Raw genomic sequence first — 131,554 nt, 5'->3', positions numbered from 1 at the left:
TAAAATGTAAATTTACATTTGCAGTGTGAAACAAAAGGAAATGTCAGGACAATAACTTGTGTTCCCTGAAGGAGAGGAGCAAGGTACAACACAAAGTATGAGACGTGTAGACGCCCCGCAGAGCAGCCACCAAACCGGGGTCAGACCTCCAGCACTGTAGTGCATCATAGACCAGGCAGGAGGGACAGTGTGAGCAACAGAAGGAGCTGTCAAACCGTAAACCAAGGTGGGTGGTGATGAACAAGTAGCTGCAGCACAGATACTGTATTTTCATCCTGTATTTTACATGTAAATGCTGTTAAGATTTAAAGAGACATTCTTCCCTCAGTTTTACTTTTGGGACCAGATCGTCTTTGTTAAAATGTTACCGAAGAAGATCAGAAGAGGAAAGTCGACTGCAGTGAAGTTACAGTGGCATTAGTTCACAGTGTAATATCCATGTGCTGTGGTTAAAGGGTTTTGAAAAGTGTGTGTCAGTTCTCCTGATGCTGATGATTAGAAATGATCTCTGATCTGTGAAGTAGATCAAGGCTTGAATGATGTTTAATCATCGATTACACCAGATATCAGACGTCATGATTAGACATTTAACCAGGAATGTTAATCATCTGTGCTGTAACCTGTTAATCTACTTTAATAATTTAATAATAAAGAAAACTTTCTCTGAGCCGCTGTTACATTCACATTATTTCTGTTGCTTTTATTTCAAGTTGTTCAAATACGTATATGTGTGTATCTGTCTTTGATGAATAAAGTTCTGATGGAAGTGATGAAGGAAATGGCTCCATGTCTATTTGTTCATTTTGGGGAAGATACTGTATCTTACCATCTAGGCTGGTTTAAATGTGTTTGATCTTGCTGTTAATACAGAAGCTTTTGGTTGTGTTAGAAAGTGCATGCAAAGTTAAAATGGGTGTGTTTCAGAGTGAGGAGCAGACACGTCAACAGACTGTAGTGGAAACATATTGCGTCGTAAACATTTAAAAGAACATTTATTCATTTTTGAATGGATCACAACAATTGGTTTGAAATAACTTCTTGTTCCACTGTTTTTCCTCGGACTTTCTTTCAAAGGCGTGAAGAACACCACACTGACGTGGAGTTACAGGAGAGAGGACAGAGAGCAGATGTTGCAGATGGGTTGGAAGGAGGTATGCACAAGCCTTGGGTGTGGTTAATGTTGAATAAAGTCCAACATTAATTTCCCAGAGGTCTAGCAACAGGTACATACAACACCGCTGACTGACTCAACCACAACAGGCCTGAGACATTCTCAGTAGAAACTCCAGCAGCAGGGGAGACTAGACCAACCATATTAGGCAAACTGATACTAAACATCTGTCTGCTAATTACCTATACATTTTAAAGATGATTACATGTGACATATCATTCACAATATCACCGTACCTGTTGAACAAGCTTCCTGATAACCTGAGGTAACCTGAAACTGTCAGCTCATTTAATGAATGAATAAAATTCTCATTAACAGAGACGCAGGTTTACCTGAAGCATGAAGTGTTAAAGATACTCTCACATTTCCATCAATGAAGCCAATGTCATATCTTTATCCACACTGACTTGGGATCTGCAGATTTGCTAAAGTTTTCCAGGTGCGACACAAACAATTAAACAGACTTTTTTTCTTTTTTTTAGTTGTGATATGTGTGAGGATGTAATAACACTACAACAAAAATATGACTGCCTGTTAACTGGAGTACACTGAATCATGTGGCTCGCAGCGTGTCTTTCCGTATGTCACCACTAGAGAGCAACATATCCCTGAACTGCATCATAACTGAGAGAGGTCACCGCTGAGTTCAGTTCTTTACTCTAATGAAACACTTATTAAAGCAAGTTCGGTCTTTCAGCCTATTTTCAGGCAGAAGTTACTTTTTATTTTCAGGCAGTTGTTTTATCTGAAGGAGCAAAAGCAGACTCAGTCACTCAGAATCATATTAATGGTATATGCAGTTTATCTTAAATACTCCAACAGGTACATAAGAAGAGATGGAAAATCATACAAAACACTGAGGGTGCAATTCAAATAAAATGATGGGTGCAGGTAGAAATTACTCAGGGGTTAAACTGTACATGAGGTCATTCTGAATCCTGAATGTCATTCACCACAATCAGGAAGTGTCTCAACCAGACGGCTTACTTTGCTGAAGGAGCAGACATGTCAAGACAAAAACATATGGCATTGTTGCCAAACATTAGAGAACTGCAACCCCCCCAATTGACCTTTTTTAAAAAGTAAATTCCATTGGTCTTCCAAATTTTCAAATGAAACTTATTAGAAAGAATTTCTCTCTTTTCCATTTGCACTCTGTTTCTCTGGAGTCTTACAGATTTAAGTTTATTCATTTAATCGTGGAGAAGCTGTATCTCTTTAGGGAAAGCAACAGAGGTTTTCCAGCATCTTAACTGGACTTGTTTGTGTAACCTCTGTCTACTTGAAGATCCAGCTGTTCCTGAGGTGGCTGCTCAAGGAGCTGATTCAAATACAAAAAAAAAAAAAGTTAAGACATCATGCTGCATGTACTCTGCTGCAAGACTGGAAATACCTTCTGTATATCAACCTGGATCTGTTTCCTAAACCATGCTGCAGACTCGTGACCCTGGTGCGCTGATTTTTGTCACCAGGTTAGGTTCAGAACTGTAGCTGATTGTTCCACTTACTGTTCAGCCCACTGTTGTTTTAATTTGTGATGAAATATATAATGGGACATTATTAAACATGGTTAAACTTGCAGGTTAAACTGAACAAAAACTGAGGCTTCTTTATTTGGAGACAAAACGACTTTAAAAGACAGTGTTTTATAAAGGGTTTTTAGTGTGTGAGATGACATGACGGACTTAAATCTGATACGTTACACTCACTACATTAGAACTATTAAGATAATGGTCTTTCACTCAAGATGTTAAGCTGGTGGCATGTGGCTGCTCGTTTAGGTTTTTTTGAGCAAAACTCTGACGCTGTGTTCCCTCTCCCTTCCCTTTGCTGTAGCTCTAAAGTAAAGTGGAGTGCAAACACCAGAAAACAATAAATGTTTTTTCCATTTCATACTTTGAGAAACAACTTCTTCACGGGAAAGACAGATGTCAGACGCTCTCCCAGACAAACAGACAGACATCTGAATCAATCAATATCCCTGTCATTGAGTAAAGTCTACTTCAAGTTCACACGTTCTCTGGGGCGTCTGCAGCCGGCTGCTCATTTTGTCCGGGGGAACTCCACTGACCCCTGAGCCACCGCCGGGGATTGTCCTGATGCAAATCAGGAGGGGGAACCAATTCATCGTCGCACAATTCGATTAGACATCTGCATATTGAGCATCTGCACCCCAAGAAAATCTGCCAATACCTACCCTCCCTCCCCCCGCTGCCCCCACATTCTCTGGCCCCCCCACGGGGGGGTAGCGCCCCACGACCCCAGGGGCAGCCTGTGTCCCTGCTCCCCACCCGCCTCCCCCTGTCTCCCCCTCTTGTCCCCTCCTGACCCTGTCAGGCCCAGCCACAATACCTGACCCCGCCCCAGAGACGGGACGATTGGAGTTCAAGGTAAATGTCCCTTTCTCTGGTCCGTCTGCAGGCTGCCCTGCCTGGCCCCTGTCCGGCACTTGTCCCATAATCACATGCACCGCTCTTTTTTTCATACTTTCTCACACGCACAGACAGACACACACACACTGTTTTTTTTAATTTTTTTTTAGGAGCCATGACTTTTCCTTGAAAATGGAGGCTTTCCTTTCTCTAGAGCTTTTCCATTGTAATCAATTCTGACCACCGGCTCTCATTCAGACGTCTCTGCCACTCAGATGATTTCCCTCCTTTTTCGTCGCTCTTATTGATTCATCAGGCTCTCTTTCTGTGTTGGGAAGAGAGAGAGAGAGAGAGAGAGAGAGAGAGAGAGAGGGAGAGAGAGAGAGAGAGAGAGAGCATGTCAAGAAGTTTAAAGCAACATGTGTTGAACCTTACCACACACAAAGCAAAGCTGAGATGCAGAATCCATAAAATGTACCAGACCTTCACTGCTCCACTTTACTTTTTGGTAATACTGCGTGTTTCTAAGTGTGACATTCACCATTTCTTGGAATTAAAACATCTAAAAATTGTGACATTTAGAGGCCATTTTCTCCTAATATTTGTCTAAATGAGTATTAGAAGACACCTCTCACACTCACAGGGGGATACATACAATATGATTAACAACCGCAAAATGAACATCATCCAAAATACTTTTTTTTTTTAATTTGCTCCTTCTGTCATTTTAAACCCACAAAGATCCACTGAATTGTCTTGAAAGATCATCAGAGTCAAGCAAAAGATCCACTGATCAGTTTTCATACAGAAAACTACAGTTCCACCTTGCAGCTCTCAGGTGTGAATGAGACTGACATTCATGGTGTGACACTGCCTGACAGTGGCTGCTCCACCCACACCTGCCAGGTCAATAACAGCCTGATGTTAATGAATCAATTATTCAGCTCTGCCATGAGCGCAATGATTAAATTAAAGCAGCAGAGCCGTGTGAGTGGAGAAGCCTGTCCACTGTTGAGGAGAAAATGTGTCAGTGCCTCAGAGAGATGACAAGACTCTCAAGTGGTTTAACGCTTTGATAAATACAGTATATCCTGCGGTGATGTTTACCCCTATAAATAAGTGAAACTACTGTATTAACTCATTTTCTGCAGAGGTATCCACAGACACCAGCAGAGCAAATATCAGCACACAAATAAAGTCACGTGACATAAAGTGAAATTAATCCAGTTTATCTGAAAATGACCTCTTATAGATGTTTTCTAATTTGAACTGATGGATATCAAAAGAAATAAGGGACAAACGAACATATTTCCAATGTGTTTCACAAATACAATGTCCAATTCTCATCAGTGTGAGCAGCAAACAGCTGTGACGCAGGACTGAAACTCAGTGTGTGCAGCTAACACGTGCATTCGAATGCTTGGAACACGGAATTTGTCTGTAACGTGACGGTCGGTAAATCTTACGTAATCTACCGGAGACAACCGAGGTTTTGCGGGTGTATCATGGATCTCCCAGCAACCACGGCAGTCTGTGGGTTAGAGAGAGAACTTATAACAGCCAGGCTCAACGGAGACACCTGAGAGCGCTCATCACAGCGCAAGTGTGAGTCAGAGCAGCGAGTTTAAGATGAAGAAGCACAGGGGTCGGCATGAATCTGAATTGCGTTTCTGTAAACTGTAGCTGCAGCTCTTCATTTTTAGAAATATGCTTTCTATCGTATACCTGACCGAAATGAGATTTTATTTGTCTCTCTCGTCTCTGTGTGTCCGATACAGCATATAAATGTTAAAATCCCTAAATCTAAGTGTCTCTGACTGAACGAAAGAGCATTTGTATAAAAAAAACAACACACTGTGTGGTTTTAGCGGCAATAATTTCAGCCTTTTTGGCAAAGACCATTGCCGTGTCTCACTTTGTGTTCTTCCATTCTCACACCTGCTGGTTCGAGAGCACAAATACGTTCACACTGAAAAAGTACGATTGAGCTTAAAACGGTGGACACTTCTCACCCTCAACAGTCGCCATCTTGGCTACGTGGCCGAAAAATGGAGGGACAACCAACGTGTTTTCAAACTGAGGAAGGAGAATACGTTGTTGAGCACCGATGGCGGCCGAAATTCCACGTCACACAGGAGGGTAAAACGTTCACTTTCAAGTCGAGTGATCAAAGCAGGCAACAATCACGGTCACATGTTGCGACAATGGTGTTTGATGGTACAACACTAACCTTGTCGGACTTCCGGCACCACACCGGTGAGTATACTGTGTACAAAGTGCAGTACATGTGAGTGTACCGACTGAAGCATGAGACACAGCACACGTCTGTACTCGGTGCACCGATACTGAACTGTCTCGCCTGTGTCTGGGTTGGAGTTTCCTGAAATATGGTTGTGTTTCTCTAAAAGGAAATCTCACTTGCATCACTGTAGGTCTTCGTGCTTTCCACGAATCACTGTGTGATCAGTTGCCGTAATTGACTCCTCTTCTTCCGTGTGTCCCCCAGAATGCATTTCCACAGCACCCGGGGAACAGGCACGGACTTGTTACGTCCACCTGTTGGCTGCACTTCAGTGAAACTTCCAGCATCTGAAATGTGCACGATGAGGGTCCTAGATAAGACAAGAACGTTCAGCAGTTCAGGTTCAAGCATGAAATCTGGCGGGCGTTAACGCACCCCCGAATCTAAATCTTAAAAAACACGCCTCAGGTTCGTGTGCGTGTGTCTAAGTGTTGATGTGTTTTCCTCATTGCACGTGTGTCGGTATGTGTGCGACCGATCACTTTGAACCTCGTCTCTCTGATTCTTGGCAGGAAGTGAGTGTCGGCAGCTCTTGGTCATAAAACTGCTTTTGGTCACTCTCCCAGAGTGCACTGGGAGGGGAGAGGACAGAGAATCTCTGTGTCATCTCTCCATGGCACGGGATGTGAGGAGATCGCCGGGAATGTCAATAATCGCTCGAACCGAGGACGAGCTGCTGCCTGCTCTCAGTGCAACGCGGCCACCTGAATATCAATTCAAGGCCAATTAAAACACAAAACATGGCTTTTACTTTTCAAAATAAAGCAGTGACACCTTAAAAGACGATGCCTTTTTATCTCTTTAATATGAGAGTGGACTAATAGCTAACATGAGGATAAAACCCACATGTGATCTATGGAGTATTAACCTTTATTTATGATTAAATTCAAATGTGGAAATTCTAATTTTAAACATATTTGTTTCTGCAGCCTGTTAGATGTCACAGATGGACCTTGTGAAAACCTGGCTTGGATTTATACCTTCATTCATGAGGTTTAGATTGATCATGAAGTGTTGGGTCCCACTTGTTGACAGCAACACCGCAGTATTAGAAGCATGTATCGTACATGGTCTGGCTGCATCATGCTGTAACTTTGTGATACAGAACACATCCATTTCTCCGGAGGTAACTTATATTTCTCTTTGTCTTATGGCTTCTGTCTTAACACTGTGTTTATGTTGTTTTACTCACTGTGGAATACGGGCTGTGATCACAGCGAGGTTTGCAGTGGAGATGTCCCAGATGTGTGTTGAAGCGGAGAAGCTGCCCACGCTGACCAGTCACAGTTACTGTCGTCCCCGTGCGGTGTCTCCATAGCAAGTTCTCACTTCATGTGTATTTTCCCATGTCCGTTTGCTGTCAGAGAAATAGCAACAGTTCTTTTACTGAGGTTTTTAAAACAGTCTTTTCTTAAAATTGACCAGTAGAGATGCAGAAGCTCATAAAACAAATATTCTCATAAAGTTTGAAAGAAATTGTGCTCGATATTTGTTTTGTTCCTACACATCAGCAGTTGAAATTACACTCTTTAGCTAGAACTTACAACCAGTCAATAAATCCAGTGTCTTTCTCACCTAAGTGTTTGGTCCCTGTGTGCACAGGAAGTGACGCCTTTTATGTCTGTGGTTCGTTTGGAGTGAACACAGTAAGAAGAATTGAGTTAGTGAGAGCAGCAGATTACCAAATTACCATTATTAAAAAAAAAAAAAAAAATAGATATATCCTAGTGTGACTCTAGGGAGATTTTTTTCCTCTCAATTCCTTAAACTTTTGCAATTTGTTAAAATATATTTTATATATCCTATAACAATATAGTGATGTAAAAAGCATGAAAGTGAACCTTGAAAAGCTGCGTCAGGCTTGACGTGATATTTTCTTATCAACGGATCATAGACTCTTACTTTAAGTGAAGAGTACAGATCCAAGAAACTTTTTCATTACATACATATATATATATATATATATATATATATATATATATACACTGTCAGAATTAAGTCTTCACTTGTAAAGGCACAAGACAATATTTTATTGATTTACACGGAGAAAAGATTGTTGTTGTTTTTTTCTTTAACACTTGATCCATCTTAAAAATTGATTGAGTTGTCAAAATCGCTGTGTGTTCATTTTGTCTGCTGTGGAACTGGGGGCTCAGCTTTCTCCCATTGGGGGTATATTTGTAGCTACAACACAATGTTCAAAAGCCTTTGTCCCTCATCCTATTGCTGTGATCTGCGTCTCAGGGCTCGTGGACAAAAGGTGTCAAACGGAGCGTTGGACTTGGCCTGCCATGTCCTCCCGAGGCTGCTCCTAATCCTATTACTGTGGCCTGTGGAGGAGTATGGATCCTGCACTCCCTTCATCCCGGCGACTATTAAAGCCTATGGGGGCCCTGTGTGTTTACTCTGTGTATGTGTGCATGTCTGTGTGTGTGTGTGTGTTCTTGTGTGTGTAATTGCATTGTAAGCGACTTCTTATCCACGTTGTCATAATGTGTTATCCAGTGATGCGGCTCGAGGTTTGCCGTCTTTTTCGGTTTGCTACGGGGCAGGTGGATGTTTCAATCTCTCGCCGCCGCCGCCGCTGCGGCTCGGTGTAACTGCGGCCACTCCGTCCAGCTGTGGTGAAGCTTTAGGTCAAATTGTTTGGATTTGGATTATCAAGGTTTAGTGTATCGCATCATATCATATAAGGTTCACATCACAACACGCTTTGGAAATTGAACAATTCAAAAGGCCTATTTTCAAAATCTGTTGTCACCACATCTGTATGAAAACTTGTTTTTGCAGTAGTTGTAGTAGAGTAAGATTTCTTTCTCGAGTCTTCAATATTATGAAATTGAATTAAAATGAATTAAATAGTGACACGGCTGAAACGTGTCGAATCTTTACACCTCAGCCCCTCGTTACAGATTCTCTGTCAACATATTCCTCTCTATCATGAGAGACCAACTGTGGAGAAGAGCCACTTCTGACTCTGTATTCATGGGAAATGGGGATGTCAGACTGTAGAGTAAATGCTAAAACAATATCTAGTAGTCATACGGATTGAATTAAGCAGATTCTTATCTAAAAATGACCAAGTGCACACGTTGAGTTCAACCTGCAGCACTGCACATCAGGGTATAATGATTAATACCAACAGTGATTTGATTTTATTCTTTCAGCAAAGATTCATCATCAAATCAAAGCAGCTATATTACTGGAAATTTTCATTAAACAGATTTGGTCGATAAAACATATAAATCTAATGTAATCAGTAATCAGTCTATGCTTTTGCACATTTCGTAGATATACTCATCAAGGATTCATTCTTTCCTTATATTTGGTTCTGTAGAACAAACTCATATTTATCCACAAATTCAACCACTGAAACAGGACTTGTACAGCATGTCTGAGCTGTGTAAACAGCAGTCAGTAGGTAGTGGATCAATGGAGAGAAGCTTTGTGATGCTGATCAACATTAATCAATATTTCAAACTTCTAAAATTGCTGATGTTTCAAGTTTCAAATCAACAAATCATGATACAGCAACTGCAATGAAGAGAGGTGACAAGGTTCAAAGCCACAGCGCAGCAGACGAAACAAGATGTATGATATAAAGTTATAAAGTATATACACTGTTGCTCATAAAGTAGGAATAAAATATTTTTTACCTCTTTCCATGAAATGATTGACAATGTGATTTATTCTTGACAGATAAAATGTATATCTTTTCAAAAGTTTGCACTTTGCACCGGGTCAAAAGTGATTACTGATGCATTTAAATAAGAATAAACAGAGGATTGTGTCTGAAAACAAAATTATTCCAACTTTATGGGCAACAGTGTATAGATACATATATGCATATATACATATATATATATATAAGAAAATGTGTTTTCCCATGTTGAGCAAAACCCTGATTCATCACCCCCCTTCAGTCCGTCTTATTGTCTATCAGCAGTTCTCAGATTAAAACGAGCGGAATGAAATGTCGTCCAACGGCCTTTTGTTTTCTCTGGGTATCACTTATCTGGCTAAAGTGCAGGCCGCGGCCACACAGACAGACGCACACGCACACGCAGTCGTCCACATCCTCTTAATAGTCGCATTTGCGTGTACATTGACCAGAGTCAATTGCCTGTCAAATGCTATGCGCGATTAGACACCAGTAGGTATACGGCCTAATGCAGGGGAGCCCCCCAAAGCCTGGACATTGAGGGGGCCCCACTCTGTGAACCCCATGGCCCTTCTCACTCCCCTTCACCCACCCCCTCCCTTTTTCATCTCACCGCCCCAGTTCAATGTTAATGTCCAGTGGTGTCCACTCTGCGGACGTCTCCCTCCCGAGCAGAGACCCGGAGAAGAAAGGACCAGAAAGAGAAAGAAAACCAAACCTTCCCTCCTTCTTTTCTCACCCTGGCCTCCTCTTGTGTGCTGTCCAGCTGGCTGTGACCCCTTGACCCCCTGACCCTCACTCCTGACCCCTGGACCCGTTCCCACGCCACGCCTTTTTGTGTCCACCTCGCCATGGCAACACCTTGGTCGCTGCTGCTGCCACGGTAACAGATGGACAGGGGCCTGGAAATAACTTCATTCAGCCCCGCCCGGAGGGTTGAGCACCATGGACAATCTGCCTGAACCCCCCCCTCCCATACCCTGTCTCACACACATACACATAATTAGACACACACACACAGACACACACAGCGCCCCCCCAACCCAACTTTGACTCCTCCTGTGCCACATTCTAACACCCCAATCCTCTTGGATCCATTCCCTCAGCAGGGGCCTCTGGGTATCAGGGCCTGATAGAGTCATTAACACAGAGATCCCAGATTCACCCTGGCATGTACACAGGACATACATGGGAATAAGGACAAGCTGCTGTTGTTGGCAGAGAAAAGCACAAAAAAGACACCCCAAAGTCACCCACATATCCCATTTCACACTGCTGGTATTTCTGGTTCTGGGCGTAGGAGCGCTAACTTCATCGCTGTGCTGTAATTATCTCCCTACTTCTTTTATTAGCCCTATTGTTTTCTCACATCCTCTGATGAGAAAAGGGGCTGGGGGGGCGGGGGGGTTGTAAAGACACAGAGCTGAGCAGCAGGGGATCTGTTTGCTAACTTGGAGACAAATGACAAACTGAATAGCATCGCTGAGGAGCTCAATAAGGTGCAGCAGGAAAATGAACTGCAACAGTTTTGGTGCTAATCAGTAACTAACCTCCAAACAAGGTTGTGTGTGTTTTGTCCCCTTCTTTTTTTGGGGGGAGGGGGGGGAGACCTCTCGGACAGAGACAGTGAATAGATTAAAGAGGAATAGTGTAATTACTTGTGCTGAATAGGGTCGGCACGGTGCAGAGGAAGAGAGGGTTTACGCTGTCGAAACACACTTGTCTTTGTAAAGAGAGCTCTGATCCTCTGGGTCTCATCTTGCACTCCCTGACAGGAGCAAACAAACAAGTAAACAAACAAAATGGTGGCCACTGCCACGGAAGTCCCATCCAATTGTTACCCTGGGGGTTCTTCAAATTAGTCTCAGGCAATTTTGAAAGAACAAAAAAGTTGTGATTTCTTTCAATGAAGGAAAATGACACTTTATCTTCTTGATGTAATTTTGAAGTTATATGACATTTTTTATTTTCATGAAAATACAGCTGTTTCATTTTTTATTTGAAATGCCTTAAATGAGTGTGTGTGTTTTTCAGTTAGACCAAGTGGGCTGACTGGGGAGCAGGTGGGGGGGGGGGGGGGCACAACAGGCAACCGCCAAAAGACTGACCATTGAGGCGAAATCACACAAGCGAAGCCACTTATTCAATTTTTGGGCTTTCGTATCCCCCTTCCATCCCTGCATGCATCTGCATCCCACTATCTTTCTCTCTAGTTTCACTCACCCCCTCACCCTTCCCTCCCCTTCTGTGTCCAACACCCCCCCATCCTACCCTGCCCCCCCCACCCCCCTCCCCTCCCCTCTGCCTCTCACCCAGTTCATTGTACCAAAGGAGATTTTCTCCATTGAGGCCCAGTCTCTTAGGTAACCCCAGCGCTGCATGAAATGAGGAGAGGGAGAGAGCGAGAGACAGGGAATGAGAGAAAGAGAGAGAGAGAGAGAGAGAGAGAGAGAGAGAGGGCGGGGAAATTGAGAAGAGAGAGAGAGAGAGGGCGAAGGAAATGTAAAGGCGGAGGGAGGGCCGGACAGAAAGGCTTGAAGAAGGAGAGGGAGAAGGACGCAGGATCAGAGGAGGCAGAGGCGGAGAGAGTGAAAGATGGAGAAGTAGGACAAGTGCGGTCAGACGTCGACAGCGATTGCAGCTAAAACTCGACCCAGAACTGAGGGAGGAAGACTGAGAGGCGAGGATGTCTATCGCACGTGTAAGGACGAATCCTCTGTGGCGGAGAGGGACTTCATCACGTGAGATTTTAGGCCCCAAAGGGTCCAGATACTGGGCTCCACTGCGCTTTTGTCTTCTTGTCTTTTTTCTTGTTTTGTTTTTTTTTGTTGGTTTTTTTGCTTTGAGCTGATGTTAACTGATGTAAATGTAGGTTTTACACCTTTTTTTTTTTTTTTCACTTTTCAACAGGACAAGTCTTTGAATGGGGTCCATTAGCCTGTGTGGTAGCACTGCCTTTAGGCCTTCAGGGATCAGGGAGCCGCTAGGGAGTTTTCACCAGGAAAATGGAGCTTACAGTTTTTGTTTGAAATAGATAATAGAATATACTTACTATACATACATACTAATAGGTATTAAACATGGCTAGTAAACTTTATTGCAAAGTTTTGTCTATTACTGAAAAAAAGTTTCACCCACTAAGTTTTATTGGCACTCATGTCAAAGTATTCACTTCCATGTTCAAATGTTTTCCAGTTTCAGACTAAACACATACTTTTATTTCAGCATTCAGGTAACATTTAAAGGGGAACATTTAAAGGTTTTTTTTTCTTTCCCCTTTTTAAACTGTGTGCTGGATTTTCTTGCTCTGTGATTTAACTGTAAACTTTGTTCTGAACAGAGACTTTAACTGTAAGGAAAGGAAAGGTCCCTCTGAAATGCTGCCATCCTTTGTGGCCATGCTGCTCTGCACCTCAATGGTGGGCACACAGCACATGGGGTTCCCATGAATAGGCCAGGCCTCACCAAAGACCACATCATTTGGATACAGACGGGCTCCCACAGAAAGAGAAAACGCCTCACGGAGCGAATCAGATAAAGAGAAAATGTTGCGTAGGGCAAATCAGATTAGGGCGAGTCAGAGCTTTACTTTTTCGTTTTCAGGTCCCCCCCAACCCCTACCCCCCTCCCTCTCCGCCCTCCTGCCTCCAACTCAGTTAAATTTACTACCACTGCTGCTCATGAGTCTGATAATAATGCGCTCCACTGCTGCGCTGAGTTATCATCTCAGGCTTTTGTCTTCTTTGATCCGTGTGACCGTTGGGGGACCCACTTCTTCTTTTGTAGGGGGTCACATCGCTGGCTCCTTTTGGACAGGCCTGCCCCCGGGTGGTGACCCCTTCGTTCATCATGGTGTCACCCACACAGAGGACAGGCATGAGTTAGAGCTTTCTCTCGCTCTCCCTCTCTTCTTTCTTTCTCTCTGCCTTCCCGCTCATTACCCTGCTCTGTCCTGACCATCCTTTCCTTCTTGTCCACCCATACGCGCCAACCTGAGGCAAGCTGGGCCACGGTGAAACCCAGCAAGTGGAGGAAGAGATATTTGGATGGAGACTCACCGCTCACTCTCTGATTTTTTTTGTGAAGCTGAATTGAACACACCTGTGACCCAGAGAAGGATGGAGGTCCGGAGCTGATTGTCCAAACGCAATTCTTGCGTCTGCCTTTGTGAAACCAGGAGTTGTGGATGGACATCACGCCCCTGACCTCTGAAAATCAGCGAGGGACAGACCGCCACGGATGGGATGAAACTCTGTGGCTTTGTGGGTGAATGAGCAAGAAACACTGAAAGACAAACAGAGAGGGAGATATTGAATAGGGGAGATTGTGTGTTTATGTAAATGTAAACCCTGTAAGAACCCCGCTTGACATTTTTGGACTTCAGCTCAACTTTTTTTTTTTTTTTTTTTTTCAAACAGGACCAGAATAGTTTCAGAATAGCCTGTAAGAGCTCGCTGCTCAAAGCTTTTACTTGTAACAGAACAGCATGATGCAAAGTGACAAGTCATTTCTGCTCTTCAGGTCAATTTTGAAAATAATCCTTCATTTACAGGCCAGTCATGGTTTACAAGACAGCCTGGTGAATAATTAATACCATCACTGGTTTGAAAAGTAATGGCACCAAACAGAGACAGCAGGTGGACAGCAGCCAAATGGGAAGTGAGGAGGAAGTCAGTTAATTTATTTGGCAATTCACTCAACGCAAATTAGTCTATGTCAAAATCCTGAAACGCAACCCAACACGCATTTCATGGCAAACCACGAAAAAATATCCCAAAAAGCGAACAGATATTATGAACCTTATCTTTCACGCTCATGTGAAAATGTGAGTTTCGACAGATTATAACAGGCTGAGGGGTTGACATCGACTCCGTGCACACACATATCCATGTTAACTTTCAGGAAGAGAGAGGAACCACTAATTTATATACTTTTTTTTTGTATGTTTTTTCTGCTCAGGTGCAAAGCCTCACGCTCATCCAGGCCTGGCTCTGCAGATCAGGGGTGTCCCATTTTGGAAAGGGGGGTTAGAGTCTGTCTGTGGAGCAGAAAGGGCTGAATAGCTCTCACCATGTTAAGTACAGTTGAATGTGTCCGGTTCGCACTTCAGCTCCGGTGTCTAGAGAGGGTCTTGCTAAATTTGCACTGGAAGGGGTGAGAGTGACAGAAAAGGAGAATGAATGAGAGGAGGGAGGTGTGTGTGTGTGTGTGTGTTTGTGTGTGTGTGTGTGTGTGTGTGTGTGTGTGTATGTGTGTGTGTGTGTGTGTGTGTGTGTGTGTGTCTATGTGTGTGTGTGTGTGTGTGTCTATGTGTGTGTGTGTGTGTGTGTGTGTGTGTGTGTGTGTGTGTGTGTGTGTGTGTGTGTGTGTCTATGTGTGTGTGTGTGTGTGTGTGTGTGTGTGTGTGTGTGTGTGTGTGTGTGTGTGTACTCACCCTCTCTGTGTTTTCCCCTGTGAATTTGCCTCTGTGTGTGTTTTCCTGTGTTTGACAAAGTTCAGGGGGCCAGACTTGGAGACAGAAAAGGGAAAATGAGAGAAAGTAAAGGATTTGAATGCAGTGGAGTGAGAGAGAGAGAGAGAGAGAGGGAGAGAGAGAGGGAGGGAGAGAGACGGTGAGCAGGATGAAAAAGAAGGCAAAGATCTGACAGAGAGAGAGAGAGGTGGCGAAAATTGGTGAGATTTATAGATTGAAGCTGCAGGAAGCGACAACTAAGTCTGGGAAATATGTATAGAGAAAGAGAAAGAGTGAGGGAGACAGGAGAGAGAGGGTGGGAGGGAGATCAAGAGCGAGGCTGCATTAATATGCTAATGGCCTGAGTGAATGCACAACAGGCCCACTGACCAGGCTAATCACTGGTGGACACACACTGAGGCTAATCCCTCACGCAGCACTCTCACACACACACACACACACATGCAGGAACACTGGCACATGCACATGCAGAGCAGGTTGAAATATTTGGACAGTGACATATTTTGTGTTGATTTGTCTCTGTGTTTCAGCAGATTGGATCTGAAATGAAACGCTGAGTGTGAGGTTGAAGTGCTTACTTTCAGGTTTAATATGAGGTTGTTTGTGTTTTGCTGTTTGTGGTGGTTAGTCTAAAATCATATGCAATGGAAATCCAGCGTGCAGGAATACACTGAAACACATGAGGGAAACACTAATGCAGAGTTTCAGTTGCACCCAACTGTTGCTTTTATGTATTTCATAATACATAATACGTAATGAAATGTAAGATATTGTTTTCATATTATAGGTACAGTTTGTGCAGAATGCAAAATAATAAAAATAAACTTTCATAAGCGGAGAATGTGTTTTGCTGTGTCTCTTCTTCAGGAGCAACTGGTGCATCTGGACTGAAAAAAATGTAAAAGCTGAAACATCTGAAACCTGCTGTATATTGACAGTTCAGTCTGCAGGTCCATTTTTTGAGATTGTGAACATAATGTAAAGTAATGCTTAATCTTGAAGAGTTCTGGGGATAAAAACCTAAAATCATGAATTGTGACCAAGTGTTGTATTACTTTTACTTAAGTTGTCAAGGTCCTTTATATGACTTAAAATTACATTCATAAAGTAGTTTAGCTTGAGGTTACACTCTAATGAAACAAACTTTGGCAGACAGATTAATAAAAACAAATTATTTTTTATCTTAATCAATTTCAACAATAATTTAACTTTGACAAAATAAGACTAAAAGTGGATATGACTAATTACCTGTCTGCTATTTCCTTCCTCTCTGTAGTGAAATAAATGGATAAAAATGGCTGCCTGGAAGGCAAGAAAAATCTATGCAATTGTTTGATTTGGAAAGTAATTGGCAGTAGGCTAAATAAAGTTATCATCTTAATAAATAATAAAAACAAACTTGTATATTAATTTAGATGAAATGCTGCATTTGTACTAAATTCCAGAAAATTTGGGGTCCATTAGTTTTATGTAATGCCACTTTAGCCCCCTTGAGGGTGATAAAGCATCAGAAACAATCTGCTTGAACCTCCCACTATTCAACCACAGTAGGTGGAAGGAACAACCTGCCAAAGCATGAAAAAGGTTATGCTCAAAATATTGTTTTTCCTTCAAGCCATTTTTGAAGGCAGGTGTATAAAATGTGAACACTGAAGGAGATTTTGACACCTCACTGCAGTTTTCTGCAGATTAAAAGGAAATACTCAAGGCAGGAGTTGTTCAACCGAAAACAACAGTGAATTATATCATGATCGTGTACTCAACAATAGCTGTTTCCTAGTGGTCAAGTCATCAGCAGCAACAGATAATTAATAGTAGTATTAATTAATAGTTGCTTAAACAAGATCTGAAAACATTAAAACCATTAAAAGGTTTCATGAAATTACAGCTGTTTCATTCACTGGTATCAGCCACAGAGAAAATAAAGCGCTGGTTCATGATGGATACAAAGTCTCTGCCCTTTACCAGTTAATGAGAAATCTCCTATTAACTCCAGACAGGTTGAATATTAGTGTGTATATAAACTGGTGATACAAAACAGACTTGATAATATTCTTGTGTTTTTGATTATTATTGTAATCCTCATTATTTATGCATCTAATTGTATGTGACACCTACTCACCTTCTATCTTACCTTCCTTTACAAATACTATTAACTGTTTAGATGAACAAACCAGTACATCCTTACTGGAGACTTGATAGGGAGAGACAGGTGAGATGGAGAACATGTTGATTCTTTGTTCAAAAACTTAAAAACAATGGCTTTTCTTTTGCCCATTCCCATGGCTCTGGGAAATCTACTAGTGGTGTAGCACACTACTTCACTACCAGCTCAACTATGCTAATATATTTTTGTTAAACATGCAGATATTTTTCAGGGTAATGCAGCATTGTAAATACAGTAAACTATGAACCACTTGTCAGCGGGACAGACAGTGCACAGGAAACAGGAAAAACAAATCCATATTTTGGCTTTTGCAAATAACCAGACTAAATCAGGCTAGATAGGTGTAATGTAGCTGCTGAGGATATAAATTATCAAGTAATGTTAAGAAGAAACATGTATATATGTATACATGTATATGTATAGATGTATTTTCTATGAGTGGATATTGCATGCCACAAAGAAAAATGAGGCTCTTACCATTGCAGTTACAGAGGATCTCTTCACATGCTTCTTCCAGACATCAGTCTGTACTGTACTTGTCTGTTGTTCCTGTAAGCACAGAAAAATATCTGAATTATTCATTTGAAAATAAAAGATAAAGAGATCATATACTGGACTGTAACATTGGTTTGTATTCCAGCGCAGCAGGTTTACCAGAGCCCCAGTGTCCTCCAATAACCTTTTCAGCAACTGACACAGTGAGCTGAACTTGTCTTGACCTCTTGACCTCTTGCACTGGATGTGTCTCTCGCACTCAGTGACATGTGAGACGCAACATGACCACACAACCTTTCTCCTGCTTTAAGGAGCGGGGCTGCAGTGTTTTGCAGTGATTCGGAGCCAATGTTCAACTGTAAGAGAGCACTAAGCCAAATCCTCCACCATCATCATGTTTTCATCCTTGCAGGGGGAGGGAGGGTTGACTACGAGGCAAAGTGGGGGGAGAGACAGACACACACGGGGCCTAGTCGCCACATCTTTTCATGCGAAGAAGCTGTGCCGCTAAACCGTCAGTAATCCGTATTTATTTGTACTAAATATATACATACAACATTTAGCCAGTTTATGAATACGGGAATGAGATAGAGGTGGAACAGGCAGTGCTAAACGGGTTTGTTTTTGGTTCTGTAGCTCTCCTCCGATGCATTCGGGCTAACTAGCTTGCTTGCTAAGTTAGGTGGCTAAACGTAGCTTTAGCACTTAGCTTGTTTTGCCAGCCTACACCAGACGTAGCTCAGTTTCCACAAAATGAAACGTCAGGCACCCGTTTGCTTTATACGTCGTGTCGAGATGCGTAATATTTTAATTTATATTAAAACAGGGTTGCTAATACCATCCACTTAGCTTCACGGTTGGTACAGACGTTTCAAGTGTTAGCTAGTAGCTAACGTTAGCTTGCAAGTACGGTGGTTTGTTGCCATCTGTCTGGGCTCCATCTACACACTGGGATGGGACTTTTTTTTTTTTTTTTTACTGCGTTTAACCAAGATAACACAGTCAGTGCTTAGTATCAATGTACTATTGCTTAATTGTTAAATAACACATTGTATTTGCCCTGTGCTGCATTAGAACAAGACAATCCTGGCATCAGCTGGGCAGCTGGCTGTTTTGCAAAGTCCTGCTATAACGTTACATCAAATGCCAAAAATGCATTAATTACACAAATATTTCTATTGACAGCCATACAGACAGCCCATGGCCTTGTAATGGACAGAGTTTTGTTCGTTTTGTTTTACATTGTTTTGAACAAATTGCCGTTCTCTGTACCACTCTATTATCTTATACAGAGCTCTTTCTTGTGTTGGAATTTCAGACCCGTTTTTGGTTTCCCAAAACGACTCCGGCCCGGGCCTCAGTCCGCGGTCTAGAGTTTGATAGCGGGCTGTGTGAGACGGAGGCACGTCGGTATACAGCTGCCAGCCAGCCGCTGTGCTCCAACCACCATCATGGGAGACAGTAGAGGTGAGAAAATAATAGTACATATTTCGTTAACAGCAGTGCCACAACATGAATGTCTAGCAATTGGAAACTATGGTTGATATTAACTACAACAAATTGTACCTACACATTTGTAATCTTGCCTGCTGTAGAGTCAGGCCTATGAAATATATTGAATATGATGAAACAAAAGCGTATCCAAGACTTTGCTTAAATGACAGAATATTGAAGCCTTTTGAAGCATGTTAGTGACAGTGGGAACAGCTGACCTATAACTCCCCCTGACTTCCAGAGCAAACAGTCATTAGAAATGTCTGTCAGTGTCAGTTATTCAGATTTCCATCCCACCAGTTGACTAAGGCAAAGTGGACTTTAATACAGTGGTGAGTATTTAGAATGAATCTGTTTTAACATTGTCTCGTTTCAGCATACCCAGTTGTATAGTAATATTGCATGCACTGTAATGGATTTAAATTGTGCACCATAAAAACCCAGACTCCATGAAGATATTGTTACTGTGACCGTCTTACTTTTTAGTACAGTATAAATTTCTCTGTTGGGTCCAGTGTTAAACAGTAATTTGAGATACATTGTATCGTTGTTGCACCTCTATTCTTACACCAGGAAATTAATGGAAAACCACACCAGTGTGAGTGACATGCTCAACTTGTTTAGCTACACAGGACTCTCCACTTTCTCACTATACACCTTGAAGTAGGTGTACAAGTGCTTACATAGTGCTGTGTCAGAAATTGATGAAAACATGAAGAAACAAATACCTTAAATTTCTGAATAGAGGAAAAGAAATGTTCTCAGTAATTAAAAGCATGATACCCTGCATTTGTTGAGTTGATAAGTATCCACATGGTTGTGCAAGCACTGGCCTCCAGAGGCCACAGCAGATGATTTTGTGGGCATATGATTGGTTGATTTCTTTCCCGTGCGTTTGAGGCAAGAAAAATAGATTAGATCAGATGACAACCAAGTACACAGCCTTAAGCAGAGAAAATGCAGCACACAGCTAGCTGCAGCAGAAAGCACCAACTAAATACAAACCACAACATAAACAAAAAATAAACAAAACAACTGGCATAATACAGATCTCAAGCAGTAGAAGGATGGTGGAGGAATGATTCAATCAGCACTATATCCCCTTGTGAGGTTTGCCATTTGTTTCCAGCACAGGGGGAAAATATAGTAAAAATGGTAGAAATACATTTTTTATTTAATAACATGTAGTTAAAGTCTGTTATTTCATGTTTCAATAAATCTGACCCAAAAATAGCTCACGATTCCATCAGATTCAGATCACAAATATAAAAAAAAAAAACATACATCTCAGGTAAACGTCACTGCAGGTGCTGTGTGAAAACTGATGAAAAATTTGGAGAAATATAGGAAATAGCTACCAAATACCAAATGTTGCTTTTTAGTTGTCTGCTGCAGTTTCATTAGGCACCAAACCCTGTGATGTGAAAAGCGGAGCACATTGTACTGGGAATGGAAATCAGCTTTGTTTACTTTACACTGTGCAATGAGGATTTTGAACCAATGTGTTTAGCAAATGATTGTCAGTCAGAGGTTACAATCAAGACAGCGCCACAGTTGACTTGTCAGTAATTACTAGCGTGCCATTTTTGTTCATTTAAAATACATTAAGAATAGAGCAAAACTTCAACATTTCTTTGACCCAGACGGGACAAAAAATAAAATAAATAGTTGCAAATAGAGATGGAGAGTAGCAAGACTGCTTTGTAGTTGTAGAAATCGTTAAACTATGGATAGACTAATACATTTGCAAGTCATTGGTTGTATATCAAATTTAAGCTCCACCACCCACCCCATTGTTATTATTTTACTGCTGGTATTTGGTTGATAACTGAACCAGCATATTTGTGTATGAATGTGCCAGTTGTTACAACGACAAATTTAAGTGGTCTTATTAAAACAACACCCGTATCACCTCTACTGATAAGCTTAGCCTTTTTTGCACCACATTATTTTCATTCATGATTACCTTTGCTATTTATATATCATCCGTTCTGCTGTCTCTTATCAGATTCCCGCAGCCCGGACAGTTCATCTGTGTCCTCCCCTCCATCAGGCCAACGCTCGCCCCCTCTAGTTCCCTCAGCCGCAGCTTCCATGACCTCCCTTCCTCCCATCACCTCTGCCGGGGTCAACAGCCCCATCAGTAGCATCGGCTCCCCCTTTTCCGTCATCAGCTCTTCGCTGGGCTCACCCTGCCTCCCTGGCACACCATCAGTGGGCTATGGCCCCATTAGCAGCCCGCAGGTAAGGGAGGACTCATGTATATCAGGTATATTTTTAAACTTACATTCCTTTACCATTCACTTGTTTTCCTGCTCTATAACGCTTCATATTTTGCTTTATTTTGCACGCTTTAGTAGTTTCAAATCTAGCTGCGGTGTTAGATCTTTTACAGTGTGAATAAGATATATCTTATTAGGCCAGAGAATATATACAGTTCACATGAATTAAAGTTTTCTGTCACTATGACGGATATTCCACAATTGGATTCCAGAGAGGTCAGCAGAATTTTGCTCAGGACCCCAGGGAGGTCAGGACTGGCTCTGGTGTTACAGGACTTGGGAATCGGGAAATTGGGAAAGTTGATTCAGGTTAGCTAGCATGAATGTGCTTTTACTGGAGGACGGCTACGACATATTGGAGACTCATGAAACTGTCAAAAATAAATGGAGATTGGCTTGGCTCTGCAAAATTGGGGAGAAGGGCAAGCCATATTAGTTAATGGTGCAAAAAATCCACACAACCAGGTGTGTTTTTACATGGTGTTACTTGTTAGCAGGCGTCGAGGGCTAAGGGCAAGTACACACTGTTCACCTCTTTCTCAGCTTCATCTGTCAGGTGATGCGACACTTGCCTTCTCTAAAAGAAGAACAAAAAGCAGGACAGTGGGTACACGCCCTAATGTTGGGGCATCCTCTGTAACCTGTTTTACAAATTGTAGATGCTTGTGGACGATGTTACAGTTGTGGTATTGACAGTTTCTAAGATTGTCTTGATTGCTGCAAACAAAGTGACAGTTAATCCATCTCCTACTGCAATACAAAAATATCAAATAAATCATGTCATGACGTGAAAGCATAATTAAATCAAAATTACCGACTTTAATTCAATATCTTGCCCTTCATCACAGAATAGTTGATAGAATGGTTCTCATTGTATGTCTTACTTTTCCATGAGGTCATATATATTCTGCTGACAATTTTTTCAATTTGTTTTTTCCCCCACTCTTTTTTGTCTCACCCATTTGCGTAGATCTTCACATGCCAGATGTCATGAGTTTTGTTCTGTACACCTCTTGTTTTTATCAGTTAGTCAGAGAGAGATATAAAAGGTCGTGTGGGACTTAGAGAGTAGGAGGAACAGGACAAACAGTAAAAACAAGGGGTGCACACTTTTCTCATTGCGATCTAATGTTTATTGTGCTGTCATGGGTGGGGTTTTAACCATGTACTTGACATTCTTATGGAGGTGGAAGGGGCATCTGGTGTTTACCATCGTTTCTGTCATTCCTTCAGATCAACTCAACAGTGTCCATGTCGGGGCTCCACGCAGTGAGCAGCTCTGATGATGTGAAACCTCCACTGGGCTTGAAGCAGCTGTCGTCCCACAGCCCGGGGCCGATGCTTTCCCAGAAACGCCTTTGTTCCATCTGCGGTGACAGATCCTCTGGTGACTACACACCTTAAATACAACTCCTATTTTCTATTTCTACAAACTGCAAACAATTGAATAGTTGGTCAGAGTCCCCGAAATCCTTTAATTTTCAGCTTTGAAAGAATTTGTCATTCCTTCCTTGTCTAAGTTGTTTGGCTCTTTTCCTCCCTCCCCCCCACAACTTCCAGGTAAGCATTACGGCGTCTACAGCTGTGAGGGCTGCAAAGGTTTCTTCAAGAGAACAGTGCGCAAAGACCTGACCTACACCTGTCGGGACAATAAAGACTGTATGGTGGATAAGAGACAGAGGAACCGCTGCCAATACTGCCGCTACCAGAAGTGCCTGGCTATGGGCATGAAGAGAGAAGGTGAGCAAACAGGGAACTTCAGGACACCTTGAATACCACTTGTTCTCAACCTCTTCTGGTCACAACCCCTAAAAATGAGGCCACTTGTGACACCTTTTCACACACACTGTTAAGTGTTAAATGCACAAAGTGGTGCATGTTCTTACAAATTATGATAAATTATTTGAGGCCGACAGAAAGCTCTGACAAAGACTTTGATTGACTTTGATGAACTTGATTTTTTAAAAATTGGTTATTTATTGTGTGCAGAGAAGCTGTGGTGAATTTGTTAGGGATAGACAGGCACACATTTCATTCAGCCTTGCAGCAGCACTCCACAGTCATATTATACATCATGGAGGGGGGCAAATACAGTGCTTTCAGAAAGTATTCAGACCCCTTCAGTTTTTCACAACTTGTAATGTTGTAGCCTCAGGTGTAAGTTAAAAAAAATCCTCCATCAATCTATGCTCAATACCCCATAATGGCAAAGAAAACAGAGTTGAAAAAAACTGAAATATCTGTTGACAAAAGTATACAGACACTTTGCTGTGACAAATTTAGCTCACGTGTTTCAATTCATTGGATATTCATCAGATCAGAGACTCTTGTTTCTCACACTCTGCCATAAAGCCCAGATGGGTGGTGTTGCAGTGATGGTTGTCCCGCTGGAAGTTTCTTCCAACTCCACATCGGGTCTCTGGAGCTCAGCCAGAGTGACCATCAGGTTGTTCACCTCTGCTCTATTGGCAGTTCATACGACCTTGTGGCTTGGCTTTTGCTTTGATATGCATTGTCAGCCATTAGACCTTGTATAGACAGGTGTGTGTCTTTCCAAGTCACGTCCAACTGAATTTACCACAGGTGGACTCCAGTCAAGGTGTGGAAACATCTCAAAGGTAATGGGATGCACCTGAGCTAGATATCAAGTGTCATATCCAAGTATCCAAATACTTACGTCAACGTGATATTACAGGTTTTACTTTTTAATAAATTTGCACAAATTTCTAAAATTGACTGTAGATTGATGATCTGATGTAGATAGATCGTGTTTTTTAGTGTAAGGCTGCAACATAACAAAATGTGGAAAAACTAAATGGGTGTGAACACTTGGAGCATGCAGTGTATGTTAGACTCTTTTAACACTCATCAGTGATGATGTTGACTGCTCGGCTGTTTTCTGCCTTTCTGGTTTTGGAAGAAACTACTTCCCTTTAGCGGTGGCATATTTGGTCTGTGGGACTGTCATTACTGATAAAAAGGCCCACTGCTCACATTTATCAGAAAAAAATTTGCAAACTTCACTTTGGCTAATAAACTCCTGCAAACACGATGGCTGTTTTGCCATTTCAGTGGTGCATCGTTCAAAATCAAAATTTCAATCCGGGACACGTCATTACATGTCATCAAGGGTCTCCCTTTCTGAAAATCCTTTCAGCATCTCTTTGATAAATGGCAGCCTTCTTTTGCCAGAAATTAGAGGACACAGTTGTGCATCCTTTGCATCCCACAGTGTCCTAAAATCACTTGCAAGCCACTCGTATAGTTCCTAAAAGGTATTTGCTGCCCTCTTACATTTTTTTATGCTTTCACATTGATCTTTTTTCAGTTGATTCATATCAGAAGTCTTTATTACATCCACCGTGCTTCAGTGTTGTAAAACAATAAACCATGGAAAAGGCACAAGGGGGTTGAGTACATTTAATAGGCATAACAGTGTGTTGTGGCAGTCCTTGTCTAGTCTGCACATTACATAACCATGTCATATTTACCAGGTGTTGAGTCTCCAGGTGGCCATCAGTCAGCAGTAAACATGTCCCATGATTTGACCATTGAAAAAGTGAATGCAGCAGCAAAGCATGTTTTAGCAGATATCAAATTGGAACACTGTTAAAAAGATTCCCGCCATGTTTATAACAAAAAGTCCGAAAGTCAGTGGAATTTTATAGTACATCATTATATATTAGTAGGAGTGATTGTATATGATATAGCTGATTTTATTCATGTAATGCTCAAAGTGCTTTACATTAAAAATGAAACAGACAAACCCGTTTAAGAACTACAGCTGATCTGTCTGCTGCGTCTTACCAACGAAAATCACATTAGATCCATTTTAAGCCAGTCAGTCTGAGATTATCTGATGCTAAATCTCTGATCTGAGCAGTGTAGGTAAGAGTTCACTGTGCTATACTTTCCCATTTAAGATTAGGACTGACTTCCCCAGCATCTTACGAAGCTACATTTATCGTAGGCTGATCACAGCTCAGTTTATGTTTAATAGGTTGCTGAGATGTGTGGTCACTGTCGTTGCCACTATGACCACAGTAGTCATTGAGTAGTAAGTGAATGCAGATGAAAGGAACATTGAAGGCAACAGCTTCCTGTTGCAGGTACTGCAACTTCACCCATAACCTTAAATAAGATTTTTTTTCTAGTTTAAGGTTATAGGTGAAGTTAAGCTTCAGTGATATTTGCACGATAGGGGATAGGAAGAACGAGCACAAAGTGGTAGAGGGGGAGATGGGGGTGGGTAAGCCTTGTAAACACTAACCCCCTTTCCCCCTGTCTTCCTCTTTTTGTTTCCTCTCGTTCTCTCTCTCCCCCCCCTCCCTCCTTCTGTAGTGGCCAAGATGAACGACAGATGTAAGGAGAAGAGGGAGGGAGGGGTGTATGTCTGTGCCTGTATGAGTGAGCAAGAAGCAGAGAGATAGTACATTGCATATTATTTAGAAGGAGCTAGTTAAGAAACTTTTCCATAGTGTCTTGCCAGTACTCGGAGGTGGACCAGTGCCAGCCTTGAATCACATCCCCATGTTTTTTTAACCTTTACAGATCCAGGGAAGGTTTGCTGAGTAAGCTCTTTAATCATCATCCTACTTTACTTTAAAGTTACTCATTGTTTATTCTCACTCCGGTGCTGCCCACTGAGATCACAGTTACTACAGTCAGCCACAGAGCAGTTCCACTTCTATTAAAGAGCATTAAATACCTTGTTTAAGCATACTTTGATACTTGTAGTAGAGAAAGGATAAGACGGACACTGAATTTCCCACACAGATTTTTCAAGCCTTTCCACAGTGGCAGCTTTCCACCACAAGCCCACTTTTCAAAATTGCTAGCTGCTGTCAATGCTTTTCTTTTTCTGTATCAAAGACAGACACTGTGACCAAGAGAGATTAAAAGTGATCAAGTAGATTAAAATCTGGATATTTTCAAAATATTTCCTTTGCTTCACATTAAGTGAACATACTAGGATTTGGTTGTCAGACATGTTAATTAAGCAATATCACACGAGAGGGAGTGTTGTACTGAATATCAGCACGGCTGTGATTTGATGACAATCATAGATGATATTCAGAACAGCATCACAACCTGGAGTGTGATATTGCTTTTATACAACAGTTCTACAAGTGCCATATTAGTTAAATAAGCAACAACAGATTTTGATTTGTTTGTTTCTTTCCTCATTTATTTGACATCACCAACAAAAATAGTTAGCAATAGCAACTGGACTGGTACTGGACTGTTGCTAAGCAACACATAAACATTTTCCTGACCTGCACAGTGCACACTAGCTTGCTACTTTGTCTACACGTTACCTCAGGTGTGCGATGAAGTGTCCAGGCTTCTTCCCTTCGTCCTCTTCTGACGACCAGACAACATTTAATTCAAACGTTACTTCTGGAAATATTTTCATCTTTGCAAAGTTTGTTACAATGTAAGGTAGATAACGACCGTTAATGCAACGCTAATAAACGGTTAATAGAACACCTGTGGAGTGATACACGTGGTTAAAAGTCCCAGTGCTGTTATACTCTATATCAGCATTCATGAGAATGCCTCTCATCCATCAAATTACTTGGTCAGCACTAACTGTTGTATAGTAATCAATAATTAATTAATCAATAAAAGAATACATGATATTTGTTATTCCTTGATCGAGGCTTATTTGAACAATTGATACATAATGTTTACGTTGTATTTGACTCATAAATCAAACGTAAAAATGACCCCACATATAATTAGTATTGTATGTATTAGTACATGCCTCCTGCTTAAATTCTGTTTGTCACTATTGAGCAAATATCCAAACTAAATATAACGATTTAATCTACGAACCTTTATGGAGTCAGTTTGATGAGACTATTTCATAACACAGTGCTGTTCATATGTATTTAGACAGTGACATTTGCCATTGTATGGAGCAGCTGTCATCTTGGACATTTGGTTAACAGTGTTGGCTTTTTTAAATTAACTGCATACCCCCCAATTTTAGGACAAAGGAGCAAATCAGATGTTCATGACTGACCATGCCTGGCACAAAATCTCAGCCTGTGTCCACTGATGTCTGTGGGAGGTAGACTTTTGACAGGAAAGACAGGGCAGTCAGAGGGTTTTACAGCATAACATTAGATACGATGACCTGAGTTCTTGAACTTCATGAAAATGAGAAACCCAGTTTCCTTAAACTGAGTAAGGGATTAAGAGAAACTTTGTCACTGTAGATATCTGTTCTATAAAAAAAGAAGAAAAAAAAAGATTTTGCGACAATACAAAATTGATAGTCTGGACAAAATGTCAGATTTCATCACCACCTGAATGTCGCTTTAAAACCATTAGTTATAATGATAACAATAACATCAACAACACGAAGAATAATAATTATGTGTGTGGTGTATGTCTTACAGGGTCCATTACTGCCTTGGTAGTGGGCCTGAAGGAGTATGAAAGACAGTATGAGAGACTGAGTGTATCATATATCTGTGTCACTCTGTTTTCCCACTGTTTTGCACATTTTTCCTCATTAATTTGGTCTCACTCTTTTATCTTTCTCCATTCTTTTTGCCTCTTTTTGTATGTAAATCACCTACACCGCTCATTTTCCCTCATTTCTCCTCTTCATTGTCCACTCCTACTTATCTCACGTTATCCATTCTGTTGTCTGTTGGCACATCCTTCCTACTCATCCTTCTTCCACTACATTTCCTTCACTTTCTTTGCTGTTCCTCTTGTTGTATTTAAAATTGCCTACCTCTCCAAACCCTTCGCCTCCCCATCCTTGTCCATTCCATTTCTTTTGCACCTTTCCTGCTTCTCTGTTCCTACATGTTGACCATCTTTCACCCATCCCTCTAATCCACGTTTTCTCCTTGTCTGCTCTCTCTACTCTTTCTCCTCTTTCTTGTCCTTTATTGTTTTCTCCTATGTTCCTCTCCGCCCAATCCTCCATCCTGCAGCTGTCCAAGAGGAACGGCAGAGAAACAAGGATCGAGACGGTGAGGTAGAGTCGACTAGTGCAGTGAACGAGGAGATGCCTGTGGAGAAGATTTTGGAAGCAGAGATGGCTGTAGAGCAGAAGACAGAGCTTCATGCAGATGGAAGTTCAGGTGGCAGCTCTGTGAGTAGTCTGGATGGTAGATATTAACCACAAACTGTCTTGCATTGAGGGTTAACAATTGAAATTATTTTCAAATCAAGTTTGACATGCAGATATTGAACATGTGAGATGATTGTTGTTGGTATGAATCATACAGTGTCTGTTAATCACATTATTTGATGGAATAATTATAATAATCCTCTTAATCTGCATTATCCAGCCCAACGATCCTGTCACCAACATCTGCCAGGCAGCAGACAAGCAGCTCTTCACCCTGGTGGAGTGGGCTAAGAGGATCCCTCACTTCTCGGAGCTGCCCCTGGACGACCAGGTCATCCTGCTACGTGCAGGTAAACTCTCAGCCTGACCCGAGAAGGTTTATTGAATCAGAAGTGATTCTGCTTTTTCCTCCACAGCCAAAGAAAAAACACGGTCTGATGCAAACTCTGGATATGTTCGTCTTTTCAGTGGCTGCAGAGATTTAACTTGCACTCACACAGCATGAAAGAAAATAAAGGGAAAGTAAGTGGGGTGTATCGTATGTGAATGCTACACGAGAATATTTTAGACAAACAGTTATTGTAGTGCAAATACCAGGTTTTTTGTGGGTCCTTGAAATCCATGAAAGTTTGCAAATTTGAGAAAAAAAGCAAGGCCTTGAAAGTTTAAAAAAAAAAAAGGCATAAATAGACATGGCTCATTGAAAGTGCTTGAATTTATATATTCTATGCAAATAGAGAAATGGAAGTTTCTTGGATATTTTATAGTCCTTGAAAAGTCCTTGGAATTTGATGTTTAAAAGAGCCTGGGAACACTGAAATACAGTTTTAAACACCAACAACTGTAGTTTTAAATCAACACCTCTGTGGCACATTGTCATGAAAACTGAACATGGCCGGGATCAGGTGGTCGATCCTAGTAACATGACGTTCACACACATGGATACAAAGCAGCTGTCGGGGTGTGTTTTGTTGCATTGAGTGCATAATTTACATATTCTGCTCCGTATGGACAGTTGTTTCCAATTGTTGGCAATTTGTTTCCACATGCCATTCTTCTTTTTTATTTCTGGTAAACTCATTAAAGACACATTGCAGAAAAATGGAAATTCAGAGACTGCAACGATCAATTTTTCCTTCATTGTGTTAAAGTTAAACAAGTTCCTTCGCATAGTGGTGTATAACAGTAAACAGCTCTGTGCTTATGTTTCAGCAGAAATCAATATGATCACAATTGACTCTCTCATGGCAATCACTTGTGCTGTGTCCAAGGATATTTGCATAAAGTTGAGCCTTTCTCAACTTTCCCTTGTCGTGTAGCTTAGTCCTTTTTGAATGTGTCGAGCTCAGCAGGGGGTGCAGGACTGCAGAGCCAGGTCTGTCAGCAGCTGTTGCTGTCCCAGCTTTTTGAATAAGAGAGGTTAATATTTACAAAATAGTGACAGTAGGTGTTTAATGAGAGATTTTCAATTAGCAAATTTGGTCCTGGAACATTTCGGGTATTAACAAAGAAAATGCAGCACAACAGTAGAATATTTAGACATTTTGATTCCCTATAATTACTGAGACACCAACTCTTCAACAGGTTGGAATGAACTCTTGATTGCATCGTTCTCCCATCGCTCCATCTCAGTGAAGGACGGGATTTTACTGGCCACCGGCCTGCATGTCCACAGGAACAGTGCTCACAGTGCAGGTGTTGGAGCCATCTTTGACAGGTAATACACAGATACATATGTACAAACAGTATAACTGTGACCGACATATTACACTAGTGATTTCCCCAGTATTCAAGAGTTTGGGTGGGTGACCCAATTGAGAGGACATGCCACCATAAAACTATGCAGTTGCCAGAGCATTTTGGCGTAATGTGATTTAAATGTTTTTTCAGAGTCCTTTCTACCTCACTCTGAAATCCAAAGTGTTGGATCCCTGCTTAGAATAGATCCGCTTCTACACAGTATTAGGACCACCTACTCTTAGCCTGAAATAGACGGACCCGGAAAGGTCAGGTAAAGTCCACAATCCCCTCTTTAAATCACCTGGTAATTCCACATCAGTCCTGAAAGCTAGATGAATAAAGAAAGAACACTTTCCTTTATTTATCCACATGATTTTTTTTTTTTTTTTTTTTTGACTCTGACGGTTTAGCACTCACTGTTTTTATAAGCTGAACACACGTTACTCAGGTTTAGCTGGATTAGTGACTGGGATAAGAACTTAAGATACTGTGTCTTCATCTTTGGTTGGCTGCAGCTGCTGTGTTCTGCGTTGGCTGTGATTGGCTGAGAGACTTTGCTGCTTCAGTACTGCCTGTAGGGTGACAGCGCATGCCGGGGAGGCTGGTGACTAATGCTTACCCATAGACATGCATGCGCACACGCGCGTACACACTCAGTGGCATAGCACCTATTGCAGCATTTGATAGTGTGATCATGGCTGGCTAATGTACAATACTAACTTGTGAATATATAATAGGAATGCCCCTTAAAATACTTGAAAATATGCAAGTTTATATTCCATTATTGTAGAGGACAATGCAGAGGCCATGGGTATATATTGTGGTGTGATGTACATTTTCTTTATTGTCTCTACTGTCTTTACCTTTATTGTCTTTGGATTATAAAATAATTATAGTCTTCACATAAACCAGACTGTCAATTCGTGATCATTAATTCATTAGATACAAATGCAGAAGATACAGATAATCATCTGTGACTGGCGATCACTGCCACTCTTGTATCTTGTATCTTCTCTAAGGTCACAACATTGTTAAATAAGTAAACTGCCCCCGGCACACTATAAGTAATATTATAGAAACTGTGCCTTATGTGTTTTCTGGAAGCTGCTGTTTAATTGGTGTCCACTATCAGTCCAGAGTCACATATATTTCTATCTAAAGCAAGCTTGTTAGTTTGAGATCCTGATATATTTATTCCATGATCACTGGAAAACCAAACATAAACACAGTTACAGCCATGGCCTCTCCAGCCGTCTGTATTATTATCACTACAAACCAGTAATGACATCATTCAAAACACATTTTTTGCAGAACGTTCTTTAATTAAGATGCGACACTTAATGCCATAATAAATGCTGGTTCGTGTCATAATGTTATTACATTATCCTGTTATTTTACATTAGCAGATTTTAATGCACTTCCTGTGCTGTTAGTGAAACATTCTGTTGGTCATTACATCATCACCTGCTTTAGTTGAAAAAATAAATAAATACTGCAAATCTCGACTTTTATATGAAACCCCAAGTACATCACAACGTGTTTAATTCACTGTTAATTACACAGTAATTACATTGTTATAAAGGGTTGATTTTGCTGAGAAATCCAGTCCGATTTAAAGCAAGCTAACTGGGCTCATGGCACACGGCTCAATGATTTTCCTCTGATACATATTAATTTTTCTGATAGCACTGCTTCTAGCAGCAGGCTTCTGTTTCAGCTTGGCATCAGCATCTGTTTGAAGCTACTGAATCATGTTATCAAGGAGGATGTAAACAATAAAATCTTTGGATATCATTTCTTTGTAATGCATTACTTGGATTAGACTTCTTACCAGGGAGGACCGGAAGTGCAAAACAGAGCAGCCAACAAAACAACTGAACAAAGCAGAAAACAAGAAAATAGAACTGCACAATAGAAAAATATTTCACAACACAAATTGGGAAAAGAAAAAACACCATATTTCAGTGATGCAACATTTTACAACAGCAAAGAGTTGGTAGCTACTATTTTTGTCATTCCAAGCAGGAAGGACACTTGTTGACCCCTGCCTCCCTCAGGGAGGGACAATCAGGTGCACAAAGAAAAAGCAGAGCACATGTGGCCCTTTTCTATACACACTCCTTGTATTTGAGTGATATTGTAGCCATCCACTCAGTGAGAAGAATGACAAAGATAGTAGGCACCTTTCTTTTCCGTTTTGTTGTATTTTCTGAAATGTTGTGTTTTCTGTTTTGTTGATTTACTAGTTGTTGATTTCTGTTTTGTGTGTTGTTAATTTGTTTTCTTAAATGTTGTATTTTGCACTTTGAGCCTCTATTTTTCACACAATTAAATCCACAGCTCAGTAAAACTTCCTGAAGTTGCTTCTTATGATGTATTGACATTTAGCTACGAACACCTATTAAAATTTGAGGGTTAATAGTTTTTGACTCATTAGTTTCATGTGTACTAATGGTTTTCTGCTGTTATGCATTTGGCTCATAAGATTTACCTCCTTTCTGCTTATTTTAATACATGTGAATATAGTGGTGCCTTATATAAGACTGCAATCTATGATGTCATAAAACTGATCAAATGTTTATCAGAGGTCCACATTTAGCAGTGTCAGTGTTTGGGTGAAGGTGCAAGATGTTGCAAAGCTTGAGCCCAGATGAGAAAAATGTTAACTGTCCCCATGCTGTTTTACAACAGTTTTAAATACATCAGATTTTCACCAGGTGAAACCATATGTCAGCGCTACCTCTCAGACTCAGAAAACAAACAGAATACTGTAATAATAATGTAACTGTGTAATGACATTGTAATAACACATTGTGATTGAATACACAGGGCGCACAATGCCGAGGTTGGGGCCATATTTGACAGGTAATTACGCCACTACACAAACACTTTTCTTAAACCCCTCCTCTTGAGTCAACATTGAAACAAACACAGAACCAAAGCTAAAAAGGTTGATGCTTTTAGGCGTTTCCGCAGCTTTACAGAGGTCAGCCGGATTACGCTAAAAGATTCTGAACAACACACGGTGAGAGCGGTTTGACGGAATCACTCGGTGAACTACAGGGGTGTGGGTTAGACGGTGATGCACTGCATTTTGAACTTGAATTCAGCAGCATATTTGGTTTGTGACCTTGATTGCTAGAAGTCTCGTCCAATCGCCTGCAGAAAACTTTTCAACTTTTGCCCATTAACGATGCCTCCTCTTACCAAACCAAATGCTTGTTGAGCCCTCGCCAGACCATAATGAGCAAATCCAAACATGTGGGCTGGCTTTGTGAAGCTAAGCTAGCTTTCCCAGGCCTGTAATGGTGGGATGTGGTTGTATGAGAAAATACTGTATTACTCCAGTTTAACAGTCAGGTCAGTTAGTCTTTAGAGGACGCAATTTACTGTTGAGCCTTTTGGAGGTGTTGTTGGCCCTTTTCAATCCAAGAAGATGGCTACTCTCCACCACTTTCAAAACTAAAGACGAATAAAACATTTATCCACTGTGCTGAGTGTGTATAACAACTTCATGGCAATCCACTGTATTGTGGGCTTGGGCGCTGTGAGTTCAAATCAGTCCATGTCATTAAAATCAGATGTCCGTTTCTGACGATGGATGATGGAGTAACAAATAAACTGTCTCCTTTCTTTCCCCTCCCTCCCTGGTCTGTATCAACCCCTCCTCTTTCATCCAAGTTATATTCTTGGGAGGAGAGCAGAAGTAGTTTTAAGTTTTAAACGTATTTAGGATACACATATGGTCCAAACTTAGGTTCTGTATATTATTGCACTACACATCTAGTGAAGCATGATTACCTCTGATTAAAAATGTATTTGGCAAGTATGTTGGCAAGTCTTTGGTATTTATCCTCTTTTTGCAGGGGTAAGTTTTTGTTTCTACTGTTTGCATGCATTGTTGTTGAATTACAGTTCAAGTATTTTTTAAGAATCAATGGATGGAATTTTAAATATGACATTTTTTTCCCCAAAGTCTGTATCATACCTCGTTCTGACGCTGTCTTCATTGCATCAGTACTTTACATCTCGAATAAAACGACGTGTCAGAGATGCATGTGGATACGCTTAGCAGTTATAAAATATAGGCCAATGGTCCACCTTAAAATGAGCAAGATTTAATCCTTGAATTATATTTAAAAAGGGCATTAATTGTTACTAAGTGTATGTTTAGCCCCTGGACTCTGAATGCCATGTTCTCTAGTGGAATAAAGTGGATAAAAAAGCAAGTTCTTTATATGTTTTTACTCTCCAGCCGTGGCAGATTTCAGCGTCACTTTCATAACACTTGACAACAACCTCCACATATTTGTTAACACAGTTAGTTATAAATACAACAAACACAAGCAGCCATTGAATTATTAAGAAGGAAAACAAAGAATCAGACACAGCCAGAACTTCCCAGTATTTGGTGGCAGCAGTTTGCCACCTCGACCAGTTTTAACCAGTGTTTGTTTGTATTTTCCTGCTGAGCCAGCGGTTCAGCCATGGCCTAAGTGGTTTGGATATAAAGTCATTACTCTGAGCTGTAACCAGAAATAACAATGTGATTATGCAGTCAGGTCCCTCTCTGTTGTTCTTACCCTCTTCTTCCCCCCTCTCCTGTTTTTATTACTTTCCTGCTCTCTTTTTTCCCTCATGTTCTTCCTCCTTCTCCTGTCCTTTCCTTTTCTTCTTCTCTCTTACTTAATCTGGCATTGTCCTCCTGTCTCCAAATGGGATTTCCACTTGCAAACCTCCTCTCCTCTCCTCTCCTCTCCTCTCCTCTCCTCTCCTCTCCTCTCCTTTCCTCTCGGCAGGGTTTTGACAGAGCTTGTAAGCAAGATGAGAGATATGCAAATGGACAAGACAGAGCTCGGCTGCCTTCGAGCAATCATCCTCTTCAACCCAGGTACACAGACGGGATGGAATATTGAAAATCAATGTGGAAGATATCATTAGGGACACCAAAGTGGACAATTTCATGTCTGAAGAACTGAAGGAATTTTAAATGTATTTCATTACCATATAGAGATAATGTTAATGTTCTCTGTTTTCACCTGAAGATGCCAAGGGTTTGTCCAACCCCAGTGAGGTGGAGCTCCTGAGAGAGAGAGTGTATGCGTCTCTCGAGGCTTACTGCAAACAGAAATACCCCGATCAGCAGGGCAGGTGGGTTATAACGCACAGGCATACTGACAAGAGTGTCACAGGTTGTGCTGTTGCATAATATTCAACTCAGCAGCTACTGCAGCACAGAGCAGCTGTTTGGAGGCTGGATATGATGCCGTTGTTTCTGCGAGGACCTTTTACTAGAGAGACAAAAAAGACGTGGATTTTTGTTAAGGCACAAATCTGCCGTTAGGAACCCTTAATTAATGGTTGGTCATTTGATAATTTGCACAGTTCTCTTGATAGAAATAACATGTTTCTGATGGACTGTTACAGGCCAGAACTGCTGCTGTCGCACACCTGTAGAATTTAGTAATGTCCTTGGAAACATGAAGGAATGCCACAAAGTCTGTGAAGTGATTGATTGATTGATTGATTGATTGATTGAATGTTGCCACACTATAACATGTACTTTCATAAACAAAGCTGGCAGAAGAAGGTAAAAAGACGTACTGTCACTCACCTGGCAAGACTTATTCAGGTTTAACGTTACACATTTCATTTTGTTTTCCTATTTATTGTAAGTTCTACTCTAGTAAGTTACGTTTCTACATGCTCAAGTGAATTTCTGCTTCGTGCATCTTCTGAATTCTCGTTTTCAGTTTCTGTCACTGACAGATCTGTGGTAATTTCTCACTCTGCTCTCCTCACCCTTCCCTGCTTTGTCCAGGTTTGCAAAGCTGCTTCTCCGGCTCCCAGCACTGCGCTCCATTGGTCTAAAGTGCCTGGAGCACCTGTTCTTCTTCAAACTGATTGGTGACACACCCATCGACACCTTCCTGATGGAGATGCTGGAGGCACCTCACCAGCTCACCTAGAGGAGCCAGGTTCGGTCCGATCAGGATCTGATGCACACCAGGATTACCGGCACGCCGCCCCGTGTTGGGTCGTTGGCTCTTTTCGTTGGGCCTCACTTAACTGCAGCACCTGCTGGTTTAAATGTACCGGCTCTCACACTTGTATACACGCACACACACACACACACACACACACACACGTATTCCCTGTCACCGGCTAATTATCTTCACACATGCAAATGCAGGTCTTTGCTTGCATGCATGGAGTGACATACAACATAGCTAATACACAGATGATATGGCTCTGAATGAACAGTATGCTAATACACAAACGTACTCAAACACACACACACACATTTTCACCATCTTTTCCCATTCTCCGTTTTCCACCATAGGGGTAAATGATTCAAGGAATATACGCCCTTTTTATCACACATATACAGTAAATGTCTTAATTTTAAGTTAGCCTTCAGTTTTCACATCTTCATCTCACAGTGGGTTTTTGCTTCTGCGTAACTGGTATACTTCCCCTGTTTTACTTGGGTTACTTAGTTACACTGCCAGCTGCACCTCTGTATGTTGTATCCATCACTAGCCGGTTAGTTATTCATGTATGGTTTTAGCTTAAAATCAGGTGCATAGCATTTCAATCAACTGTCCAACATCAAACAAGCCCACTTCTTATTGGTCAGGAGGTGTCCAGTAATGAACAGGCAGACACACTCTCCTGAGTTCATCCAATCTCGAAAACATTGAAATATTTTATGCATTTTTTTTTTTTTTTGAATATTCATGCTGAAACTTGTTTGAGTTTCTATTTTGAAGTACTGTACTCATGAAATGAGAGCTTTTTCCAAGGCATTGAAATCCAGGAAAAGGGGGCTGGGAGCACTTTGTTGAGCAGAAACTTAGTCCCTCCCACCCTGATGCGCACAGCGGGCTTTGTAAGGCAAGAAGAATGACTTGAATTATTATTATTATTTTTAGTTTTGATTTTATCCTTTTCTCTACTTTGGCAGTTGGTTGGCATTTTAAACAGCTTGAGGCTCCCAGGAAGTACAGCTTCATGCAAGACAAAAGAGTATTTGTTTCTCTTTTATCTCCTGTTCCCCCAAATCCTCCCTTCGCTGGTGGTCATTTATGCACTTTTGTGAGTTGTAACTGTGTAAATGTTCCCGTTTCCTAGAAATGGCCATCTTTTCTCAGAGACCTAAGACAACCTTGAAGGTACTATGTGTAGGGTTTTCTCATTATTGCATCATTGTCAAATCAGATGTGATGATTTGTTATCAAACTTGCTATAATAATATATATATATATATATATAATAATTGGCAACTTCCTGACAAAAGAACCACGTTATGGGAATTAATCTTGACTATCATTCTTGATAGGTTGCTGTCTATTCCAAAAAAGTCTTATTTTTATCAACTGTCCATTGACGATGGAAATTTATCTGCTCTCTGAACCATTCTGCCTGTAATCGTTCAGCCTGTATCTAATTTATGTGGCCTATCAAGTGAATAGATTAGACTGGCGTTTGACCCCTCTACCCAGCTGCTCCTGAAACATCCTCGTACAAGAGACTTAAGCAGTATGAGAGGCATTGCTTCGTATTCAAGATGCCGCACTCTGTCCTCTCTGTAAAAATTAGGTGTGAAAAACAGATTTTTTTTTCTGAATCACAAAAAACAGCAGCAGAGATAGAAAGTGTAAAGACGAGAAGAAATGATCTGACAGTGGCAATAATGCAACATTTCATTTCACCTGGTAGTTAATATCTAATTTGGCTAATCTGCAATACAGAACTTCTGTAGCCCACCGCTCATGGATAGATCCCTGGCTGTGGATATGAATTGGCAAATAATGAACAGACATTTGAATTGCAAATTGTCTTTTGAGTGTTATGTTACTATAATGCAATAATGAAATGAATTAAGTGTTATATAATGGAAATCCTACACCTACTACCTGCAGCTTTGGACTTTTATTCAGTGTGTATTGGCTCAATGCTTGCGACTTTTGTACAGTAGATGTAAATAAAAAAAAAAAACAGGAGTTATGCAGAAACAAATGCCTGTTCACCATCTGTGAATGGGAAATATGTGGCTCCAACAAACAAATTTAAAAGCTCTATTTTCTGCTGTCGAATCAGCCCTCCCTGTGATGACGTCACCATGAAATAGTTACTGAGCCCAGGGCCAAACCACACCTTGCTGCTGCTTTTGCACCAACTTCTTGCCAGTGTTTCTTGTTGTTCTTGGCAACTGATTGGCTGGATTTCATTGACAATGGCACTTGACATTTACTGTGATTGAAATTTTGTGGGCAACTGAATCTGAGCATTGCAGTGAGGAGTCAAATGCAGCTACCACGTGATCAGGAGATATAAAGCAAACTATAAATTAAACCGTCTACACGCTCTCGAAGAGGGGCAATACTGGGGTACACAAAGATTTATTACCGTTTTTGTTAGTAAAGTATTTTGGAAGAGTGTTGACATTCTGAGGTGTATTTAGCCTTCTTAATAGTCACCACATTTAATAGAAATTAGAAACGTACATTGTGCAGTATCATTCTACAGGGAAGAGGTACAGCTGTCCTCTACCAGGTGCTAAATAACAGATATGGTCTTTTAGTTAAGAATTTGCACATTTACATCAATGCAAACACAGTATGCAAGTACGCAGACAAATCAGACAGCCATTGTCCACTCTTTGAACAGGTCTGTTAAAGATGTAGATTTCCCTCTTCGATTTTTTTTTCTCTTTTTGTTATTCTATGACCCCTAAATATATTTCAGACTCCCAACTATGGAAAATGATAAGTCTTTGTACTCTGCCAGACACAGCCACAGCCTTTTGTGTTTTAGAAAGCAGTTAGGCTGGTGATGAGCGTAGCTGTTGAATTTTGGTGTCCACCAGCTACTTTGACCAGAATGAGCGATGAGCTTCCTGCCCTGCGGAGAGGCCAATCAGCTGTTCTCAGAGAGGATCCTTGGCCCTCCCCCATGTAATGTGGACTTGTAGGCTGGCAGTTAGATGACCTGTAAGACAGGTGGTTGTGTTTAACATGTCAATAAGTTGGTCTAACCTTGGTGTTGTTTCAGTTTTTCTCCATCCGTGCATACACACAGCCAACTCAACAAAGTAGTCTTCATTTCCGACATGCAGAGGAAAGTCAGCCCCTCGTACATCATTGCTGCCGCACGTTGGTGTCGGCAAAGAAAAGCAAGGTGGTGGTGGAGCTTATGAACCAACATCTGCCAGCATTGTTGTACTGTATATGCTGTGATACGGTCTCAGTGCTTTATGGCTTGAGTTGGTTCAGATGAACTAATATTAGCAGCCTTTTTTGAGTTTTGAGACTTCAGTGAAAAGGATTTTGTGGCTGCCAGGCTTCGCAATGTGCGATCTGGATTAGAGCTTAGCTATCCTAAGACAATTGGACTATGGAATGAAGTTTTTGAGTGCAACCCAAAATGAGACCCCCCCCCCCCCCCGCCGCTTCTCAGAGAGCAGACCGACTCTAGGACGCATGCTTTTGTAAATAATCTCATCTTTGGTTAGATTGACATCTCAGCAACTTTCTCTGCAGGATTTTATTTTTGGAGCTTCCTCTGTTGAATGTTTAAGCCTGCTGCTACTGCATCATGTTTATAGCCAGGGATGGGAATGATTACACAATCAGTCAAGTGCTGGAGGATCCGCTAGTTGACATTTAAATGCTAGTCACACACACAGCTGACTGAGCAAATGCCATCTTTGTTGATAATTCATCGAAATTCAAAATATGCAACCTGTATTCTTGTTGTGTCAAGATGTTTAAAACAGTTGTCATGCAATATGTGCATTGTGTTTCTGGCATTTGTAAATTCGGCTTAGTCTGTTACATAAATCAATATGAATTGGCAATGAAAGCACTTAGAATTCTCATCCCTCCACAGCAATGCATTTAAGTTTTGCCATGCCATTTCTATATTTCTCTATATTTTGCTATGAGCTTAAGCTTATTTAGAGAACGATGAACAGTATACAGTCGGTGCAGGTTCTGTATGCTAAGCCACCTTTTGCTGATCGGGCAAACTGTTTTTAAAAGCAATAGCTGGTGGTTCAGTATTTGAGGTTTTTGTTGTTTTTTTTTCCCTGCGTTTGTTAGAGGGTATGTGTGGCCACATGTGTATGCTTTTATGCACATGTGTATGGAATCTGTCTGCAGCTACGCCCTTTGACTGGCAGATACTCTGGCTTTGGCTGTGATGTGCTGAGCGCTGTTAAATTGATTTGTGGAGCAAAATAATGAAAAGGATGGATAGAGGAAAAGGAGCCAGGCTGGAGGGGTGAGTCACTGGCCTGTTGACCTGATGCTTTATCAACACAGCCCAGCCTCCTCCCCTCCTTCACTTTGCCCTGTTTCCACCGCTTTACTTTTAAGCTTAACAAATGCTTATTCACTTACCCATGTGGGCTGAAAATTACTGGCTTTGCATTGGAATGGACTTGCAAAATAAAACTATGATTCTTGGACTGTTTGAAAAGGATGTGAAGCTTTTAGTGGAATAAGCGTTGGAGAGCTGTAAGGAAGGGATTCAGTGCCGTGTGTCCCTCTTTGCTTAACTTTACTTGACGGCAGAGCAGCGACGATCTGCGGTCGCCATGGGAGACCGCCGGATCGCACCGCACCGCCCACAAAATGTTTGTCGTTGCAACCGTGTGCACTCAAGGCAGACGCATGCTGTGACCTTTTGACTGTGTAGCAGTATTGTTGTCGCCATCTTTGTTACATTTTGAAATTACTCGCTTTTTGAAAATAAAGACATTGATTAAATATGCTTTTTTTGAAATGGATCGCAGGCTGTGACCGAAGAATAGATTATGTATAGATAAGAAATCAGGGCGGCATTTTTACTTATTGACACAGGCCCCCTGGAGCCAAGGCCCATCCCGTTATGATCAATGAGGCGCAGTGTATGCTATGCAGCCTTGAAACCACCACCCTCACTGGTTTGTTTATCACTGCCAAGCTGTTTGCGGATGTGGCCGTTTTAAATGCAGGGCCACTCAGTCCCCAGTGCTTGTTTGTCATGTATGTTGTGATTATTGTGCAGCACACTAAACAGTGTGCGCTAACCTTGGCCTGTGTAGTGCATACTAAAGAGGGGCCCTAATAGGAATGGAATGACAGCTCGTGTGAAGAGGGGAGGACTGGTCAGAGGAGAGAGAAGTAGACCAGTGTGTGGCCCCCTCCGGGTGCTCAAGCTGTGCATTGGTGCTTTTTAAAGGGTCCCGCAGCCTGAAACCGTCTGCTTCGGTTTCAAAGACACAGGGAAATGCATATATGAGTGAAATGCAAATAAAGAATTAACAGGGCTAGCCTAGCCTAGGACCTGCTCTTCTTCAGTTGGATTTGGTGAGGTGTTTCTGCAACCGGGTCCACAGCAACCTGACGTGTTCACTGCGTTAGAGACGTGTGTGGCTGTAGCTGGGTACTACCAGCAGTAAAGACAAAAGCTCCATAGTCTGTTTTAGATTTTGAGGCTGTAATTGTAGACACACAGTTTGAAGAGCCACCAGAATCCACAGGCCTGGTGTACAGGCAACACCTCTGAGCAGGATCTGGTTCACACTGAATGAACTTGATGGGAGGGATCAACTGAATATGACTGATCTCTTTGAAGAGGAGGAGGTTGTTGGTTTTTAAGGTTGGAGGAATTGTGAAGGGGTACGTCAGAGAGAGAAGGAGGGAAGAAAAGAAGGGCAGGGACATTAAGAACTCGGATCAGGTGTTCATTTGTCAATTTGAGAAGTAAAACCGAAAAACCAATTTTCCAGTAGATCTAGAATCTTCCTTCATTGTTTACTTTCACCTTTAAAATTCACACACTGTTTCTTTGTCTTGTTTCCTGTCTCTCTCTTCTCCAACTACGCTATTCATCTTTTGTTTATTACAGAGTATTAAACAAATACAAGAACTGTAAAATCAGAACCGAATCTGTCACTCTTATTTTTAATTTTTCTCTCTTTCTCTTGTGTCTGTTCCTTGTCCTGTTTGTATCCTACTCCATTGTACATGTGGAGCTGATTGACTATTGTGTGCTTTGGGGATTGAAAGAGGAAAAAAAATATGAATAATTTTTTCAGTCATTAATTCTGAATCTTGTTTCTGTTTGTTGTATCATGTCCGAGTAAAGGTTTTAATACTGTACGTCACGTGTTTTTCATTTATTCACATTTGAAACTCTATAAAACGTTTTATTATTAAACAAAGTTGTTAAGTTGTTCCAGGTCATTTCTGATTTTGCAAGAAGTAAATGAAAATTACATTTAATCACAGTAGTTACAGGCTTCAAACACACTGTAGGTTGAAAATTACCAGAGTGCTCTCATTTCCTTAGGGCTCCACATAAAACACCCACTCTCTTTCCATGAAGTGGAACGTCCCGGCCCGGCTCCCACTGTGTCCTGGAGAGATGATGGTACGCTCCTCAGTCCAGCAGGACCCCAGGGCCCCGGCTGACCGCTGGCACCGCACTCCCACCTTTCAAACTCTAGAGGGAGCACCGACCTCTTGTCCTCATCCATCTTTCTACAACCATGGTCTGCTGATGCTCCACCCACCCCGTCCTCCTCCTCCTCCTCCTCTGCAGATTAGAGCTGCATGGTGGTGAAATTGCTCTGAATTGCCTCCCCGCCTACTTTTTGTACCTTGGCCAATAAGGAAGCAGCAGAACTGGGATCAGAACATTTTTATAGGTAAATTTCACCCTGCGCTGGTAACTGTTTTATATCTCTTCATGCCACCTCCATCAGTCTGTCTCCTCCCTTAACTGTGACAGTCTGTCCAGAGCATGATCCAGAGTAACTGGTCCTCCTCCTGGCTTACAGAAGCTAAGACTGTAAAGCCTTTGCACGGCTTAGCGCACGGCTCAGGGCCTGAAATGATGCACAAAACTTAAATTCAATCACTGTTATCTAAGTTCTTTATTTTTAGGTTCTACTTAAAGTCTGTCTGCCCAGTTTTACACTTCTTCAAAGCCGGAATATTTAAAGGGTTTAGAGGCAGTTGTGTAAGATTAGGCAGATCATATTTTCTTGCAGCTTTTTTTTTTATATATATACTGACAGTCATGATGAAAGGACATACTTGGGGTCAGATTAGAGCCTGTTTAGAAAAACCAAGCAGTGATTCATTGGTGGATAATTTAGATTTTCATGTCCCAATATTTCACGCTTTAAAATGATTCTCCATGGTTTTCCTAAATCCAGTTTTGGTACAAACCGCGAGTGGAATACATAGAAATACATGTAGACATAACAGTAGTTACAGTATTATTATGTTTTTCCTCTTTGGTTGATGTGTGGTCGGCTTGTTATAGATCCCAGAGTGGCCTCTTTGTATTTTTGTGTTTTACTGAGCTGGCCAACTCCACTGAGTTTAGGATTGTTCACACTCTCCAGTTCAGAGTCGTGGTAAATACATAAGTCTGGTTACCCTGACTCGGACCAGTAGACTGAGACAAATGAGATTTTGACTTTCCATGTTGCAGATGTCTGAGCCAAGTGTGCCACTGTGGAAGCTGCGCCTGTAGTACCAGCAGCTGCCAGCAGAGGGAGCAGGCACAATGAGCTCTCTGTCCCAGACCAGATTACAGCCATGTCAGCAGCATCATATTTAGAGAAGACCCTATAACCTCTCAACCTGAAGTGGTAGACAGTAAGTTGGCCATTTTGAATCAAGAATATAGATGCCAACATCATGAGTTATATGTTTTAATTAGGACAAGTGCAGAAAGTTTTGGATTCCATAATAAGATTTCAACCAGCAGGAAGATATTGCTTTGGGCTAAATTCAGTCTGGCTGCTTAACTTTCCTCAGGTCCTTCATCATCTTGACAGCGTAACATCCTCACTCCTTTTCCCATCTTTCTTTTCCTGCCTCATAACAATCTTGTCTCACCTTCTTGTCCTTGCATTCTCTTCACCTTTGCGTTCTATCCACCTCTCTCTCATATTCTGACTCCCTTCATCCTGTCTGTCAACCTTTCGATTTCCTTCTCAGTATCGTTCCTGCCCTCCTCTCTCCCCAGTCTCCTTCTGGCTCTAATTCTTGCCCCCCTCCCTCCCTCACTCCCTCTTATTTCTCACCCCTTTCCCTCCCCTCCAGCTTGTGTGAGGGTGAGCGCTGCAGAAAGACACCTTTATACCAGGGGTCAAATTCCCCTTAATTTCTGCCTCACAAATGTCGATTTTCACCAGGTGAATGTTTTTGCTGAGCACTGAATAAACCAGGCGCGTTTGAAGTCACTCGCCAGCAGCGATTTGGTGGATCCTGCGTGGTAGAAATACCCCACACATCGCGTCATACACACACACACACACACACACACACACACACCTGAGGAAGACAGAGCTTTATTGAGCTTGTGTACTCTCTGCACAGGGCACATACCAAACCGCAGGGCAAGATGTCAGGTGTGTTTGGTGCTCACTGTCATTTTCTGTTGTGTCAGGGAGACCTACACAGTAAAGTAAAAACTCTAATCCCCTTCTGAACTTCAGGGGTGCACCATCTTCCTGGACTGTGCAAAAGAGAACTCTTATTTATTCTAACATTTAAACTCAGTTTTAAAGTTGTAGTTTTTGCAGATTGTCTGTGGTCTGTTTAAAAAAACAAATGCTGATACAATTTAAAATGTAGCATATATCAACATTTCAGATATTGCATAACAAATCTATTATGCTTTACTAAAGTATTTGATCTTAAGAATTCAATCAGTATTCAGGCGATTTAAATAAAAAAAACCCAAAACAAAACATTGGGCTTACTGATTAAAACCATCCATTGTTGGCAGCCATAAGTGTTTATTGCGATAAATTAAACACATCATTTCCGTGTTTACTTGTATTCCAGATCAAAGTATCTTGTCTGATGAGCGACAGTAAATGGTGAAAACAGCGATTAGTGTGGAATTTTAGTCAAAATTTTGTCCACTTTGTCAACAAGGTCCAGACTGTCGGGATGGGAAGAAGACAAGTGACAACATTCAGCAAAGCCAAATTACTGGTCAGCCACTGTCCCCGTGTTCTTTCAACTGTAATGATATGCTGGGCTTTGGGTATATACAGACCAAATCTGAGCCAGGCTACACTTAGATGACTGAGAGCGCCTCCTGAGCCGAGCTAAATCTGGGTGAAACTGAGACTGGGTCCCACATAAAGGATATAATTCTACATCGGAGGGCGGTTGGTCTTGGTTTCTAATCAAGGGAACATGGCAGATAAAAATATGTCAGACCCAAAATTTTGCTGAAAGAAACGTTTCATCATGGTGCCATAAGAACATCATCTGTTCCAGTTGAACTACCTGATCCTACTTGCTGCCTCTCTGTATGATTATATAAACATATATAAATAAATAGAATACCATGACGTTTTGCATGTGCACTTAATCTGCACCCAAACACCAAAGATGTGAATCAAGCTAATATTACACTGACAGTGGAGAACACTGTGCTTGTATTAATTGTATGAATCCAAAGAGTTAAAGAAAGGCCTGTTGTAAAAAGATTCCTAAAGTCTGTATTCAAAAGTCTCCAAGGCAACTTTTTTTCCCATAAATATTAAGTACATGCTACACACCATGTTCTAATTGAATGAAGAGCCCAAATATTGAAATGAAAATGTAAAATATGCAGGAACTTCATTTCTGACATGTTTTGGAGACGAGCAGTGTACACAGAAGGGATGAAAAATTTCTACTGGAAACACTGCTGCAAACTGTCAAAGCCTCTTAATTTCAGCATCATGACACGAGCGACTGGGCAGAGTGTGTGGGAGGATTAATGAGCTCTCGTGCGTGTGCCAGGAGTGAACGTGAGAGGGACGAAATGTGTCAGCGAGAGGAAACTGGTAGATGGGGAGGACAGAGAAGAGGAAGAGGGAGGACGGTGTTTTCATCCTGCAGCATCGCACTTAATTTATCCCTCTGCCTTGGCGTGTGCGTGTTTTGTTGGTACGGTAATGGCCCGGATGGGGCGACACTGAAGACCGAGATGAAAAGCTCTTTGATGGCTCTTCAGAGGACAGACGGACTGGAATGAACTCATGGTCATAACAGCTCTGATTGTTTTTATTGCTGGTTTTTCCCTGACCTCATTAACCGGCCGCTGTGCTGTGTGCTCAGACTCTGTGAGCGTGCATGTTCGGCCTCTTGTTTTTGGAAATCAATAATTTGTTTTTCTTCTTTTGATCTTTTGTGCGTTCCTCCCTGAGACAGCCAAGTCTCACAACCGTCTGATCTGGTTCTCATCCTCCTCCTCACTCCTTCCACTTTCATATGTTTTGAATCACCTCCTCATCTCCTCTTGACGCCAGCGTTAAGGCGATGTTATACTCCGCAAGTACGCAAGGGTCCGCGTGACGTAAGCTCCACCATCAGGGTGCGTAGGCTACTGACTGGAAAAACAAACATGGACGCCGAGTTTGAAGAGAGGCCGTGTGAGTTGTCCGCCGCTACCCTCACCTCCACAATTCACCTTGAAAAGAATAAGTACAGCAGCTCTTCTTCTTGCGTGGACGTCGCCTTTTTGATTTTATTCATGCACAAAAAACCTATTCAACTACCTGCTGCACATGTATGGAGCACAGACTACAAGCAAAGTATAAATGAAGACAACTAGGCGTCCATGAAGTCTGCAGCTGTCCTGAATGTATACCATATACTTTCCACTGTTACATTTTAATATGTGTCTTACTTTTTCACACTTTTAAAAAAAATAAACATTCCCTTTTTCTCCCAGGGACATTTCAGGAACGACCTGTTCACCCACACCGATTTGTTGGTCACCAAGAAGCTCCGCTGGAGCGCTTGGGGGTTAAGGGCCTTGCTCCAGAGCATCTGAGCGGCGGTAGCTACGGCAAGTCCTGATCATGCACTTTCTCCACCCAGAGTTACCCTGCCCCACGAGTCCAGGGAACTAACTGGCGACTTTCCAGTCAAGCGCCCGCTTCTTTAACCTTTAGGCCGCTCTAGCTTATATTAGATTAGCTGAAGATCTCAGTGGGTGAAGGTGTCACCCAGTCTTCAATTAACTTTTGGTCAGTGTGTTTGTGCTACACATGGCCCACATTTTCATGATCTCATGAACATACACCAAAATTTCTGAACTTAAACAACAACAAGTCCAATCTCTGAACTTCTCTAACACCATTTAAAGTGTTGGCAACAAATGTGTAAGTCTGGTGAGCCATTGTTTTGATAGCAGTGCTGTTTGGGCCTCATAGTCGACTATAGCTCTAAAGTTGGTAGATAGAGTGAAACAGCTGCTTCACTGATAAACCTGCCAGGAGAACTTTAAGCCTAAGTTTTGCAAACGCTCGAACGTTCAATCATCTAATGCTGTTTAATGGGAAAATAATGTTGTGGGCACTGGATATAACAGAATATAACCCTTCCCACTGCACCGTACATCAGTCATATCCTTCAGCTTGCGTCTTGTTCCATCACTCAGCCCTCTTTCTTCCACCTCTCAGGGGTCTTCTCCTCCGTCATGTCCTCCACTCACTGAGCTCTCTTCCCTCCTCAGTGCACTTCGTCTTCATCCCTTCAGTCACATCTTTCCCATATCCCAGGTTTCTCTCTGCTCCACTACTGTACCCAGAGAGAGGGCCCCGGTCTCAGCGGCTTCCTGTCTCACAAAAGACCCCTCTGTTTCCCCCCTCTGTGTTTCCTACGCTGCCACCCCACCCCCTTCCTCAACACCCCCGTGGTACATTCCCTCCCTCTCCCCCGGTGCATTCCTCACTGACCAGGGCCGGCTGAGTCCCTCTGTCAGCGGGCTCTGTCGGAGCGGACCTGAACCTTCACTGATCTGTGGAAGCAGTTTCTAGGTTTTCTGTTCAGGACGAGTCAGGAGAGGAGAGTTTAACTTTATTTTACGTCACAACACACAAGTTGTTAGGAACTTGTGCGGCGAGTTCATAGTGCAGCAGGACAGACAGGACAACAATAAACGCAGTATACTTATAATAAAACAATATTATACTGTATACATTTTATTAGATACTCAATGCTTGACCAGAAATGTCACATTAAGAAGGCCATCATGGAGGTCTGTTGGCTGAAATCAGGGCTTAGTGTAAAGAAATTAAAAAGGTGCACTATCTAAACATATACAGTCTCTGCTCCAACACGTGGGTCGTAGCATCAGTCATTTAATCTGCTGTCGAGTTCAGCAAAATAAAAGACAAAGTGTCAGTTGTGTCAGACCGGTAGCTTCACTGATGTCAGCTCGCTAACACAGTTACTCAGTTTCCCGTTAGAAACAGCTCGTAACTGGACCTCATCTGATAATGTATGCTGAGGAGGAGGAAGGAAGTCAACCAGCTGTCCGATGCCAAACCCTTTGTTGTCTTAAATGAGACGCCTCGGAGTGTTCTCCCACGCTTATACCATGACAACTTACCAAATGATATAAAGGAATGGAGGCTAACTGGTGACATAGCATGAAACATCATTATTGTTGCTATGGTTACCTGCAGTTCAGTATACGTGATGGCAATCTGTTGTTTGAGGTGTTAGAAGATAATATTGTAGTCTTTAACATGGCAGTGGAATCATTTCTGTTCTGATTTGATGGAGATATTTCGAGACACAAACTGTTTTTGTCGGTCACTGTCAGTCGCTGCATACTGACAGACTTACCATTGTATATATAACAGGCTCAGATGTATTATAAGCACATACATATATTAAGTTCTTCTTTTGTTTATTTCCAACCTTTACCCGTTCCCCTTCAGATAAATTCATTCAGATTCATTCAGATAAATTAGAACCAAAGTGGTGTAAAGCTCAAAAAGCAAAACATAGCCAACCCCATACTGTAGGTCAATTCCTTGACATGTCTCAAACTGAATTTTCCTTAGTCTTCATTTCTTTATTCAAACTGATGCTTTTTCCTAACAGTGGATATCTCATTTATGAATGAATCACTTTTCCTACTTTGTGTTGCTGTTATAGAAGCACCTCATCACCATCGACAGATGAATGCAGCACTGAGGCCGCAGGTCATCGCGGCCTGGAGAAGAGCAGCTGAGCAGCGGTGTGAAAATAGTCTCGAGCTCCAGGCCGCTCCTCCGGTCCCTCCACAGTTCTTTGTAATGGTCAGCTGGGCCAGGTACTGCAAGGTGTCACTCTAATGGGAAGATGACCCACCTGACCTTCGCCTCGACCTCACCGTGTCCATCTGACTGGTCTGGGTTACAGCCAGGCTTTGTTGCCCCTCTGTCCCTCCGCCGTTCAACCAGCTGAATACCTTTAATGCTTCACATACTTGCTGCTTCTCCGCTTTCATCCCTTACAATGAAGAAAAAAACCACAAGACAGCCTTGTTTTTCATTCAGAATCACCTCTTTCTAGAGATGGAGTCAATAAGGAGCTCTTTCTTTACGCGAGGAGTTTTGTTTTTTTCACAGGAAACTGCAGCTTGTAACGGGGGAAGTGTTAAACCTCACCGAGTTGCGTTTCCAGTGAAGTTCCACCCGATTCATTGCAGCTATTGTTTCTTCATGATTTTCACACACTCACGTGTCGTGTAGAAACTAAATTGGAGCATGTGTATGTGGAGCTGATGTACCCACGACTAGGGAACAGTAGTGTGGTTATTACTCTCCACTGTCGTCCTGATCCTCTTCATTATCTATCTGTGTTTGAGTGGCTCTGTCCGGAGTACGTCCTTATATTCAGCCTAATTAAGCGAGTCTAAATAATAGCGTGGTGCTATACAGTATTATCTCCTGACAGTATATCTCTGCAAACAGGTGATCTGTCCGGGCTTCTCTAGTCTCGGAGGCTCTGGCCAGATTTACACACCCCGGCACAGACGTGTGGACGCACAAACGGACTGAAATCTTGTGCTGCCTGCCTGTCAGCCTGTCCTCAGCTGCCTCTCCAGCGTGTGCGCTGATAGGATGTGATGTGGCCATTTCACCCGTTAGATGTGCCAAAGTTTCCTCAAACTGGAGACAGACATAAGAGTTTTTTTTTTTTTTTTTTAAACATCCCACGAAAAGAAACAGTAGAACATGGAAACTTTCTCATCTCCACTGTCAGTCGCATTTAACGGAGCCGGTGTAGGGGACACTGAGGTCACGCTTCAGGTCATATCTGTTTAAGACTTTCATATAAGAGTCAGCTGATTCTGGTGATTGTGCAGACCGACCACAAAGTAGAAGTGTTATATCACCCGCCCTAACATATATTGGAACAGAATAACCCCTAATGTTGCTGACTTGGCGGGACCTCCGGTGGCGTCTCTAAACTGCTGTAGCCTTTGCACAGTCATTGTGAGGGAGGCCCGGCCCCGGCCCTCACTGTGGGCCGCTGTGTACGGCGCTGACAGCTGTTGAGGTGACTTCATTTGTGGAAAAACCTGCGGCTCTAAAGACACAAATATGCTGCTGTGTCAAAGTCGCCGAGGTCCCACCCTGTGTTTTAGTCAGTGGGTCAGTTAGAGATGCGTCTATCCATCCTTCCGTCCTCCCATGCTTCCACCTTTTCCCTCCCCACCTCAAGTTTTTTTTTTTTTTCTGGAATCTCCATGTGTAAATACCTTTTGATGCCTCCTCCCTCCCTCTTGCTCTCTCTCTCTCCCTCTCTCTCTGCCTCCCCTCACCTCCGTCCGCTCAATCCTTCTTTATCAATGGCCCTCATTCATTCCCTCTCACCCTCTGCATGCCTATGTGCCCCCCCACCACCACCTCTCTGCCCACCCATCCTCCCTCCTCCTCTCTTCTCTCTCTCTTCTCTCTCTCTTTCTCTCTCTCTCTATTCATTCCTGTGATTTTTTTTGGACCTGTACCTTTCCACGGCCCTCACGTCCCCTCCCAGGCAGCAGCAGTTCCCTCAAACCTGCCAGTCCTATCTCCCTCCTCCATCTCTGGCTATGTTTCACTTTAAGGGTTTTGGTATTTAGATGCAGATCTAGATGTGGTTATTTCAGGCTTAGGCAATATTCACCAGCATTTATGAGAAAAAAAAAAAGAATTACCTTTACTTGTCGGCACACTTCTTAGAATTCCAGGTATTTCAGTGTTTAGATATGGATCTTTTCTGCACAATGAGGTTCTCAGTGTGGTGAATTTATATTACAAATGAATACACTGTATATGAAACCTGCTCCTCATGTACTGTATATGTTGAAATCATTTATTTCGTGGCTCAGTATAGCCTATTTTCATCCTTCTGGCTCATGCTATATCATCAGCTCTTCTAATTGCCTTTTATTATTCCAGCCATTATGTACCATCTGGGCAAATTACCTTCTAACAGTGAGTCATTTTTGCTTAATTGAGCAAATCTTAGAGTTCACTTATTGCTATATTTAACGTCAGAAGGTAAAGAAGCTGCCTGTAAAAAGTCCCAACAAAGAATTGCTAAGCGTTGAAAGCCAGTAATGAAACACGTGTACACCAAAGAAATGCTGAGAATGAGAGAGAAAGGAACACACACTGCTTCTTTTTTTTTTTTTGCTTAGTTTAGTTTATCAAAAATCAAAAGACTAGTATACTTTAAAAATAACTTTAAAATACACTGTGTGCTCACATGTAAACTGTGTCTCTCGCACACACACACATGCTGTTCTACATCAGTTGGCACGCAAACTTCAGAGCTCGTGAACACTCACCCCACACAGAAGAACACACCCACTCCTGTGTACCCTTGCTGTACCCCCCCCCCCTCGCTCTGCCCCTTCGTCACCCCTTGTCCTCCCTCCTCCTCCCTCCTCCTCCTCCTCTCCTGCCTATTTCGAGGTATGTGGTTAGCTGGGTGTGTTCGGTGGCCAGATCCTAAATCACTGACCCATTCTCTGTGTAAAATCCCTTTTTTCACCTGGCCTTGCGCACCTCCAGCAGCTTCACCGGGCCGAGCAGAGCGGGTATTCATCTCACATGGATACTCACACTCTTTGACCCCACTGTTAGTGCTGAGAGTATCAGTCCACTCCCTTTTCTCCGTTTCCTCCCAGGCCAGCCCCTGCTCTGATCTATTTCGGTGTGTTGTGGCTAGCAGGGTGTGTGTGCGTTTGCAGCCCTGCCCAGTAAAATACAGACTTTTCAAGGAAGTCAGCAATATAATATGGCCGCTTTATTGTAATTACAAGGTTCTTCTTTTGGAAATAGCGCACAGAGAGAGCTGCCCACAGGCACTTGCTGAATCCGTCTCCCAAGAGCTAACGCCATCTCTTGCTCTCCTGCTGCAGAGGCCCTCGTCTCAGACTCTCTCGCTTGCATTGACCCAGATGTTGCCACAGCAGACCACTGTATCGGCTGGATACTAGTCACCCTCTGACATTACAGCCAGCCGGATTCCAGTGCCGTCTGACTGGATGGAGTGTCAGACGGCACTGAGTCAGTTTGGTGGGTGGCCGTGTCTGATGGAGCTTCCCCGCAGGGAAACCTTGTGGTCTCTGGCTTGCTACAAGCCTTAAATTACTGCCCAGTAAATTATAAGGCTTTATTAATTCAAATATAGTTGACACGGAAACCTAATTGTGTAATTGCCGGGTTCACATTGACCTGTTGCACAGATTGTCTTCTGGACTACTCACGTGGAAGCACCTGCCTTTTGATGTCGGGAGCATTTTAACCCATCGCATCATTTCAGCCGCCTCACCTCTCGGTGAAGTGGTCACTGGTATGAGCCATTAAGTCTGTTTTAGGATGATGAAGTCATGCCGCTGGTGGGAGCATGCATGCAATTCCTGTTCTTTGGAATTTGTGGTACCTCTATAAAATGAATACTCAGCAGGTTGTGTGGATCATACTGTTGCTAAGGCAGGGCTGTTTTATTCTGCATTTGGTTTAAGGGTGTGGATGAAAGACTTTGGATACTAAAACTGCACCAGACAAGATTATTTCCATCTTACATGCTGTAACAGCAGAATAATAACGAGATGCCACAGTGCCACCGTATTAAAGCAGATGACATCATACAGTAACTGTACAGCTGTGCACATGTTTGATCACAGGAAGTGACACATCAAAAATGTACTTGTGGATATATGTGCATTGTTATATTCTAACAATTATATAATGACTTTTATTTTACCTAGAAAGTAAAAATGACCAGCCACACAACAACCTCTTGGTTGCAGGTGAATGATACGACCAGGCAGCATGTGACACCATCCAGGTGCTGCTTGTAGATGTCTGATGTCTCCCTGTCGCCCTGTGGTTCCCTCTACACTACTTGGTAGTTTTACACTCCACACATCTGTGTTTGACGTGTTCAACAGACACTTGTTCCCCCCTCCACAGTTCCAGGTTCTGACTGTACAAGCAACCACCACCACAGTATATTGCTTCCTGAAAAGAATTGTTATTTAACAATCATTACTCTATGCCTCATGTTGCTGTTGTCTGTGTTTTTATGTTTTTCCTTCAGTTTGCTCTTCAAATCCAGACGTCGAGTCGCTGACTGAATCCACTTCAAGCCACCTCACCTGCAGCACGTCAAGGCAAATGGAAGCAAACCACAGAATCAGTTTGATAACAAGTAGGCACCTGCTAAAGCTGCTGTTGTTGTGAACCTGGTTTATAGTCGGAGACACACAGAAAGTGTAGTTTCTTTAGTTCTGATGATAAATTTAAGTTGTATTGAATGATTCATTGATAAAATTCAACACTAAGTTATTTACATAAAAGCAAATTATCATAACATATATGATAAAACAGGCGAAATACAATACGATAGGATACAGTTCATTTAAAAAAGACACAAAAAGACAAGATAAAAATTCATCATTCATCATTGTTAAAAAAGATTTAAATTAAATATGTGGACGGATTATTTCTTCAAATTAAAAGACCAAAAAGACTCAAATGAATCATTGAAAAACTGAATCTGTCGTGATAAAAGTCAATAACATCAACAAAAGCATTCAAATACAGTCGATCAGATAACTACAGTCAGTGGAAAACAGAAGCAGTGATTGTAATCCAGGAATATTGATCCTGGACTGTAATAAACAAACAACAGACCAGACCACCACGTTCTGTCCCGTCCATGATGAGACTGTGGAAACAACAGAAGGGGTGATTACAATCCTTTGAATGTGAGTGCACATGCAAAAAGTCTAGCACAAGCACATACCACAGATGTCTCCTGGGGTGTCTCTCTTTACAGCCTGTGGCATCTGCTTTCAGAACCAAACAGCCTGTCCTCAAAAAAAGAAAACACTCGATCCTCTGTGTCCAGGAAGCCGAAGATGAAAACCCAGAGCTGCCACACTGAGGGAGCGTTTCCTGGACTTTCTGATTTACCCTCGCAGCGAAAACAACAGGTCTGTGGAGCAACAGTGTACAAATGGAGGAAAATAACTTTGGCATTCAGGGAATTGACAAATTCTCGGTTTTGTTTTATTTACATTTTTGATTTCAACATAGAGAACTCTCCTGGTTTTTGTTAACATCCAAGAACATGAAATTCTATATTTTCCTTTTGGTTTTCATATAGGAATATATAGCTTTAAAAATGGCCCTAAGCCTTAAGCCTCCATATGATTCCTGATGGATAATTGCTGGATGCAGCAGCGTAGTTGATGGTTTGACAGAATGATCACACAACGGCCGCTCCTTCTCATTCTATATACATCAAACCTCAGCCCTGTAGTTTCTTATGAGGGGCTGTACAATTTTCTTCTTTTGGCAGCCTTGTATTCAAAATCATAGACAGCACATTACCACTGAACAGAACCTTAAACATGGCCATCGTATTTAGAGCGTGTCCCTTTTCTCTTTTTCTGGAATTTAGCATTAACTCGACATATGTTGTGGGCGAAGAGATGCTGGAGTCTTTAAATCAGCCCATGGATCCAAAAAACATCACATAATGTATCAAAAGAAAAGTCAGAAGCCTTTGAAGTATCCATGCTGAGACTTATGGTACGTACAGTACAAAAGTTCAACCCATGTAACAGACTGAAGCCGTCGATGGGCAAGATACGATGCTGATGTTATTTAAGTCTTCTGATCAGGGTTGAAAATCCTTTACAATAACATTAATGAAACTCTTCCACCGTTCACAGCTTTAATATAATCACTGAATCCACCAAAAATATGATTTAACGCTTGAATGAGTACATACACGAGCACAAACTTTTGATGAAGCGTGACCGACTTCCAGCTACATGAATCTGAATCTGTTGAATCAAATGAGTAAAAGCTACTGTCTGTAGCCTGTGTGTCAGTCTGTGTGTCACATTCATGAATATTGTATTAACCTGCTTTTATCACTTTATCTTACAGTCATGGTTTATAGTGTCGACGCTACAGATTATTCCCGGCGACGTTCACTATCCCACTCAACAGCTACAGCAGTGTTATACAGGGACGCGGGCGTCTGGGTTGTAATGGGGGGTTGCAGCATGTTTGTGTTTAGTCTGCTGCCTCTTATCTTCACTGTAGGTGACGTCCCGCTCTGATTTTCACCCTGGTGAGTCTGACTTGCAGCGTATTCAGTATAAGTAACCCAAAGACTTGATCACTTTGACCATGATACTGATGATGCCTTTAAAAGAAATGTTTCAGCTTTAAAACCACAGTTAAGACTCAATAAAAACTTTTCAATTTTTAGTTTTAATATTATGATTGATAACACTAATCTAAGCTCCACATAGGTCACCTTGTGTTGTGAGACCCCACTACATAATGGAAAGGTTAGATCCACATAATAACTGTGTGTCCTGTTAGGACGAGCAGTGTGCAATGAACTAACACAGGAGAGCACTGAATAAATAGTCAAATATAAACTGAAAGAAACTTTCTAACACTTACAAGAAAAATGTTACTTGCTTTTCTCTTAATTTCTTTAAATTAGGTGACTTGTAGATCCATGACACACACACACACACACACACACACACACATACATGTGTCTGACTCGTCATGTTGCAAGTCCATTTTCTACAAATCTTATGGAAGTCATCTGGACTGTGAATGCAGCGTCACACCAGCTCTTCACAACCAAAGGACACTCGAACCTGATAAAACATCTTGTGACTTCTAAACACTTTTGCCATTGGATTAATATTGGCAGAACAGCAAAAGAAAATTGCTTTGTTGCGGTGTTGAAAAAGATCTGAGTTTGTTACTTTCACTTTAGAAGATAATCACCCGCCTGTCGTCAGAATGTATTTAATGTAAGATAACTGAAAGCAGTTAAGTTTTACAGTTTTTCTGTCGCTGAATGATAGTAAGGGGGGCTTTGATGGAAATACCACAGAATGCAAACACCCCCCTCCCCTCCTTTCCCCTCAGAGAATCAGACAGAGATGGGGGGATGAAATGAGAGGTAGTGAGACAGAGTGGTATAGAGCATCGAGGGGTGATTATGGTTAATTATTGCTTTCTGGATGTGAAGTCTGCATTCAAAGAAAGTGAGTAAGCATGAGCTGTGTGAGCACAGGAGCGTTTACAAGGCAGACGGCTGGCACAGCAAATAGCTTTGAAACGTGCGGAGGAGATGCTGTTAAGTGTTTATGACAGGTAGGGATATGAAAGTGACTTTGAAATGCTGAAAGGAATGTGTCTCTGAGATTACTGCCAGAGTCGGTTTAAAGTTTATGTCTCAGTGGTTTGATACGTCTCTGGAACCAAATGCATTTAGCGGCCTGAAAACTGAATATCATAAACATCTGATGAATCTTATTCGTATGTGCACAGCAGCTCCAAAATCTATAAGAACAAAACTCAGTGAGCTGCAGCTTTGCACTCTCAGACATATCCCTTAATTATGAAAAACACACCATAGTTTAATGTGGGTCAATCCCACACACACCTGCTGCTGTAAATACAGTGTTTACCAGTCAAGCAAGTAAATATCAATAGTCCCCAACAAATGCACAATTTCCTCCTGTCTGAGTAACATTTGCTAAACAGTGTCCAGCAGTTATAGGAAATTATTTATCCATTTTTGAAATTCAAACAATATATTTGTGATCTTTAGGATTTACCACTTCACTAGGAACAAATGGGTTTGGGATTAAGAGCCACAGACAAGGTAGGGAGGTGTAAGACTCTCAGTATTGTTGGCTTAACTTTTTTATCCTGTATATATTTACACATTTTAATAGATTTTTTTTATCTAGCCTAGACCAGGGAAAGCAGGATGCAGACCTTCAGGGGGCATCTCACAGGGGAGAGCTGGGGTCTGGACCTGGGTTGGCCTGAGCCTGAAGAAGCAATAGAAGGCAGGTGGCAACAGGTGAAGGTGGGTTCTTGGTTTGAGTATTATAGTCTTCGACCATAATGTTTGGTCAGATAAAACATTTTATTTCCAAATGTCAAACTTTCGGAGGAGAGAGGAGCGATAGTTCAGTTGGCAGATACACGTTCATTACACAAAACAAAGTATTCACAAATCATTTGTACTCCTCTTTCTCTCTCCTCCTCCTCCTCCTCTCTCTCTCTCTCTCTCTCTCTCCATGCGCACCTGAGCTGATGCTGCAAAACAAGGCCACGTGGGACTGACCAATCAGAACCGGAGGAGCGTTCCAAGGCTGGGATGAAAGGGGCGTGGCGAGTTACACGGACAGAAACCTGATTGGCTGGCCGAACGCTCACTCTCAGCTGCTGCACAGCTCCGTGCGTGCGGGTCCTGCTGTCTACTGTAGCATTTACCTGAAGGGTCCTTCATGGTTTATAAATCCAGACTTTACACGCCACAGATACAAAGACAAGAAAGCCGGAAGTAAAGGAGGTAAAGAGAAACACTCTGCCAGCCGTTATCAGTGAATTAGGAGAGAATCAGAGAAGGACAGGAGAGGAGGTTTTCACTGACTGCAACATTAAACCACTCACTCACCGCGGAAAAGAAGGGCGTCATTGTCATGAGTGTGAGCTGAAGTATTTGTATAGGCCTATCATTAAAAACGTTCAGCTCGCAATCTCAGACGCTCCCCCGGACAACGTCGATCTGCGTGCGTCGAGGGCGCAATTACGCACGCCCTCTCTCTACCCCCTTTGCCATTCACTCTCTCTCTCTCTCCACACACACACATACACACACGCTCTCACTCTTCGTGGGAGAAAGTAAAGAAGGGGAGAGGGAAAGAGAGAGAAGGGAGAGAGAGCGTGATTCCAGGTCTCTCTCTGCTGCTCTCTCCACTTTGGGTACTTGTACCCAATCTGACTCAATGGGGCTTTAGCACTAAGGGGTTAAACGTTAAAATAAAAGATATTTATTCACCCCAAACCCCTTTTAGTGTGTAGGTTTTGTGCATTAACATAGACAGACATAGGTAACCCATTAAGGAAAGTCTCCGGGAGAGAGGTAGAGACGTCTCCAGAGGCGTGCCTTTTTGTCCGTTGCCTCGCAGAAGGTTCAGTCGGGTCCCTCTCGTCGGCTGGCTTTCCGTGAGAGGATAACTTCCAACATATCCTGCATTTACAGCTCGACCAGGCCGGCAAACTACCGCAGCACTATGGATATTGGAGCTTGTCCCTTCCGGAAGAAACGGAGACCATGGCGCATGGACTTCTCATCCTTCGCCTTGGTAGCCGTGGCGCTCGCTGTGTGCCAAACGACCGTGGTTCGGGCAGGTAAGACGGTTTCTCTTCTTAATAGTTATGATGTTTTTTGAGCTTTTTAAATGATACTTCGGCAGATTTTTAAAAAACCTTTGGGGTTTTTTTTCCCGTCTCAAACGTCTCCGTTCTTCGCTGTCTACTTGGATTAAGCGTGTGCGTAATAAATGCACATCTCATCCATTATCGGACATTTGCGCACCTGACAGGCTTCTTTAGATTTTTCTTCCACAGTATCCAAATATGTTACTGGCATTTGTTGCGTCAATACCTGCATATTTAGAAATCTATCTCTGCTTTCTACACTTGAAGTCAAACTCCTGAAAGCACCACTGGGCAACTTGATGAACTGATTTTGACAGTTAAAATATAAAAATCTGAGTGAGTGGAAATATATGAGATCTGTAAACTTCCTTCACTATAAAACAAACGAAGAAAAATAATGACACCAATGTTGTTTTTCTGTTTCTATTTGTGACTCCATTGTAAAAGTTGATTTTCTTATCAGGAACCTGAAATCTCGTCAACCTTGCGCAAAGGTCCCCATCAATCAGTGATCAAACAGGACAGATATTACTAAAGTCTTTCGTTTGCTTTTCGCTGCTGGAAAACCTACAAACACCTTATTACGTTTCCAATAAAAGTTTTCCCGCTTCTCTGGACTTCATTTCCCTCGTATCTCCCTCTCTCAGCGCGCGTGCTGACAGGTGCCATCTCACTAAATGTACAGGTTGGCAGCTGAGCTCAAATATTTCAGACATCCAGGTGCTTTCTTGGTCATTTTTTAAAAGTTTTCTAATCTATCCTCCAATAAACTTTATTTCATTATTAAGAATTCTGCTCAGTTTTGACAGGAAGGTGATTTTACGCACGTCTGTGCCCCGCACCCCCCACCCCATCCGGAGGGGGGCATAGGGTAAGATGGTGCAAAGAGCTGCTTCAGTCGCTTTTGAGGAGGTTGGTCTGATAAACGTCTCGTTTATGAAACTTGTACTTTTATTTTTTCTGTATTGCAGTTGAATGTTGTCCTTTGGTTACAGTGGGCTGTGGATACAGGCAGCAGCGACTGTGTGGGGTTGGTTGGGTGTTTACCAGTTCAGCCTGTGCACCAGTCCACCCATCACTGCCTCTGGTTGCCCAGGGAGGAGGGATTTCTGCATCACGTTTGTAGAATGGAAAGTTGATTTTGCATTTGTCCAGTGTAGAACAACGGGCTCATTTTCTACAGTTTTAATAGTGATAATAAAGATATGGACTTTTTTTTTTTACCAGTCAGGACATTTTAACTTTAAAGTAGTTGTGAAGGTCTAGAAGCCCTCCTCTCCCCCCCTCTCCACTGTTATAGAGTAGATGGTCTTGAAGGAATGATCTGTATGCTCTGCACTTCCCCGGGCGACCGCTAGTTGTCTTGAGTTATTTTTAACACAGAGAATCCATTGATTCACCTGAGTCCACATCAGATCTGACTGAAGACTTTTGATGCGGAAGGGCACGCGGCACGCCGTGGAAATACATCTAATTAAAGATCCAAACTAATTTTTATTAAAGTGCAGCAACACGACTAAACTTAAGATGCTTGAATCTATATTTTCAGGTTTCATTTATCCTCTGAAATGATGATGTGATTTTCGTTTGACTCCAGCAGATCTGAAGCCAGCTGGAAGACTTTTATCCTCTGGCCATCGTTGCTGTTATTGTTGTTTAAGTAGAAGCTGCTGTGGTTGAGACGCAGGTTCAGTTTACACCAACTTTCTTTTCTTTTTTTTTTTTGAGAAATAAATTTGTTTTACAAGTTTCCGTGGACAGATGCATCAATGGCTCTTTATACTTGGTTTGGATGGCTTGCAGGGACAGTTGGTGCAGCTTAACCACCAAGAGGGCTTTTGTAACATAAACTGCCCCCCTCCAGTGTACTCTTTGGCCGCGTTTCCAATTTCAGATTGCAAGAGGCGATTGCACCTTCCCGTCGTGTCCCGTGTGTATTTTGGAGGCGGAAGCCTGAGACATTTTTGCTTGTTATGAATAGGTTATTATGCGGCGGAGCACCTCGGTCGCAGGGGTTTGGGAGTGAAAGCGTTTAGTGTCTCCGTGTCTATGTGAGCTTTGTACAGTTCTGTTTGTGTATATGCGTCTGTACGCTATGGATGTTATTTTCCCCCAGTGCAGGGTGTGGAAATGTATGCCACATCTGTGTGAATGTGCCTCTGTGTGCAGCCGCCCGGCCAGGCTGTTCCCATCTTGAAGGATGCTTGTGGAGGTGGTGCGCGCGCGCAGTCTTCATTTGCCTGTAGTAAAAAATAAATAAATAAAAAATCTTTTTCTAATCACCTGACTCTGTGATCATGTCAGAGTGACGCAAACAAAACACTCCTTCTACCTGCGTTCGATCCATTGTGCGCGCATGCGTCCCTGTGCGCGCGCAATGGATCACATGCGCGCACTTGTCCAGAAGCGCTGGGCCGCTGTCTGTGTGCGCGTTCCTGTGCGCGCAGTGTGGTGGTGGTGCAGCAGCAGATGTTAGTGCAAATTATAACAGCGCCCCACCCAGGCAGTGAAAGACCGATTTAGAGAAGAAAGTGGTCAGAATCTTTCATGTTTATTCGCTGGGAGAAAGAAGACTAGAAAAGAAGGAGGAGGGATGGATGAGGCGCAGCCATCAGCCAGAGAGCAGTGGGCCGAGAGAGGCATGAAAGACGAGTTTTGTTCAAAGGAGAAAATCAGAGGGTAATATTTTCTTGACATGGATGTTCCCCAACCTCATTTCAAAGCAGGGCGCTCCTCAAAGGGCAGCCTGTCTCAGTTTGGCTAAACATAACATAACCCCGCTCTCTCTCTCTCCCTCTCTCTCTCTCTCCCTCTCTCTCTCTCTGCTGGTGAATAGAGCTTCTATATGTGGTGGCAGTGCGGGGTTTTGACAGCTCATTCCTGTGACTGTATGGAAGCGTGTGGTATTTCAGGCTTCTGTTGGTCACATGTCTGGCAGCTTTAACCTAACCCCCATGATTTTCCTCTGCCTTGTCATCATTTTCCCATGGGCCCCTGTGGCTCTGGTGATCCACCTCCATCCTCTTTCCATCTTTATTTTTAACAATTATATTTTATGTATGTATCCATAGTTGGCCAGGTTAATATGTCCAGTTTAATAATTTTTATTGGCTAGTCAAACGCTTATCCCCATCAAATGAGCATCCACCAATCAGATTTTACTTTTCAGCATGTTGTCCATAGTTTGGTGGGTAGGAATAAGCAGGTGAGTTGAGTTGACTCGACACTTGGCTGCATTTGCTCTGCAAAATTAGCTCCAGTTAGTGCAGAGAGACCTTGTATTGCATCAAACTGACACACACAAGTGCATCAGGTGCTTTCAGCAACTATTGAGGCTTTTTGTTGCCCTGAGCTGAGCCTCCCAGGCAGGACTTATTGTCATTCTGTCTCCAAATTCCACCTCCTTTGCCAGGACTAACAAACCTCAGCCATTGCTCAAGCCTAAACTTAACCATATGTAATGTAAGATTGCTACTTTGGTTGTGAAATACAACCTGGGAGGACAGGCTGCCTGGGACGCCAGGCTCAAGGCGAAGAAATCCCCTTCTCTCCAAGTGGAATGATGCCTGTCAGCATCTCATGAATGCCAGGCAGTTTACAGAGTATTAACCAAGTGAAAACCACCTGAATGTGTAAACACAGCTAACACTGTGACAGCTTTGGGCTCAGTTTACTGGTGATTTTGAGATACATTAGTTTGGACGGGAACTTAAATTACCTACATTAATGCAGGATTTCCTTTTCATATTCAACACTGTTCTGTAACTCTAGCTCTCAACCTAGAGGCTGGTTTAAACCTAAAATAATTAACTCTCATACTCACGACTGTTGAGAGGTTTATGTGTCTTTTTGGACAGGAAACTGTGACTGTGTCCTTGACACCTGCATCATCTCGTAACCTCAACCACAGATGCAAAATCTCATCATTTGCACGGAGAGATAAGGCTCAGACAGTGGTTAAAAAAGAAAAAAAAAAACATAGAAGTCAAAGATGAGATACACATCCAGCAAACACCTCGGAGGCCTCAGCTCTAAACCATGACATCCCCTCAAACTGTGAACTACATAAAGCTTCTCTCAGGCTGAACCACAGCAGCTCAGCAGACCTGAGGGAACAGAGAGAGCAGAAGATAGTTCTTCTTTCTTCCTTGGTTTCATAGGTGATGATTTTGTGGTCTGTGTGTGTGTGTGTGTGTGTGTGTGTGTGTGTGTGTGTGTGTGTGTGTGTGGTGTGTGTGTGTGTGTGTGTGTGTGTGTGGGGATGGTTAGGCGTCGATCCTCGGGGGCCTTCTGTTTTAGCAGAAGATGTAGGGAAGGAAGAGTGTGCCAACTTGGTAATGACAGGCTGTCTGTATAGGATGCTATTCCCAGTCACTGTTATTTTGCTGCTTCTAGGAACTCAGTGTAGGAGGGTGTGGAGACTCGCCGTGCGCCTTTACATGAAATGTTAATGTACATCTCTTTTCCAGACATCGGCACGGTCTGTCCATTTGAAAATAGCTTTAAATGTTGCTGGAGGTTTAGTCGTGTGCTCTTTGATCTACAGTACAGTGATGTACAGTACAGTACAGTACAGTACAGACAGTGATGTACAGTACAGGACAGGACAGTACAGTACAGTGCTGGGTTTGATATTAGGCCTATAGAAATGCCAAACGTAAGTGAACACAGAAAAGCATTTAATACACCTCTCCCTGCAACTTCATAACTTATGTGGGACTATTTGAAGTGGCCTAATGCCGTAATCTCCATTTTTCTAAAAATATGAGTAGAATACAGTATTATTAACCTGCAGATAGCATTTAGCATGTTAATCCACCAAATGCAATGGAAATGAATCCGTGCTGTCGGCGTTAGTGCATGAACAAAAACTGAACTTAAATACCTGGTTTGTTTTTTTTTTCAGTTCACTTACACAACACAGTTTTCAGACATTTGATTTTGCATCTCCCACCGTCTGTGAATATTCAGGGGTTTGTATTTAATTGACGTTCTGAAATGTTTGAGTCCTGAGGGAGCAGTACCCCCCCCCCCCCACACACACACACACACACACACACACACACACAATCACAGTCAGTCAAAGTCGTCCTGCAGCCTCTCAGCAGTGCTCTCCACCTGCCATCTCCTCACACGTGTCTTTGCAGGTTAATTACAGCTGTAAAGATCCACAGACTGTCGGGCAGATGTGTGATGTGGGGGGGTGGGGGGGATTTCCACAGTGAAAAGGTGTCGCTATAAAACAGTGATGATGATTATCATGCAGTCGTGGCCCACTGCTGTAACTCTTCTCTTTATTATAAGTCTGACTCGTCACCTTCTTGGCTAGACGCTGATGTAAATGTAGGTATTCAGATATCATCATTTATGTAAATATATTGGCTACATTCTGCTCAAACTAACTGTGTAACTATTAGCATTAGAGTGATAGATTAGTGAAGTAAACAGTAAAATAAGCAGTAAAATATTTCCTGCTATCTACAAATACTGTGTAATCTGCATTGGAAGTGACCGGTGATCAGGGTTAGAAATGTGGAATCTCGGTTTCATTGTCAGCAGTGAATTCTTCATATCGTTGAACCAAAGTAAATGACATGAACTGGTTTCTGGGAATTTGTTCTTGTTTTTGGACGGTCAGGTTCTGTTAGCTAAGTGCAGTCAGAGCTGAACTGTCAGGTCTTATCAGTCTTGAGCGTTAGACGGGTTTTATAATTTGCGTCCATGCTCACTGTGCGTCTGTCCCATGTGATAGCACGTTACAGGGAGCCACCGACTGCCTCCCGGTCCTTGTGGTGTCAGTTATCCACCCTCAGATCCAAACTGAGACTGTGGCCTCCAGCCCTGAAACCACACAAGACTCCAGCACGGCAGCGTCTGTGCAGCGCACACAGACTGGCACAGACCACATAATGGTACACTGGGGACAGTAGAGGACTCGGACACATGCTAGTAGTAACCCTTTAATAGAAGGGAATGGTACTCAGAAACCACAGAAGGCTGCAGTACAGTAAATGTTGGCGCTGACCTGCGGTGACAAATAAACCACACGGACTGTGAAAAGCATCGGTACTGACGCTCTAAAATGAATGCAAATGGAGGCAGGTATAAAGAGCTAAGACCAAAGGATAAAGAGCTTCAGTAAAACACTGTTAGTAGCAGGTGATGGAGTAATTGATTTTCCTTGTTTGTTGCAGTAACAGTTAGCTTTAGACAAAGAGTGCTGATTTTAAATGTAAGTTAAGTTCTCTGCTCTTGAAGCTGGAGCCTTTTCAGATTTCTGTCTGACGTGGGGGCGACAGAGGCGCAGTCGCATTCATATCACACACTTGAGAGTAAAGAGGCGTAAACATGTTGCAAGCAAAGGCCCCAAAGAAAAGCTCGTACACTGATCAGTAACTCTGCTGTCTGCCAGCTGTGCTTCACCCATCGACAGGGCAGACATCATCATTAATTGGTGTAGTAAGAGATCGGCTGCAGCACAGTCTGTGTTGGAGTTGTTGATATTGAATTTGCTGACTGACTGTAACTTTGAGTTATGTCATAAATTCACATTGTGCTTTTTAAATGATCGTCAAGGCTCACATTTCATTTTCCTTCAAGTGTTATGTTCATTTAGCTTCCATCTTACTGTTGAGTCTTTGATGTTATTGGGGGAATTCAGTGAAACACCTGTGACGGCAGGATCGCCTCACTGTCATTAAAATGCCTCCACACCCCCCACCCCCACCCATCACCACCACCACCACCCCTCTCACACCTAGATCAGGACTTACTGAGATTCATGAAGCACAAAGGACGGTTCTGTGTTGGTCTTGTTCCTTGCTGAGCTGCCAGACAGACATGGTCACATGGTGTCAACATCCACATGATAATTAATCTGCCCAAAAACAGAGAGAAAAACATTTTATGCTGTATGTATAAATAATGTAAATCCTACTAACCTCCTTTGACAGCATGGGTACCCATAATGGATTTTCTGTCTGTGTACACAAGACATTATAAATAAATCGTAACTATAGAGCCCCATTCAGGAAATTATAACCTGCAGTCGGGACTGTGCTCATACTCCTGGCCGTCGTGGTCAGCTGGGTGGACGGGGACACAGCTGGTGACTGAGGAATGACTGGAGTTCACTTCATGGTTTTCAGTTTTGAAATTAGTTTTATATTTGTCTTTTTGTGATTTATGATGCTTTTTTTGGGAAAATTGTGTGAATTTGTGTGTGTGTGTGTGTGTGTGTGTGTGTGTGTGTGTGTGTGTGTGTGTGTGTGTGTGTGAATGGTGTGCAATCCGTGGTCAATATTGCACATCCCTCTTAAACTGTGTGTCTAACAACGTGGTCGTTGTGTAAAGGTGAGAGGTGAGGGGTCAATGTGTCAGCTGGAGTGTGTGTCTGGTATTTGGCACAGTCGTACCAGAGGAGGAAAGGGTGCGCACGCACGCACACACACACTCACACACACACACACACACACACACACACAGAAATGATTGCAGAGAGGATCTAAGACTAGAACTGAGAGTCCCACAGTTGTCCCCTCACAGGTCTGCAGTGATAGTATGACCCAGGTGTGTGTGTACGGTACACACACTAACTGTATGCTCGCCCTAACAGGAGTCCCTTGTTCCTATTTAGAGCTGCATTAATTAGCTGATGAATCCATTAGCAATGAATAGAGAAAATAATTTGCAGATTAATTGATAATGAAAATATGAATTAATTGAAGCCCGATTCCTGTGATTAATAATAAGTTATTTAGTGTACCATGTTGGCGTTAAGAGAGAAACAACAAGCTGGACTCCTTCCCTGAGCAGGGTCTAATGTGTGTGTGCAGCTGCTTTGTGTTCACACAGCAGAGTGTATGTGTGTGTGTGTGTGTGTGTGTGTGTGTGTGTGTGTGTTGTGTTAGTCAAGTTGTTAGTTGACAGTGTAGACTCTGATTAATATCTACTCCTTCAGTAAGCATGAGCATTGTTTATCTTTCCTGTGAGTGTGTGTCTGTTTGTACAGTGTGTGTACATGTAAACACCTGTGTGTGTGTGTGTGTGTGTGTGTGTGTGTGTGTGTGTGTGTGTAACATCATGTGTCTCCAGCCCTTTAACAGACTTTGACTGTGCCTCTCTTCACAGTGCCGGCTGTCACCACGTTAATTAAACCCGCTTTAGCTCCATCTAGCGGCGGCCGAGGGGAACTCCTATAATCCAAACATCCCTGGAACATGTCGCAGTTCAGGCAGCGCACCTCAGTTTACAGTGGGACTGCTAACCCGAGCATCACATATGTTTCCTATCAGCTCTGTAATAAGCTGGTGGTCCGCATGTTTGGTCAGTTGTGGTTGTGTGGAAGTGAGCGGGTTAGAGTGGAACAGTGACAGGATTGTTTCAGTCATGGGGCACCTGTTGAAAAAAAAAAAAGAAAAGAAATGCATCCACACCGCAGTACAGTGCTCCTTTATACACCACACAGCATCTCATTATTCCGTGTGGGTTCAACCCCAGGTTTTAGTGGCTGTATGTGTTACATCAATTGAAGGATTAAACAGAAAACCAGAATAGACAAAGTATGTTTATGAACTCACGTCACTTTGCCTGTAGGTTTCTGAATAGAGATGTGAGGTTTTCATTGAGCATCAGAAATATATTGCGACATGATTCATCAACTTAGATATGACTGCACACCTAATCTCACAATCACTGTCTCCAGTGTTGAAGATTTTAGTTTAGTTTAGTTTAGTTTAGTTTAGTTTAGTTTAGTTTAGCTGTTTATGTTGAAATAAATCCATGAGATAAAAATCTAAAGAGGCCTCAGGAAGGAAACACCAGGAGGATTATACAAGAGTCAGCCCAGTACAATAATAGAGTAATTTAAGATACAATCAAGTATAATCATCAACATAAGGTAGACGAACATTAGTCTGGTTGTCAGTGTCAAACGTCCTGAGGGAAACGGTGTTTTTCACTGGACTTTATCCAGTGCAGCTGTCGGCAGGTATAACTGTATGCGCTACTGTAATCTTTACCTGCAGCACGGGTCGTAGCTTCCCTCACGTGCCCGGGAGCCCTGTTTCCTGTTTCCTGTCTCAGTGACAGCGGTGGAACTGGGCAGCGTTCACATCAAAAGGCCGCGGCCATCTGTGAGCGCTTACGGCCTGAAGGGCCGACGGAGCGGGAAGAGGAGGAATAAAGGGAGGTTGTGCCCCGCGGCAGTCTGTTTTCCTACCTTGTCCAGTTTCATATTTGCCACTCCTCGTCTCGCGAGGTGTATCGGTGCACTTTTCCCTGCCAGGGCTGTGTGAGTGTGTTACCTCTGCGGCCCTGCGTGTTGTTTTTGTGGGTGTGTTTTTTTCGTCGTGATTGTGGTCCTCCAGGCAGGAAGGGCCCCGGCTGCAGATGTGAGCTGGTCAGGCAGCGGAGAACAGAGCGGCACATTGTACTGGGCGTACTGGGGGAGCTCGGGCTGCAATCTGATCCAGTATCCTGCCATCACAGAACCACGCTGTCTACTGTCACTGCCTGACCCCCCGAAAACACACACACACACACACACACACACACACACACACACACACACACACACACAGACTCCACTCGCCCTCTGCCTTTCCTCCCTCTTCCTCTTCCTCTTTCTCTGTCTCATTCCCAGCATTCCTGGGTGGCTCTACAAAAGTCAAAAAACAAAAATCCAGTGCCTCTGAGGATGTGGACAGTTTGGAAAAGTTTGGAAATTTCACACAAATCTGGAAAAGCAAGAAACCTGTCTTATTGTTCTGTCCATTTTTTAAATATTATAACATGTTCTGTAAAACCCACACGTCCAGTCAAGACTTTGATGTGTGGAAAATCATATAGAATTTTAAAAGAGAACCATAAATATCTGTCTTCCTCCCTCTCACTCTTCATTTCTCCCTCTCTCTCTCTCTCTCTCTTCATCTTTTCCTCCTCAGACTTCTGTTTTGACCCGTTTCTCTCTTTTCTGCTTCTCACTAACTAATCTCCGCTCGGTTCATTTCCGACTTCAAGCTGCTGTTTTTAGGGAAGTTTCTGTTTTGGGTGGTTAATGTAGCATCACAATACACTTTCCCTCCTCCTTACAGTGCACGTTGCTCGTACACCCTCCCCCTTTCTCCATTCTTTGTTCACTCCATCTCTCCCTCCTCTCCCTCTTTCTCTCTCCGGTGTAGAGTGACGTTAATGGACTGTGGTCCAGACACCCTGAGGCAATATTAACGCACCATTTGCTCTGTCTGAATAAATAGAACCATCTGTGGGCCAGTTTGACTAACTGGTAATTCTGAGACACTGGGTGTCACCTAAACACCCGCACCGCCGATGGGATCACTGTGATTTTAGGGCAGAAACACACAGAAACACACAGTGGAGGCCAATTTAGTGATGAAGCACATTTCAGATGGTGTTACGATGCAGTGGTGCAGTGTTGTCAGATTCATAATACGATCAAGCCAGTTTATGTTTTTATTATAGAGCGATGTGTGTGACAGGAGATGATGGTGTTTTCATTAGCATCAGCATTAGCCCCTAGCGTTGCCCGATGTGTCGCTGACACGCTGGTGTTGCACACTGTTGGTGGCTTCCTACTTCTCACTGTCCCAGTAGGTCACATATTCAGCAGTAGTGGTAAAGGAATCCCTCATATCTAGTGCCATGCTGTTATATTCTCTATTGTGCTTTTTTAAACATGCTGAGATGGGCACGATTACATGATTTCTTTTTAAATATGATGCTTTTTTTTTTTTTAAGCCCTTGGCAGATGATAAGTGTGGCTGTTAAATGGAAAAATGAAAACAATGGTGTAACTTCATAGACTGCATCAAAGGAAGGTTTGCTTTTAATCTTTTCATCCGTTCTTGCAGTTTTTACCCGAGCAATGCATCACTGCCACCGTAAGTTTATTATGAGAAGTGCCACAGCAGGGCTGGCTGTAAATGAATTTAATTGGCTGTTAACAGCAGAGTTAGCTCTCTGGTGCACCTCAAACACAGGAAGACGAGCCAAGACCGAGGGAGGATAAGGTTCAGGAAAATGTGACTACTGGGTGTTTGTTGAAAACTTGAAACTTTATAGCTGCCTCACGTATGAGCCATGGGGATCCAGCAAGATGTTGTAACTGTGTAAGGTAGGCTTTATAATTACATCTGGTTCGGGTTCTCAGGCTACAGAAGTGTTGAAACCACGGCAGAATTCGCATTAAGGGAAATTTGTCATTCCATCTTGAATGAGACCGAGTAACCAACGTCTCTGCATCTCAGCAGCCACAGGAGAAGAAGTTGTTGTTTTATCATGCAGAGCTGTGTTAACATTTCACCAGAGACACACTGAACAGCCAAGTTTTGAATAACCAATTATCTCAACAGGCAGGATTTGGACATGTATAAAACAACATGCAGCAAGGCTGAGCTTAACCTTTGACCTTTGTCACAGATCTGCTGCTGTTTCAACAGGCATCTCATTCCCTACGCACTGCACTTTACCAAAATACTCCTCTGCAAGTCAGCTCATGTGAGTAATTAGACATTTGAGGTGGTAGAATAAGTGCTGAATGTCAAACTAAGTGTAAATGATGTTTAAAATTATCTGTTCCTTCAGGACGTTTGTTTCCCAAACACTTTTTTCCTTCCCCCTCTCCCTCTGCGGTGTTGCTCTTCTTCATTTCCATCAGCTGCTCAGTAGCTGGTTTAGGGAAATGAATTTAATAACACGAGAAACCTTTTATCCTCGTTGTTTTACGGTACAGTATTCGTTGCAGCATGGGAGCTGACAGAGTTAAAGCTGAAGTCTGACTCAGTGCCTTTGAGCAATGTGAGAAAGCCAACAAGGTAAACCGCAGCGCAGACCGAGGGCGGAGGAACAGACTGGTTGACCTCAGCGTGTGAAACTGGAGGCAGGATGTGAGACTGGTGGTACAGAGCCTGTTTCTGTGTGTGTGTGTGTGTGTGTGTGTGTGTGTGTGTGTATGTGTGTGTGTGTGTGTGTGTGTGTGTGTGTATGTGTGTGTGTGTGTGTGTGTGTGTGTGTGTGTGCGTTTGTGTACGTTTGTTTATGGGATGTTAGGCTGCGTACTGCACATCAGGTGTGTGTGTGTGTGTGTGTTTGTCTGTGTGTGTGAGACTCATTTTGACTCAGCGCTGTCACTTCAACAGCCACTTGTTTCAGCTGCTTGATAAATGTGAGCAGAATAGCGTTCCCTGTCTGGGCTCTGATTTAAACTGAGCCTTACTGTACCTGCTCCGCTGTGGTTCATATATGCGGCTTGGACCGTTGCCCATTTGCTCTGGCACAGTGCTTCCTCTGATAAGTCACGCCTAAATGTACAGTGGTATCCGTTGTGGACATCACACATACCTGCTCCTATATCGCAATTAATGCCGCTGGAACATTTAAGTTCCACTTCCGAGATTAAACTTTCTTTGATGCAAAGAATGTGTGCAGAGAAAGATCAGACTGTCGCTCCTACATTACAGAAGTTTAGGAGTAAGCTTTTAAAAAGTCTTTCATAGTGAGAAGATGAAAGAGGATGACAGGCTTTCTGAAGAGCTGCGGGGGAAATCACCAGAAAAATATTTTAAACCTGTTGCAGTGTAATTAATAAATTGTTTTGCTAATCAGTTTTATATTCCTGCAGAAATACACCGGTCTCATCGGTTTAATTTGTTTCCAAAGATCCCAGATTTGCCTTATTTGCCCAGAAGAGGAATCAGAAACTGTGTGTGGAAGCAGGACTCACATGTTAGATGTTGTGTCTTTGGTTTCCATTGTTTAACAGCATCAGAAACAAGCGAGTGATGAACGTGTGTAATTCACAGGTGTGTCATTCCAGGATTTCTGGGGCTTGTTCACTCGCTGAATTAAAATGCAGTGTCACGTGCAGAGCAACTCTTCTAACGGGATGTTTGTTGAAATATATACGTATAATGACAAGTCTCTCCTCTTTTGCTTCTCTCTCTCTCCGTCCCTCAGACCCAGTGGATGTGTTGCGGGCTCTGCAGGTTCCCTCTCTCCCTGAGGGTGTGAAGAAAGTCCCCGGCTTCTGCACATCCCGTCGCTCCGGCAACCCCGACCATGCTTACCGCATCACCAAGAAGGCCCAGATCTCTGCCCCCACCAAGCAGCTCTTCTCAGGTAGGCTTCAGCTGCACAAGGCTGATAGACAGAGTCAAAAAAGTTAGAGTCATTTTCTCAGACTTAAGGAAGCCCAGCTGTTCTGAGTGGTTTACCTGTTCATGATTAGACTGAGCTTTTAAATATTAGATATAACCAATGTCATAATGAGTTTTGTTCAGAAACAGTTTTACTGTAAATCACCTGACTGAATAGCCAGGCCTTTTTAAGAGAGCAAATGGCAGGCTATGCTTAGCACTACATTTTATACTACTACTATAAAAAATAATTGAAATCAATTTTTTTCAGATTTTCTCCCAGGTTTTCACAGGTTGTGATCACATCTTGCTGCTTCCATGGACATGTAATTTTTTTCCCCAAAATTAATACAGGAGGTCTGATCATGTCTGAAAAGTATTTATATTCTAGTTTTATTTTGGTAAAGAACCAACCAAACCAAAAGAAAGTTTCTTTAATGTAAAACAGTGTTGTGCGTCTACTGGAGTGTAAATGTGCCTCAGGTTTGTAGAATGGAAAATACTAGTTTCTTATTATCTTGCAGGTATCCATTAGTTAACATGAGACATTAAGATAGAGCAGTTTCCATGAACAGTCCAATACTGATCAAATTAACTCCTACCATGAAAATACCTCAACCAAATGGAGTGGTACAGTATATAACTGTCTACAAAATTATGAACATACAACTATTTATAGCATATGGAGATTTATTATCTGTTTTATTTTGACAGCAGGAGAGTTTGCTCAGGAAAGAGGAGACAAATTGAAAGACATGAACGTTCCTGTGGAGTACATTAACTTACAGCAGGGTTTAATATTTACGTTGAATTCCAGAGTGCAGAGACCTGTAATTACTCTTACAGGTTGCTCTTTATGTTTGGATGTATTTCAAGCTGAGCTCTCTGGAGTTTAGTGAGGCTGTTGTGCCCCATGCTAGATTGCTCCTGGATATTTTAAGTATAATTATGTGTTGCGCTGCGGGGGCTGAGTTAAACTGTGCGGGAGAGCCATAACAAATTAAGTGTAGAATGCTGTCTGACACCCGGGAGTGAGGAGAGACAGGAGAGAGTAGCACTTATGTGGCTGTAAGAAAAATCCTCAAAAGTGGAAGCTGATTTTCAGCTCCCTCTCTGAGGTTCAGCCTTCCTTCTCCAGCTGCGCCCACCTGTTATTACGTGTCCTCATCATCTGTGTCAGCTTCACACGGGACTCTAGATATCAGTTCATCCTGACACAGATCTCTGACTTTCATCTCTAGTGTCTTTTTTCACATTTTATTCTCCCTCTCTCATCCTGCACTACTTTCTCCATTCTCTCCCTTCACCAGCCACCACTTGTTTATCTGTCCCGCTTGAAAGCTATCTCTTGTGTCTTCTCTTTCCTCACCTTTTTTTTTTCATTGATAAATAAATGTCCTGGTGGAAGGTCCAGGTCAGTCTACACACCCACAAGCCAGTCTGGGATCTAATCCCTCCCTTCTTTCATTGTCTCTCCTCCCCTCCCTCATCCGCAGGTCGCTTCCCGGAGAACTTCTCCATCATGGCTCTGGTTAAGGCCCATGCTGGTCTCCAGGCCTTCCTCCTCTCCATCTACAGTGAGCAGGGCATCCAGCAGCTGGGCATCGAGCTGGGACGCTCGCCTGTTTTCCTGTACGAGGACCAGAACGGCAAGCCAGCCCCCGAGGACTACCCGCTGTTCAGAGGCGTCAACCTGGCTGATGGCAAGTCAGTAACCAGCAACAACCAGTTTGTGACTGGTTGAGATGACACGATTGGGGTCATGTGGGTGCGGGTGGCTGGGAGTAGTGTGTGTGGAATGAGTGTTTACGTGAGGTGGGGGGGGGTTGGTTAGACACCTGTTTAATCAGACCTGTCGTCACATTACACATTTATTCGCCTTCGCTTCCTGCTCCTCGTCTCTAGGTGGCATCGCATTGCTTTCTCTGTTTCCAAGAAAAACGTGACTCTGCTGCTGGACTGCAAGAAGAAGATGACCCGCCCCCTGCCCCGGGGCAACAACGCGGAGGTCGACACCAATGGCATCACAGTGTTCGGAGCCCGTCTGCTTGATGAGGAGGTTTTCCAGGTGAGGGGCTTTGATAAACATGATCAACAAGGGACAAACTTTCCAGATATTGGTTGGGTGGCTGATGTCAGGTTAAACTGACTGTAGCAGTCTGCAGTCTTACTTTTGTGCTCACTTCACACAGTAGCAAAGTTCATGTCATCAACGGTGGCATTGATTGAGATGAAAACTTCCCCCTCAGCCTCATAATAAATGATGCACCTGTTTGTTTTTCCTCCACAGGGAGACATCCAGCAGCTGCTGATCGCCTCCAACCCCCAGGCTGCCTATGACTTCTGTGAACACTACAGCCCTGACTGTGACTCCCCTCTGCCCAAGACCCAGGCTCAGGACCCCAACACATACGTGAGTAACACCATCACAACACCACTTCATACGCAGACGTACGCAATCAACACCTCCTCCTCCTCCGCACTGATGAAACTTCAATCGAAACAATTCAACTTCTTAAAACCTTCACGCAGCTTTTATGTTTCACTCACTCTCTCATCTTAGAAAGGTTCCTGCAGGATGAGGTCTCAGTCGCTCACAGTGAAATACTAAAGACACACATGAATCCACCAGCACTTACAAGACTCCTGAGTAGCATCAGTTACACAGCAGATAACCTCAGGTTGCTAGCACTATGCTAACACGGTTCAGTCATTAAATTGTAGGCTCATCTGTAGCTCCAATGAAGCGGGCCCAAACTGAATCAGCGGACTTTGTTTTCCTTTTCTGTGGCACTTTATTTATTTGGAGAAAGAAAACAGTTAAACTATTAATTGTATCTGAATAGTATAAAAAAAAAAAAACTTTTTCTTGAACAAAATGGAAGTCACAAAATGAAGGAGGAATCTTGAGAATTTAGGGAAAGGCAGTCAGAGTGCTAAAAATGAAAACAGAAAAGGCAAGTTTTAAGACCAAAATACTGCAGAATGGCTTTTCCTTTCTAAATGATGGTCATGTGTATTCTATGGTAAAGGAGACCGGAAATGGATTGAAGCCTCTTTGTACATAAAAATAATTTAGAGGGTCAGTTAAGTCAGGAATCTCACCTTTAAAGAAAAAGGTCATTCAAATTCCTTCAGTCTGTATTTTGTGTGTTCTTCCCATGTTTGCTTCAAGCTCCTCCCAATGTGCAGGTTTCCTCTCGGAGGAGCGTTGTAAAGTTCACTCCAAAGATGAAGAAATTAAGTCTGTAAAATATGATTTGCATTAGGAAAGCTACACCGCAGGAAAATGTGATCAGAGAGTAAAAAACAACAGCCACAATAAGTGCACCGGTCAGAAAAATGAAAGAAAAGTCCTCAGGTTCAGTTTGATAATGATAAGTCATCTGATGATGTCATCAAAGTGCTGCTCTCCCTTCCTGTCTTCCTCACGCATCCCCGTCATCAGCAACAGTTTGTATCCATCCACTTTCCTCCTCACCTCCTCAGTCTGTGTGTCCCTGAGGTAACTAAAGAAAAGCAGAGGCCTTGTCCTAACATAACATAAACCACACCTCTACAAACGGGCACGTTTCCATCATTTCATGCACCTCGCTGTGGAGAGACATTGTTACGGCAGTGGACTAGTTGTCACTGTTTCTGCTCTGCTGCAGTGGAACACAGAAAGGTAGGGGAAAGAGGATGATACAAGCCAACGTCAACGTCTTCCCCAATTTCCTCCTATGGACTGAAGACAGAATTTGTTCAGTGCATAAAACAAACAAAGTTAAATTCTGATTGGTTTTCTGGTTAAATTGAGAAACATAAGGATTTGGCATGAAGATGGCTTAAGGTGGAGCCTCTTTGCTTACTGAGACTGGTTGTGCACATTACATGTATTATCAGCTTTGCAAGCTCTTCCTCATTGTTTTTCTCTCAAAAAGTTACTGATCTCTGGAAGCTGACAGCTCCCTGACACCAGCAGCTGAAGTAGCAAGTGACTGTCATCCACATTCATTCATCCAAAGTACAGGATCTGTGTTTTAAGTATGCATGCCGGATCTTAAGTCAGTATAGAGTGTCAGACACTGTACAGAGCTCCAACACTTTGTGTCCCAAACCCTGTCATGTTGATGCTGTTGAGATGACCGCTTTCTGAATGAATACAAATCACTGTGGTTTTATTCATTGGCTTCACCCTTTTTTTTTTTTTTTTTTGCTGTTTTTTCTCGTTCATGGAGGTCGTCTGTGTGCCGACATTTTAAATATCAACACCTTTGAACCAGCGGCACAGACTCCCTCTAATGAATGGAAAAATAAAAGCTTTGCATTTTGTCATCATCTCCTTTGCTGTCTATCACCATATTTTACCCCCCCCCCCCTTCCTGCTTCACCCCTTCTCTGTAACCCCCTGGATATCCACTCTCCCCCTCTTCACGAATTCCTCTCCCTCCATTCATCTCGCTTTCATGTACCCCCCCCCCTTGCCAAACCATCTCTCTGTCCATCCTTCCCATCTTTCAATTCTTCCATCCCTCCACCTCTCTCAGTACTTTGATGAGGAGCAGGATGACCATGAATACCCCTATTATTATGAGGAAACAACAGGCGTTCCCTCCTCCTCTGCGCCCCCCTCTCCCCAACCTGGGGCCCCCGATCTACAGGTAAAGAGGGAGCAAGAGAGAGGGAAAACACGAGCTGGGTTTGTGGAAGGGAAGGAGAATGAGAGAGAGAGGTATTAAAGCCATAACCAAGGAATAATTCATTATGTAGGTTTAGCTTGTTGAATATTTGAGTGTCAACTAAATTTAAAGTAAATATTCCCTATAGTATATCTGCATTTTCCCTTTTACCACTCCATATACCTCTCTCATCCCTCATCACTCCATACCTCCCTTGATTTAATCATATCTCACCTCTTCTTTAATCCACATCCACCTCTCACACATCCACCTCGTTTCCACCATCTCCGTCACACAGGATTACCTCTGCTCCTTGTGATTTTTTTTTTTTTTTTGTCATTTACATGTTGTCATATATATGTGTGTGTGTTCAGATGTGGCCAAGTGGGGGCACTAGGGTGGTTTAGGAGCCGCTGTGTTGTTATACACACATGCACACTTTTTTTTTGGTTACCACATTATTCTCCACTCAGTTTTCCAGTATTCACTCCTACTTCACATATCTCATCCCGATACACGCTGACAAGGAATAAGATTAAATTTGCGTCACAAACACTCTCACATCTACAGTATGTTCACAGATTTTTGGATGAAATTATGCCATAAGAAAAAGCAAATAGCCTGACATCGAAATATATATATATATATATATATATACACATTTACCTAGAATTTTTCAAGACTGTTAACAGAGGTTTCTTAAAATCACGTCTGGTTTTACTGTGTGAGTCTGCTGACCAGTGAACTACACGATGACTGATTGTTTTGTGTTTGATGACAAACTGAGAACATGAAATACAAGTTAGCACAGGAAACAAATAAGAAGGCAGGGCAGCCTTCTCTTTATGTCATCTCGGTCAAATAGTGTTAGTAAATACGTTTCATTAATTCTTTGTGTACGGGGTAGGTGGGGTTTGTCACCCGGCGGGTGTTTAAGAAGATGATCGCAGAACAGCATAGTTATTTGACTTGCACACGCTTTCCTGTGATTGTTTGAATTTTCTAGCACTCATTGCACGGTCATGTTTATGACAAACCCCACCCATTCAGCTTCACAGAAAACCTACAGACAGATTTGCAACGCTATCTGATCGGGGCATGTGTCTGTATTGTCTTGTTACTTGCATGATTTCTTGATTGTCTTGGAGGATGTCACCGCATGCACCTACTGTACTTCTGCGTCACCAGTTTCCAAACCAGTTTTCCAGTCAACATGGGAATATCAATGCACATGTTTTTTGTGTTGGTAAATGCATTCATGGTTGTACATCTGACCTTTGTATGGCATACATGACATACATGTATGCCACAGTCTGTCTCCTTTAAGCCTGTTTCTGTTCTGTATTGCATATGTGAGGAGTTTATATCACCGGTGATGGCCTGTTTTCCCCACACTATATTATTTGGGTGAATTTTTTTTTTTGTCAGTTTGTTTACAGTGTTAGTTTGCATGTATTTTCATTGTAGCAGCACGAGAAGTAATAATTAGTCATGCACAGTGGTTTTCATTTTGTGGTTTCATGTGACTAACTTTCCTTTGCATGCAAGCCTGGCATCTGTCCTCCCTCCTTTGCATGGCTGAACTGCAGCAACCATCTCTGTCTGGTAGTTGGACTGCTCAGTGCATTATCAACGGCGTGTGTGTATGAGCGCGGCAGGTCAGTGCATCAGTGATGTGTACGTTTTGTGTGTGTGTGTGTCTGTGCAGTGTGTGTGTGAGTTCAGCACCAGCTTTACCTGACCAGTCACACCCTCAGTGCCTCTGCCAAACCACAGGCTCCAGTTCCTATTAGCACCAAGATGCTGCTTTGTCATTTAATATTGGGAATGGCATTACTGGAGAGATCAGCAAAAATTGCTCCAAATGACTTGGGTCAAAGACATGAAATTTCTCAAATGTCTTATGTGGATTCGATTTTGATTTTTACTTGTAGTTTTTTCAGTTGTATTTTTGTTTCCCATTTTAAAACTTGTATTAATCCTCTGCTGTATCCAGTAATGCCTGTACAGTCTCAGTAAATCATCCAAGCCTTAGCCATCTTTATGTCATTGTTTCTCAAAACATCCACTCTTGTCTTTCTCTCCTTCTGTCCATCCCTTGTTTGTGCTTTTCATCCCCCTCCCAACCCCTCCATGTATCTTTGTCTTCCTCCACTCTCTCTCCCTGTCTTTGTCAATATGCACTTTTACATACTAAACAACATCTCAACCAAACAATAATCACGGATATTAGAAGAAGGCGCTCAATGGAAAAGCGGCCCCCACTAAAACCACCCCTGTCAAAGCCAAACCCACTCCAGCTAAGCCGGCCAAGACTGGATCATACAAACTTGTAGTCAAGCCGCCTTTGCCCACCAAAGTTTCCAAGTCCTCCACAGCCAAGACATCCAAGGCAAAGCCCACTGCAGTAGAGATCCTCCTGTCTAAGATCAAACCAACAGCAGCAGTTAAATCTAAGCTGACAGTTGGCAATGGTAAAGCAGCTGCTGAGAAGAAAGCAAATGGTGCAGCTAAAGCCAATGGCAATGGAAAAGCAGCTGTAACCAAAACTAACGGCAATGGCAAAGCTACAGCTGAAGCTAAGCCTACAGCTCAGGTCAAGATCAATGGCAAGGTTGTAATTGAGAAGAAAGTCAATGGTAATGGAAATGGAAAATCCTCAGCAGAAAAGAAAGCCAATGGAAACGGAAAAGCCACTGTTGTGTCTAAGGCTAATGGAAACGGTAATGGCAAAGCTACAGCAGAGAAGAAAGCCAATGGGAATGGTAAAACTACCATTGAAGTTAAAGAGATTAAAGTCAAAATTAATGGCAAAACTGAGAATAAAGTCAATGGTGAGGCTAAGGCTAATGGCAATGGCAAAGTTATCACTGTGGTAGAAAAGAAAGTCATCAGTGCTGCAAATCAGGCTAAAACTGAAACCACTACAAAATCAAAGACTGAGAAAGTTGTTAAAGTAGAAAAGACTGTGTTCAGTGCAGCTAAATCAGCTGCCAAAGTAGAAGCTACCAAGACACCTAAAGCCACAAAAGCATCAAAACCTGAACCTACAAAGACGGCAAAGGCTGTGGCCACCAAAGCTGCTGCAGCAAAAACCCAAGTGAAGACAGAGATCAAAGTTAAAACTGTGGTCACCAAAGTCCCTCTGGTCAAATCAACGGCGAGCAAAGTGGTGAAGAATGTGGTCGAAAAGGTTTCGAAGAAAGTAGCCGCTGCCAGGCCCACTCCACCCAGACCCACAAGAACCAAGATGGTGGACATTAATGTCAAATCCCAGCACAAACCTTTCCCACCCTTTGGCAAGACTGCGCTGAGTGGAACTGTCGTCCCAGCGAAGAAAATTACCAACGGTTATCAACAGGTACAACAGGAGGGCTCATGTTTGGGTCGGAATGTCCAGAGACGTATGTCCCGTCTGTCCCATCTGGTTGCCAGCTCTTTCCACCATCCAGGGTCTGCAGCAAAATTCTTGTAAAACTTGCCATGTAGGGGGAGTCTTTTATGAATAGTTTGGTCTCTCAGTAGGAGGCTGGCAGTGCAAATTTTGATGTAAATCCTTAATGGTGGACAATCTGGTCTTCAGAATGGAAGGGTTCATACCGAGCTGGGCGCCTTCTCCTCTGTTTATATATCATATGATCTTCATGATCACACCAACTGCTCCATATGATATGATACAGCGGTGCACATTGAAGCATGGCTAATTGTACAGTTTCATTGTTCTTTACTTCACTTCATACTCCTACCTTCAAGTTGCTGAAACTGGATCTCAGAACCTGAATACACTCCATCGCTCCGTCTCTTTCTTTTCGGGGGAAACCAGTCGAATGAATGAGCATGGATTGCTATGGCACAGAAACTAAACCTGAGAAAACACAAATACTGTCACATTCTACACACATGCAACACAACAATCCTCCTCTGTCACTCTCTCATTCTCTTTCTTTCAGTTTTTGAAGTACCTGTGTTTTCTCTCTGACACCTGTCCCCCTGTCTCTGGTCATATTGTTTTTTCAAATATGAATAAATCAGCCTCACAGAATGTAAAAGGCGAGCTTTAAGTTTGCTTTCATTACAGGTTCAATTTCATTCACTGTGCAATCTACTGTGAAGCTTGGCCGCTTCACAGAGAGACACTGTGAGGTTCATGGTCTTCAGGGGGGGGTCTGAAAAATTCATTTATAGCTTGCGTTGACTGTTATATTGACTGAACAGAATTATGTTCTGTGAGGCTGTTGATTTGGGTTGTCTCTCTGTTTTCTGGTCTTGGGTGAAACTAGACATCCCAAAGCATCAGGTCATGATGTTTTCATCTGAAGGGATGGATAGAGGCTCTCAGTCCTACCTCCTCTGAGGGCAGACTTCACCCTTTCATGAATCTTGGCTTTGTGGACTTTAAAAAGCAAAAATGGTTCAACAATACAAAGAAAAGAAATCTCAGCAATGAAGTCTCAATGACTCCCTAAATCTTGCATATGGCAACATTTATAGTCACTGAGACTCTGAAACTACCTGAAGTTTCTTTTCTAAAATGGATCTTTACAACTTTAAAAATGTGAGTTGCCACTAAACATTTCTTTGCCTCTGGCAACCACAGTTTTATGATGTGTTCCATTTTCTTCTTTTAACTCATCATTACCTACAAGCAGACTTTGAACTAACCACGCTCTTCCAATCAAATCTGCTTACTTCCTCCCTGCTCCCCAATTCCTGTCAACTTGACCAATCAGGATGTAGGCACTGAATATACCGAGGCTGGCCACACCGCTACAGAGACTGATTATTACTATGAGGAGACGGACCCACTGCCAGAGGGTGAGGTGATTGGACATGAAGTGGTCCCTGTGCAGGTAAAAAGAAAAGTACACACTGATCAGTGACACAGATCACGGACATGTAATAGTCAAAGAGGACAGGATAGATAAACCTTATAGAGAACAACATGTATGTAAATTAAATGCCAAATCTCCATGTAGATTTATAGTATAAATAGTTCAAGAATAGAAAAACAAGAATAAATCATCACCTCAATACAAGAGACTTCTATCACCTAAGGGAGAAGACGGTGTAATACTATGTGGTGGTGAGCCCAGTCTTCATAGTTTAACCAAGTAGCCATAGCTCTCTTTACACTTCTCTAACCAACTGTTTTGTTGGCACCGATGCCACGTGACAAGACATAAGAGAAAACCTCTCTCAAAAGAGAATGCACCACATTCATCTGCTTGTATCATCAAACATTTTTATGTGGCTCCCCTTTTCCCTAACAACAAGATCCCCGTTCTGTTCTCATCGCGAGATTCTTGGGTTGATCGGTTTGAGGTCTTGTCATAAGAACAAAAAAATCTTGTGAAAAAGGGATTCACATAGGAATATTTGATGTGCACATTTAACCACGGCAACAACAGGAGATGGATATAATGCATTCTTGTTTGGGAGAAAAATCTAACTGAACTAGAGAATACAGTAGTTGCTGTGGTTCACGTTGCAGCCCTACACTCAGAAATTGAGAATGAGTTTCTCACAGTTCTGATTTGTTTCTCACAGTTCACTTATCCTGGCAATAATCCATATTGTCATCATTACCATTTGATCTGTATAAGCTGACTTTGATGACTTTGTTTTGGTTTTCAATGTTGATGCTAAGAATGTTTCTGCCACCGTTCTGGAGAGAGAGACGTCAGCCAGTCTGTACTGTATATTTTAGGAACAAGTAGACTTATTGTTCACAGTTTGTTGGGATAGTGTTTCACATGTGTTCATCTGTACGGCATAAATCCACTGGATTCATGTTTGTTTTGAAAACCCCCACGGTAAGTAACATGGACTACTGTATAACACAGTTCCTGCTTTGCGTAGCGCAGCACACAGCAGCAGCTTGTTTCCACAAAGTGTTTCGTATCAGTTCAGTGTGTTTAGGAACTTTGTCAGATCATATATTTAGGCAAATTTGGAGAAATCATTTTGTTTCAGGTCATCACACACAAGCTGATGATGACACGCTTTGATGGAAACACATACTATTATAAGCTTAATAGATGATTAACAGAAGATATTAGGTCGCAGGATAAACCTGAAGCCTGAAGTTAAGGCGTGAAGGACTGATAGAGTCCCGACAGTCTGTCAGATCTCTATTTGTTTTCTGTCCCTATGTCACTGTTTATTTGCAAAAGGTAAGACTCACTTTTTTCTATATATGCCCCTCTCCTCCACTCCCCCTGTTGTTTCATTCTGTATTTCTCTTTCCTATAATGACATTTCCCCATCATACATACCTCTCCCTCCTGCTTTCACTGTCCCTTCTTCCTCTCGCATCTTTTTCTTCTTCTCTCCTTTGCTTGATTCATCCTCTCGTGCCCCTCCATCTATCCCATTTGCGGCTTTGATAAACCCAACCCAGCCCCAGGTGGAGACAACACTGGTGGGAGAGGAGGTAGAGGCCACCAAGGCAGGCAGAGCGGGCGAGGAGGTCTTCACTGAGGAGTATGTGACAGGGGACGAGAAGGAATACGACTATTCCTACAGGGACTACAATGAGCCGATAATGGAGACCGGAGAGGTCGATGCCAACATGGGCCCCGCCCTGTCCGCTGTGACAGACGAGGGAGGCGTAAGTCGTTTTTGCTTCAGGGGCAAAAAAAAAACAAAAAACGAAACAAAATCGATTTCAACCAACTCTGAGTCCTGGTCTTTATCGAATTGTATTCAATGTCCTCTTAAATGACTTGTTTGAGTTTGCCCTCTTTTGGAGTCCCTTCTCACCCACAGTGGCTAATTGAACACACATGGTAACCTGTTTAAACTTGACCTTAAAAATAAAACCCTCAGTCTACCTTTGTATTCATTTTAAGGACTGGTTGTTAACAAGTGTTTAAGTTTCCTACCCACAGTGTCATCTAAGTAAATTCAAAATGGCCGCCATGCAAGTAAAGTCTATTCCTAGATTTATTTTCATACCGGGCAAAGCTCAATCAGTCACAGAGAAACCTGAGTTTGAATGCATGAAGACCTAGTCCCCTCATCGTGGTTGAAATGGGTTTTACTCTATACGCTGTATAGTGAGCGCCACAGGAGCCCTGGGAGAATAGCTATTACCGTGGTAGAAGCTATTTGGGATCCTAATAAACACTAGCAATAACTTTAACTTTGCATACACTGCATACAGAGGCATTTCAAAGCGCAAAGAGCAAGTGGCTGCTTGCTGCGTCTTTTGTTTTGGATGCCATGTCTCTCAGTGTATGGCTTCACTTAGAGCCGCTGAGCCCAGGCGATTCTCCGTTAACAGTTCTGCAAGTAATGGAGCCACAGTTTGGAGAACCATTAAATCATCGGTATTTGGACGAAAAGCTTTATGTCTTTACCGCAAGTCAAACAGGTTTTCGTTGTATTATCTGTTTTCTACGTCGGAACAATAGTGTTTAACATCGTGTGGTAAATGAATGTGTTTCTGTAAGTGTGCGTCTTCCTGTTGTCTCAGCGCATAAAGCCAAAACACCATTATCTGCCATTCGCTTTCTGTGAGTGTGTAAGTGTAAAGTACCTCTGTACTGACTGCGCTGTGTTGTTGGCTACATGTGTGTTTTCCTCAGGCCGCCGTCAGAGGCCTGAAAGGAGAGAAAGGAGAACCTGCCGTCCTGGAGCCTGTGAGTCACTAATTGTCTTTAAGCAGTTTTACATGAGTCGGGTATTTAAACAGGTTTACTCTGTCACGGAGAGGAAACGCTTCCCACGGACACTTTATCCCACAAGCTACTAATGACGAATCTCAGCATCTTGTCCTCTTGACCCGCTCAGAGGCTGAACATCATCTAAAATGATTATTCTCATCAGTGCATGTTTCATTCCTAAGTTACTCAAATACTTTATTTGACCTTAAATGCAGCCGCTGAAAGGGGCAGATCTTTCCAGTACAATTCAAGTACGTGTTTGTAGTTAATAAGTTGTTCTATTTAAGGTACAGTACGAACAAACAAACTTTATCGCACAAAATCACAGGAGATTAATGGAGTAATGACTTGTACTGATTTCTATGTTCCTTTTTGTTGGGTTTCGTCCTCCTGCTTTACATTTTTAACGTGTCTTATTTTCTGCAGGGTATGCTGATTGAAGGCCCTCCAGGACCTGAGGGACCTGCTGTAAGTAAATGATGGTTGTTTTCTTTCCTCAAGAAATTTTACTCACCCACCTTTAAATATAAAATACACTCTGGGTTAGTACCCTGTGAATTATTTAAGTAGTAAAATAACTTGTTTGTTGGAAGTTTGTTACATTAACATTATTTCTGTAGTGTAATATGTAGGATATTCCTATGCAACACCGCAATCAAACTGCACCTGACAGTGACCTAGAAAATGACCACTTCAACAAACAACAAAATAACAAACTCAAGACTCTTCCCCCCGCCTCTTTCAGGGTCTTTCCGGCCCCTCCGGCCCGTCTGGACCTCCTGGCTCTGCTGGCGACCCTGGCGAGAGGGTGAGTGTTTCACTTTCTCTGAAGAAATGTAGGTTTGTAGAGACATTAGCGCTGAATCTGCACACAGACAAAATGTGTGTATAGGTCATTGCACATGCACAGAAGCGCATTTCATTTCCGCTCGATCCTGCGAGCTCACCGCTCCATCTCTCCATCCTTCAGGGTCCTCCTGGTAGAGCTGGTCTGCCTGGAGCTGATGGAGTCCCTGGACCTCCTGGAACCTCAGTGATGCTGCCTGTGAGTCGCCCTTACCTTTTGGTCCTTTTGTTAGAGAGGGATGTTTGAATGGCCATGCATGTGAGTGATGTCTGAGCCAAGATGGGTAATTGTTTTGCAGATGCTTTAAAGGTGTAACAGAGGCCCTTCCTCCTTAGTCTGTATTGTTTTGTGTGTTCATTACAATGGCTGGATGCTGGCTCTGACCACTCAAACACATCCACTGCCAATAAGCTAAAGGTTTGTCGATGACCACAGCTCCAGTCTATAAACCTGACACCATGTTTTGATTTTTTTCTTTATCAGTTCAAGCACTTCATTAGTGTTTTTTGTTGATAAATTATATTGATTTTATCTTTCTTTTTTGTTCTTTCTTTTCTTCTTGCAGTTCCGTTTTGGTCAGAGTGGAGGAGATAAGGGTCCGGTCGTCTCTGCACAGGAAGCCCAGGCAGCAGCCATCTTGTCTCAGGCCAGGGTCAGTCCCCACGCTTATTTAACATTTACACTGCGCACTTCATCTGCTTTCAAGGACCGTATCGAGCCTTGAGGCTTCACCATTGTCTGAGATTGTCAACATCTTTAAAGACATGAGTATGAAAAGGAGATTGTCCTTTTCCTCCTACATCACCAACATCACAAGCAGCCATTTGTCTCCATGATCACTGATGATGAAGTGTTGTTGTCTCTAGATGGCTCTGAAAGGACCTCCTGGACCCATGGGATTCACTGGACGCCCCGGACCCCTGGTATGTTACCAGTCATCTGGACCCTTTTACAATCCAGCTGCTTCTACACAATGCAATAAGAGTTTGACACATGACAAGGGTTTTGATCCCATAATAGGTTCTTTATAAGCTTGTTTGTGTATGAAGTCTTGTTGTGAAGTCTCAAATGCCAAAACAGCTCTCATGTGTCTTGCTCATCATTAAGGGGGGGTGACAGGATGAATAGTTTTGGAGGTGTTGATGATGATTGTGTGTGTTTCAGGGAAATCCTGGAAGTCATGGTCTGAAGGGAGAGAGCGGAGACCCCGGTCCTCAGGTAAAAACACTGACCTCTGACCTCACAACCAAATCGTTGAAATCATTTTTATGTCAAATCATGTCATTAACCCTCCTTTTACCTTTACAGTATTGTGTATGTTATTATTGAACTGCGCTCAGTGTAGATCTGCAGTATGACAGGCATTTATCACAGACATCTAATTCATTTGTCAGGGCCCCAGGGGAACCCAGGGTTTGATGGGACCTCCAGGCAAAGCAGGAAGAAGAGTGAGTATACAAAACAGCCGCTGTGTCTCGTATTTACTTTCTTTAATTGGGGTTTTTGCCAATCCAGAAGCCAAGCATGCCCCATCAATAACAAAACATGAGTATTAGGCGAATGGTACGACTGTCCCTCTGCTTGTCTCCTAACAGGGCCGCGCTGGAGCTGATGGTGCCAGGGGAATGCCAGGAGAGTCTGGATCTAAGGTAACCTCTCTCTGGTGCCATTAGTTAATGGACATCTCAATTCATTCTGTAACTGGGATTTCAGCAGTAAATATGTTGCTTTGTACTTAAACATTTTTTAAATGCTGAGGTTGTGAAATGATAAATGATAAAAGCTTTTACTCGTTCTTGGTCTTGGTTCACCTCAGCATCACTTGCTTTCTCTGGTGTCCCAAAAACCCACTGCTATGTACAAAACAAAAGTTCAAACACAGTACTGATGCATCAACTCCACGTGTGATGCATTTCCACCTCCTACAATACAGTAATAACACCTCACATGTCTGTGTGTCTCTCTCAGGGTGACCGTGGTTTTGATGGTCTTCCTGGTTTGCCCGGTGACAAAGGACACAGGGTGAGTCAACAGCAAAACAATCACAATGTCACCTACACTTGACACAGTGCGACAGTTCAGAACGCGTCAGCAGACTTTAACCATGTTACTACTTGAATATCTGTTCATAAGCAGAATTAAAGAATTTTCTGATCCGTCACTCCTCCACTCTCTCATCTCCTCAGGGTGACACAGGACCGATGGGACCCCCAGGATCCCAAGGAGAGGACGGAGAGAGGGTATGAAGATAGGAGAAAAGAATCTGAAATGATCGCAGGCACTATTCAAAAACACCTGTTACTGTGTCACTCTGTATCTGTTAATAATCAGCCTCTGTCCGTCCCTGACGTGTTGTTTCTGTGTGTTTCCAGGGAGACGACGGAGACGTTGGACCCAGGGGTCTCCCAGGTGAACCAGTGAGTGTTTCCATGACAAACCAACTGATTTTAAATTTAATTAAAACTGTATTAGTTTCATTTGTCAGTTTGACCTGATGCTAATGTCGCTGCTCTAGCTGTTGTTGACCTTTGACCTCCTGTTAATGTTCATCTACATTATGATTTATTTTGGAATGCAGTGTGTATGGCTGTCTGAATATGTCATTCACGACTCTGTGTGTGTGTGTGTGTGTGTGTGTGTGTGTGTGTGTGTGTGTGTGTGTGTACTTTATCTCTGAGTAAATGCGTGTGTGTCTCTTTACTAATGTGTCTGTGTGTGTGTCTCTAGGGACCTCGTGGTTTGCTCGGACCCAAAGGTCCTCCTGGAATCCCTGGACCTCCTGTGAGTAAAAACAATTTCAAAGTCCATTGTGCTGCTGTTATTTTGGCAGCCCTGTTTTTTCCCTCTCTGACCACTGAACACCCACAGCAGCTCCCGAAACAACACCCTGCGACCTGATGTAAAGACGGGGATATGCAGTAATCTAAAAATGAACATGTAATGTTCCCACAGTCAGCTCAAAACAATACCAAGATACCCAGTATGGCCCAAGTCCACAACTTTATATATACATATGTCCTGGAGTTGTTGGCTGAAGTGGTAGAGCTCTGCCTTTAAAAGAGTGCTCCACAGATTTAGCATTTCACTCCTGTCACATTGTCAGACTCAGATTTCTTTTTAAAAAGGGTCAAACCTCGGCACAGAAGAACCAGAGACAGTGTTTTAGCATTTTAATTCCACATATTCTCCATCCTTGTAAAAACCTGACACTTACCAGTGCAGCTTAACCGCTGACAGGTCAGTCACCAGTAGCGACTAATGTATCTAACCTCAAGCAGAGATGAGGAGCGGGATGCAGAGGTCTGCTAATGTGACGGCTCACACACTGATTTCTTTCATTGTCCAACTTGTGGTCTTCATCCCCCAACCAACGCTGTCTCAAGTCAATCACTCGATTTCACACACAGCTTCCTCTGTAGACGCAAATCACAGAACAGTAAACAGACGGCAGCTGGATTTAAATGTCTGATCCAGATCCAAAGACACACTCTAACAACATCACCAAAATCTACTATGTGCTGTTAGTGACCTTGACCAGGGCACTAGCAAGGATAGTGTCAGTTCCCACTGCGGTCATGAAAATGTAATCTGGATAGAAGCCTTCATCTCAGTGAGTTAGTTATTCATATTTGCAACTGTGTGAATTGTTTGAAATCATTGAGATTCTGATTTTCCTCTCCATGCATCTTCTCTTCTCCTCAGGGTGTACGAGGAAATGACGGGCACCAAGGTCCCAAAGGAAACTTGGTCAGTGGCACTATAAGTTATCTACCATGTTGTCATGTAACTTTGTACTTTTGAATCAGAAGATAATTAGAGCTGTAGTCGTTATGATACAATGAGTAATTCTGAGATATGATTCTCTCGTCCTACTGTTTCTGTCTTTGCATTTGTCATCACTTTATCTTATCGTATTCTCCCTGTGTGTCTCAGGGTCCCCAAGGAGAGCCAGGACCTCCAGGTCAGCAGGGAACCCCAGGAACTCAGGTGAGACAGAGGACAGTTGGCCAGTATCACATACTTGTGATATTCCCCCTTTCACTAAGTAATTGTATGATAAAGAGCAAAGACGTGCACACACATGCACAAAAAAACAAGAGGAAGTTGTATTATTAAGTGTGTGCATTCATGTCTCATGTGTTTGTTGTTTTACCTATTTATTTTTGCAGGGAATGCCAGGACCTCAGGGAGCCATTGGACCCCCAGGAGAGAAAGTAAGACACCAAAAATATATAAGGTTATTCTGTCATAGAAGAACCACAAGAAACCCATGGTTAACTTAATATATTCAAGCAGCAGTTATATGATAAAGATGACCTTGATGAACTTATTGATTTCACTTGTTAAACCCTCTTCATTCACGGAGACATAAACGAGAAAACATCTGTTCAGGCAGATGTGGCTCTTTGAGGAGATCTGGGGAGATTGCAGACGCAGTTTTAATCAAAATATTCGATTAGATTAGATGTAACATAACGTCTTATTTTGGATTTAAATAAATAAAGGGATGAGGAGGGCTTCTGCTTGATGATTACTCTTTGTGTCTGTCTCCCTTGAAGATTTTTAAAGCAATAGTTTGACATTTGGAGCAATATACTTACAGCCGATATACTTAGCTTAGCTTAAAGACTGGAAAGGGCTAACCTGGCTCTGTCCAAAGGTTTTAAAAAATGCAACTAATGACAGTATACTGTATGTCTCACTGATCAACCCACCCGCCCCCTGAGATAATGGCAGCTGAAGTACGACTGAGATGACACTGAAATTATGCATCCTTCTCTCTGTCACATGAAGCGACAGAGAGAAAGCACTCTTGGTCATTCAAGTGCAAGTACTTGTTGATCTATATGAGTGAGGGAGAATCAGGCCTGAGTGTGTTTCTCATAGTTCAGCCCTGTGAGACATCCATGTGGTTGGTACCTGTCGGCCTGGTAACTAAACCATTTTTAGCACAAGTTCTTCGTTTCCTGGTGTTTTATAGAAGTTACCAAACAGGTTCAGGAGCAATAGCACTGCCCTCTGGACCGGGGTACAAGCTACAGACACATGCATCTAGCTCTGGAAAAACAAGATGGATGCAATCAGATTTAGGATCTTCCTAACAAACACAACCTAAATAGCATCAATATTTCATCCAGTTATGAGACATTTGAAATAAAGACTGTTTGTGGGGTTTTATATCCACTGATTTATTTCACTCGTGAACACCATGTCTTCTTTTCCATCAGGGTCCCACAGGAAAACCAGGTCTGCCAGGAATGCCTGGTGCTGACGGCCCTCCTGTACGTTTGTCTCTTCCTTTTTCTTTATCATCACAACTGAACTAAGTTGAATCCACCAACACCTGATGAGCTTTCTGTCTTTCTTCTCAGGGCCACCCAGGAAAGGAGGGGCCTACTGGCACCAAAGGAAACCAGGTGGGTGTCAGTCACCACGTTCACGTCCCTTCCATCTAACAAAGTCAATTCACCAATGAAATATGACCCATAGCAGGAAAAACATAAACAACATATTACACTGAAATAATTAGATTCAAATGCACATTTACAGTAAAACGTTGGTGCAGTTACTTTCAATATGTCTTTATAGTTGCAGTTGTCCATGTAAGAATGACACCCAACATATTGAGTTGAAGGTATTTTATTGTGTTGGGAACTCATCTTTCTTTCTTTGACCTTCTTCAGGGTCCCAACGGTCCCCAGGGAGCTATTGGCTATCCTGGCCCTCGTGGCATCAAGGTCAGTACACTTCATCTTTCAGGTGGCTTTTATAAACCAGTAAACAGGGTTTTTGATTGTGAGGCTTTTTTGGGACAGGTTTTGTATTGCATCTGCAAATAAACTGAACCAACATGAGACTTAAATATCCCTTATCATGTCATTGTTCTGATTATTTAATGCTTTGACTGCAGGGAGCTCAAGGAATCCGTGGTCTGAAGGGCCACAAGGGAGAGAAGGTGAGTGGCAAAGTAATATTTCAAAATACACATGAATCACGTGATAAATACTGTCTCTTAAATGACAGTTGCTCTGGTAAACTGAGCTGATAGTTACACTTTTAGTTGATGCACAAAAGCAAAATGTTAAATAAAAGACAGGACATGTTCAGGTCCGTTTGCTTCATATGTATATTTGTTTTGCTTGTTTCTAGGGAGAAGATGGTTTCCCTGGAATTAAAGGAGATTTTGGTTCCAAGGGAGAGAGGGTAAGAAGGATTGATGCAGTAACTGGCTGGTTGATTGGTTTGTTGACGTATTGATGAATGGATGGATGAACGGCTGAACTGACCGATTAACTTATTCATCTTCATTTTATATCCTTGCTGTACTTTCTGAGTTATTCCTCTCCATATATTCATTAATTCTGATGGTTTTTCATTCGTCTCGTGCTGACAGGGTGAGATTGGAGTACCAGGGCCCAGAGGAGAGGACGGTCCAGAGGGGCCAAAGGGTCGCGTCGGACCCCCTGGTGAGCTCGGACCACTTGGACTTGTTGGAGAGAAGGTACGACCCGTTCAGTGAGGACGAGATTACGTGACTGGTTCTTAATAACATGATGAGGATACTGATATCATCAGGAACATCATATCCTGCTTTGGCTCTTATATTTCCATTATTATATTTGAAATTGAAAGATATTTCCCATTTTCTTCAAATTAAATCATCATTTTGATAATACATTAGAGGAAGAAATGGCATTGTGCTGCCCTCTTGTGGTTGTATGTGCACCTGAGTTGAACAGATGTCATGGATGGAAAATGGAATTTACAGTATCTTACAACTACTAAATACTACAAGTATCTGCCTTCACTATAATTTGAGTTTCTGTAAGATATTTTGTCATTGATTTTACTGCATGTTAATGTGAATGCAGCACAGTATCAGCTGCCTCTTATTTACCCTTCATATGATAGCATATATTCTGAATTCAAACAATCATTATTGCTAAGGTTGTAATACAGTTTGTTGTGAACAGGTTAGTAACCTTTAAACACGATTGATTAATGATGTCATTGTGTGATTCCAGGGTAAACTTGGCGTACCTGGACTTCCTGGATATCCTGGAAGACAAGGACCCAAGGTGAGAGGAAGACTCATACAGCATCTGTCATCCACTCATTTATTCATCCAGGATGAATTCTTCTTTGGTGAGAAGCAGAACTGATGTTGAGATGTTCATTTGTTTTTTAGGGATCTCTTGGATTCCCAGGATTCCCTGGTTCAAACGGCGAGAAAGGAACAAGAGTAAGTGGATGGCTCTGTGGGGGATTTAGGCTCAGCTGTTCGTCTCACTGTATATCTATGCAGAGATAATCTAGACTAATGGATGCTCCAGATAAAGTTATGATGTCCAGTTTTCCTCTGTCTGATCGAGTCTGTAACTGTTTTCTTCCAGGGTCTCAGCGGCAAAGCAGGACCAAGAGGACAGAGAGGACCAACGGTACCGTTTCACATTCAGTCATTCATTCTTTCAGTCGATCTGTCAAAGCCTCTCTGCTCAGAGGAGGATGCTCTTTCTTCCAGTCAAGCTGTTTGTTTTCTCACGCTATTGAAGAGTAACTTAACATCGGTCTGTTCAAAGACTTCAAGCCTGTTTCACCTCTGATGACACCCAGCATGTCAAAATGTGCTCTGCTGCAAGCAAGTTGATAAATGAAAGCTAAAACAAGAGGGTGTTATGTTACTCTTCAAGCTCTGATTATTAACATTATTAATGGTTAGTCATGTATATGATTCAGTTCATTTAAAACTCATTGGCTATCAGTGTAGTTACACACAGCATCACATTTGCATTGCGTTTGACTGATGAAGACTTACTGTCTGTGACCATCAGGGCCCCAGAGGACAGAGAGGACCGAGGGGCGCAACTGGGAAACCAGGAGCAAAGGTTTGTCTGCACAGTAAATTTATTTGTGTCCATATAAGCGCTTGGCGAGTCCCTTTGTGATGTTGATTATTGCTGTTGATGATGATCATGTGGTCATTATTAATGGTTAGTCATTGCCTACATCATAATCATTATATATTGTACTTACTGCCTCTTCATGGAACCCACACTTGGATAGTTTGCTTTTTTAAATTCAATCACCTAAACAATCTGACAATTCAAATTTGAAACTATGATGATATTTCAGTGAGAACTGTTCTTTGCCGTCTTTGCCCAAAGAACTGGACACCACCTGATTCCTTTTATTCATTTACATATTTTTTTTAGATCTTTGCCTCAGAGTAATCTGGCTCAGAGTTGAGGTGAAGACTATCTACTTCTTCTGTTTATTAACTGTGTTGTTTTTATATTGTTTCCTGTTAGGGAACTTCGGGCAGCGATGGCCCTCCTGGTCCTCTTGGAGAGAGGGTAAGCGCTTCATTTTCATTACAGGAAAGCTCGCTGGCACTTGGTCACAGCTTACATTCAAAACTGTGCCTCATATTCTAAGGCTTTAATAAGACACTGAAAGGCTGCGTTTGATATTGTTATATGTTCTTATTGTATCATATGTTGTTGTCTCACCAGGGATTGCCCGGGCCTCAGGGAGCCAACGGTTTCCCCGGACCAAAGGGACCTCCTGTAAGAAAATGTTTTGATACCAGTTTGTTAAAGACTGATTGTAGGTTCGATTGATGTTCAAGGTGATATCTCTCGGCCGTTCACAGGAGTGTTATAGCACATTGTTCCAACATGTGTTCGCTGTTCCCTCTTGCTTGTTTGGAAAATCTCTCGTAAGGTGGAGATTTGATTCATATTTGATACGTACTTGATGTTTCCTGACAGGGACCACCAGGAAAGGACGGACTGCCTGGACACCCCGGGCAGAGAGGAGAAGTTGTAAGTTAGATTTCTTTTTTAAATTTTTGATTGATTATCCAGTCAGTCACCTGAAAATAGACCTGATAGAATTCAAAAAGTCAATGATTAGTTTGTTATTGATATTTCCTTCTTTCACACTGTGGAATTTGATAAATGATTTATGTTTTTGCATCATTTTCTGTTGATTTTGAAACTGTAAATTATTTGTTGACGCCCTTTGAAAGTGGGTTGGATTCAAAGCGACATCAGGTGCAGTTAGTTATGTGCCATATAAGCTTTTCTTCAGATGCAGTATCTGATCCAGGCACTGACATAACTACACAGTCACATTAAAGGTGTTCAGTCGTCACAGATCATGTGATGAGCGAACACCAGGGAGCTACAATACAGAATTATTACAAATGAAGGAGTGGTGAAGTGATATGTTGAGGTTGCTGCTGTTACTCCTGATGTGCACTGGAATATTTCTACATAGTTCCCTCTCCCGCTGACATGCTGGAGAACAGGTGTGACCCCATTACTTCCTGTTATGTGTTGAATCATTAAAGGGCGAAACATCCAAGAAAAAAGCTGAGTTGTTCTAATGATGAGACGTGGATCACATGGATTATGATGCATCTCAACAATTATATAGAGTTTCAATATGTTGTAGATTATCTGGTAACTGAGTTTATCTCCTGCAGGGTTTCCAAGGTAAAATGGGTCCACCTGGGCCTCCCGGAGTTGTTGGACCTCAGGTGAGTCTTCTCATCATGGTGCATCATTTTGTCAGTACCAATACAATAAAACACATCAGTTTTCATAACAACACAACTTGTCTTCTTTTCCTTTTGTTTGTTTTTTTCTTTTCTGGAAACCCTCCTTTTACTTCCTCTTTCCTCTTCCCCTCTCTGCTCTCTCTATCTCCATCTTTTTCTCCATCCTCCCAGGGCCCATCAGGAGAGACCGGCCCCATGGGCGAGCGCGGCCACCCCGGACCCCCAGGTCCACCTGGAGAGCAGGGACTTTCTGGTCCCTCAGGGAAGGAGGGCACCAAGGGAGACCCTGGACCCCCAGGAGGCCCTGGTAAGGACGGGCCCCCTGGACTGAGAGGCTTCCCCGGAGAGAGAGGACTGCCTGGAACCCCTGTGAGTCTGACCAAGAGACACAGTATACTGTGTAGATTGACTGGCACTTTGGATAAAAGTGTGTAACTGAGCTGAAAAATTATGGATTCATCCCTTTTTGTCTTCTTTCCCAGGGAGGTGGAGGACTGAAGGGAAGTGAAGGACCTGCTGGACCTCCCGGACCTGCTGTACGTCTCAAACCATGTGAAAAGATCATTTCCATCACACTGTAACGCCAACTAATGGAGCAAAAACAACACCAGTAATATCTAGCTGTAGAAGCTCTATAGTCTGTCAGCAGAGGATGTGACTTACTTCAGCATCAGCATCGTTTGTATTTGTATCTCAGTGCTGTATCTGGTGCGGTCTTCATGATATTGTACCTTTCTAGGGGTCTCCTGGTGAGAGGGGACAAGCTGGTACTGCTGGACCTGTTGGACCTCCTGGCAGACCGGGCCCCCAGGGGCCTCCTGGAAACGCTGGGGAGAAGGGAGTCCCTGTGAGTATTCTGGACATTTTTCTCCTGTGTGCAGTAGTGCACTTGACTCTTGAACATCGTCCGTCCAGCCAAAGAAAAATGATCGACTATTGATTTTCCACTTTGCTCCTTTTCTCCTGTTAAGGGCGAGAAAGGCCCTATTGGCCCGGCAGGCCGTGATGGAGTGCAGGGTCCCGTGGGTCTGCCTGGCCCTGCCGGATCACCTGGAGTACCCGGAGAGGACGGAGACAAGGCCAGTAACCCTAAGTAACAGTCTTCACACCAACACCTCCTTGTAAAAACCACCTTAGTTACTTTATTAATCGTCCAGAGTAATGTGTCATAAGGTCCGATGTGGCTCTCATCAGGGGTGATGATCATTCATATCAGCACTTTGCTGTAACGTGACGTGTCCTTGTCTTTTCAGGGTGAGGTTGGGGAGCATGGTCAGAAGGGCGCCAAAGGAGGGAAAGGAGAGCATGTGAGTGACCTGAGATTTATATCTATTGCAGAATTCAATTAGTGAATGAATATTGAATGATGATGCTGTTTCTCTGTTTATCGTGCGGCTGCTGTTTCGTCTTGCTCATTGTTTTTTTGTTTGTTGGTAGGGTCCGCCGGGTCCACCTGGGCCAATGGGTCCCGTGGGTCAGCCAGGTCCTGCTGTAAGTTCAAACTGTAACTCTTTGCAACAGACATCTGACAGTTTGCAGTGCCAGTTGGTTTTGCTTGTTCCTGATTGTATATACAGGAGATGCACACACGATAAAGGGCTTAACCAAGTGGAAAAGTTAATCGCATGAATATATCCGTCCATCTTCCTCTGTGGTGCAGGGAGCTGATGGAGAGCTTGGCCCGAGGGGTCAGCAGGGGCCTTTTGGAGCTAAAGGTGACGAGGGATCCAGAGGATTCCCAGGAGCCCCAGGACCCATCGGACTGCAGGTAAAGACCCCAAACAGCCACAACACTTGTTTCATGAACAAAAATTATGTACAACTGGCGTTTGTGTAACTGTCACCTTTCTCCTGCAGGGACTGCCAGGACCACCAGGTGAGAAGGGAGAGACGGGAGACGTTGGACCTCTGGTGAGTTTCTCACACACACACACACACACACACACACACACACACACACACGATTACCACGATGCCTGCTTCAGTGTCTCGCTTTATCATGATCTATTCATAAATGATGATACAAACACAACTCTCTTTATTTTTCCAGGGTCCTCCAGGCCCTCCAGGACCCCGTGGCCCAGCTGGACCCAACGGTGCTGATGTGAGTGTTTAAAAAAAACAAAACAAAAAAAAACAATATTTAATCGATCATGTAAATGATTAAATATTTTCATCTGAATTGTTTTTATATGTGTTTTTCAGGGTCCTCAAGGTCCTCCTGGTGGTATTGGTAATCCTGGATCTCTTGGAGAGAAGGTGCAAGAATAGATTAAATTTTTAATTAATTAGATGTGGTGATGTTTGATGGTGTCCAGAGAAATAAGAACTGAATTCATTGTCCCGATGACTAAAAGAAATACTGTCTGCGCCGCAGGGAGAGCCTGGTGAGTCTGGACCACCTGGAATTGTGGGAGAGCCTGGAAAGAAGGTGAGCGTTTGACCCGAACACATTTTGGGTTGAGATACGAGGAGACTGTCCCTTCACTGACTCGTCATTAGCGTCCATGAGTTAACAAAGAGTTTGGTGCTTCTGCCGCCAGGGTCCTCGCGGAGAGCGCGGCGAGAAGGGAGAGGCCGGACAACCCGGAACTGCTGGACCCGCTGGAGGACGAGGACGACCTGGAGACGACGGACCCAAAGGAAACCCCGTATGACACCCACTGACACCGGCAGTCAGATCAATGACTTTAGACTCCACAGCAGAATGAACAAGGGATTTTCTCTCTAAATTCTTCTGTTTCTCACCTTCAGGGTCCTGTTGGTTTCCCTGGTGATCCTGGTCCCCCTGGTGAGGTTGGACCCAGAGTGAGTATCTGTATTTTTAAACACCGTGTCAATAATATGTTCTGTTAGATTACAAATGTTTCAAATCATGTTTTCTGTGGCTGCCGGCAGTTTGGTTCAGCTTGTTTCATACACGTGGTGTCTTGAGATTTTTACTTTACTGTACAAGAAGAAGAAAAACCACCAACCCTGATCTGCTTTACTTCAGGGTCAAGATGGCGCCAAGGGAGAGAGAGGAGAAGATGGTGAAGCGGGAGAGTCTGTAAGTCAAAACATGCAATAAAGCAGACATGTGAATGAAGGTTTATAAAATGTCTCTCTAAAATCACCTGAATCTCCTCTCTCTGCCTCCTGTCACAGGGCTCCCCCGGACCTCCTGGTGAGAACGGACCTCCCGGCCCCCCAGGAAAGAGGGTAAGGTCGCCCTCATTGTTTGCTCTGATAGTTGAAAGGAGAAGAAACATTTGATTTTACAAGTACAAATGATTCAACAGTACGGCAGTTACACAGGCGTCCAATAAGAAGTGCAGACAGGGATGTTGTATTCAGTTTGGATTCCCTCCTGTGTTTGTTGTGCAGATATAATCTAGTGACCCGTCTCACTACGGATGTGATTAAATTATAGAATTTGAAGTTACAGAATATAACTCATTTTGTGTTTGTAAATGCGCTGTTACATGTTTAACTCTCCAGGGTCCAGCTGGAACAAGAGGACCAGAGGGACGTCAGGGAGAGAAGGGAACCAAGGTGAGTCTACAGCTGTTGAGTGCATTTCTCAGCTCCTTGTGCTTCTGCTAAACTCACTGTATTCACAGTAAAAATACCAAAGTCCCTGGTGATGATCATTTCCATTAAAACATTAGCAAAGTGAGAATGTTGTTCTTTTGTTAGCCAACTGTGATAACTTATACTGTCCCATCATGCATAGAATAACCCATGAAAACACTTTGATGTTTTCTCACCATCCTCATTTACAGGGAGACCCAGGTGCTGTTGGCCCACCAGGAAAAACCGGCCCCGTCGGCCCCCAGGGCCAACCAGGGAAACCAGGGACAGAAGGTCTCAGAGGTCTCCCAGGATCAGTGGTCAGTCAAGCCTTTGAATTATTTGTCAATGCAGCAACTAGACAATCCAATATTTAACTTCACTTAGTATTTTGTATTGGTCATTAGTTGGATGGCCACCTGCTAATGTGTGTCTGTGTTTCAGGGTGAGCAAGGATCTCCAGGACCTGCCGGACAGAAAGGACCACCTGGACCCCTGGTAAGACCACAACACCTTCTTCTTTTCACCCACACACCCACAGCAGTACAGTTGTTAAGTCGTAAAGTAGCTAGTTTGGATCAAACACCTCCTACTGCCGCATCACTCAATCCTCATCACCTCCTCCCTGTCCTCCTCCTCTCCTCTCCTTCCTCTTCTTCTCCTCCTGCAGGGACCTCCTGGTTTGCCTGGTCTGCGCGGAGACCCCGGTTCCAAGGGAGAGAAGGGACACCCAGGTCTTATCGGTCTCATTGGACCCCCAGGAGAGCAGGGAGAGAAGGGAGACCGAGGTCTGCCTGGGCCTCAGGGATCCTCCGGACCCAAAGGGGAGACTGTAAGTCGGACCTCTGTCACATCAACTCATATAATGTGTGAGATGCGTTCATGTCATGTGTCATGCGTCATGTGTGTTACAGGGAATGTCTGGAGGCACGGGACCCATCGGCCCTGCTGGTCCTCCTGGTCTGCCTGTGAGTGATTCTTCTCTTTCATCTCATCAACATCCCGTCTCACTGTCTTCATCCTCTTGGCTCCGTTCACATAATGTTCTTGAGTTTCATTGTTAACAGTTACAGTGGTGAAACACTGAAGCTGATCAGCATCATAAAAACTAAAGCCTGATGTCTTTTCCAGGGTCCTCAAGGTATCAAGGGAGCTAAGGGTGCTAGTGTGAGTATACTTTACAAATGTGTTCCACAATATAAGTGACATCGTTCATTAAAAGTGATTTACTGCTGTCATGCTTCTCAAATCGATGCTCTTCCTGCTGTGTTTAGGGAGGAGCCGGTCCAAAGGGAGAAAAGGGAGTACAGGGACCTCCTGGACCTCCTGTAAGTACTTCACCTCTCTCTGTGAAAACTACAGGAAAAGTAGGATTTATCATTTGTGAGTTGACTGATTGAAATGTAAACGTGCCTCCCAGGGCCCCCCAGGTGAGGTCATTCAGCCCCTGCCCATCCAGAGGAGTCCCAAGTCCAAGCGCTCCATCGACGCCAGCCAGCTGCTCCCCGAGTCCGACCCCGACATGCCCGCATCTGACGCCGCTGGCACCGAGTTCCTGATGGGCAGCGAAGGCATGGAGGAGATCTTCGGCTCTCTCAACTCCCTCCGACAGGAGATCGAGACCATGCGCTTCCCTCTGGGCACCAAGGAGAGCCCCGCCCGCACCTGCCAGGACCTGCACCTCAGCCAGCCAGACCTCAAAGACGGTAAGAGGCTTCAGCCTGAACTTTACCAGCCACCTGCTGAAAGTAATGATCCCTCCATCCGGTGTCAGTCCTGTGTCTGAAATCATTGTCGTTTCAACGTGCGGATGATGCTGGACATCGCTTCTTTTTTTCATTACATATTTAAACACAACAATTTAGAACATATACTGAATTCAAAATACTTACTAAGAGATTTTTTTGCACCCGGCTTTGTGTCTGTCACCCTCTGCAGGAGAGTACTGGATCGACCCCAACCAGGGCTGCTCCAGAGACTCCTTCAAGGTCTTCTGTAATTTCACCAACGGAGCAGAGACGTGCCTGTATCCCAGCAAGAGCATCAACACGGTCAGTCACCCAATCAGCACCACTGTGACATCTCTGAGTGCAAGTTAAGAAATACAGTCGAACAAAACATTTTAGGCAGCAAAAAAAAAAAAACAACTGTGTAGAAACTAATTCCCCAATCACATCTGTGTTTCATTTATTATCAAACTAAGGAGATATGAGCGATTTATTACTTATTTTCTCACACAAGCTGTTTTTATTTATTCGTGCACAAATCAACATATCGAACTGAACATGTCCAACTATAATAAGTGATGTGGACGTTTCTGCTGACAGGTGAAGATGAGCTCCTGGGACAAAGAGACTCCAGGATCCTGGTACAGTCAGTTCGCCACTGGTAGTAAGGTCAGTAACCCTGAGTGAGACTTTTGTTTCTAATTTGTTTTTCTAATGTTCTCACCTACTATATTCAAATCACCCCTTCTTCCTCCTCCTCGCAGTTCTCCTACATGGACTCTAACGGCGAGCCTGTGGGCGTGGTCCAGCTCGGCTTCCTGCGTCTCTTGAGCGTCCAGGCCCGCCAGAACTTCACCTACCACTGCCACCGCTCAGTGGCCTGGTCCGACAAAAGTGCCAAGAACAGCTACGACAGGGCGCTGCACCTCCGGGGCGCCAACGACGAGGAGCTGAGCTACGAGACCAACCCTTACATCAAAGCCTTGGTCGACGGCTGCTCTGTGAGTTCACTCACGCACAAACTGATGCTTCTCTGCTGAAAGGTTTATTGAGTCTTACTGGAAAACTGTCACTTCCTGGAAAACAGTGTCTCCTCAGTGTTGACCTCATTCTGAACTAGTCGGCAAAACTCATCCAACACCTAACCAATGAAACCAACACGTCTGAACAGTCTGATATCCCATTGGTTCACACTGCAGATTGATCCCTCCTGTGTCATGTCCCATGTCAAAACATCACATGAAGAACATAAAGATAGCATTTGATTTCATGCAGCCGAATGAAGATGGTTTCCCATCCTCCTCTTCATGCTGCATATTTTTGCTGATTAACATTAGAAAATAAATTTGCTGACTGCTTCTGATCTCATATCACATATTATGATGTACACTTTCTTCAAGTACACAAAAATATGAATATAAAAAACAACTATATAAAATATATAATTATCATATTGTCTCCTCAGGAGGAGAAACCACACGTCTGTTTCTTTTTCCACCTGCTGATTTTCATTTATATTCTAGTCTATTCAATTCCTCACCCTTCAATGCTGTTAGAAAGAGCTTTGTGTTGTTGGGATTTACAGGATGTAATGAAGCATTTATCTTAAGAGGCTCGAGAATTGCCTCATTTTGTGAATAGATATTGTCTTGAAATACCAGCAGCACACAGAGACATGAAGGCAAAGGAGAAATGATAATCCGCTGCGATCTTCAAGCACCAGGCGGCACATGCTAACCTCATCTGAAGTGCATCACTTGACAATTTCCTCTTTCCAGAGTGTTAGTTACTAATGTGCTAAGAGCCTAAAAACATCAGCGTAGCTTAAGATATACAAGAATGTTTCCACGCAGACGCACAGTAGATGAACATGTTCTGCCACGTGTAAATATCCTGGTTCTGATTTGTGACGCGTCTCTCTCCGCAGTATCGTAAGGGCTTCGACAGGACGGTCCTGGAGATCAACACACCACAGGTGGAGCACCTTCCTCTGCTGGATATCAAGGTGTCAGACTTTGGGGAGAGCAACCAGCAGTTTGGCTTTGAAGTGGGACCTGTCTGTTTCCAAGGCTAAAAACACACACACACAGACACACACAGACACACACAGACACACACCATGCAGAGAACAACACATGCAAATGCTCACGCACACACACACATGCACTTAGAGACACACGTATATATAATAAACATACATGCCCAGTAATTTGTAAATTAACTTGTAAATGATATGAAACACACACACACACACACACACACACACACACACACAGACACACACACTTACACACACAGATGCTGTTGTGAGACACACTCACACTCAAGTACGTGCCTGGGGAAAGCAACATCCATCCCAACAATTAATGGACGTCAAAATAAAAGTAAAGAGGAGAGAATTTTTTTTTAAAAACTGGCGAAGAGGAGACCATCGCTCGGGCGCACGTCCGCGAGAAAGGAAGAAAAAAAAACCAGGAGAGAGTGTTCGTCGGAATAAAACAGTGTTTTCTTTACCAGCAGCAAAGGGGCCGGCCTGAGAGAGAGAGCAAGCCGGCAACTTGAGGCCTGAAGCCCCCCGTCTCCGATCCCCCTCTCACTCCTCTCTCCTCCCCGCTGTCTCTCTTTTTTTTTTCTTTTTTTTTTTTCTTCCACTCATCTCACCTGCTCTACCTCCCCCCTCCTCCTCCTCCTCCCACAGAAGGGTCACACTCAGACATGATTTTGATTTCTTTAATCCCACATTCACAGTGCGAGCAGCTTGATTGACGGTCGCTCTTTCCCGACAGCATCTATGAGGAACAGTTAAATACGTGTCACGGTTCTCTGTCGTTTTCCCTTCAGTCATCCAGGTAGAAAGTTGCTGAGAATTGAAAGCTTTCATCCATGAACTTCCTCTCATGAACCAAAAGTCAAATCACAACAGTAGACACCAAACTGAGAGGAAAAGGTCGGCCAGAGGTCACAAGCTTTTCCTCCACCTCTGTAAAGGTTAACGTCTCTGGTCGTCTAGTTTTCGTAGTGACTAGTCAGTCACGTTGCTCGCATTGAGAACGCAGAGTAACCCTCAGCTCTTACCTTATGACATCAAAAGAAACCAAAGAATGAATGCCACCAGTTTCCACCCAGAGTCAAAAAAGAGGGAACTGACCGAAAGCACACCAGCAGGGTCTTGCTTGTTAGACTGATCTGTTTTTGTCTTGTTTAATCTGCCACCAAGTGAATCTTCTACTCTTTGTAACATTCTCCTCGTGACCGCCGTGCAGTTTTATTAACAGTCTAAATGAGTTATTGTTTTTATTGTTAACTGGACAATCTTTCCTCGGCCCTGAGAGCAGCAGAAACTCTGTTAAAACTGTTCCTCTTGTTAACATCGGACCAAACCTGCAGCGCGCGGCGAGGCGGGATAGAAGACGTGTCGATATCTAGATCAGTGATTTTTAAAAGCCATTATTTTTTGTAAACTGTGCTAAACTCGATGCTATTGTATTTGCATGTTACTGGTGCATTTTTAAAGGGCTGATTCTTCCTCTTTAAATCATGGATCGAGCTACCAGGGTCACTACCACAGTCCAGTATTTCCTGAGTCACTTCCTGGGTGCTTTGATTATTGTTTTCCATTCCATTTGCATCCAAGCAGAGAACACCGTCAGGGCTTAAACATGTAAATCAGATTCAAAGTTCCCCCCTGCTCTTTTTTTTTTTTTCCTGCAGCAGTGAATAAAACGCATGCTTTACTGAAAGAAACTGTGTGGCAAGGTGCTAATTATACCAAAGCATAAAAGTTTTAGTATTCACTTTGAGTCCTCCATTTTCTTTAGTCTCTTTTTCATGAAGCTTTTTACTGGGGAAAATGTGCATTACATTCCATTTGTACAGAAATAGTGATATTCTATTGTATTTATTTAAAACAAACAGGGTGCTTTGAGATTTAAAAAAAAAAAAAAAACAAGAACCACCAAATATTCCAGTCAAATGTGGTATATTTCATTTGTATTTATTTCCTGTAGCTGACGCTTGAAGGTCAAGTTAAACTCACTGCCAGCCTGAGTTACGGTGCTTCTGTTCACGCCCTGTCCAAACTCCTTTTGTACAACCAAAGAATCTGTGGCCATATTTTTATTGTAATATCCCTTTTTTTTTTTTAGTGTTTATCATCAACTGTACTGTGCTGTTAAATTTTTTGCCTCCACTGTAATGATTAAATGGTGACTCTCCAGTTCTGTCACATTTCCTTGTCGTTGCTACTGTGTGACTTGGCGTATGTCGGCTTCAGGCTCAGGTCGTTGCTTCGCTGGGATTTGAAAACTCAAATATATTTCACTCTGACGATATTGACACACAATCCTCTGAGCTTTTATATTTCTATGAGACCACAGCGAGTAGGGGGGAAGGTTGTGAGAGGGAGGGGACAACCCTGTCAGCCACCATGGGATTAAAAGTGATTAATAAGATTATTGTTTGTGGGTATAAAGTGGCTGTGGGGTGATATCATACTAGGGGTCTGGATTCATTTGGGTTTTTTTTTTTTTTTTTTTTTTTTTTATTTGTTTGCCTTTTTATTTTCTAATATAGCAGGGAAACGGGGCGGGATGGCCAAAACCTAAAAATAAAAAAATCTGTCCTTGAGATTCTCCAGAGAGAACGACCTCAACTTTTGTTTGTTTTTATTGTGTTGAAGACGAACATTTCAACATAAAAAAATATGGTGCTGAAAAGAGAAAAAAGTATTATTTTAAAATGTGTGTAAGTAATTTTTTTTAAATTCCTGTTTCTGTAATATATAATCTTTTTAAAAAGAGCTGCTTGACTCTTGTTTTTCTTCCAAACCCCTCCCATCAGTAGTTCTCCTTCCTCAACGCAAATGACCACAAGGCGGCGCTGTTTCTCGTTTATACAGGTAGTTCAGAGACTCGGAGAAAAGGTAGCATCTTATTTTTATCTGATGTTTTTGTGTCACTTTGCTAGAAGACAGACAGAACACACCTTTTTATGGGTGTTATATTCTTACGTCTGTTTCAATATAGGTCGTTATTAATGTAAAAGTAAAATACATCATTTCCTTTGTGAATCATTCCTCCACAGTTTATGCTAAGCTTCAAAATCTATTTGGTATTAGCGCTGCCAGACTTCAAACTTGCTGGACTATTACCTTTATTTGCGCTTCATTCATTCTGACTGTAGGTGGGTTGTGATTTGTGTTTCTACTGCTCCACACCTGGTACATGGTCGTGCTACGTGGTAAAACAGCGACACCTTGTGGCCACTTGCGGTTCCTTCTCCTGTGGATTTCTCATCAGTTTCTTGGAGCTGTTGCTTTAAATAGAGACAGTAATTTATCTAAATCAATTTAGGTATTTCACTAGAAACAAAACACTTATTTTAAAAACAACTGGCTGTGAATCATCAAGCTGTAAAACCAGCGTGGACACCAGCACTGAAGTGTAGGTTTCTTTAAGTGACTTGCAGTTTTGGATTTTAAGCACCAGAAGTAATTATCTCCTCCAAACCTAAACAGTCCTTTACATTTTGTTGCTTTCTCTCATGACCACAAAGAAAAACTGCACATTCAAAAGTGTGCTGATGCACAGCAGCTGCAAAGGTGACAGAAAGTTTCATTTGATTCTTTTAAAATAAATGTTTTTTTTTCTTTCTTCATCTCTGATTGCTTGTGTTTCAAAATCTAAAGCTGTTTGGAAAAATGACACATGACAAACTAAACTGTGGCGTGATCTCGCGGCTCAGGGGGAATGCACGGTTGCATAATCTTTGGGATTTGTTGGCCCCCGTTTCCAAAACATGACTTGCACATTTAGTTGTGTTGTGAGGACCAGCATCTCCAAACCTACAGCTCATTGTGGGGAAAAGAAAAAACTGCAGTGGTTATTTGGTTTTTAAACAGCATTGGCAGCAAAGACCGAGAAACTTCATGAAGACAAATTTGTGTAATCATCAAAGTGTAAGAATAATAAATAAAATACTTTAGAGCTTTAGGTTAAAATGAAAACCAAGGGACAACAATCTGTAGAGAAACATTACAAACAGAGGTATTTATTGGCACAGAAAGTGTCTTTACACTGTACAGTTCATGATCAAACAGCAGAACCCCTTTAGAAACTCGCCTCTCATTGGTCTTCATCAGCGCGACGGCCATTTGATTTAGCCAATGAAAAGTCCACCTGACAAACACAGAGACACGTAAGGTGAGTCATAGCGCTTTACATTTAAAACATCAGTGTATGATTTAATGTTAATAAAAGTTCAGCTTAGTTGAGGGAAACTTGTCACTTTTAAAACTCAATTTCAACATCAAAAGAAACAGATTATAAAAGCGTGTTTTTACAGAAACAGCTGTTCGAGCATTCAACCACACTGCACCTGTCACTTCGACGCTGGCGCCTGTGATGTATCGAGAGTCATCCGAGGCTAGAAAGGCACAGACGTCAGCGACCTCTGCAGGACAGCAAGAGGACAAAACCAAGGACAAGTCAATGTGCTGACGTCATGGAAACCGCGCGTGTCAGATCAACACACGGACCAGGTACAATCCATATCCCTCAGCCTTATTACACTGTAAAGGACAAACCTGACGGGAGATGAAGAGGTGAGCACGAGAGGAGGAGTACTTTCATAACGTTCAAATAACATTTTTAAGTTTTTCTGGATCCACTAGGAAAATCTTCAGCTGGTTTAGCTGCAGCTGATGCAATGACAGATCTAAAATCCCCACGTTACAGGTTGAAGTTTTAGATTCCACTGTTGCTGGAAGCGTCAACAGAAGGTATCCCGTCCATTACAAACATCTGCGATACGAGACTAAAGGTTCAAGTCAGTTATGTCAAACATGCGCCTTAACTGACCTGCAGGCTCGCCCATTCTTCCCATAGGCACCAAGGATTTCATCTGAAACACAAGAACAAATACGTTTAAGGAGGGTGTCACTGCAGATCAACCAGGAACACAGAAATGATGGAGATCAAAGTGAAATCAAATCCCACCCCCCCTCCCCCACTGACTCTTAGCCGTACGGATGGTTTATGTTCTTCACCACCAACTCCTCTGCTTCCGCTCCAGAACAACAGATTCATTAAATACCGATATTTTTACTCTGTGGGAACTATTTAATACCAAAGGGAAAACTCTGGTTTTAGTATGTTTGTGTGAACTGACCCTTAATATCTACTGGGCAAAAAAAAGTCACCTTTTCTAAGAGGTAAACATCTCTAGGAGGGAAAAGTAACTTCAGACTGGATTGTTAAGTGTTTACTGTATTATTCAGTAGCTTGTATAAATGAAAAGTAATGTTGCATTTTATTTTATTTGGACTTTAATTCATATCCTGCATATGTTGCTTAAATAATGAATTGTGTTTGGTTCATCTTGAACTTTATTTAAAAGCCTTCTCCTTTCAAAAATGCACAAAGTGTCATTTACAGTAAAAAAAACAATATGTATAACTTTATGAAGGGCGTGGTATTCAGTGGTTAGAATATCACTACGGGCCTGTGTGAAGTGTTACTGAATCTGTCTGACGCCCGCTGTGCGCTGTACCTTGTCAATAACCTTCTCTGGCACTTTATCCGTCATGGGAGTCGATATGAATCCCGGCAGCACACAGTTGCAGCGGATCCCAAATCTGAGGACAGGAGAAAGGAGAAGCAGACACTCGGATCAGCTCTCTGCGTCTCGATGTGTCGATGTGTCGCCGGCTGATCAGACTCCTCTCACCTGCTGAGCTCTTTGGCAGCGGTTCTGGTTAAACCCTCCACTCCAGCTTTAGAGGCGGCATAATTTGCCTGTCCCACGTTTCCCACCTACAAACACAGACACGAGCGTGCAGCGCGTTAGCTCCTGTATCACTTTGTTAACAGCACAAATTCAAATCCATCAAGAGACTGAACCGCTCCTTCTTGTTCTGGATGGATTTCTGTGAGTTTATTTTTGTATCCTCTACTTTGTAAAAAGCCATTATGTTCCTTTAAAAGTTCATGATTTGAAACGACTTGGTCTGGACACGTTTAATTGGACTGAAGAGAAACTACAGGGCCCCTGGCTGAAAACACCACACACTTCTACAGCTGGGAACGATTCCACTGTCACACTTCCTGCACAAAACGCTTCTCAGCTTCATCTTCATGCTGATTATGTGAGAACGTGACATTGTGCCCTCCACAGCTGCCGGTGTCTCACCTTTCCCACGATGCTGCCCACGGTAACGATGGATCCTTTGGGTGCTCCGCAGGCCACCAGAGCCTGAGCGACGGCCTGCGTGACCAAGAATGAACCCTGGGGGAGACACAGGGGGAAAGGATGAGTGAATCAATCAATTCAATCTGTTTCTGTCACTCAGTGTCTCACCGAACACTGGAGCCGCACTGATGCACTGTGGGAATATTTCATCTCTAAGCTGCTGTGACTTTTTATTTATCATCCAGAAACAGATGAACTATCATGATCGTTCAGGAGTTTCATTTCAAACAAGAAAACAGACTTGACTCTCTCTGTGTTTTGTTGTTAGGAATGTTTTGGACGTGTGTGTGTGTGTGTGTGTGTGTGTGTGTGTGTGTGTGTGTGTGTGTGTGTGTGTGTGTGTGTGTGTGTGTTGTGTGTGTGTGCAGCATGTGCTGGTCCTCTGGTCACTGAGTGAGGGATGTCAGAGCAGGATGTCACAGCTGCGTTACCTTCAGGTTGACCTGGATGACTTTGTCAAACTCTTCCTCCGTCATGTTGAGCAGGAAGTCGTCCCGGGTGATGCCTGCTGCGTTCACACACACTGAGGGAGGCTGGAAGTAACGGGTCTGTGGAGGACACTGACTGTTAGCAGAGAAGAAGGGCGGGAAAAAAGAAAATGTCCAGGATTCTAACAGATATTCATGTTAGAGTAAAAAGTATGTGAACACACACACACACACACACACACACACACACACACACACAAACACACACACCTGTATACTTGTGACCAGCTTCGTTATACTCTCTTTTGACGAGACGTCCACCACAGCCGCCATGTGACCCTGCCCTCTGAGGTCACCCTGCAGACTTCCCAGCGTCTCATTGGCCGACTCCTCACTGATGTCAGCGACCACCACGGAGGCGCCCTCAGAGGCGAAACGCTGGCACACGGCCCGTCCAATCCCACTGCCTCCCCCTGGGTAAGAAGGGTGAAGTGAGAGAGGCACCTGAGCACAGAGGAAGGGGGTGTGGGACAAAACACTGCAGCTCATCTCATCAATTTATGAGAAACTAATGGTTTCAGAGGGAGGGAGGGAGGGTGTGTGTGTGTGTGTGTGTGTGTGTGTGTGTGTGTGTGTGTGTGTGTGTGTGTGTGTGTGTGTGTGTGTGTGTGTGTGTGTGTGTGCGTCTCAAACAAAACCTGAGCTGCAGATGTTTTCATTTTACTAGTTGCCGCCATCAGCACAGAAGGTTCAGGCCGCCACGTGCACTATCATTCATTTGCACTAAATAATAAAGTGCACTCAAACAAGATAATGATTCATCTGAGAATATTTTGATAATTTTTGTCATTTAACAAACAAAAATGCTGAAAATTCAGATGTGATGATTGTACAATTGTAAAGTGAATATTTGTGGGTTTTAGAGACATTTGAGGATTTAGATGCTATTTTCAGCCTTTTTATACACAAACCCATCCAGAGAACCCAGGGGAAATAAACAGATCAATAATAATAATAATAATAATAATAATAATAATAATAATAATAATAAATAATTGTGTTGCAGTTCTGATTAATATTACATATAGCCTACACACCGCTCAAAAAAATTAAGGGAACTCTTAAATCACACATCGGATCTTGATGAACCAATTATTCAAGTTGAAGTTCTTCACTGATGTTCATTGTATAATTTGTTAAGAACAAAATGACGTAACAACGGTAAATGGAAACCCAGTGAGGGCTGGATTCACAATCACACTGAAAATCAAGGTAAAAAATTGAAACCACAGGCTGATCCAGCTCTGTGTATGACCCCGCATGCCTGTTTACACTCCTGACAACGTCTGGGCGTGCTCCTGATGAGTCGGAGGATGGTGTCCTGGGGGATCTCCTCCCAGACCTGGATCAGGGCGTCAGTGAGCTCCTGGACAGTCTGTGACGGTACTTCGGATTCACCGATACATAACGTCCCATAGGTGCTCAGTTGGGTTTAGGTCAGGGGAACGTGAGGGCCAGTCAGTGGCATCAATGCCCTCGTCATCCCTACACCAGCGTGAGGTCTGACAACCGCTCTGAGGATTTCATCCCGGTACCCAACAGCAGTCAGGGCTACAGCTGGCTGTGACATGGAGGTCTGTGCGACCCTCCAACGATCTGCCTCCTCAGACCATCACTGACCCACCACCAAACTGCTCATGCTGGATGATGTTATGGGCAGCATAACGTTCACCACGGCGTCTCCAGACTCTTTCACGCCTGTCACATGTGCTCAGTGTGTATCTGGCAAATGCCAGTCGAGCTGCAGGGTGCTGGGCTGTGAGCACAGGTCCCACTAGAGGACATATAGTATATATACATATATATACTATATGTAGTGTGAATTTACTGTAACTGATGCTATGTTCTAAGTTTGATCAACAAAGCAATGTTGAAACAGAATATAGTTATGTTTCCAACATGTTACTGTTGGAACTTCAGGACAGTGTTGTGTCTGAACATTTTGACTCTCTTTTTCTAAAGTCACTCAGGTTTTTATCAAAACATCCAAACATTTGGCGTCTTAGTCTGAAGCTCTGGTGAAACGGTTTAATACATTAGTGACAACGTTGAAGCGACTGACTGACTGACTGCATGTTTCTGTGAGGGAATTTTCTCTTGCCCACATAATGAATGACTGACTCAGGGTGAAAGGTCAGTGTGAGGCCCAAGGTCTCTGTGGAACAGCTACTGCATTAAATCTTACAGGCCTTGAGACAGTCAGGCGGCTCCTGCAGAGGCAGCTGTGGTTTGCTGCTGACACTCCTGCCAGGGCCGATAACAACTGACATTTTTCACAATTTTTAGCCATTTTATACATAAAACCATCCGGAGAATCCAGGGGGAAATAGACAGATTAATCAATAATAATTCGATATAATTATGAGGCGCAGTTCTGATTAATATTACTATTACATATTTATGAACATCATCATAGTAATATCGGCAGTTGTACTTTCATTTTTCGTCCAAATTATTCATTCAACTTTGATTCATGTCGTGTTGATAGTCACTGATCAGGACCAAAGATTCCACTTGCCACAACCCAAAAAGCTCTTTAACCATAGTGTCGATCAGAAAAACAAGCTTTACGTAGAGTTAAAGTTTAATTATTAATCATCAGTTGTACTTGGCTTGTTGGTTTAAATGGGTGAAACTCGCCGGGACTGACACGGAAACCAAAATGTTTAAAACATCATTTAAAAAGAAACGGCGACACCCCGACAGCTTAGATACGTACCGAATCAAATTGGCGATGCACGTTCAAATGAAAACTTACCAGTCACCAATGTTAACCTTGATATCAGTCTGGAGGCAGCCGCCGCCATGTTGCTTTTTCTCCCGTGTTGTTGCAGTTTCCGCCTTTGTCCACTGGATGGCGCCAAAATACCGTGGATTCTGATACTTATTTATCCCCTAGGGTAAATTCATGTGACCAGTAGCTCATTGGTGAAAATAATAATAATAACAGTTAATAATAAATAAACAATAATAATTGAGGCTGGTGGTGTAGCTTTAAAACACATTGACTGAGGTAAAACAGAGGAAAAACGATATAGAAACGGGAAGGTTAAATAACAGAGGTTTTATCATTTCTAACGGCCAGGGACTGTGACGTTGTTCAATCGCAGCTTTTAAAGAAGACACAGTGTAATAACGAGGTGTGACCACCAGAGGGCAATGTATCATCAGTTCAAGTGTAAAGACAGACCCAAAGCATACATTTACTTCCTGTGAACACTTTCAAAAATAACTAAATCAACAAAAATCAAACTCAACTAAACGGGCCTGTTGTCCACTGAATGACATGATGATTAGTATTGATATTCATTAACGATGATCAAACAGTTCCAAAAATAAAAGAGTATAAAAAAAATAAAAAGATCACTTTTTCCTATATATTCCTATATACTGTATATTTTTAATACATTTTCAGTAATGTCAGCATTCTCATTTCAAGTCGTGTGAAAACGTCTTCGTTCCTTGACCTGAATGAGTTCAGCAGGAACTAAAATGACAATCTGTAAATAAAATGTGCCCAGTCAGTGAGAAGATGAACATGTCTCAGTTTATTTATGTACAGATGTTCAGATGAAATGATGGAGTCAAGTACAGAGGCGTTTATATTTCTGACAAACTTCAGAAAAGTAAGACTGATAACTGGAGTATTTTGTCTTGGAACAGTAACCCAAAGAAAAATCTCGACTAAGTTACTGAAGGAAAAACAAAAACATGCTCAAAGATTGAGACTGTAAAATATGTACACTTCTACAATCCTGACAGTTAATCTGTGCATATTTCATAGAGTAGACTTCGACTTAAAAGCTTTTGATTACTTTCATATTATGAAAAAAGTATTTCCATTCAATTTCCTCCTAAATAAATAATCAGTTTCAAACATACAACAGTCCAATCTCAAGCCATAGACAATTTTAAAAGAAAACAAAACTGATACACACCTTACCTAAATCACAAATTGTTTAGTAGTACCACCAAAACAAACAGTGCATCGTTATTACTCATAACATTAAACCATCTTTTTTTGTCTACTGGATCCCAGAATTCAAAAAAACACTTTCATGTTTCCACCAGTCACATTGCTTTTCTTAAAAAAAAAAAAATAATAAATAAAAAAAAAGACTTGTTTATCCGTCAAAGGAGAAAACTTCACCATCCACAACCTGAAGTTTCTGTTAGAACTTCCCAACCTGGTACAACTGTTTTTAATCACACAAGTAAACTTACTCCTAAACAAAACTCGCTCAATACAGAAAATAAAACTTTCAGCTGCCGTAGATCTCAAAGGCCAATTGTTTAAAAGACAAATCAGTTTTACTTTTGTGTCGCCATGGTGTTAGGAAGTGATGGCTGATGGGAAATCAAGCCAAAATGCTTCACTTACTTGAATAAAATATCAAATATAAAAACCAGTAAAAGCTTTGTCTTGCAACTTGAAATACTGAATTCTAGTCAGATGTTTTGTGACTGAACAGACCTGAACACCAAAAAGAAATCAAAAGAACCAAGATGTTATTTGGGCACGGGTGAGTGGACGAGACACGTCCTCACAATTTATTAGCAGATTGGTCACAAGAAGAAAAAAAGAAACACATTGTACAGAGAAATTGAAATGGAAAGGGATGAAAAAAAGACAGCCAACACGGGAACAGAAATATTTACGTATAAACTGGTGTGTAACTATGTCACATTTCTGTACAGTGGCCAACCCTTTCAAACAAGTACATGAGTACACAAGGATGCAGTAAAGTAGTACATAAGTATGCAGGTGTTTGTCAGCTCCTCTGTATTGCATGCATTCTGTATTCTACTGAACCAAGGTGCTTCTGCGTGCAGACTGATTTTCAACGCCTGCGTCAAAACTATGAGGGACTTCACAAGGCTGCACTTGGGGTGCCGTTCTCTCTCTCTCTCTCTCTCACACACACACACACACACACACACACACACACACACACACACACACACACACACACACAACACACACACACACACACACACACTCATACAAACACAGACTGACACACACACACTCATACAAACACATGCACACACACACTCATACAAACACAGACTGACACACTCATACAAACACACACACACTCATACAAACACAGACAAACACACACACACACACACGTGTTTCCCCTCTTTGCCACCCAAAAAAAAAAAAAAAAAAAAAAAAACTAAACCAAACACAACTCCACCCACACCAGTACATCTTTCCCAGAATGCGGGAATAAATTAGCTCCATAAAATGCTTCTTTATAAAAGAAAAATAGATATTTATATAACTGTACACCTTATCTATACAGCATAAAGACAGGGAGCACGGTAAGAAGGGAAATTATCTCCAGAAATAAGACAGATTCTGGCTCTAGCACCCTTATCCCTCCAACGCATGCGCTGCTCGACTCCTTTATTCGCAGGAGATGGAGCATCCCTCGCTCCGCCCAACAACGCCAGTTCTCCAGAGAACGGCAAGACTTTACATCGAGTCTCTTACAGTTCATCCATTCATCCATCCTCAGGTTTTCTGAGTCCAAGACTGGATGAATGAGCTGAGTGCAGGGAAAGCTCCATCTCTCTCTCTGTTTGATACATGTCGAGTCGGACCAGTTCTGCCTAGTGCTGGTCTCGTTTGATCCGCCCTGCGGCTCCGTCGTCAGTAGCTCTACTACAGTTCAGTCCACTCGGTGGGAAGCGAAACACCAAGGGTCCGTCACATGACCCTTTCAAATGGAGACCCTCTGCTTCTCAGCCAGAGTCTGATTCGCTTGTGTCTGAGGATGAGGAGGAAGAGGACGAGGAAGAGGAGTCCGAGGAGGAACTGCTGGCGCTGAGGCGAGACGGCTGTGTGTGGGCCTCGGTTGCAGGTTTCTCTGCTGCAGAAAGGAAATGCATACAATCAAGACCATGTGGTGCATAATCAAGAGCTTTTTTTCCCCACCAGCAACCAACAATGTATTAACATGTCTGTGTAGCAACTTCTGACATGATCTTCATCTTCCATCTTATTTTTAAACATGTGGAATTCATATCAAACGACAGCTCTAAGGAGGCCTTACGTTTAGTCTTAGGAGGCTTCTTCCCAGAGTTCAGCTGACCACTGACGTCCATCAGCCTTCTCTCCAGCTCCAATTGTTTCTCCAGAGCGAGCTCCTCCCGGGATTTGCCAGCACTGTTCTTTTTACTTGCTACATGCAAACAGACATGTGACAACATCAATAAGATGAGGTACCGTACAACATCTTCAAAGATCTGTAGCTGATGTGTCACATGTAATTAAAAACACCAAACAACACAAAGGCTTGAAATCTGTGACCTTATCCTCCCATTAGTCCAAGAACGATTTAAACGATCTGTATTTACACTGAACCCTTTGTATTAGTTAAACAGTATTTCAGTAATAATATTAAACAGTAGCACGAACAACTACAAGTGACATTTTAGTCCAAAAAAAGTGAAACAACACTTGATCACATGATCATGGACATATAAACAGTAATCATTTCACCTTCTCGACCCCTTGTTCTACTTACCATATGGCTTTCGAGGTTTCTTCCTCAGACACGTCATAACGTATCTCTCCAGCTCCCGCAGTGTCGACGGCTTCAGCGTCTCAAAGTCTATCTCGATCTCCTCGGGGTTGGTGTCTCGGAGCGAGGGCTCACGGGACTGGATGATGTAAACAACGCGGCCCAGCTTCTCCCCGGGCAGCTTGTTGATGTCCAGGCTGAGCTGGCGCTTCTCGTCATACGACATGGGCGCCGTCTCCTCCTCTTCATCCGAGTCGAAATGACTCACTATGGGGTCGTGGACCGGCTGAGGCATGCTGAACATCATGCCGCCCTTTTTGGCTCTGATAAAGACAAAGGAGAGGAGGGGAGGAGGAGATGGGAGGAGAGACTGTTAAAAGATGACTGAGGAATGGCAAAACATAAGAGCATGGTCAGTAGAAAATAGTGAGCGAGCTGATGTCACATTATATGACTTATGTCTGAATAATGTACATTTTTACAGTCCAACTGATACTTATTTTAAACTGCAACAACTATTTCTACACAATTCTTTCAACATGTTGCCATCTGCCTGACTTTGTGCCAGAGCCAGACGCTTTTGGGACACCTTGCAATATTTCTAAGTGGTCTTCCACATGCTCCGGCAAATACAGCATGCACATCACACTTTCAGTTCCAGAGTCATCCAGCAGGTGTCAGTGAGTACTCACTTGCTCTTGTTGTTTTTCTTGCTTGGAGCCTTCTTAATTGGGATTACGGGACAGCCCACTGCTCGGTTGGGCTTTGCTTTTGGAGTCTTGGTGATTTTGGGGGTCTTGGCCGGCTTGATAGGAGGGATCTCTTCCTCTATCCTCCGATGCTTCTCTTTTTCTACCTTTTTCTTCTTTTTCTTGTCTTTCTTCTCTTTCTTTTTCTTAGGTTTGACGATTGGGCCCTGGGAGAGTGCAGTGAGCTGCTCGTGCACGGCTTTCAGCTGAAGGGAGACAGACGGTAAAGGATACAGCACAATGAGCACATCCCATTAGTGTCACAAAATCATGTATTGAACATATTTATGAAGTTCTGGTGTCCTGCTCTGATGTGTGTGGGCACACAAGTACAAACCTGTTCCTGCAGTTCTGCCAGCCGGTTTGCCCTCTCCTCCTCAGAGTCAGAGCTGGGGCTGCTCTCACTCTCCTCACTTTCACTGCTGATCTCACTCTCAGATGAGGATGAAGAGGAGGAAGAGGAGGAGGAGGAGCTAGGCGGTGCTGGAGGCTCATCTGGCATCTTAGCAAAGCAGAACTCAAAGACGTCCTAAGATGAAGAAATCAGTAGGTGAGTGAACCAGTTTAAAAACAAGAACTGCAGAGGGCAGTGGACTGAACTGTGCTTATGCAGAAAAATACCAACACACATCAGATCACTGAAACAAGCACAATACCTGGAGTTTTCTGGCCATAGCCACCACGTCATGATCAGGGGGGTTGTACTTGTAGCAGTTGGAGAACATCAGTCTAACATCAGCAGAGAATTGCTGAGCGTCACGATACTCTCTGCTGTCCATCTTCCGCTGGAAACAATAAGAGAGAAGAAGAGATTTTAGCCAAATACTGTATTTCGGACAGACAAATGTATCTGCCTCATTGTCTGGTGTATGTGGACTATTTAGCACCTTAAAACTAGGCCACACATTACAGCAAACATTCAGTCTGCAGAGAAAATATGCCTGAAAAGACGGTGAAGCGAGGCTACACAGGACGAACATATCAACTGCCTATACATTCCATCTTTGAAAATGTTTTAAACATTTTATACAAACGAACCCTGTGGTATTCAAAAACATATGGTAACAATATGTCACAGCGTTGCCCTGGTTTCACTTTATTCAGTGCAGCACAACTGGAAAACAGATCACACCCTGCTCTTCTGTTCTGACAAATGCTGACACGTGTGTGTGTGTGTGTGTGTGTGTGTGTGTGTGTGTGTGTGTGTGTGTGTGTGTATTCCTAAGCCAACTACCTTGATGGTGCTGAGGTCCATGGGCTGCTTGATGATGTCATGGTAGTCGTGAAGACCGAGTGACGTTGCATCGACAGGCTTGTAGAATGGCCAGGCGTACGCCGCGTGCTTCTTTGACAGCAGGTCCTTCAGGACACCGTTGCAGTAGCGCAGCTGAGGGTTCAGCTTGCTGCGGCGCACCGGCGTTGGCAGTATAGAATCTGGTAAGTCCTTCTTGGGGGGCTTGATGGGTCGTCCACTCACTCCTCTCCTGCTCCCCGCTGCTGCTTTGCTGCTCAACATCACTGTTCCACGGCCCATCCCCATGCCCATTCCCATCCCCATCCCCATGCCCATGCCCATCCCCATGCCCTGGTTGATGCTGAGGCTTTGGTTCATCCCCAGGCTGGAGTTGTGGTCCACTCCAAGAGAAGTCAGGGTGAGCGGCGAGTTGTGTCCACCACCCATCCCCAGGCTGATGCCGCTGACGCCCATGGTGCTCATGATGGGCATGGCTACAGTTGTTGGGGTGGTTGTATCTGCTTTCCTCTTCACTCCTTTTTTCTGTGATTGAAGAGGAGAAGAAAAGGAGGAGAGGGTGGGTCAGAAGGGTGTTTAGTCTGCGGTCCTTATGAATTTTATTGAAAATAATAGCTACACAAATACAGAACGTCGCAAAGTTAACCATTACCTTAGCAGTGGGCTGTGTGGGAGGCAGACCTGTAATGGTAGGGATGCTTTGTTCAGTTAGAAGCACGGGGGGCAAGCTCTTGCTCACAAGTGTCTGTGGGGGGGTAGAAAGGATAGAGTCGGGTGTTTCCGGGGTGGGAGGTGAGTACGCTGACTGGGAGACAGCTGGGACCTGATGAGCTGTTGTTACTCCTCCAGAGACTGGGAGAAAGAGGTGGACAGGAGGAGTCAGAATAAATATGATTAAATATTCAGTAAAATGATCTGTGCTCATATGCATGTCCTTTCCTCTGTGTGTGTGTGTGTGTGTGTGTGTGTGTGTGTGTGTGTGTGTGTGTGTGTGTGTGTGTGTGTGTGTGTGTGTGTCAGTATTATCTTGCTTGCAGCCACTATTACCTCTGCCTTTTCTGCCAGGCTTGCCAGGTTTGATGCGTGGAGGGGGAGGAGGCAGCTCTAACTCCTCCTGGGGCATCTGAGCCACTTTCTGCAGGAATGCCTTCTCCAGAGACTGGGCCATCAGCACTATGTCATCTGTCGGCTGCAGATGAGGAAAGTGGGACAAAAGGGTTACAACAGTAGAAAGGCGAAGTTTTAAGCAGTAAAAGTCAATAAAACTATTATTTTTATTTTTATATATCAAATAAAATACTATAACTATAATCTTGCAATGTCTTCACTTTATAAATTTTGCATCGGATCCTTTCATGGTGAAGGCAAAGCATCTGTCATTAGCTTCATATGATTCCTAGGGGAATTCATTTATTTCAGATTGTACAAAGCCTGTTTTGTGGAGAGAAGCAACATTTGCCAGATGTCAAAGCTACCAGCAGCAGTGGGCATGAAACATTTTCTTGCCAGGATGTCTCAGGCTCAGGCTCATGCTCAAACACAAACAAACACACACTTACCTTGTTATAAATGTAGCAATTGGTAAACATGGTGTTGAAGTCCTGCATGCACTCGCTGGCAGTGCGGTAGTAGTTATTTTCTAATCTCTTCTTAATAGAGCCCATGTCCATGGGATTTTTGATGATCTTATGATAGTCCTGGAGGAAGACAGAGACACTTTCAGGCCAAGAAACAGGGGCCACTACTTCCAAAAATTACTTTTTGAACAATTAGACATATAATAAGAAAAACATCCAAAAGATGAATGGATAACCTGTCCAAATGCCTAGCAAACAGATTTGCAAACGGTACCATTAGCCTGTGGCTTCTTAGTTTAATGTGGTAAACTAATGGGGAGGAAGTAATAGATGCACGCTAAAAAAGTCTGGGAGAGAGATGTTTTTAGAGGATGTTTTTAACAATAATAGTAAAAGCTTAGTTCAACACAACATGGGTGAGAACTTGTTGTCAGTGTGAGATGGCTTTTCCTCTCTCCCTCTAACAAAAGGCAGTGAGACAACATCGTCGACACTGAGGCATTTCACTTTGTGGAAAAGAGTGCGGTTGTTTCTCCAAAAAAATTGATGCCCCCTTCTCTAGACAGAAAGCATGTTAATGTCCAGTTTCTTAACGCTGACACTCACAGGAAGGTTGAGCTTGGCCGCGTCTACAGGTTCGTGGAAGGGCCAGGCAAAGTGGTGCCTCCACAAAGACTTGAGCAGGACTTTCTGTAGGAACTGAAGTTGGTTGGTCATCTTTCCCTGTCGGGCGGGGTCTTTCACCGGGGGTTGTGGGGGTCCCGAAGTGGTCATCTGATTGAGGGGGGGCATCCCAGGACTCTCAAAGCCCTCATAGAGCAGCGAGGGTTTTCGGATGCGTTTTCCAGCTGCGCCAGAACCCTGGTCCATCGGTGTGACTCCCATTATGCCAACCTCAACCCCGACAAGAGAGCTGTAGGGAGCACAGTTGAACAACCAATGAGCTCTTAAGCTTAGTTGCCAGGATTGACAAGTGTTAGGGGAATATAGATATTTACTAGTTTCCTATGCTGATTCAGGCAGGTACACTGCCTGTATTTACAAGTCAAAATGGAGATGCTACAGAAGACAAAGCGTCCATAATTCTAACTGCTACATAAACAAATCAGAAAATGTATTACTTTTACCCCAAACTTCTACCAAGGTGATGCTGGAGAGGTTTATTTTTTGAAAAGCCATCAGTTTCTCCTGTCTTTGCAAATAGAAAATATCTGGACCTTCAATCCAGATGAAATGAGAAGGTTGGTTGGCACATCTATGCCCAATATCTGTCCCATTAATACTAACATATAAACCAATTATCCTACTGTGTCATCCTAATATAATAGTTCCTTTGTGGGTATACACTACATGATATCCAATCAAACCTCAATTAACCTTGCTTACCCTACCGTACACTCACAAGCCTACAGTGTAGTGTAAATCCCATTGACAAGACACTCATAATGAGTCAAGCACAGTCTATACGTTACTCAGCAAGCACACATCAGCCAGGCTAGGAATATACTCCTGCCAAATCAGCATTCCCTGTCATGGGGGGGGGGGGGGCGACATGACTACCACTTCCTCCTCTCTACATCTATCTCACTGATTAAACAAACTCCACCCTCATTCCCTGTAGGAAAAAAAAGCTGCTCTCCCAAAAGGATTGTGGGTGGGGTTTCAGCTGCCATGTTTTAGTTATGACTGGACTGTCTAGAGCTGTTCACCAGAAAAAGCCCATAATGTGCAGAAACCTGTTTTCTGCCAGATCCTGATGATCTCTGAATTTTAAAGTTAACATACTTAAGAAGTTAGTTTTCACAGGGAAAGCAAGTAAGACTCCTCTATACAGAATGAGCCAGGATCTGCTGTTATCACTGCTCTATAATCTTGAATGTGGCTATAACTTAAAAATCAGCAGAGAGCTCCGACTGTTGGTTTGACACATTTTAACACTACAAAAAAATACTTCCATCATTCCAAGGTTTCCTGGTCTTTCACAAAAGAAGTTGTCTTGTCAAGGAGAAAGCCAACACTTGATGCCTAAGAAGGCTGTCTTTATAAAAACATGGTCCTGACCTGACTTACCGTTCTTTTTACTCAACAAGAGTACTATCTAATGTTATTCTGTGGGTGCCTCCATGTATATAATTCATCGTTCCCAGAAGGTGGAAAGCCCCCACCCTCAAAACACAAGAGCTGCATCCGGCCAAGTATAACGGTCACATGTCAAGAAAGTAAAATACAGTGGCACCAAGACTGGTGGTATACTCATATTGTGCTATTTAGACTAGTACACTATCATATAAACCCTTCAGTGCTAAAGTGTGTTCAAAAGTTCAACTCTCCAGAGCTCTGGCTTCCATGTCCACCTTAATACTGCTGCTCTGATGATCGGTTGAATTTAAATGCATATTCCTCCTGAAAAAATATACCAACAGTGCTATCTTTGAGGTCACTGTGGACATCAACAGCACAAACTCACCATGTCTCTGCTGACCTACTGACACTTGACACTGCAACAAGACTTGTTCCAAGGGCAAACGGGGGCATTTAGGGTATTTCATCCCATGGAAAACATTTCCCTATGACAACGCTAACAGTACAGCTGTTGTCCATTTGTTAGCATTGTCAGCTGCTGCATGCCCCTCGCAATCCAAGTATATGTATATTTAAAAAATAGGTTTGTGTGCAAGAGCTTCCCTCTTTTAAAGTGACCTTGAAGCAACTGATGCAAATAATGTTACAATGTTTGCATCATGCTGTAATGGGTCCCATTGGACATTATGGTATACACACATCCATATACTACCTGTAGCCGACAAGTTTAGAGCATATTTTCATTGACCGGCCCCTTCGTGTACATACTGCATATTGTTTGACAATGAAAGATAAACTTAGCTAGTTATTGTGTAATCCAAAAAGGGGCAATTGACTAAAAATTTAAATGAAAATACAGTCTATATTTGTATTGTTTATGGTAAAGCAAGCCATTTTGAATGATACAACTTTTGGAAACACATTTGACAGTTAGTGTACTTTATTATTTAAAAAGGAAAAAAGTATCATGTACATAACATTAACACCACTAAACAAAAACAACTTTTAATGTAAGCTGTAAATTGAAGTAACAATTTTGGAAGAGTAATATGAGGAATGAGTGCCCAAGGAAAAGAGAAACTGATAAGAACAATTGAGTTACTCTGGTATAAATTAAGTTAGTCATAAATAAAACAACCTTTACCGCAACGAAAGCTGCTGCCCCAGCTTCGGTTGAGTGACATTGAGCGCTGTAACCTGGCAACCCACTGAAACACCCAACACACATGGTTAACCCAACAGGAGCCGTAACATGTTCACACTGACCATTTTGGTCATGGACAAACAACTCAACTTGTCGTGGTCATAGAAAGGGCTATAGATTATTAATACTTTGACTGTGCAAATGGCAAATGTAACTGCGTTAGACCTCGCACTGGGCTGCAATGTCGTTTTACCGGTAATCACAACAACCCCTGACCGTCACATGGCTACAATAACAAACCGGCAAAACAAGCAGAAATACCGGTGGTGCCATGCTCCTCTGCCTGTTTATCGTTAGTATGTTTAACTAAATAACACTAATTTATCTCAACTCGCATATGACTGTAGTATTATACAACGTAAGTTATGACAACGTTACTAAAACCTATGGTATTGTTGAAGTGTCAGGCAGATTAGATCAGAATAAATAACTGCCTCTATATAAACAACGCGCCACGGTTTCGATCAGTGGAGCCGCTATCATACTGAAACGCTCGAATCTGTGAAGCTAATGCTAGCAAAGCTAGCACCAACTGCCAGGCAGCGGGAGAGAGCGGCCAACGGCAGAGGCGCTCCGAAGATGGCGCCGGCGTTATGCGATCCAACAGTCGCAGCTTGTTACAACCCACAAACATATTTTAATTTCTCAACATTAATTTCGCTTCTAATCCCTTTACAGAAGAGACAAACATCTTCCTGCAGCACAAATAGTTTCCATTGCTCTTCCACTTGTAATACAGTAAACACAGGCTGCCAGCAACGATACTTTGAAAAAAAAATCATGATAATTGTTAAAAATATTCCCTCTGATGGAAAGCTGAGAGTCAATTTTACCGGTAGATACCTGTCAAGGAGCGGGTTAACAGCCATATCCATCAGGATGGATCCGGATTGTGTTTTTAGCTAGACTCAAACCAGGATCCCTCTCTGTTCGTCAGTTTTCTCCGCTCCCCGCCACGGTAAACTCCTTCAAATCTGCTTCGTTGAAATGGCGACGCTGCGCCTACACCCGTTCTTATATAGACCAACCATTCGCCCTATTGGATAGACTGTCTTAGAATGTCCACGCCCTCAATTTTTCTATTGGCTATTTATGATGTCCGTCAAAGTCACCACACCCCTAGACGCTGGAGCTACACTGTCAGTCTTTCGGGCCAACCTATTCGTAAGTTTTAACTGTCCGTCAAGGTAATTGCACAATGCTATTGGCTCAGTCTATTCAGTATTACAGAAACGCTGCCTGTAACTGGCTCCTCGTGTGATCCTGTACAAAATGGAAGGGTACTAAAGCCACCCTCCTCCTTATCATATTACATTACGTCAACGTGTGCAAAGCGACGACAGGGATTGGTCGATACGGTTCTAACGCGGGCTTCCAGGGTAAATACCAAGAAGCCTATTGGTTCTTCAATCGGGTCACGCGTACCCTCTAAGAGCCAAGAGCCTCTCCCCACGAGCGCTCTGCTTGCTCGAATATCCGCATTTCTGTTTGAGAAGAAGCACGCAGTCGCCATCTTTAAGTACAGTGAAACCGAGTATTACAATCGAATTATTTACAATAAGCCAGGTAAAACAATAACAAAAACATAAAAAACGCAGCATATGTTGCTTACAAATACAACTGAAATAAGCAGCTTCATCTGCTGCTGATAAAGGCCACTGTTTCAGAACACACAACCACACAGACTAGGCCCCATGGCTCACATGCAAGTAGTACAAAGACAAGACTTACAATTTATACAAAATGTATCAGTGAGGCTGTGGTCTACGTTTACTTCAACCAACAAGAAAAAGGCCACACCTATAGTAGGTCACAAGAACCAACTACCCACTGAATGACACAGCAGTTTTCCTCACTGATTTCAGACCACATTTGATCAAACTTAAAGCTGCTTGTACCCAACCAACAAGAAGGGGGGGGGGGAACATGAATTAAAGCTAAAAGGAAATCACAAACACAATCTTATGCCTGAAAATACAAATACCATACCTCACCCTTTAGACTTTACAGAAGAGTGATTAAAACCGCACGTTTTCCTTTTATATAAAAACATACAATCCCCCAATGAATAATTATTTACAATCATTCTTATGTTTAAAAACGTAAGATCTCTATAAATTCAACAACCACACAAAATGGTTACCTAACCACATGCGCCCATCCCCCACACCAAGGTTACAAATTCCCTACAATGTCACTCAAATAAACGATGGAAGTAACACTAGGTCCTTGCAATATCAACTATTAAACGTTTTGACAACTTAGAGCTGTAAAAACCACAAAGTAGACTGTGGTTGAAAAAACAAAGTTAAATAAGCCAAAAGAAAAATAAATATGTTCAAAGTATAACATGAAAAGCCTTCAATTTAAAATAAACACAGAGGTCGACTGGTAAATCCCAAAATAAAGCGAGACCTTTCTTGAAATAATCTTCTTGTCTTCCACCTCGATACTCTTTAACCAACACATTTCCCTCCAACATGTCCGCCTTCTTCCCCAATTCCCTGCACCGGGTGGGGGAGGGGAGTCATGTGATGAAATACGCCCGAGCACTGTTCATCAAAGTTGAACACGTGGCACTGCGCACCAAAAACGCAATAAAACATATCCACAGCGCGTCCTTTGTCATAAAACGACCCATCCGTATCCACATGCCATGATTTGTACCGAGTTCCTGGGTCAGATCTGGGGATAAAGTTGGAAAAATATCCGAACAAAGGGCATACTTTCGGCTGTATTTGGATCACTCCGATTGGTCAAACGTGACCACGTGACGAAGATGATTCAGTATTATTGATTGCGCTATTTCCCAAACTTCCTCTATTATAATAGTAATCCCTTTACAATCGAAATAATCCTTCACGGCTCACGTTAGTCAGCTTGTCTCAAAACGGTTACTAATATCTAATTTCTCCTGATGACCACTGCTGTCGAGCTCTGTGTCTGTTTTGCGACGCGAGGCTTGCGCATGCGCCACTGCCATTGCCTTGCACTGCACTTGCACTGAGAAAATGAGAGAGGCTGATCTCAGAGCAGCGCAGTTTTGCGGTTTTTTTCCATGTTATAAATGCGGAGATCCAGCATGTCTATGGAAATAAAGTGGGATTCAATCAAGGAGATCTATCTATCTATCTATCTATCTATCTATCTATCTATCTATCTATCTATCTATCTATCTATCTATCTATCTATCTTTTCTTTTATATGTTTTAATGCATTATATGAAGCACTCTGAATACCCCTTTTGTCAGTCTCTGAATTTTTGTGTTCATATAGGCTAGAAAACTACAGTCTCTCCAGTTATATAATGTGCCTTTTGGATGTTTCCAGGGCCAGAGGTAAAATGAAGAGAGACTGTGCATTTGTTGTCTTTGCACCTAGACTGTAGATACTTAACCTTTCACTAGATCATCCAGCTAAATTGGCATCTTTAAAACACTTCTCAAGGCCCATTTATATTCCATGCGCTTTACTTAATTGATATATTTGCATTTTGAAGTATAAAGAAGTGTGCCATACAGATAAACTTGCCTTGCCATGCCTAAACACAACCCTCAGAAAATTGTCTATAATTAAGACTGCAGCATAGAAAAACTCAGACTTAATTAATACACGGGGGGACAAAAAGCCTTAAAGGAAAAAGAACTCAACAGTTACAGGTGACAATGAAAATCTCAGCATACATTTTTAATACAGCCTGTGTAATCACAATATATACACCCAAGAAACTTTATAAATTAAGACTGTGAAATCAATTCTTCCCAGAATCAGGTCTTGGGACTTCTTGCGAACTGAAATTTTAAAACCATACAGTCATTTTAAGTATAATTCTTTATTTCTGTTTCTAACTTTAAGGAAAAAAATCTTAAACTTCCGCATTAACTTTCTTCTAAATCATGAAAGCATTACAAAAACTATTGAGGCCAGAATCCACATCATATAGCTTTTAAAAATGGTGAATACGTTTCGGCAGCGAGTCTGTTCCTGACAGCCTCTGAGACCATCTGCGCAAATATATCTGATAGTTGTGTTTTTCATTTGAGATTTGGCTGACTTTGATTATGAAACAATAGACGCAGATTTCTTCTGTGTATAGTGTTACTTTGAAGTTATTACATGACAGCTGGGTTTCAATAGCTAGGATAGGAAGGAGTGTGTGCTATATAACAAAATGCACATCTTCAGTACCAAAACTCAAGCACAGAGGATACATTTAAATTACTTGCAACTACAACATATATGGTAATACAAACATTTGGGAACAAGTATTCACATATTGTGTAGCCTAATATATATAGTTTTTTCTAGAGGACATTGAGATATAATTATTTATGTTGTCTTTTATTTTTTATTATTTCAATTTCTATTATTATGATCTTCTGTTGTGAAAAGCAGACATGCACAGTAAAGATTTAGGCATAGCTTTTGATTCTGATCTAACTTTTTTCCGTGCATGTTAACAAGCTTCTTCAATCATGCTTTTTGCGGTTAAGAAATATCTCTAAGATCAGACGTAGTCGATCTTTTGAATGTGCTGAAAAACTGAGTCATGTTTTTGTTCCCTCACACCCTGACTACTGCAGTTCTTTATATTCTTGCCGTAGTCAAGGAGCTGTAACTAACCTGCAAATGGCTAAAAATGCAGCAGCCAGTCTTCTTATTAAGAAAATAATTAGAATCAAATGTAAAGTATTGGTTATTACCTATTGGTCTGCATGGTGAAGTTCTAAATTGTTGTGTCCATAATGAACATATAGTCTCTAATATCTCCTATCAGTGCATTGTGGACTCTCCCTTACTCACATTTCACTATATTGTTTGAGGGATTTCTGTCATCACTCTTCTCACCATCTGACCATGTGGAAAAATCAATAAAATGGTTGAATTAGAAATGTCATAGTTCCTAAAAACGGATGATCAATCCAACGTTTTGGCATGCAAAACCAAAGGTATGGACTAGCCAATCATTGTTGATCGTTCACACATCTGTAACAAGATGAAATGCACAGTATGTTGTGTTATGTTGCCATATTTTTATGGGGAACCAGGCTCCGACCTGAACATCCAGGAACAGCAAAGCAGGCAGGAGAACAGGAAGGAGGGAGTGGTTGGTGGATTACGTCTGAATCAGCCTCCTCTGACTCATCAGCAGTGCTCTCTCTCTCTTCCTCTCTCTCTCTCTGCTACACATACATACACACACTCCCCTTCTGTCTCCCTCTCTCTGTTTTTCTTAGCGCTTGGCTGCATCAGCTTGTCACATGACAACAATCAGCGCAGAAATGGTTGCCAAGGAAGCTCTCTCCCTCACAACGCCTCAGTCCTGAGTCATACGTTGCCAGAATTTTAAAATCTACAGTAAACTGGTTCAGTATTGACAGCCAACCTCCAGGATCAAGGATCGTTTTTATGCTGTTTGCATAAGCCTGGTGTCATAAATAGACTGTAACATCATAAATATTTCCTGAGTGTTACGTGTTGCGCGTGGTTGCCATGTTTGTATAACTCTGTATATCTAGGTCTGTGCTTCAGTTCATTCACTGTTCCTCACTACGGCTGGCGATCCTTCCTTAGCAACAACAGCCCCTTTGACAACTGATGCAAGCTGCACTTTCAGATACAGAAGAACACTGTGCGTGTAACGCTCCTATTCAGTGGTGCTGTTGTGTTGCCATCTCCTCGACATCACAATCTCTTTGAGAAGTTGTCAATTGCAAGCATACAGACTTTCATGCCTCCCACACACACACACACACACACACAAGCCACACACTCACTATGTCAATAGTGCTACTCACATTATCTCTGGCTGTAAAATTGTTTTGTTCATAGAATCACAGTATTTGACACGAGCTTGCTGATATTTCCGCCCCTGGCTATTTTCATTTGCATCCCAATTTGTTACTGTTTGCTTTACAAAGCCTGTATTCAAAAACACACCTGTTTGTCCTCCGTTGTGCTGTGTTTCTCCTTCAAATGTCCTCAATTTCTTTTTCCTCTTTGCTAACATAGTAATATTAAGTCTTTTCCGCTGAAAACACACATTTCCAAAAAAATATCTGTTTTGTGAAAGTCTCATTACAGCAGCTATGTGTATTTTTGTAACTCTGCATCTGTAGTATGAATGAGTCTACTCTACTATTATTACTACCTGTAGCATTTGAAAATATCAATAAACAACAGTCACGTTCCTTTTGTTGGCAGTTTTGCCTTTATACTGATGTTTGCCGTGAGAGAAAGAGAGGACAGTCAGGAGGAGAGCGAGGGAATGACTCGCAGCAAAGGGCCGAGGGTCGGGCGGCTGCGGTTAGGACTAAAGTCATGTGGTACGTGCTGCACCAGGTGAGAGTCAGTCACATTACTTGATACCCATGTTACACCGCAACTATGCTGAAAAAAAAAAAAATAAAGACAACAGGAAACCGCTGCTCTCATACTGGTGTGTGTGTTTTAAGAGCAGGAACAGGTTTGGTAACAAATTGATTGCATCCTTTCACAAAGTGGGCATTACTGTGCGCTGTGTTTGCATTTCCAGAACAGTTCCCATTTCCTGTGTTGTGGTATCAATCAGGGATGGGCAGTTACGTCCCACAGAGAGTGAGAAATCTGCAGGTTACAAACAGAGACAAAAGTAGCTTCAGTTCAAGTTGTCTTTTGTTAGACTCATCATTGATTGATGAGATGATTTTTCATGTTACCATAAAAAAGAATAGTGTATCTTACCAGAAACTCTCTTTCTAACGTAGCTTTCATCACATTCTTCATCTATTCTTAACTGATACTTCCCTTCAGGCGATATACAGATACAGAGCAGAGGTCCGTTTGAAAGCCAACGCTCAGGCACACAGTTCCACGAAGGTAACTATCCAAATCCAGGGCAACAACAACTGCTTCATTATGTAGTCATGCAAACAGAGTTGTAAATGTGTGAACCTGAGTGGGAACACTTCATTATACTCTCAAAAAAGGGAGCGGGGACCGGGAGGTGACTGATTTCCATCTGAATAGAGACAGACTTTCTCTGGAGGGAGAGAGAGAGAGAGAGATCAAGAGCAAATCTATGAAATAAAAATGTTTCCATTGCCAGTGACCAGTGTGTTATGTGTGTACCGTGTGTTTTTTCTAATGTGATTGCATTCACTGATAGCAAATGTGCACCTCACAAACCAGCTACTGAACAGGAAACGCTGAACGATGGTACAGAGAAAATCAACAAAGATGATCACGGACATGAAATAAGATTAACATGCTTCCTAATCCGACACGAGTAATCTGTTTGGTAGCATATGTCTCTGGGCCTTTGTAGTTTTCTTAGAAGGGTGCAGCAACTGTTTGTGTTTTCAGGTCAAATAAAGAGTAAAAAAAAAACAAAAAAAACAAGGAGAGAGACATGTGTGTGTCTGTGTGTGTGTGTGTGTGTGTGTGTGTGTGTGTGTGTGTGTGTGTGTGTGTGTGTGTGTGTGTGTGTGTGTGTGTGTGTGTGTGTGTGTGTGTGTGTACTCAACAGCCAGACAAACTGCCAGGCTCAGGTGTGAAAGCCTGGCTTGTCATCTCATTGTGCCTCCTGTTTATCTCTGAGCAAAGCAGTTAACGTCTCTCATATCCGCACTGGTTCCTTTATTCTCACAGTTGGAAAGAGACAAGAGCAAATGCAGGATGATACTGATACTGCTCTTTACACAGATTTAGAACTTGTGATTTCATTCTCTAAAAATGTCAGACAGCATAATCAACAGATACATGCAGCGCTGGGTTATTATTAAAGCCACCAACTTTAACGACTGGCTTTTCTTTCATATGAGTAAATACTTAAACAGACACTAAACTTTTTTCTGAAATCTTCACTTTCTCTTGAGTCTTGCACATTTGCACACGACTTGTAAAATCAGTCAGCACCTTCAGGTCTTCTGGGGTCTGAAAAGCCACAGACATGTTCAAATTAACAGTTAAACTTGTACTAAAACAAGTTTTTTCGACAAATATAAACAATAGAAACATTTAATAAGTTCTAGATGGGTGAAGTAAGTTGTTGTTCATGCAGCTGGTGTGTTTTGTTTGTGCCATGTGCACCAGCCCAGTATCATAGCTGCTGACTGGATCAAGACTTAGCAGACGGTGTCAAATACTGCTTCCCAGAAAAAAAAGATTATGAGAAACCTTTTCCTGGAATTAAGATCGCTTTTAATGAAGGATGATCTCGTGTTTGGGGATTAGGCCTAATTTGTAACTGCATGAGGAAGGAACACCTATCCAGCTGGTGTAGGTTAGGGGTTACATCTAACGTGGTCATTTATGAATACCAAGGAAAAACACAATCGTCATTTTCAGCAGAAGCTATGTGAGGTCTACAGTTCACTGTTACCAGGCTCAACTACTGTTTTAACGCGCCATCTACTGACCACTACAAGTCACTGCTTCTCAGGTTCTTGAAATATATTGTGTTGTGTCGCCATCTGGCGGCCACAGAGTTAAACCATGTGACAGACAAACGGATGTTTTACAGCAAATTACATGTGCAGTTTGTGTCCAGTTACCTGTGAAGTTATTAAGAGCAGACACACAATGTTACAAGCAGTTAATCCAAATGATGTAAAATCTGATTTAGTCTGTATCAGTGCTGTCAGCGTGTTATCCAAAGCAACTAAATGAACCTTTAAACCACAGTTTGATGTGTCATACGTTCAAGAGGCTATTGTACATGCACTTCACTCCATTATTTCACTGGTCACTACAAAATGAAGTCATGAATGATGAATGACAATACGATTTATCATTATTGCTCAAATTACAGCTCAGAATGTCATAAATACAAGCAGTATTGTAGATTTTGTCCCCCTTAACTTACATGACAAGACACATTAGTCAGGGCTTTTTAATGGACAGAACCAAACACAAAACCTGTTTCAGTGTTCATATAGACACCTCCAGTAATTCCATGTGTACGTCGGCTCTCTGCCACACATTGAGTCAACGACACCTTACGATGAAGCAGCTGCAGAGGAACAGAGAGGAACAGTGTTAGAGCTCTATGTTTATGTGCAAGTATCACTGAACTGCAGAGTGATACAGTAATAGCAGCAGATAGTGTGGTGTTACCAGTGTATACCCGCACTACCACCCCCATTCTGAGGGTGGTGTCTGTAGGGGTATTGTGCCTATCTGTCACAACCGCACCCCCAGCCCCATCCTTGTGTGAAGTTACTTTCCACCATATTCACAGGTCCGTGAGTATGTTTCCTGTGACCTGTAAATTCTGTAGAAACCTGTTCTGGTGAAATGAGCTGTTTTCTGTGTTGTGTGAAGCCTGAATGACAAAAACCAAAAACAAAGTTGTAAAGACAGCAGTGTTTTGTGTTACAGTTCTTCACTATTGCAAAACCACAGTTCCTGAAACTAGGGCCCTGTTTGTCAAAGCTC

General features: G+C 42.6%; 4 protein-coding genes and 1 long non-coding RNA gene across 12 annotated transcripts; 3 read left to right on the top strand and 2 right to left on the bottom strand.

Annotated features, from left to right (window-relative positions):
* Positions 1–5,128: 5,128 nt before the first annotated feature.
* On the top strand, positions 5,129–6,762 carry LOC130183674 (uncharacterized). Its single transcript, XR_008829873.1, has 3 exons — positions 5,129–5,799; positions 6,050–6,253; positions 6,358–6,762. It is a non-coding gene; the product is annotated as an uncharacterized LOC130183674 (long non-coding RNA).
* Positions 6,763–18,033: 11,271 nt separating this feature from the next.
* rxrba (retinoid x receptor, beta a) lies at positions 18,034–42,405 on the top strand. 4 transcript variants are annotated; one of them, XM_056399281.1, is made up of 13 exons: positions 18,034–18,155; positions 18,960–19,108; positions 21,144–21,379; positions 22,651–22,804; positions 22,978–23,157; positions 25,759–25,779; positions 28,374–28,534; positions 28,734–28,863; positions 30,098–30,230; positions 33,083–33,118; positions 35,053–35,144; positions 35,299–35,404; positions 36,075–42,405. In XM_056399281.1, exons 2-13 carry the CDS (start codon positions 19,093–19,095, stop codon positions 36,220–36,222), a joined length of 1,413 nt encoding a protein of 470 aa, XP_056255256.1. In that variant the 5' UTR covers positions 18,034–18,155; positions 18,960–19,092; the 3' UTR covers positions 36,223–42,405. The 4 variants fall into 4 exon arrangements, with proteins under 4 accessions (XP_056255256.1, XP_056255257.1, XP_056255258.1 ...); XM_056399282.1 differs by lacking the exon at positions 25,759–25,779; XM_056399283.1 differs by lacking the exon at positions 33,083–33,118.
* A 14,794-nt stretch (positions 42,406–57,199) lies between these two features.
* On the top strand, positions 57,200–104,800 carry col11a2 (collagen, type XI, alpha 2). 3 transcript variants are annotated; one of them, XM_056399277.1, is made up of 67 exons: positions 57,200–57,258; positions 57,347–57,957; positions 58,651–58,799; positions 71,805–71,966; positions 73,480–73,690; positions 73,889–74,051; positions 74,274–74,396; positions 78,878–80,005; positions 81,375–81,494; positions 83,045–83,254; positions 84,234–84,287; positions 84,738–84,779; positions 85,057–85,119; positions 85,282–85,356; positions 85,724–85,810; positions 86,025–86,081; positions 86,323–86,376; positions 86,553–86,606; positions 86,754–86,807; positions 87,127–87,180; positions 87,345–87,398; positions 87,531–87,575; positions 87,886–87,939; positions 88,861–88,905; positions 89,092–89,145; positions 89,328–89,372; positions 90,387–90,440; positions 90,531–90,575; positions 90,843–90,896; positions 91,070–91,114; positions 91,309–91,362; positions 91,553–91,660; positions 92,184–92,237; positions 92,348–92,401; positions 92,553–92,597; positions 92,991–93,044; positions 93,468–93,512; positions 93,672–93,725; positions 93,930–93,983; positions 94,649–94,702; positions 94,895–95,092; positions 95,206–95,259; positions 95,463–95,570; positions 95,695–95,802; positions 95,977–96,030; positions 96,161–96,214; positions 96,384–96,491; positions 96,581–96,634; positions 96,774–96,827; positions 96,929–96,982; positions 97,101–97,154; positions 97,267–97,374; positions 97,478–97,531; positions 97,719–97,772; positions 97,871–97,924; positions 98,204–98,257; positions 98,488–98,595; positions 98,720–98,773; positions 98,946–99,107; positions 99,190–99,243; positions 99,407–99,442; positions 99,550–99,603; positions 99,696–99,981; positions 100,214–100,326; positions 100,603–100,671; positions 100,767–101,003; positions 101,930–104,800. In XM_056399277.1, the coding sequence occupies exons 3-67, from the start codon at positions 58,682–58,684 to the stop codon at positions 102,074–102,076; spliced, it is 6,444 nt and encodes a 2,147-aa protein (XP_056255252.1). In that variant the 5' UTR covers positions 57,200–57,258; positions 57,347–57,957; positions 58,651–58,681; the 3' UTR covers positions 102,077–104,800. The 3 variants fall into 3 exon arrangements, with proteins under 3 accessions (XP_056255252.1, XP_056255251.1, XP_056255253.1); XM_056399276.1 differs by lacking the exons at positions 57,200–57,258; positions 57,347–57,957 and having other exon boundaries at positions 57,966–58,799; XM_056399278.1 differs by lacking the exons at positions 57,200–57,258; positions 57,347–57,957; positions 78,878–80,005 and having other exon boundaries at positions 57,968–58,799.
* A 1,222-nt stretch (positions 104,801–106,022) lies between these two features.
* hsd17b8 (hydroxysteroid (17-beta) dehydrogenase 8) lies at positions 106,023–111,597 on the bottom strand. 2 transcript variants are annotated; one of them, XM_056399292.1, is made up of 9 exons: positions 111,496–111,597; positions 108,948–109,150; positions 108,681–108,797; positions 108,190–108,285; positions 107,728–107,813; positions 107,551–107,635; positions 106,860–106,902; positions 106,378–106,452; positions 106,023–106,178 (listed from the first exon to the last, which is right to left on the bottom strand). In XM_056399292.1, exons 1-9 carry the CDS (start codon positions 111,542–111,544, stop codon positions 106,159–106,161), a joined length of 774 nt encoding a protein of 257 aa, XP_056255267.1. In that variant the 5' UTR covers positions 111,545–111,597; the 3' UTR covers positions 106,023–106,158. The 2 variants fall into 2 exon arrangements, with proteins under 2 accessions (XP_056255267.1, XP_056255268.1); XM_056399293.1 differs by lacking the exons at positions 106,023–106,178; positions 106,378–106,452 and adding an exon at positions 106,469–106,585.
* Positions 111,598–112,265: 668 nt separating this feature from the next.
* brd2a (bromodomain containing 2a) lies at positions 112,266–125,108 on the bottom strand. 2 transcript variants are annotated; one of them, XM_056399279.1, is made up of 12 exons: positions 122,981–125,108; positions 119,458–119,764; positions 118,834–118,971; positions 118,322–118,463; positions 117,927–118,126; positions 117,257–117,799; positions 116,679–116,807; positions 116,360–116,551; positions 115,966–116,228; positions 115,277–115,596; positions 114,803–114,931; positions 112,266–114,619 (listed from the first exon to the last, which is right to left on the bottom strand). In XM_056399279.1, exons 1-12 carry the CDS (start codon positions 123,010–123,012, stop codon positions 114,492–114,494), a joined length of 2,523 nt encoding a protein of 840 aa, XP_056255254.1. In that variant the 5' UTR covers positions 123,013–125,108; the 3' UTR covers positions 112,266–114,491. The 2 variants fall into 2 exon arrangements, with proteins under 2 accessions (XP_056255254.1, XP_056255255.1); XM_056399280.1 differs by having other exon boundaries at positions 124,553–125,107.
* Between the last annotated feature and the right edge of the window lie 6,446 nt (positions 125,109–131,554).

Source organism: Seriola aureovittata, chromosome 16, assembly GCF_021018895.1.
Source record: "Seriola aureovittata isolate HTS-2021-v1 ecotype China chromosome 16, ASM2101889v1, whole genome shotgun sequence".
Taxonomy (NCBI): Eukaryota; Metazoa; Chordata; class Actinopteri; order Carangiformes; family Carangidae; genus Seriola; species Seriola aureovittata.
Note: the sequence above shows the minus strand (reverse complement) of the source record. Positions and strands in the feature narration are given on the sequence as shown.

Coding starts and splice junctions, on each gene's coding strand:
- col11a2 (XM_056399277.1), top strand. CDS start 58,682: ATGGATATTGGAGCTTGTCCCTTCCGGAAGAAACGGAGACCATGGCGC. Junction 86,082..86,322: donor CTGGACGCCCCGGACCCCTG/GTATGTTACCAG, acceptor TGTGTGTTTCAG/GGAAATCCTGGAAGTCATGG. Junction 93,726..93,929: donor CCGGACCAAAGGGACCTCCT/GTAAGAAAATGT, acceptor GTTTCCTGACAG/GGACCACCAGGAAAGGACGG.
- rxrba (XM_056399281.1), top strand. Junction 22,805..22,977: donor CTGCGGTGACAGATCCTCTG/GTGACTACACAC, acceptor CACAACTTCCAG/GTAAGCATTACGGCGTCTAC. Junction 35,405..36,074: donor TACCCCGATCAGCAGGGCAG/GTGGGTTATAAC, acceptor TGCTTTGTCCAG/GTTTGCAAAGCTGCTTCTCC.
- hsd17b8 (XM_056399292.1), bottom strand. CDS start 111,544: ATGGCGGCGGCTGCCTCCAGACTGATATCAAGGTTAACATTGGTGACT. Junction 108,286..108,680: donor TCATCCAGGTCAACCTGAAG/GTAACGCAGCTG, acceptor TGTCTCCCCCAG/GGTTCATTCTTGGTCACGCA. Junction 107,814..108,189: donor TGGGCAGCATCGTGGGAAAG/GTGAGACACCGG, acceptor CTGTGTTTGTAG/GTGGGAAACGTGGGACAGGC.
- brd2a (XM_056399279.1), bottom strand. CDS start 123,012: ATGGATATGGCTGTTAACCCGCTCCTTGACAG. Junction 116,808..117,256: donor TGGACCTCAGCACCATCAAG/GTAGTTGGCTTA, acceptor TATTGTTTCCAG/CGGAAGATGGACAGCAGAGA. Junction 114,620..114,802: donor GAAGCCTCCTAAGACTAAAC/GTAAGGCCTCCT, acceptor TCCTTTCTGCAG/CAGAGAAACCTGCAACCGAG.